This window comes from Stegodyphus dumicola, chromosome 12 (assembly GCF_044657685.1).
Source record: "Stegodyphus dumicola isolate Sdum_Otavi_A_Nest chromosome 12, ASM4465768v1".
Lineage (NCBI taxonomy): Eukaryota > Metazoa > Arthropoda > Arachnida > Araneae > Eresidae > Stegodyphus > Stegodyphus dumicola.
Genome location: NC_140779.1, coordinates 32,529,406 through 32,673,584, shown reverse-complemented (window position 1 = coordinate 32,673,584; position 144,179 = coordinate 32,529,406). Strand labels below are relative to the sequence as shown.

Genomic DNA, 144,179 nt, shown 5'->3' with positions numbered 1-144,179 from the left:
TCTTTTATTTCAACAAAATCATGCAATATTGCAATTTTATTTTCCTTTTATTCTGTTTTGTTTCAATTAAATCATGCAATATACACTTTTATTTTTCTGTTTATTCTGTTTTATTTCAACAAAATTATGCAATATGCAACTTTATTTTTCCGTTCATTCTATTTTATTTCAACAAAATCATGCAATATGCAGTTTTATTTTTTCCGTTTATTCTGTTTTATTTCAACAAAATCATGCAATATGCAATTTTATTTTCTGTTCATTCTGTTTTATTTCAAAAAATTATGCAATATGCAACTTTAAGTTTTCATTCATTCTGTTTTATTTCAACAAAATCATACAATATGCAATTTTATTTTTCTGTTCATTCTCTTTTATTTCAAAAAATTATGCAATATGCAACTTTATGTTTTCATTCATTCTGTTTTATTTCAACAAAATCATGCAATATGCAATTTTATTTTTCTGTCCATTTTGTTTTATTTCAAAAAAATTATGCAATATGCAACTTTATGTTTCCATTCATTCTGTTTTATTTCAACAAAATCATGCAATATGCAGTTTTATTTTTTCGGTTTATTCTGTTTTATTTCAACAAAACCATGCAATATGCAATTTTCTTTTTCTTTTTATTCTGTTTTATTTCAACAAAATTATGCAATATGCAATTTTATTTATTCTGTTTTATTTCAACAAAATCATGCAATTTAAAAAAACTTAAATACTGTTACTTCTGCTAAAAAACTGTAAAACATACTTATTCTATGAACTTGAGGTAAAATTAATTTTAAACCACCTAACTGCACAACCAGTTTTTATTTCAAGCAAAATAAAGTAATGAAATTAATTCGTTTTATACGTAGCTTCTAAAATTACATAAAGCTCGAACAGAGATACGAACACTGAGTTAACATCACCCAATGTTTAATATGTTTTTAAGAAGTGACATATTTAATACGGTTAAATAATGGTGGAATTTTGTGGTACTTCGGTATTTATTTGCAAAATAATTTGTGGCGATTTATTATTGATGTGTGGTGATATGTTAGCAAATTAAACGTAAAGAATGCATATAACAGACTTATTAGTTTGTAATATTATTTTTTGTTATAAGCGTAAATCTGTCATATGCATTTCGTCACATTCAACTAAATTAGCTAAATACTTAGGTGCTACTTTGGTAGACGGTTGCACGGATTAATTTTAAGCGATACGACTTATGGTAAACCCATTGCTGGACAAGTTATTTATGGTAACCGATACTTTGTTGTCATTTTATTTAAAAACTAATGCCTTTTATTATGCATAAATTCCGTGTTTTAAATATTATTTATGACTTCTAAATAATAAAATGAATTTAATTTTGCATTTTTATTTGAAATAAAAATTTAATTTTTTATGATATTTTATGGAATTTTATGTTGTGCATGATGTAATGAATGACGCCACATCATTTTAAAACAAATTGGTTTTAATATCTATAAATTTAATGTAATGTTTTAAACATTATTTATGGCTGTTAAATATTAAAATACAATTTAATTTTGTATTTTTTAAATATGATTTTATTATGAAGGATTATTTAAATAATTTTAATTCTATGCGTGATGTAATCAGCTCCCTGATTGGTTACTGAATATTTGCGCACTAACGCGACATTTTAAAATTTTATTATTCATCTCTTCGAATTCCTCAGATTTCAAAGCGAATGGATGTGTCCGTTTCGAAGATGAATGATGTTATTGGTAATTACCAAGAATTATTGGTATCGGAATAAAAAAATTGCCGTTTGAGACCTTATTTTGGCCAACCTGGCTTTCCTAATCAAAGATTTATTTATTGTTACAAGAGTCAGAGGAAATTTATTTTAAATTTTTGGAGGAAACCTCACTAATTGCTTCTTCAATGAAGTGCGAGAGATGTGGATCACAGATGAAGATCTTTTTTTGTTTTCTGGTACTTATCGATATACGACAGGTAAAATACTTAAAAAAATGTAAGTACATATTTTTCTTTTACTTTATAATAGTATACTTCAATTTTTATTAAAAAATTAATACACTGTTTTAAAAAATTCCTGAGATATTTATTGCCACATATGTTTTAATGTTAAATAATTATATCCTATAAAACTTATTTTAAAGGATTTGAATTTAAGAAATTGAAAAAATTTAATTCTTTTAAACGTTGGCATGATGTTTTTAATTCAATATTTAATTTAAATAATATTTTATTCCAATTAAATGTTGGCGCAATGTTTTTGTAGCGGTGTTTTATTCTATTATATGAAAGTAATAATTTAACCTTACTTTAACATTTTATACTCTTAGTAAATGTATTTATTTACATTTGCCAGCCATCTTAAAAAACAACGTTTTCAACAAAAAATTAATCCATTATTTTTAACGATATTTATTTTTTTAAAGTTTCGAATACTTTACTATGCGTGAAATACGTAAAAACAGCATTTTTTAAGATGGCTGACGACTGCAGAAACCGCGGCAACAATTGCGCCAACGTAAATCGCCAAAAATCCGTGCAACCGTCTACCAAAGCACCCTTACTGAAAATATATGTAACGCTAGCGGGCAAGCCCGCCAGATGAGCGGGCTGCTAACTGATAAACAAAATTTATCAGTTTCTATGTACACATGAGAAGAAAATACATAAAAACTTTTCAACATGAATAAAATCAGTTCATTCTTCCCAAACAACAAACAATTCGTAAATAACGTTCTGTTGCCAAACCAGGAATCAAAAGATTTTGGCACTTCAAGGTAATACGTATGATGTCATGACTTAAATTTAATGTAATATAACAACTTTTTCTTAATATCAATAAAAGAATTAACATAGCAATAACATATCGTACCAATTATACTAACCTGAAATAAAAGAGTTGTCAACAGCAGCTATTTATTTAAAATGCTGACATTAACGAAACTTTTTCGACATGCAATGACGTCACATGCAATCGTGTGCTTTCTTCAACGTCAGAAAATATGACCGTATATACTAATAATAATATGTTTAATGTTTGGAAATGCTATTTTGATTTCATATTTTGTCAAACTTACAAATTTTTGATTAATAAACTTTACGATTTGAAAGCGAGGAGCAGTGGCAACATTGTTCGAAATAAAGCATTTTTATTTCCAACGCGCACGACTGTTGCCACTCGGAAAAATGAGTGCAAAAATTAGCATTTTCAGAGTTCATAATTAATATTTCGGCTGATTAAAGTCATATAAAGATGAGAATGGTCGAAATGGCTCACCATGAATTTCTTGAAACTCAACTCCCGTCGTTCCGAAGGTGATGATGTTACAAACAAACAAACATACAAACACACGCGCATATATTTTAACAATATAAATATTATTTTCGCTTTTTACTTCTTCAAACTCAATGAAAAAAAATGTCAATTATGATTTTTACGCGGTATAAGGAAGAAAAAAAAGAGACTTTAAATAATAAAGTTAAAAAAGATAAAAAAGTTGTGTTAGCAACAGTCCAAAAGCTGATTCATAAAGTACTATTTCAGCGAAAATACGAAAAACCTTAACAATTCCTCTGCCGCGACGTTAAAATCTGAATACTTTCAGAAATTTTTATCATTTTATCACTAAGGCTCATTAGTTTAGTTTAGTGACGGAGGACGTGGGCACCACCCCTTTACGATTATGGTTAATTGGTTTAGCGCCACGTCCACCCTTATTTAAAACTGACTCATGTTAGGGCTACACGGGATCCACTCATAGGGCACATTGATTAGTGTTACAAAACATAGATATTAAAAATGGTTACATCTGTGTGAACCCAGTACTTATGAGTTATGAACAAAACTTTAGCAAGTGACACATAAGATTACAATTCAGTACCCTAGCAAGTAATTTTAGCAAGTTACATATAAAGTTTACAATTCAATACATAAAGAAAATATATCATACATAATGATTATATTATACTGTTGTGATTGATAAGTGACGACATTGTCAACATGAATTTACTAATGCAAAATTCAACATTTAAACTCAGTATACAAAAACCAAAGAACATACAAATGCTTATATTTCATACATTGCCAACTTAAATTTACAGTGGAGAAGTATAAAAATGCTTAGATCTCACACTCTAATTATTCTGAATGTCATTGTTAACTTACTACTAAAGACACAGTTATTGTATTAAAATTGGATATTAATACAGTTAAATGAATAATTGCACTTAGACTATAAATACACTATAAAAATATTAATTCTATACAATTTCTAAAATGCAAAAAAAATTGACTAATATTTAAAATAATTTGTTTCCTAAAATTTATATCGAAATATATATAAAATAGTTTATTGTTAATGTAAGGCGGCAGGATATTTTGAAACATTATGTTCTCTGAAATAAAGCGAAACAGAAAAAATTAATCCTATGCCAAATTGCCAAATTTAAATAACTTTAATAAACATCGATTTTCTTATACAAATATTTTCAGATAATGATATTTCAACAGCTTAATTTCTTGTCGTTTATAAGGCTTAAGATGCCCATTTTGTATTTCAGACATTGAGAATGAGATGATGGTATGTAGTGATTTTCAAAATTAGATATATTATCATTTAAAATTGATGGAAAAAGATTAATTTTTAGTGCAAAATATTTCCAGAGCTATTGTAAATCATAATGTTTTTTCGCAATTGTGGGAACTAGCGAGTATAGGCGTTGTCCACTGCTAAGGCCGGAAGCGGTGGTCACTTTATTATGGAGGCACCTAATATATCAGCTACCATTGCCTCCTATAAAGGAATAGATAATTTAAACCGGTACTTTTCCGTTTTGCCGGCGCAAGCGATAAAGTCGCCAATAATGGTACAGCCGATGCCAAACGAAATATTCTCGCTGGTAACCTTTTACGCCTCATTTTCAAAACAAGTCGCAGCTTTTTCCTATCAGATTGATTGTTTCTTTCAATACTGGCACATAATTTTATAGAATTTTTATCAGATAGTTCAGTTTTATGTCTAAGGCCATTTTCGGTAATTAAATCAATTAGGATGCAATCATAGAGCTTACCCGAAGCCGAAAATATAGAAAAGGTAAAGTCAAGGGTTAAATTCATCAATTCTAATGAGAATGCATTAGCAAAGTAAAGCACTGCAGTTTTACATAATTTCTGAGTAAGCTATTCGTACGAATTGAAATATTTCTTGCATTTAAACTTGTGCTCCAAATTAAGATTTAACTTGAAATTAATGTAGATAATTACTGAGAGCATTAGATTTTTGTAGAGTAGTTTACGTGAGATGAGATTGCTTGGGGTCACGTGATATGAACCGGCGAATCAGGATGTTGAACCATGAAAGCATAGTAAATTCTTAAATTAATGTCTTTTTACAAATTTATTGTCTTTATTTATTGGCTTTTTATAAAATTTTAAGCGATATTTAAATGTTTATGCCTTCGTTTTTTAAAAGAATTCTTAGAACTAACATTTTTTAAATATTTTTTATGTGTATACTGTATGTTGTCGCCAATAAAGTCTTCCTGGCGAGATTTGCGCCGGCGAAACGGAAAAGTACCTTTAAACCCATACCTTCTCTCGAATTCAAACCCAGGAGCTTCAGTACGGGAGTCAGAGTCACTAACCACTTTCCAATATCACGTTTCCCCGTATCGTTAGTTTAGTTCGGCTTGGCTTATTTGATTACGGCAAAGCACTCGAGGTCTATCTTCCGAAGTGGAGAGATGACTTCGTGGAGGATTTTCTAAGGGAAACAGGCCTGTATACACATTGCACATTTAGAAAACCCCGAAAACGCAGATGCAGCCAGGCGTTCTCTTGGATTCGAGCCCAAGTCGGAACTACCAGTATTCAGCGATTACCAGTTCAGAACTACCAGCGTTCAGCGACTTTACCGTTCGGCTGCTGGTTAGTTGGGCGGCTTGTAAATAATATTTAGTTTATAATATATCGCGAGTAATATTTTTATCAGTTAAGTGCAAGCGCATAAGTTAAATGTAAGACGAATATATAATGTGAGGAGCCAATGTTAACTAAATTTTGGGAACTCATCATCACAACACATAGAGTTTGTTTACTAACCGTTGTAATTACGATTTGCGTGATTTCATAAAATCCTCTTGGAGGTAAGAGAAGATCTCGTTTAGTCTTTCAGAAATGTTTGAAGAAATAGAATACTTACTGAAGCATAGCATAAAGTAATAAAAATATAAAGTAATAAAAACATAACATAAAGTAATAACATAATGTCGCAAAAAAGTTAAAAATTTCAACGCAGTTTGTTAAAAGATAATGATCGCTTGTGCTAATTTGATCTTTGTCGTTTGTTACAAAAGGTAGTCTAATTCACGTTAGTGAAAAAAGGACAGACTCATTGTTGATATTACATGTCAAACAATGGCAGCATTGTTGATGTTTCTTACTTATCACAACATGAAGTGCTAATGAGCATTTCTGGCATTTGTTTTCACAGAAAGTAATAAATCTTAAGTTACTTAAATATATTAACAATTTCCCTATTAGGCAACATTTCTTCATTAAACAGTTGAATTCTTGTGGGATCAGCTTAAATGGACAGTCTAGAGCAGCAGTTTTCAATCTTTTGACTAACGAGGACCATCTAAACAAAAATTGAAAGTTCTAGTAAAACTGCTACATTTTCCAATGATTATTTTTCAATTTCTTAATAGAAATACTAAAAAATATATTTTGCCATTTGCACAATCTGTTAGTTATTTATATTAAATCGCACACATAAAAGTATTATATTAAAATGGATTAACGTTTTAATTATCAAAATTTAAGTTATAATACTTTAATTCTAAAATTTAGTGTGAAATTCGGGACTATTTAAAAGTGATAAATTTCTTTATGGCTGGTCATATTTCACTTAGCATTAACCCTAAATTAAAATCCACTTTTAATTTGGTTCTGTACTTTTTTTTCCCCCAAATACAGCATGGAAGAAAAATTCTTGTTCACACAGATAGGTTGTGCATAAAGGGAATAAAAAAATCTGATGTGTACACCACATGACTTCCTTGTACGGAATATGAAATTATACAAATTTTTTCTTCCATTTCATTTAAACTTACTGGATTGGTGTGGTGGTATATTTAATTACGGCAAAGCACACTAGGGCTATCTGCCTAAGGGGAGGGATGCCTTCGTGGAGGACTTTCTAAGGGAAACTGGCTCGTATACACTTTAAACATGGGGAAAACCACGAAACCACCCATGCAGCCAGCCCGTTCGCGTGATTCGAACCTCGGACCGAACTACTAGTGTTTAGCGACTTTACCGCTCGGCCGCTGGTGGGCCTTATTGAATTGAATTAAATCTACTTCGTCGACAGCGCATAAACCACAATAGAATAAATGCACTCTTTAAATTTCACTATATATTTTGTTTAGCACAGCGACACTCTGGCGCTAGGTTCACTTAATATTTCGTTCATATTATAACTCAGAATGCACAAAATTTATATCATTTGAAGAATTATATCTTATTGTTGTCACATGATCTGTTCAAATACTATAATAAATCTGAAACGATGTATAAAAGAAACTGAACAAATAAAAAATAAACAGTTTTTCACATACGATTTAGTATTTCTCATTTAATTAATTGAGTTATCACTTCGCGACAAGGCAAAAATACATAAAAACTCAAAATATCTGTATTAAAAATTACGAAGTAAATCTTAAACACTTATTTCATTGAAAAAATTCCAGAAAGGATTAAGCATGATTTAATACGCAATACTAAAATAAATGAATGCGTTATCTTTGTTGTTGCGAAGCTTAGTCTCTCTAGATTGGCAACAAATCTACTATTCTGCTGTTTCAAATGTAAACAAATATGTCCACCATGTTATTTAAAACTTAACCGCACTTAAATTGCATTTAAATTGCTGATAATCGTACAAATATTGCTTCCAGAATTACGAAAGACATAGAAACGTTAACCGGAAGATAAGAACAACATAATTCAATCATTTTTAAAGCAAAAAATTTACAATTTACAAACATATAAGAGTAAAGACACTGAGATCACTGAGCCGAGTAACTGAAGTGGATATATATATAAATATATTTATATACGTTTGGTGCGGCCGATTGCAACCAAAATACGAGGTGGACATCTACGTGTTATAGCAGTCTTATATACAAAATTTCAACGTTCTGAGGCTACTCGTTTTTGAGTTATGCGAGATACGTACGTACGTACGTACATACGTTCGTACAGACGGCACGAAAAATTCTCTTCAGAATTCATTTTAAAGCAGTTTTATAATTTTTTTGGAGGAAAAGAGTCTTTTATTCTGTCCCTTACGTACAGATGTTACGCAAAAGCATCGTTAAATTTCATCGATAGCAGTGAAAATGGATATTTTCGTTGAAATATGCTGCCTGAAACTTTTCGCGATTACAGTACTTCCTTTTTACTTCGTACAAGGAAGTAAAAATTAATAGCTTTATTTGAAATGCCTTTAAATTCTTTTTTTCGGTTCAGCTAAAAAGTTAACAAATGTACTGTTTTTGAAATCTTCAATTAGAGTTCAATCACAGAAAATTTCTATCAATTGTCCTTTTTCTTCACGAGATATTTGATTGAATAGTTACTTTGTTTCTTTGCGTACTGCTTATTTTTTTCTTGCGGACCACCAGTGGTACGCGTACCACAGGTTGAATATAGCTGTCTAGAGAAATATGAAGTGTGGGCTCCCAACTATTCTGTGAAGACATTCATATAGTTAGGAAAAGATTAGTATAGTTATCTTTCTTATTTAAAAATGAAATTAAAAATCATGATTCCACTTTATCATTCCTGAAACGTTCTTATTTATTTTAACAACAGTGTGGTCTCATAGTTTATCTTAGTTCACTACCCTTTTTAACAAACAACATATAATTGTGCCACTCGATCACCCCAGTCTAGTTTTAAACATGCTGGGCTTGGCTAGTCAAAGCAATATCAGACAGACACCTACAACTCATTTCAATGGGCTTTTGTTCCGCTTGAGAAGATGCGCCGACTTGAAGTTCATTTACAAAGTCTTGATGCTTTTGTATCTCATCGTAAAATCTTACATTCCTCTGGTTAGTTGCTTTTCTTTACTGTCCTTTGCCATTCATAAAAGAGTACTTTACAACAGCGGTGATTAGCCTGATAATACGGTTTTATCATTAACTGTGTAGAATGCTCTAATAATAATTCACAAGGAATTAGGCTTTGTTCACATGTCTTTGGTCACTTTGTTTAAAAGCTAAATATATATTGTATCACATAAATGCAGATTCTTTCACCTGCATTAGTCATTAAGTTATGAGACTTAAGAAGGAATCTTCTTAGGTCGTTACATACGGATAACTTTTTTACGGTTTTAAAAATAGAGAATTTGTTTTATGAGTTATTTTATTGCGGTAAACGTAAATATTGTTTCAAGTAATGACGGCCGTTTTATCCACCGAAAATCAACCACGCTAAGTGACTCAAAATAATTTAGCTGACTATTTAGGTTACAAAAACAAATGAAAAATAAATCTGAAAGATTTTACATTACGCTCAAAGGGGCTTTTCTTTTAATAAATATCATTCTCCATCCTCTTCGCACTTAAGCCACAAAATTAAGTTCAACAGCAATATCATAAAATATTTAAAAAGAGCATATGTTTAGAATTTCCGATATGCAGCCTCACGTGCTGGAGATAAATGTTCCCCCCCGTATATTGTTGCCATTGCTCGCTTTGAAATAGTTGAGTTTGTTTGTAAAATATTCTTTAAATGTTTTACAAAATATGAAATGTATAATAAAACAAATTCCAAAGTTGGGCTTCCAGATGACCATATTCGAATGGAGGACTACGTTATTCAAAATTTGATATCTCTGGGTACCGTTGTTTTTTCACAATGAGAGAAACATGCATACATCGATGCAGATTCTTCATTATTTAATTTCGTTAACTCTTTCGCATCGAGAGACGACCAAATCTGTTTTCATCAAACATCGAAAACGCCCGTGTTTACGAATTTGTCTTGGAATAGTTTTCCTTTCCCCCTGCCTGGTAGATAGCTACAGCATTAACAATAACCTACTTAAGTGAAATGACTGCTCTCTTGGGGGTTTTCTGCGGATTCATCCATTGTATGCAGTTTCACCTTAGGGCCGGATTGCACCTGCGAACATCAATAGCTTTCCGTATTTCTCCTTTATTTGCTTCAAAAGAATGATTGACATGTATCTTAACAACTCGCGAAACCAATGACCCATACACTAACGTGGGGGGGGAAAGCACTAGGTAGAAAATAAACGAGGCGTTGGGGCGGTTTGCCGTTGCCTGAATGAACGGACGTTACGGGCGACTTCGATGCGAAAGAGTTAAATATAATGCAGGGCTGTAATATTCGGTGGCAACAATATGAAAAGTGAAACGGAGTTTTATATTGGACGACGCAAAATGCGAAAACGAAATTAGTAGCCCTCATGGGAAAATTACCACTTTGGACTTATAATTTTTTTTTTTTTTTTTTTTTTTGAAATGTGTGTTGGTTTTCCGTTTTAACAGAGGCATTTCTAAAACTTTGGATTTCACTTTTCATGCATCAAAAGAATAAATTATTATAAGAATGCATTAGATATTTATGTGATATAGCGTTAATATAAGTCAAAGCTGCCGCAGAATCATCTAAACAGTTTGTAATATTTAGAGGTAAAGAAGCATTTTTAATGAAAAGGAAGTAGTATAAAAAGTGTTATTACATACATATAAAAATAAGCGGATTTATTTTTTTTTAAATACAGTTTAGAACAGGGAAAAATCAGCACATTAAAATTTTGTCGTTTAAAAGAAACTTGTGTCTCAGAATAGACCACTGGTTTATCACGATGAACTGTCAGTTTTCTTAACTGCTGTTGAAACAAAAGAACGTTTTCAATTTTGAACTTACTACAGCATATTATGTATGGACTTAATTATGACATCTTTTGTACTGTATCCTCTCTTCTCTCTTTCTTTCTACACATTTAATATAAAATGAAGAAGTCTTAGTTTTTATTCCTTGTCTTTTTAATCCTAAATTTAAGGATTTTACTATATTACTTTTTCTTTCTGTTTGTTCTTTTTCAAGTTTACAGCTGCTGCTTATTACTATAACTGTTTTCTGGGACATTCCATAAGTTCAAAAAGACAATAGATTTAGTTACAAACTTCGTATTCGTGGAAGTAATATGTCGTGAAGAAATTCTAATATTTAAAATTTTCTTAATGTTTCTTGAGTTACAAAAAAAAAAAAAAAAAAAAAAAAAAAAAACAATATTATTACTGTCACGTGCAGTTGATAACATACTTGTTGGTATCATATGCCTGTTTAAAATAGTTGTTGTAATTGCTGTAATTTCTATAGGGCTGTCAGAAGGTTGCAAAATATTGGCTACTGCAAACTGATAGACCAGAAAGATACATGTGTTTACACTCCATATACTAGAGGCAAGAAATTCTGTACCGAAATTACATCGTCATCTGAATTGGCCTACCTAATTCAAGCGATTACTTATGGTCCAGTTTAAGCTGCTTATGGTTTTATAACTACTTAAAAGAGAGTTACACTTTTATAAGTACTTAACTACTTAGAGAGTTTTATAACTACTTAAAAGCATTTTCCTTAACTTTACATTTGAGCTAAATGAATAATTCTCTCATATTAAGTTACAGCCAGATATGTTTATCTTCGACAGTTGTAATAGCATACGGCATACTCTGTTACTGGCTTTAAAAGAATGCAAAGACTATTAGTTTTTTTGTTAAAATATTTATTTAAGGAGTTCTAAATATCAGCACCACTCGACTAACTATAGCGACGAGGTGTGGTCTCACAAAAATAATTGCATCAATCGAGTTCATGTACATGCAAGCTAAATTGCTCGTGAGGCTCATGACGACATAAATGCTTCATACAGGTTAAGTTACTATAGTGGTACAATTTAGGCGATGGTCCAATTTCGGCAATATTCTCCTACATTTTGGGAAAAATTGCTCTCTCTGTCTCTGAAATGAAAAAGAATACTTTTTCCCCGACTATTAGCTATATTGTATACGCAGCTATGAATATGTGAAATAAAAAATACACAGTGTTTTCTAAGTTGTTGAAAATGTTTTAAATTTTTAATTCAGATTCAAGTCTTTTTGAAAATGATGCTTCTTAATTGCATTTACAGAATTTTTTTTTTTTTTTTTTTTAAATCCGACTACGACAATGTACATATGTTACGGTGAAACACCGAAATCTGGAAAATGTCGACTTTCACCGGTGAATGTCAACATTCACATAGTCTCTTGGTGTATGTTCGAAATATTTTCCAAATACTCTTATTTCTGACTTACACCGGTCAATGTCGACATTCACCATGTACTAATGGTGAATTATATTTTCTTTTCCGTAATTCAGTCTCGAATAAACGCACTTGAAACTTGAAATAAGAACTTAAGAACATGAGAATCTAAAACACACAATACATTCAAAATGAGAAAGGAAAATAACAGAAGTTAAAAACTTACTTAACTATGCAGTACGTTCTAATTGAGAAAATAAAATAACAGTAATGAAAAACTTACCAAATTATGTGATTCAAATCTTATTTATTGCAACAACTTAAACTATTATGGCACTTTATGACCTCTCTTTTCGACTTTCACCAGAGCATATCTGTGATTGTCGACATACACCGGTGAGGGTCCGAATATACAAGAATGTAGTGAAATATTCGGTCTTTCACCGACGTATTTGGTGAATGCTGAGATTCTCCGGTGAAAGTCGACATTCTCCAATTTCGGTCTTTCACGATAACATATATACATAACAATAAAACTATCGGCGAGAAATTTAAATCTGCTGTAAGATTTATGTCTTCAACATCCGCAAAAATGTTTTTACGGGTTTTGTTTCCTTAGATAGTTATGCTGTATGAATTAAATGCTTCCAAAGTTTCTAAAGTAAAAAATTTCACAAAAGCAGTTTCACAGCTGAGGACTGAGGATTCTTTGAATTACAAAAAAACCTTTTTTATCTCGTAATTATTTATGGTACACTGTAATTTCGTGTATGCTCTTTTTGTAGAGGTATTAGAATTTTTGTAGTGAGAAGTGTCAACTTGTGCAATTTGCAGGATCCGAACCACAAATCTTTCAATGCTTAGCATTTATATATGTTAATCATGTTCCAATACATTGCAGATTTTCTGAATTAAATTATTTTTAATGTTTACAGTATAAGGTATTTTTCCCGCTTTCTTAGCATGCCTTCGTGGTGTAGTGGTCAGCACACTCGGCGCGTATTTTCGATCGAGGTCCGTGGTTCGAGTCCCGGTGATGGCATTGCTTATTTTCATGACTCCTGCTTCGAAATAACCTAATGTCTGTACAACCACCTTTAGATAACCATCTATTTTTTAAATTATAGTTCTGATACCTGGAAACAACATTTCACTGCCGTCATTTGGCCTTTTTTACTTCCTTGTATGAAGTAAAAAGGAAGTATTGTAATCACAAAAAATTTCGGGTATTATATCTCAACGAAAATATCCATTTTGACCGCTATCGAATTGTGTTTAACAATGTTTCTGCTTGACATCTGTATGTAAAGACAGAATAAAGGACTCTTTTTCAGTAAATGAATTATAAAACTGATTTAAAATGGATTAAGAAGAGATTTTTTCGTATCGTCTGTACGTACGTATACATGTATGTATCTTGCACAACACAAAAACGAACAGCCTCAGAACGTTGAAATTTTGTATGTAGTACTGATATAACATGTAGAAGTCCACCTCCCTTTGGTTGCAATCGGCCGCACCAAAAGTATATAAATATATATACATATGTATATCCACTCTGTTACTCGGCTGAGTGAGCTCAGTTTCCTTATTCTTATATGTTTGTAAATTGTGCATTTTTTGCTTTAAAGAGGATAGAATTAAAAGAACTTTAAAGAGGAACAGTGCGGCCATAAAAGAGTTAGATTAGAGCAGCAGCAACAACGTGGCTGAAAGGTAGAACAAGCTCTCCTATCAAAGCGATCCAGATGTTAGCTTAAATACTCGTTTCTACCCCATTTGCATAAATCGTAATACTAAAAACTCGTTCTGGATGGGAAACGTAGGTGGAAAAGAGAATGTATAGAAAAGGCTTGTCCCCCCCCGAAAAAAATATGTGAAAACAAGAAATTCGGTGAGCGGACAAGAAAGCAGATATTTCAGTGCGTAAAACTGAAAGTTTAATTTTAGTCCCACTCGACAGAAAGACACTGAAAGTGCAGACACGACTTAATTCACTTTTCTACTAAGAGTTTTTAAATGTAAACAAATGGCTGCACCGTTAGGCTTAGTGGCACTTAATCTAATTTTAAGTTTTAGATAATTCTACAACTATTGCATGCAGATTAACTAAAGGCATAAAAACCTTAACCGGGATATAAGAAAAACATAATCAATTTGAAAACAAAAAATGCACATTATACCAACATATAAGAATAAAAATCTGAGCTCACCGAGGCTGGAAACAGAGTGGGTATATACATATGCAATAAAAACAAAATCAGATTGGAGGCGAAGGCAGATTAAATCTTCAGTTTTATTTCCAGCAACATTTTGCTGCTACACGCACGTCGGCAAATTAAATGTGCCTGTTCCAAAGGGCTTATATTTTTGATAGATTTGCAGCAAAAAAGAAGAATCAGACAGACTGCAGTCCAACTAAGGCAAAGCGTAGAAAGCAACTGCGTAATGTTCAGGATGAAATCTTAAGTCAAACTGAGTTAGTTTTGTTTCTCAAGGCATTTTGATTGGACAGTTAATATTGCTATAAAATTACTATTGGCTGTTTGAGTTTCAGTTTCATTTACGTCATCAGAATTACATAAGAATCATATGACATAGAATTTTCTCGAAATGACGCAGTGCAAATAGATGTTGCTATTTCCAGACTAGAGATGGGAAATTCATTTACGCTGCTAATTTAATCTTTTATATATTCTTTATTTTTCTTACGTATGTACAGTTTTGGTGCTGCCGATTGCAACCAAAAAGGGAGGTGCATAACTGCATGTTATAGCAGTTTCATGAAGAAAATTTCAGCGTGCTGAGGCTACTCATTTTTGAATTATGCGCGATACATACATACGTACGTACAGACGTCACGAAAAAATATCATCTGAATCCGTGTTAGATATATTTTTAAATCCGTTTTGGAAAAAAAGAGTCCTTGATTCTGTTCGTACGTATAGATATCAAGCAAAAATACCGTTTAAATGGATTCGAGAGCGATCAAAATGGATGTTTTCGTTGAAATATGATACCCGAAATGTTTCGAGATTGCATTACTTCCTTTACTTCGTACAAGGAAGTATTAGAAGAATAAGGAAAACCCTGCAAAGCTTTATCTGAAACTAAAAAAATCTGGTTCTGAAACGTTAAAATTGCGGAGGACAGCTTGTTCGAATATTATTTTGTCTTCAGGGAGAAAAAAACTTTTTGACGGACGGGAAAATATTGAGGATGAACATCGTAGAGGAGCAGGACATTCTTCAGTTTCAAAAACTGAGAATAATGCTGTTCATACAGGTTTAGGTATCTGCAATGTAATTAAAATTTGAGAAAAGAAGTAGTGTACTTCTACCGTGAAACTGAAAAAAATATCACAACTATTAGGCCTGATTGGTTTCCGTGAGATTTATTACATTTCCCAAGTTCAAATGCCATCTCAAACGATGCATTTTGGGATAGTTAATAATATTCAGGCAGCTGCAACGAGAGATAGAACATTTCAAATCAAAACTCCTTCCACTGCCGTAAAGATGCGTGACAGAAATGCCAAAACTGCTACAGTCAATCATATGTTCTTTTTTGTTTTTATGTAATTATGGCAAAGCCTCGAGTCGATGGCTGTTTGCCTAAGGGTAGGAATGCCTTCGAGGAGGACGTTCTAAGAGAAATGGCTCATATACACGTTACAAATGGATGACTCATGCAGCCAGGAAAATTCCCCATGCAACCGGTGAAAATCCAGCATTTCCATGCAATCACGAAAATGTCCATGCAACCAGACCGTTCGCGGGATTCGAACCTCAGACTGAACTACCAGTGTTCCACGACTGGTGGGCTTCCGACCACATGTTCTATCAAAGGCATTTTTTTAAGATGATGAGCTGTAATCTCATGTATTTCATTAAAAAATTCTTCTTTTTTTGGCTTTTAAATCCTCTTTTTCTTCTTTAATTAATTTTGAGACTGCCGGAATGAAAATGAAATGAATAAATATGTAAACTTCTGCGAAATGGTTTCAGTGCTATTATCATATGGAACAAAAGCATTTCATTTTATTATTCTCATAATACTGATTCAAAAACTTCCTTTTGTTTGCCACATTTAAAATATTTGCGGACTTTGCCCACTTTAATGACGAAAAAATATTCCATTCATATTATTTTCGGAAAAGTCATTCAAAATAAACATAAATGTTCCAAGAAGTATTTTATTTATAATTTAATTTCGAAAGATTTTTAATAATTATGCATTTTTCCGAGCAAAAATTTTTTTCCAAACACTTGATACAGACACTTGACGTCACAAGCGTTTACAGTAATAATATTTTATTTTAAATAATTATTTACGGATTAAGGTTTTTGCTTTACACAGTTTATTTCTCATAACCTCAAAGTGTTATAATATATAATTCAACTAATTCCGCAAAATGATGCATTTGGCAAAGATTTTCCAAGTACTTAGAACTGATAAGTTACACTGTATTTTATCTTATATTGCGAAGAAAACAACACTTTGCATCATTAACAGAAGAAGGAGGTGTCGAACAAATGACCCTACTGCCCAATGCGAAATGTAGAACAGCTATTTATAGAATATTTTGAAACTCAAAGCTGATAGAGAAGGAACTCGAGCTAAAAATTACTGTCTAGTTTTGTCCTCTCTCTTCTCATCCCCAGTCTTCCACGCGTAATTTCGTAATGTTTTAGTCAAGAGACAATGACCTGCTAATCCAGAGAAAATGGAGAAAGCTTATTATTTTCTGGTAACGACCTTCACACCACTTCTTTTTACGCATTTCACACGCACGACAACCGTCCTTTAGATATATCTTCCTTTCCTCCTTTTCGTTCGCCTTATTTTCCTACCTCAGATGATATAATCTTCGTTGTATGACTGAATTTCTTTAAGAAGTCATTATATGAAGGGATATCACAGCAACAAGGAAAGCAAGACAAGGTTGAAAATAAGAATTGTGGAATCAGTTTCTTTTGTTTAATTATTGATTTACACACATGATACTTAGCTGCTTTATCTTTTTTGCTATCTTATTCATGTACTGAGAAAACAGCATTGTAAATTATAAGTTTTCTATAATAAGCTAACAGGTTCACAAAACAGTATGCTAAATATTTTTAGTTATCCTGACAAAATAAACCCTTCAAATTTTCTTCTCCTTTTTACTTCGTACAAAGAAGTAAAAAGGAAGTATTATAATCGCGAAACGTTTCAGACATCATATTTCAACGCAAATATCCATTTTCACCGCTTTCGAATGCAATTTAACGATGGTTTTGCGTGACATCTATGCCTAAGGACAGGATAAAGGACTCTTTTCCCCCACAAAAATTGTAAAACTAATTTAAAATGAATTCTGAAGAAAATTTTTCGTGGCGTCTGTGCGTACGTACGTATGTACTTCGCATAACTCAAAAACGAGTCGTCTCAGAACGTTGAAATTTTGTATATAGGACTGCTATAACATGTAAATGTGCACCTCGTATTTTGGTTGCGTTAGGCCGCACTAAACGCATATAAATATATTTATATATATATGTACTCTGTTACTCGGCTCAGTGATCTCCGTTTCTTTATTCTTATATGTTTGTAAATTGTGCATTTTTTTGTTTAAAAATGATTGAATTATGTTGTTCTTATCTTCCGGTTAAGGTTTTCATGCCTTTAGTAAATCTGTATGCAATAGTGTTAGAATTATTAACAATTTAAAAGTTGTTTAAGTGCCGCTAAGCCTAATAATTTTTTTCCATGGCGGTCATTGCTTGTTTATATTTGAAACAGCATAGTAGTAGATTTGTTGCCAATCTAGAGAAAGTAAGCTTCTCAATAACACCTTCTTTTATTATTGCGAATTAAATCATGCTTAATCCGTTCTGGAATTTATTCGAGGAAATAAGTGTTTAAGATTTACTTCATAATTTTCAATACAGATATCTTGAGTTTTAATGTATTTTAAAACCTTAAAACATTAAAAATTTAATTTTTGTTTTATCGCGAAGTGAGAATTGAATTAATTGAATGAGAAATAGTGAATGTCTGTAAAAAACTCTTTCTTTGTTGTTCTTGTTGTTCTTTGCTTAATTTCTTTTATACATCGTTTTAGATTTATTATAATATTTGAACAGAACGTTTGGCAACGATTAGATAATTCTTAAGATGATATAAATTTTGTGCATTCTGAGTTAAAAATGAACGAAACATAACAACGCTGTCAAGTGAACCTAGGGCCAGAGTGTCGCTATGGTAAATAAATATAGGGAATTTTAAAGAGTGCATTTATTCTGTTGTAGGTTATGCGCTGTCGACGAAGTAGAGTTAATCCAATCCAATAAATGTAAATGAAATGCAAGAAAAAATGGGTCTAATTTAATATTCCGTACAAAGAAATCATGTGGTGCACACATTAGATTTTTTCTGATAAATGATATGTTAATACAGTTAAATATCAATTAACACTGGAAAGTTACATTGTGGGCCACATTTTGCAAATTACTTAATCAAAATAAAGTTAAAAAATATATTTTCTGCCCTCAGCTATGGTTTCTCATTTGCAATTTTTGCAACTTATATCTAAATCAAAATGGAACTCATATATTTGTGGAGATATTCTAATTTAATGACTTAAAAATATTTTGAGGTATTCATGGGGCGAAACTGACTCGAAGTATTGCGTTTGAATATAATTATTTTTCCTAGAAATAATATAAATAATTTTTTTTAAGTTCATTACAAATGACAATATTGTACGAAAAAATACCAAAATTGCATCGTTTTTGTCTTCATTTTGCAGTTTATCTAAGTGAGCCCTAATTTAATACCTTTATTTAATTGAAAAGTACTTGAGATTCAGGTACTTATTATGCATGTCATTAAATTTTAAAGAAACTTACATACGATATTATCATTATAATTATTAGGGCTCAGCCCCGATCTTCCTAGCCGGCACAAGCCAGCCGTATAATCAAAAAACGGGGCTGGCCAGAAAAAACAAATATATGAAAAAAAAATTCCAAAATCTGAGTCTCTGTACCGAATTCCAATTCTATCTTTGTTCGTATTTATAATCTTCATTATTGTCTCTGCAAAATCTTTCAAATTTGAATAGTTCCTTTTAAAATCTTCCTTAAAATTTTTTCTATATTTCTCTCTTGCACTCTGGGTAAGCGTACATTCATCGATAAAGTGCCTGGCGTCCCCAAACTTGTCACATATTTACATACGATATATTTGATTTGGGAAATACAGTTTTTAAATGAGATGTAGAAATTTCTGACAATTTCAAGTAAAAAGGTGTTACGTTGTTGATTATTAGTGGGCATTGAAACATTGTTTTGCATTAGAATTTACAACTTAAATTACAATTTACGTGTTAGAATGCTATAGATTTTGTGTAAAATCTGCTATTCCACGGATATTTTTCTGCCTGTCAATAAAAGTTAATTAAAACTGGAACCGCAGCTGAAGCATTCAAAGCTCTTTCGAAACCGTAACAAATTAACTGTAAGATAAATAAATTAGCAGTAACCTTGAGAGGAATTCAAAGTCATCATTAGAGAGATACTGACTTTGTATTGAAATTTTTACGAGAAAATGAAATCTCTAATAATTTTCTCACATTGGGTAGAAAATATAATTTTCTTTGCTACGAGATTCTGTCACACTTTTAGGACTCTTTAGAGAGAAGATTAATTTGGCAATCGAAAGATTTCAAATACGAAAAAAGTGTTTATAAGGAGTCTAATCATAATTCTAAACTTCAAAATAAAGAAATTTGAAAATTAAAATTAATCTCATAAATCTATTTGTTAACAAATGTTTAAAACTGTACGATGCAAATTTCGTTTCAGATAATGAAACAGGTTCAGAAATATGTCTTCTAATATTTTTGCTGAAATATCTTATGCGGACGCCACATGACTTATACAGCCTGTTGATTTATACACATTTTTTTGCTGCATTTCATTTAAACTTATTTCCTCGAATTTCATTAGAGATAGATTTCTTTCAATTAATTCAGTTCTCAATCCGTGGCAAAGCAAAATTACATGAAAACACAACACATATTCATTAAAAAATTGTAAAATACAGAAAAACATAAAACGCCACATACAGTTAAAAAAACAATTGTTACAATTAAAATTAAATTTTCTATGCAAAAACAAACAATTTGGCTCCCGGGCAAGAAGGCAAATTTTTCGGTGCACAGTACTGAATGTCTACTTTAGGTCCCACTCGGCAAAATGACACTGAAGTGCATACACTGACTTAATTCACTATTCTACTAAAGAGTTTCAAAAGTAAATAAATGGCGGCTACGTTAGGTTTAGTAGCATTTAAACAACGTTTAAATTATTGATAATTCTACAACTTTTGCATGCAGATTAACTAAAGGCATATAATCCTTAACCGGAACATAAGAACGTAATTCAATCACTTTTAAAGCAAAAAATGTGCAATTTACCAACATATAAGGAAAAAAAAAACTTCGTTCTCCGAGCCGGGCAACAGAAGGAGTATATATATATACTGCATTTATATACATTTGGTGAGACTGATTGTAACTGATAAGGGAAGTGCACAACTACATGCTATAGCAGTCACATATGCAAAATTTCGACACTCTGAGGCTACTCGTTTTTCAGTTATACGAGATATATGTATACATAGGAAGCACGTACAGACTTCGCGAAAAATCCTTTCCGAATCCATTTAAATCGATTTTACAAACCGTTTTGGGAAAAAGAGTCCTTTATTATGTGCGTACGTGCAGATATCACGCAAAAACATCGCTCAAATGAATTCGAGAGCGGTCAAAATGGATACTTTCTTTGGAATATGATACCCGAAATCTTTCGAGGTTACAATACTTCCTTTATTTCGTACAAGGAAGTAAAAAGGATTTTATTTCATATCATATTACAAGGATTACGACGCTTATTAAAATAGCTATTAAAATAAACCATGCTTCGCATTAAATCGGAAACAATATTTGAAAACATACGTAAAAAATTATTTCTCACTTGATTTAAAATTCCGTATTTTTAAAATTTACTGTTATATTCATTTTTAAACCTGACCTTGAATGACCTTCATTCTAATGCGAATTTGTCAAGTTCATTTTTTTTTCTGAGGAAAGAAAGGAACAAGAAAAAGAGTCTCGTTACCAGTGTCAGGAAACCTTTCCGCAAGACCGGCCGCCCAATCAAGCATAATGTTGCGGTCTTCCTACGTCGTCCTTCAAAAAATTAAATTTCTTTGTAGTCTTTTATCAGCCTTAATGTTATAGGGAGAATTCATTTAATCAGAGAAAATAAACATCCGCACTAATACATAATACATGGAGTACAAAAACATCGCAGATAATTTTAAATCCCATGATTTATCCCTGTTTCTGTTACTCACTTGAAGCGAGTAGTTTACTTCCTCGAATTGTGTCTCACGCGTGGTAAACAGAAGTATTTGGAGTTTGATAAGATGAAATTATTGGTCATTAGCTTTTCATGTCCTGTTTTTAGATTTTGATAAAGTCTTAAGAAAAATATTTATTTCCTAAACCTTCTGTTATTTACAACGCTGATATTATGACGGATTTAGGATTGTTAAAATTTCATAAATATTTATATTAAATCATTATCAACATATGCCTGAAAAATAAATAAATACTGTGACAAAATGTACAGGAGTCGAACGATGGCTTCCCCGCAAAGCAGTTTTAGGGTTGCCATAAAATGGCAAGATAAGGCAGGATTGCCACATTTGGCGAGAAATCGCCCATTTGGAGACAAAATTGGCGATATGCCATGGACAGATGGAGAAACTTCTGGAACGAATTCTTACCGGTTTAGCCCAGAATGTTCTCAAACACAAGTCGAAAGCTATACAAACCCTGCTGGTCCGCAGTCAGTTAGTGTGTGTGCCTCGTCAGTCCGCAGTCAGTTAGCGAGCTGATAGTCAGTCTTTGAGCGACTGTCTCGAAGTCTAACGTTGAGTTGGTCGTCGAATGCATCGAGAGAGTCTTTTAGTACATCGCGAATTAGTGCATCGTCGAGTTTTGTCTTAGACTGTGCTGAGTCAAGAGCTATACTCTTGTGTATCGTCGAGTGCATCGCGTGGAGAGTCTCGAGAGTACGTGGAGTTCCGAGAACGACCAAGCAGAGTTGGGAACTATATTCGGGTGCTTTGCAGTGAAGCTATCTCCACCGTGATTGCCTGACAGTGTGAAGGCTGTGTCGCTGAATGGTTATTACAATTCGACGACTGTAAAAGTAATTTTGAAGCTATTTGATTAATATTCGTAAATAAAGTGTGTTTCGATACTTCATCAAGTCTCGTCGTTATTCACTCCAAATATACGAACCCCGTCCAAACGTGAAGGAAGAAAATAACCTAACAATACAATTATGAAACTTAAAGTCAATTTCTACAGATTCCTCTTAACGGGGAATGGTAAAAAGGGTATAACAATTGTGGTTGTTGTCTTGCCCATGTATTTTTTAGAAGAATGTTTACCAGAGCCTCAAGAAGGTTGGAGTCCGACTTCCACCTCAATTTTGAGGGAAAGCTCGGGTGGGTCGATCCAAGGGTCTCGCACTCCTCTCCCCTACCATCAAACCCCATGAGAGGAGTTTCGGCTCTCCATATATTTAAAGTGCCGCAAAGACACTATACATTTACAAACATCCATGCTTTCTCCCGGATTCGAACGCGGGCCCTTCGTTATAGCAGTAGGCTCCCCTATTCACTATACCATCTGGTCGGCAAGGAATGCAGTAATTATGGAATTTGTTTTGAAGTTTCTGCTAGAGATAGAAATGTGCACTTCTCCCGTTCGCAATTGCGCTGAGCAGATAAAGCCGAACTATGGTTCCTGCCGAGGAACGGATGTTTCCTGACGAGGAGGAGACGAGGAGAGGCGAATAGAGAAAGGGTAGTCTATCTGACTTCCATGCTACACTTATCTGATGATTTTGCCGACATGGCCAGCTGCTGTGATTCTCTTAAGCGTGGTGCAGAAACGTGATGCAAGGAGCCCTGCTAAGGAACAGTTCATTGGAAACAAGAATCTACTCAAGCATTCCGGATTATCTATCTACATCGTCATATACCTGCCTATATGAAAAGGACTGTTAAGCAGGATCAGATCACATTGTACCAATTTAGTACATTTTGTACGTTATCCCTCGTACAAGTTCATTAATGTGTCAAAGCCTGACACGTATGTTGTTTTATGTTGTTAAATCTTAAGGATAGAAGACACTGATTAAATTTTATGTTTAATTATTCAACTTGGTGCAGTTTATACTTCTGTAGAAGAGAACTTTGGATTTACACCCACCACTACGCGTAACTCTCAAGATTCTTCAAAAAACACCAAATCTTCAAATACAACAGGTTATGGGCCCAGATGCCCAGTAACCAGAAGCTCGAGAGTCTAGGTCTCTGTCTACCAAGTCCAGCAGATCGGTGGTTTCTTGGAGGAAAACTAGGTAAGCCAAAATTACTCTTCTTTCCTTGGTTTTTTTCCGAAAGTATATGTATCTGAACATAATGAACCCCCCCCCCCCAAAAAAAAAATAGAAAAATTGGATAACAGTAATTTTGAAATACGGCGTTTTCAAGTGAAAATGATTTTAATCCAGTCAGAACTTTGGGATGTCGTAAATGGGCAGTTAGTCAAGCTAGAAACACCCGAAAGTAACACTTAGCCGAAGTCGAACAAGTGGGTTTTGAAAGATCGGAAATCTTTAGCAATTATTGCTCTGAGCGTGAAATCATCTGAGGTAATACACATTAAAAAATGTGAAACCTCGTGCGAAGCATGGATGAAATTACACGAAATTCATCAGCCTAAAGGCCCTATTACTAAAGTTAGTCTCACGAAGCAGCTTCAAAACGGATGAACGCGAACGAAAACACGCAGGAGTATTCAACTCCTTTCTTCGAAATTGTAGATAAATTAGCAGAAATACGATCTGAAATTCCCGAAGAATTTCTTACCGTTTTGATATTATGTAGCTTAACCGAAGAATTTGAAAGTTTCAGAATCGTGATAGAATTTCATGATAAATTGCCAGACTTAAACAAGCTAGAAGTTAAGTTACTAGAAGAAGCTAAAAGTCGCCAATATGAAGCGCATGAAAACAGCCAGGCTCAGGATGCGTTACTAAATAGTTACTAGTTACTAAATATCACGGCAACGCGAAAAGGTCTAAGAAAGCGAAAACCTTCAAGTGTTATAATTGTAACAGAAAAGGCCACAAAGCATCGGAATGTAGGCAAACCCAAAACAAAAATCCTAATCAAGAATCCCCTAAAGCAAATGTTCTCACGATTGTTAATACAACGCAAGAATTAGGGACACATAAATGGTATCTTGATTCGGGAGCAACTGCACACATGTGCAATGACAAACGTATATTTACGTCAATAACTGAACAAAAAAGTGAAGTTCAGTTAGCAAATAATGAGTTTTTAGAAGTTAAAGGAAAAGATAAAGTCGAAATTTATGCAAGTGTTTATTCAAGTTCACAACGGCTAATACTTAATGATATATTATATGTTCCCAATCTAAAAATGAACTTAATTTCAGTTAATGCAGCAACACAACGTAAATGTTTTATTTATTTTAGAAATAACCATGCGTGGATTAAAGACAAAAATAAACGCGTAATTTTATATGCAACGAAGCAAAATGGTCTATATGTTGTAAGTCAACAAGATGTAATTGAGGTTTCAAATGTGGCGAAGTGTAACATAAATAATTCAAACAGTAAACTGAAATTATGGCACGAGAGATGTGGACCCTTAAATATAGCCGATTTAAAAAGAATGCTTTCCCAGAGGAACAATGGTCCATTTTCCACATGGTCTAAATATTCATAAATGTAATAATCAAACTCTACATTGTGAAACTTGTACGAAATGCAAACCAACAAGATTACCATTCCCAAAGGAAAAGTGCTCAGTAAACCGTGAAGTACTTGAACTTGTACATACCGACATATGTGGTCCTATGAATGTCTCATCTTTAGGTGGTGCAAAATACTTCATAATATTCATCGACAACAATTCGCAAAAAATTACTGTGTACACCTTACACAAAAGGTCCGAAGCTCTTGAAGCCTTTAAAAAGTACAAATTTCAGGCTGAGAAGCAAACTGGGAAGTAATTGAAAATACTACGCAGCGATAATGCAAAATAGTTTAAAAGTCAATTTAATCAATTCTTAGAAAAGGAGGGAATTAAACTCCAATTGTCACTGGAGTATAGACCACTACAGAACGAACTTGCAGAACGCGCCTATCATACCCTAGTGGCCAGATGTCTACTGTTTAGACCTCAAGGATTACCTCAAGGATTGCATCTGGGCTAATGTCTTTTCGGGCTAAAAATATTTAGAAAAAGCATATCTTTAGAATTTACGATAGACAGTCCCTCGCACTGGAGATAAAAATGTTTCTTTTCTGTACAGTGTTGCCATTGCTCGCTTTGTAATCGTTGAGTTTGTTAATCAAAAATTTATTAATGTTTTTCAAAATATGAAATAGACGATAAAACAAATTTCAAATTGGAGCTTCCGGGTACTTATATTCGAAGGGAGGACTACGTTATTCAAAATTTAGTTTCTGTTGTTTTTTCACAGTGCGAGGAACATGCGTACATTAATGTTAGCATTAACCTTAGCAGTTTTACTCGGTTGCTGGTTGCCTTCCAGGCCAGAGGTTTAATCCTCTTGATAATTTTAAACGTATTGTAGTGTTAACAGTTCTCTGTACTACATACGGCTTCCTGTTAATATACGGCCAATCCACGTAGGCCCTTGTTTATTATTCCAAAGTTAAGTTAGAGTTTAGTTAATATTTTTATATTCTTACGTTCAGACCACAAGTGGTTGGTCTCTGTATTCCGAAGTCCGGAAATTATTGTAAAGAGTGAAAAATAAAGGGTTTCGTATACCCTTCCTGTGTATCTTGTCTACTTCCCACATTTATTGAACATAGCTTTAGTAAGCTCCCTGTTCCGAGTCAGGTCTTTGCATGTTCCCAAAGCAAGTAAGGCGGAACATTGAACCTGATACTACTAAACCTGAATATTTGTATAATATAATATTCACCTTTATTTAAATAAAATTTTCCAACTTGACAATTATGTCGAAAATTAAAATTGCATGAAAATGTTTATTTAAAATTAATGCGTAATGCAGATTCTTCGCTATTTAATTCCTTTAAATATAATACAGGGCAATAATATTTGGTGGCAAGAATTTGAAAAGTGATATAACGCTTTTAGTGATTTAGCGCAAAATACCATTCATCCCAAAAGCCCTTCTTGGTAAGCTATTTTGGTATTATGTTTTTCAATTACTCGCGAGTAAAACTAAAGTTGATGTATAATAGGAATGTGTAAATACTTGAATATTGTAAAAGTTATTGTATAAATTTTATTTAAAACATTCTGGCAAGAAAAAAGTTTTAGTCTGAAAGACTTTTGAAATGTAGTATTTCAATGTAGAAGAATTGGCACTTGCTTGGAAAAGAATAGAAGTTAACAATGTACTACTAATGTATGTTTTAAAATGCGTAAAATTAACGGCATATTAATATGTTCTTATATACAATGTGAACTGTTATTTTAAATGTTAAGAAATACTGTGATATGGTAAAAGTGAAAGTAATGCCAAAAATTTTAAACTTATTCGTGTGACTGGAAAAAAAAAAAAAAAAAAAAAAAAAAAAAAAAAGACAGAAAAGTATTGTGAATATGTGTTAAAAGTTGAATGAATGTAGTTAGGCTCTCTGACGCTACACTTCAGAGTTAGCCACTTTCAGAATAGTACCTCAGGGTTTAGAGATGAAGATAGGGTGTGTTACGAGGTCTTGTTATGTTGAATTTTAACACGTTAGTGTTTTGATTGTAGGAGGCAATGTTGAACACGTATACATAAACACATTCGTGTTTGGTGTTTTCTTTTACAACACATGTCAGAGAGCACGGGGAGAGATAATTAAAATAAAGTCATGAATGAAATAAGAATGTTAAGAGAGATATAAATATTCATGTTACTTGCCATTTCATTGTGTAACATTTCATTAAACTAGTTTTCGTTCCAGATCTCTGGAAGGAACCAGATTTCAACTAAAAGCTCCTGTTTAGATGCAGTACAGATGAAAAGTGATTGTCCATGGAGCTGATAATGTAAAAACAAATTTTTTTTTAATTTCTAGTTTCTAGTGAGAAATGTTTGTAAAAAATTGGCCTCGCGTTAGATTCTAGAGCTAAAAGTTTTCAACAAGGTCGTTTTAGACCTCAGTTTCAAACTAATTAACTCTGGCGGGAAGTATGTAAGGATCTTAAGTTTTACTAACGTTTATTTTATTTTAAATCTTTACTATCACTTCTTATTTTCTACTTCCGGCCAGAATTAAAAGCTTTAAACTTATTAATGCAGATTTGTCTGGCGAACGCCAAGTACTTACGTTGTGGCTTTTTGCCAAGCAAGAGAGAGAAAGGAGTTAGTCGAAGCAGGCCGCTTGCCTTAGCAGTTTTACTCGGTTGCTGGTTGCCTTCCAGGCCAGAGGTTTAATCCTCTTGATAATTTTAAACGTATTGTAGTGTTAACAGTTCTCTGTACTACATACGGCTTCCTGTTAATATACGGCCAATCCACGTAGGCCCTTGTTTATTATTCCAAAGTTAAGTTAGAGTTTAGTTAATATTTTTATATTCTTACGTTCAGACCACAAGTGGTTGGTCTCTGTATTCCGAAGTCCGGAAATTATTGTAAAGAGTGAAAAATAAAGGGTTTCGTATACCCTTCCTGTGTATCTTGTCTACTTCCCACATTTATAGAACATAGCTTTAGTAAGCTCCCTGTTCCGAGTCAGGTCTTTGCATGTTCCCAAAGCAAGTAAGGCGGAACATTGAACCTGATACTACTAAACCTGAATATTTGTATAATATAATATTCACCTTTATTTAAATAAAATTTTCCAACTTGACAATTATGTCGAAAATTAAAATTGCATGAAAATGTTTATTTAAAAGTTAATATTATGAACTAAATATCTTAAATTATTTGACTCATATTTTATTGAAACGTCATATTTTGATATTTGTAGCTATTTTTTAAAAATGAAAACTGTGAATTTATAGAAATACCTTTAAAATATTAAGAATTGTTGATATGTTTTTTGATAATATTTACCTTATAAATTAAGAAAAATAATAAATTACAGTCGCGGAGGATATAGAGACAGTAAAAGGGTATTAAACAACCAGATCATGAAAATGATAAATTTTGAATTTCCTGTTTTACAGTTATTTAAATCACAATAGTATTTTCGTTTGAATATACACTGTTTGTTTATTAATGCCGTAGAAGTAAATTCTAATAATCTAGGAAAATGATTGTGTATTTTGATTTATTTTCTATTCCCTAAGAAAGTTTATAAATAACACAACTAAAATGTTTTTCTTTGAATTATTTCCCTCTGCATTTAACACCTTCATTTCCACCGCAAAATCAGGTAAATTACTTCGTCTGGCCATTCTTTAATTCTAGTGTTTTCTTGTCCCACTAATCCAAAAAGTCAGTTCGATACCTAGTTTTATATTTCCATATAAATATAATTTACTCAAAAGCTCCTGCAGTAAAACATGAATTAAAATCACGTAACAACGTATGGAAAAAGCTTCTAAAAGCCGAGAACCAAGAATAAAGATCAACTTTTCAACCTCAAAAAGAATTTTATTTGTATAAATCTGTGTATTTGTGAAGCACCGGTGACTCACGTGGTTTCAAATAATATAAAACTTGTGAATCAGATTCAGCTTCGAAAAGTACGGCCGGTTTGAATTATCGATAATGCACATCAAGTTATTAAAGAGAAAATAATAACAATAAAAAAGTAAATGAAAAAATAAAATCTGAAAGTTTTCAGATTTTATAGTACGCCCAAACGGGCGTTTATTTCATTTACAGATGCATACACGTTTCAGGAGCATTTGGCCTAACGCCACATTGGGCTAAAAATATTTAAAAGCAGCATATCTTTACTTCCGATACGCAGTCTCGCTCGTTGGTGATAAAGATGCTTTATTAAATACAGTGTTGCCACTGGTCGCTTTGAAATTGTTGAGATTTTTAATCAAAAATTCGTTAAAGTTTTACAAAATAAGAACTAGACAATAAAACAAATTCCATATTCGGATTTCCAGGTACGCGTGTTCGTGTGGAATACTATGTTATTTAAAATTTGATGACTCTATGTACTGTTGTTCTTTCACAGTTCGAGAAACATACATACAATCATGTAGATTCTCCATTATTTAATTTCTTGAAATATAACACAGGACGATAATATTTGGTGGTAACAATTTGAAAAGAGATTCGGACATTTAAAGTGATTCGAGACAAAATGCCCCTTCTGGACTAACGCCCATTTGGGCTAAAAAAAGCGTTATTTGTATTATTTTGCCATAATCTTTTAGATTCATCAATTTTCTTTAGTATCCTATTCCAAAAAAGTCTTAAAAATATTTCATTTTTACTATAGTTCAGTCAGTATCAGCTTCGGGATTGGTAAAATCATATTGTTCAAAAGAATATTACTTCTGCACTAGAAAGCAGTTTATGGACCTAAAATGTACATGAATCGACCTTTTTTTTTTCAACATCATAACAGTTCCTAAGCTATAATTTGAAATGGTTCACGTCTTTTTTTAAATATTTTAAGCCATTAATTTCTTGTATAAAAAAGAGGAAACAATAGAAAGGGTGTTAAAAAGTATTGAATTATTGGAAAGAGGACATTAGAAATGGAGACTACTCTGAAACGACTGTTGGCTATTGAACGAGCCACTCCTTTTGATGCCAGTACTTAGCGGCAGTAGATTGGCAGCAGTGTGTTCTTATTTCTTTTCTCATAAGATAACGGTATGTGACACTGTAACGAACCTGCAGTTTTTTTGCAAAACATGGTTTTATTTTTCTTGTCACAAAAATGACTCGGTAGAGTTTTAAGCTTAATCCTAGTACACGGTACACACGGAATTTGGCGATAAACGAGTCATTTTGGTGCTGGAAACAATTTTCAAAATGGCGCCAAGGGCGTACGGTATACTAGGATTTAATTGGGTTTTATTTAATAAAAGTTATTGTAGTTTGCCAACAACAATGACTTCAATCTTTGAGAAACATAATAAAACTGAATTTTCAGGTATTGAAGATAATATTCGTCTGTATATAACGGGTGGCCATAGTTAAACTGACAGTGTTCACAGTGTTCTGTAGCGAGATCTATTTGCGAGAATGACGCCACATTTTGTAGGAAGATTAAACAAGACGGGGGACGAAGGATTCTGCGAAAAAAAATTAGTTTCAAAAGTCACCGCTAGGGGAATATGTGGCGCTGTGTAATAGAAAATGGAGTGTTAACAAATGCAAATTAATACGGAAATCACCTTTTATTTTGCATTCAAATGAGGTTCAATGTGGCTGCCGTTGTTGTGGACCACATATTGCATTCTGTGCACAGTATGCACAACAGCAGAAAGTAACATGTCTGCAGGAAACTCCCGTCCTTGATAGACCTTGGACTTAAGGTAACCCCATAGCTAGAAGTCGCATGGGGTAAGATCAGGCGACCGAGGTGGCCATGCAGTTGGAAAGTAGCGGCTAATGACTCTTTCTGTTATGAATTTCTGTCGTAGTATCTGTTGCACCCATACAGGAACGTGTGGAGGGGCTCCATCTTGCATGAAAATGATTTCCCCCAGGCTTTGTCTTTGCTTAAGTGCCGGAATGACAAAGCTGTTCAACATGTGGCGATAATTCTCTCCGGTAACAGAACAGGTTTCCGGTCCTATCGGGGTAAGGTTCTCATAGAAGAATGGACCTACGATAAATTTTATTCCGTATTAATTTGCATTTGTTAACACTCTATTTTCTATTACACAAAGCCAAATATTTCCCTAGGGGTGACGTTTTGAACTATTTTTTTTTTCGCTGAATCCTTCGTCCCCCGTTTTGTTTAATCTCCCTACAAAATGTGGCGTCATTCTCGCAAATAGATCGCGCTACAGAACTCTGTGAGCACTGTCAGTTTAATTATGGCCACCCGGTATGTAAGAGTCCAAAAATACAGCCTTTTATGCACGTTAAAATATTTGCATTACATTTACAAATAACATTCTGTTTTCGATTTTATATATTGTTATCAGTGTAATAAGATTTATTTAATGCTAAGAAAGCCTTTATTTATAATAGAATTTATAAGAATCAACAAGCGTTAGTGTATATTCTACGTTAAACTGAATCTCATTTGCAATTAAATGACAGCCTGTTGAAGATGAGAAACGAAATATGTATTTTGTGACCCACGTTCTGTTCCTCATGAACAGTCTAGCTCAGCGATTCCCAACTGATGGTACCCAAGGAAATAAGTATTTTTAGCTAATAATTTAAGTTCAAAAATCTCGTGAAGAAAAAGAAAAATTGATAGAAATTTCCTATGATTAAACTCACTTTTTACTTTCTTGTTTTAAATTGTCACATTTAATACATTGTGAAAAGGTGGGGATGATGTGTTTTATTTACTTTGAAAATGTAAGTGCATTTGAAACATGTATTGTTTTATCCGTACTCAGCTAAAAACGTGGATATATCAAAATGATACACGTATAAACCGATACGAATTAAAATGATACAGATTTTAATCATAATGCGCATATATTTACAAAAGAAATACGTTACAAAAGATATGAATATATATACTATTAAATATATGTATGCTTCACATAAAACAAAGTGTAGTTGAAGTGTTAAAAGTGTAGTTGAAGATTTACGTAAATTTTGCTATAAATATAGTTCATGCGTAATTAGGGAAATTTATGTATATATGATAAATATTCTTAAATTTTTAACAAAAATACTATATGTTAATTCTTGAAACGTACGAAAATTCTATGTAAAATCTACCAATAAAGCGCGACCAGTTGTATAAATATATATAAAGTTTATAAACAAAAGTATATTGTAATGTAAAAAATCTATGTAAAATATCTATTGCTTTTTTTTTCGCGGTCACATTTTATGACATTTTTACCTTTCTTATATGAAGGATCATTCGTAAATTTTTCGTAATTTTTGCGTTCAATTTAGGAATACATGCTGTTCATGAAATATATTAGATTTTCATAAAAGTGAACACTTCCTCTTCGACCTAATACCATCATTTGAAAATTCAGTGAGTGGTTAATTGATTGAATTTGGGATTGTTTTATTAAATATTTGGAAATATTTAAAGATGAGAAGTATACATGAATAGTATAAGTATGCTAATTCCTTCATTGATGCTAATTGCTTGATTTGGAATAATAATAGAATATTTATAGATAATGAATCATTAATCAATTAGAATAATCATTGGCAAATTCTAAGTTTATTTGACCCTTTTGTCATCGAATTTATGTGATGCAGGAAGAACAAAAACAATACGGAGAACATTTAATTTGCCTTTTAAAAGCGCATTTAAAATTTTAATGGAACTATGGTCTGCAGATCAAGAAGCAAATTAAATGTAAGTTTTGATTTCTATTAATCTCATTCTTAATTGCTCTTTCTTGTATCTGAAATTTAATTAACCCATTGCCTCAGAAATTAAATTAACCCATATCTGAAATTATATATTTATATGTTAATTTGATTTACATGTTTAATTAATTCAAATATATACTTAAATTAATTAACCTATATCTGAAATTTAATTAGCCCATTGGAATTAGTAGTAAGCCGCCATTTTGAAAATTGTTTGTGAAAAACTTCCGCCTGTGTCAGCGAGACGTTTAATTAAATCCTCTAATGCAAATAGTCCTCTGCGAATCAGTTGTTATTGTGGATTTTGTGCCTTTGTTATTATAATATTTTATGAAAATTAATCGTTATCAGGCATATACTTTTGTTCATAGTTTAGCTGAAGGCAAAGAGCTTAATTGCTTGTATGTTTTGATGTCTTCCATCTCAACCATTCCTCATCTTACTTCGGGCTTTAATCTTGACAACCTCTTGAACTAATTCTGGTCATCCAGTTTTAAAAATAGCGAAGTAGAAGAAATCGTAAATTCCATCCCATTTCTGCAATACATAAACCTCTAATTACGCAATATGAATCGAAATGCTTCCTCATGGTGGATATAATTTACCACCACCGCGTTATTAAACAGAAAAAAAAAAAAAAAAAAAAAGATAAACAATGAAAACAACTCTTGGTCTCGACAGCAGCTGCTACTATAAGCATTGACACACATATTCGCGGTCTGCTTAGTATTCACAACCAGTGTCACAGCTCTCTCTTTCTTTCTCTGGAACATCACTTGCACTGATATTTATAAACTTTGATCGATGAGCCAGTTATCATGTTTTCGTTGCAGTTGGTGTCATTGCCTTTCTTTAACGATCTCTAATTGAATTTCGCTCTCAGCAAAAACTCTCAGGCGAAATAATATTTGCAAATTTTTACGACTCTTTTGTGTTTTCTCTCAAAAAAAGGTGCAAGAGGTTGTATAATTTGATTTCTTTCCCCACATGAAATCTTGGAGAATTTAATAAAGAGGCAAAGAGCTTCGAAAAAGTTTAACAATGCTACACTTAAATTTTATATAATGTTCCTACTCTATTTATAGAACATATGAGCATAAAAGACACATTAGCGCTTTCTCACTGCATAATTTTTAAGAGAAATTTGTGTAGGTGTTAGGAAATATACCTCTTTTTGAACATATTATACATCTGTTTCAAGTTCTTTTCTGAAACGTTAGTCAAGAATTGCTTCAGAAGTAACACGTGTGACCGAACAAAATTATGTTCCCTGACAATGGACATAGATGACTGACTGTATATCGTATGCGTAAACAATATGACAAAAGGTTATATTTCTCCCTTCTTCCGGCATGCCGTCGTGGTGTAATGGTAAGCACACTCGGCGCGTATTCGAGAGGTTCGAATATCGGCGAGGGCAATGCACATTTTCCACATCTCTTGCTTCTAAGATACCTGATGACTCCACAGTGGTGCTCGAACTAAAATTTTAAAAATCATATAGATGACAAATTTAATTTTATTGTTTAAAATAGTACTCTATGCATCACCATTATCAAAACTATATCTCAGAAAACTTTCAACACAGATAAAAATTGTTACCAAAAGAAAAACATCTTTTTTTTTTTGGCATTTTGCGTCGAAAACTGTAAAAGTCTGAATCACTTTTCAAATTGTTGACACCAAATATTATCGCTCTGTATTATATTTAAAGAAATTAAATAATGAAGAATCTGTATGAATATATATATATATATATATATATATATATATGTAATAATAAAATTCCATAGTCAAGAATACACTTAAAATTCTAACTGTATGTTCTTTTCATTTTTAATGGCGACGTTCTCTTATTTGAAAGTACATGGAATTAAATCCACAGCCCCTTAGTCAAGTTGTTTTTCCCGCCTTTTCTACGCGTACAGTTATAGAATGTTTTGGAAATATTTAAAGCGAACTGGATTGGCTGACGAGGCTGACGTCATTTCTTGGAAGCTCCGCCTTTCCAGAGGCTATAAAAGGACCCGCAAAAAGAATATCGGGGCTTTTTCTTAAATGTCACGATGCAGTAAACCTTCATACAAAATATTATTAGTAGTTCTTTTTTATTTACTCCGGATATCTGATTTTGTAACTGCTATTTCTCCTGACCAATGATAAATGGATCCTGTTTTTTAAACTTATCGTCTGATAATTTAAGCTACGACTACACTTATGATTCTTCAACAATCTATTTATTCCTGACAAAAGCTGGTACATCACACACACACACACACACACATATATATATATATGTTTCTCGCATTGAGATAAAACAACGGTACCTAGAGCATTCAAATTTTGAATAACGTACATCTCCACCCGAATATGGTCATCTGGAAGCCCGAATTCGAAATTTGGAATTTGCTTTATTATTGATTTCAGATTTTGTAAATCATTTATGAGTTTTTCATTTAGAAACTCAACGATTTCAAAGAATCGCAACACTGTACGGGAGGGAGAAAAAGCATTTTTATCTCCAGCGCAGGAGACTGCGTTTCGGATATTCTAAAGATATACTCTGTTGAATATTTTGTGATATTGTTATCGAATTGAATTTTATGGTTTAAGTGAGAAAAACATGATATTTAATAAATAAAGGTAATACAAAAAACGTTAAAAAAGAACCCTTTGGGGGTAATATAAAATCTGAAATCTTTCGGTACTTTCTTCTGTTATTTAACTAATATTAATCCTGTTAATTCATCATCGATAAAAGGTTTACCTCATTTTGCGAACATATCTGGTATTTAAAAGTTAACATTTAAGAGGCTTAAAAACCAGTTGAACATTTAAGAACTAGTTTTTTACCATATCTACTTTTTCCTCCTTAAAAAACCTTATCATAATAATATTTAATATTCAATTTTGCAACACTTTATGAAAACGAACTGTTGGAAGATTAAGCCACTTTTCATGGCCTAGTTTGAAAAATTTAGAGAGTTACTTTTGATGACGCAATTTGAAAAATTTACAGAGTTAATTTTCATAGCCTAGTATGCCTATAAACCTAGAAAAGTGATAATTATTCCACGTTCGAGTGATTTGTTTCATAATGACATCGAATAATATATTTCTTTCTCACAGCAGGAGTTAATTAGAAATCAAGACCATTACTTTATTAAAAAAATTGCATTCCATTTACTGCTGTTATACTGGGCCTAGCCTGCGTGAATTTGCAGGCTTTTTGCCAGTTGTCTTCTAATATGGCATTCTGGAAGTAAAAACATCAGTAAAGGTGTCACAGAAAGAAGATGTAAAAAACAAAGGTTGCACTTTAAATAATAAAAATAAAGGTTGCACTGCAGAATTTTACATAGTGGGGGGCTGTAATAAATAATTCAAATATAAGATGAGTTCACAAACATTAATAAAATTCAAAGATAATTTCAAGTAGCAAAAAACATAGTTCCTCAGATGAGAGTTCCGATAATGGAGTCTTGATTAAATATGAAAAAAGTATTTACAATATTTACATAGAGAATAAAAGTCCAGTAGTTGACCAATTAAAAAAATTTGAAAGTTTTCAGATGTTATATTACGCCCAAAGGGGCGTTTTACAACGTTTTGTGTGTTACCTTTATTTACCAAATATCATATTCTTCACACTTAAAGCATAAAACTCAATCCAAGAGCAGCATCACAAAATATTTAAAAGAACATAGCTTTAAAATTTCCGACACACAGCCTCGCGCGCTGGAGATAATTTCTTTCCGCATATAGTGTTGCCATTGCTCGCTTAGAAATAATTGATTTTGTTAATCGAAAACTTAAAAATGCTTTACAAAATATGAAATAAATAATAAAACAAATTCCAGATTTGGGCTTCTAGATGCTCACATTCGGGTTGAGACGTACGTTATTCAAAATTTGATGGCTCTAGGTACCGTTGTTTTATTAAAGTGTCGGAAACATACATACATTGATGCAGATTCTTCATTATTTAATATTCTTTAAATATAATACAGGGCTCTAATATATGGCGGCAACAATTTAAAAAGTGATTTGCCGTTTGTAGTGAAACGCCAGAAAATGCGAGAACGAAATTAATAGCGTTTCTGGGCTAACGCCCTTTGGGTTAAACATTTCGAAAGGAAATTAATCGCACTTCTGGGCTAACACCTTTAGGGCTAATAAGATTAGATGAAAAAATATTCAACTCCCTAATAAACGCGAATATGCCATATTCACTATTACTCTCGAAATTATATATGCAGTTAATAGTTATATGTAAATAATAGTTATATGCAGTTATAATAGTTATATGCAATATATATTATATATATATATAATATATATAATTTATTTTATATATTACATATAAAAATAGTTATATGCAGGATTCATGGCATTATCTTTCAGTAAACTTTGCAATTGCTTGCAGTAAGCATTGCGAAAATCTAAGCAGTGAAGATTGTCGTTTGGAACATCGATTCTTTTATTATCGTTAGAAAGCGATGCCATAATCATTTATGTTCTTTTAAACAACGATGCTCGTAAAACTTTTAAAACTCCTATCTGGAATATAAATCTCATTCACATCTGCCGCTGACGGAAGAAACAACATAGTCAGATAATTTTCGTAAATCTTAAAGAGGTGAAAAGATACGTATCCCGACATATATTAAATTTTGAAGTTTTTGGGGATACCTGCTATAAAGGAAAATTTAAACATTGTACTCTAAGAAATTCTAAATCACTTGGAAATGAACTTGCGACACACACCATTCTGATTATTTTGTCGTAGATTGAAGTAAATGAGTAGACAGATCTTAACTGGCGCAATATCTGGGACGACGTCCGCGATTAATTAAAATTATGATTAATCTGATGGCAACTAAACAGTCAAGGGGAATAGGAATAATATGCTTTCTAATTAACAAAGAATATTTATTTTCATTATCAAGTTGTTTGATTTGATAAATTGATTCATTTTTTATGTAAATTGAATTATTTTAAATGAAAAATAATACACTGTAAATAAAGGAAGAATAAGAAGCATAAGAAATGATAAAACAAGATTATAAAGTGCACAAAGAACGATATTTGTAACAAGAGAATTTGAAAATGTCATTGAGCTCAAGTTTGCGTAAAAAGTCAATTAGAACTTCCTTTGTTTGTATAGGATGGGCCATCTAACCTTTGGAATTTGAATCGGCTATATATATATATAGTTTCAAAATTATTAGTTTATTAGAAAGATGGTTGGACATTTTCATTTGAGAATGAAACACAACGTCATTCAAATGTGTTTGTGTGTGTGTGATTATGGCAAAGCCTCGAGGGCTATCTGCCTAAGGAGAGGAATACCTTAGTGGAGGACGTTCTGAGGGAAACTGGCTCGTATACACGTTACACACGGGGAAAACCACGAAAACGTCCTTGCAGCCAGCCCGATCGCGGGATTCGAACCTCGGACCGAACTACCAGTGTTCAGCGACTTTTACCGCTCGGCCGCGTCATTCAAATGACTGTCACGGCTGGCTTGATAGTACCCCATCCGAGCAACCCAATTTTTCAGTACATTTTCGATTTTCTGGGCTCCAATCGTCTGAATGGCAACTTTGATTTCGTGTTTCAAGGCATAAATCGTCTGTGTGGTGTTAGCGTAACACTTATCCTTGAAACTTATCCTCATGAAAAAACATCCAACGGAGTCCAGAAAATCCGGAGATTTTGGGACAAAAAATGAAAGGATTCAGATTTTAAATTAGTACAAAGGGACTTTTTTTTAACATTTTGTGTGTTACATTTATTTTTTAAATATCATGTTCTCCGCACTTAAACCATAAAATTCAATTAAAGAGTAAAATCGCAAAATAATTTTATTATGAGCATACCTTTAGAACTTCCGATACACAGTCTCACGCGCTGGAGATAAAAATGATTTTTCTGTACAACGTTGCCATAGTTCGCTTTCAAATCCTTAAGTTTGTTAATAAAAAATTCGTTAGTTTACAAAATATAAAATCGATAATAAAACTGATAATAAAATTGATAAGTTTCACAAACTATGAAATCGATAATAAGTTTTACAAAATATGAAATCGATAATAAAACAAATTCCAAATTTGGGCTTCCAGATGCCCATATTCGCAGTAGGATTACATCATTCAAAATTCGATAGCTCTAGGTACCCTTGTTTTCCCACAGTTCAAGAAACAGACGTACATTTATGCAGATTCTTCATTATTTAATTTCTTGAAATATAATACAGAGTGATAATATTTGGTGGCAACAATCTGAAAAGTGAAATAACGCTTGTAAGGAATCAACGCAAAATGCCAAAATGAAATTAATAGTTCTTCTGGGTAGCCCCTTTGGACTAAAGAAAGCAGGTATTCTGAATGCTCCTGTCCGGAATTTAATTCAGAACTCTTGCCATTTACAAGAGCTGTATTAATTATTTAAATTTATATATTTAAAAAATACTAAACTAATTTCTGAAAAATCTGTTAAAAATCTATGATTCTCAGAATATTGACTCTTATGCAGCGTGCATGCTAGAAAAGATTAGAGCCAATGTTTCATTCAGAAACTGATAATGATTTTGTTTCTACAGTGTTAAGCAGTTACAGTTAAGCTACAGTGTTAAGCATGAATTTCCAATTATAAATTTAGATTAAATATACCACTATTTGATTAAAAGAACCAATTTCGATCTAGAGTTACGATACCAACTCTTAATACCAGCTTCAGTGGTCCTCAACCTTGTAGTTGCTGATGATGCGGAAAAATCGGATAATGGCAGAAAATGAAAATGCGTTAACAGAGTAAGACAAATAAGTCAAAAACCATGAAATTCTTTGAAAGTACTGAAGAATGGTGAAGCAGAACTTTCCTTATTGATCACGAAAACTATGAATCAAGTTAAAAATTAATGTTTTTCTCTTCTTTCGAAGTATTTGATCATGACAGCATCATCTCATATTTCTTTAATATTTAGTATCTTTTCTTGTCATAATTCTCTTATGTGATACAAAATTTAGTGCTTATTTAGTACATGTTCCGCAACTCATGCATTGCGTTTTATGTAATGAGTTTTTTATATAACAGGGAAAATTTTTCATTATTTTCCTTAAAAAATATTAGGCATATTTCATCCTAAAATAAAGTTTTCGAGCTTTTCTATACATAAGTAACTGCATATCTGAAAAGTATTTAAAAATTATAATATTATTTGCGAGCCCGTAGGAGCTAATCATTCCAACTATGGTTGAATTTTCATCATAGTGGTAAAAGATTTAATAGTAGGTAAATTTTTAAAGATATATTGAGCAACAGCAACTGAGAATTGGATAAATTGAAAACGACGGAAGTTTAATGAGTGCTTTACCTAATTAAATAAATTTAAGAAGCTAAAGTCATTAAAATATGTATCATTGCATTGCGAGTTATTAAGTTTCTGTAACAGTGTTCGGAAGCAAACTTTTTCATGCTAAATTTATTCGGAATTTTATGCAAATTCGAATTTTATTTTAAACTTTTTATCTTTCTATGTACGTAATTATGATGTATACACCACACGACTTCCTTATACGGATTATTAAATTATACGTATATTTTGCTGCATTGCATTTAAACTTGGTTCCTGGAATTTCATTAGAGATATATTTCTCATTCAATTAATTCAGTTCTCACTTCGCAGCAAGGTAAAAATACATAAAACCTCAAAATATCTTTATTAAAAATTGAAAGATATAGAAAAACATAAAACGCTAAATATAGTTAAAACAATTAGAAAAACAATTTTTACAATTAAAATTTCAGTTTCTACGCAGAAACAAGCAATTCGGCCAATAGGCAAGAAGGCAGATTTCTCGGTGCACAAAGCTAAAAGTTTCCTTTTGGTCCCACTTTGCAAAAAGACACTGAATGTGCAGAAAGACTTAATTCACTGCTCTGCTAAGTTTCAAATGTAAACAAATATGGCTGCTATGGGAAAAAATTAGGCTTAACCGCAGTTTAAAAAATTTTAAAATGTTCATAATTCTACAACTATTACATGCAGATTAACTAAAGCATAAAGACATTAAATATAATTCAATCATTTTTAAAGCGAAAAATGCACAATTTACCAACATATAAGAATGAAAAAACTGAGTTCACGGAGCCGAGTAACATAGTGTGTATATATATATATATATATATATATTACATAATAAAAGCACAAGGAAAGGAAAAGCCGCAGCAGTATTGATGCGTAGTTATCCTATACTGAAGAGGAAGTATTCTGATTGCGTCGTAAGCTAATATGTTGACTTCGTAAATAAAACTTGACAGTCGAGGCGATTTTTATTCCATTTTTATTTCCAATTGATCACTTGGCACCCTAATCGTGACTGTTCAAGAACATTTATATTATTGATATTATTGCTATAGGAAGCAGCGTAGCGAAATTGCGTCCAAGCACATCACAGACATAAGCTGAAATGTGTAGTTATGAAAGATGTAAGCACGCGAAGTGAAAAGTTTTTGTTTACGATAGTAGTTTCAGTTCCCAATTATTACGTCATCAGGGCAGGCCATAGAATGATCTAGTAATGAAGCAATCCAGAGAAGTTATTGCGATTTTTAGAACAGAGAGGGAGAATTAATGTTTTACCATGAGTTTAAATTATTGTTTTGATTCACATATTTTTTTATCTTACATATATAATAATTTATTTACTAAAGAAAAATTGATTATATTATCTCCTAATATAAATTTAGTAGAATGTATCAAAAAAGAGGGAACCCATATATAGGAAGTTAATTCCGAAAATTGTGTTTTAAAGGAACTTGAATGTAAATCATGAAAAAAAAAAACTTTTTAAGGGAACTTGAATTTAAATCATGAAGAACAAAATTTCAAAATTTCAAAAAGAAATTAAAAATTAAAAATTAAAAACAAGTAATTATCGCTATTGATCGAAAATTAGTTGACTTTTCAAAGGGAACAAACCAACTCCCGTTTAATGAACAATAATTCGGGAGTTGGTTTGTTCCCCTTGAAAAGTCATCTAATTTCCGATCAATAGCGATAATTACTTGTTTTTTCAATTTTTTAATTTATTTTTTTAATTTATTTTTTATTTATTGTTTGAAATTTTGTTATTCGGGATTTAAATTAAGTCCCCTTAAAATTTTTTTTTCATGATTTACATTCAAGTTACTTTAAAACACAATTTTCGGAATTAAACTTCCTACATATGGGTTCACAGTTCTTTGATACATTCTACTAAATTTATATTAGGAGATAATATAATCAATATTCCTTTAGTAAATAAATTATTATTATCTTACTTTGCAGCTATTGCGCAAGTATTAGAGAAACTTAATTTCGAACTCGGTGAATTTTAGATCATTCACATGTAAGAAAAATAAAGAATATATAAAAGATTAAATTAGCAACGTAAATTTCTTTTCTCAATTTTAAAAATAGTTACCTCATCTCTGCACTGCGTCATTTCGAGACTATTCTATGTCATACGATTCTTACGTAATAATGATGATGTAAATGGAACTAAAACTTAACCAGCCAATAGTAATTTTACAAAAATATTAACTGTCCAATCAAAATGCTTTGAAAAGCAAAACTAACTCAGTCTGACTTGGGATTTCATCCTGAACATTACGCACTTGCTTTCAACGCTTTGGCCTAGCGACACTGCTGTCTGTCTGCTGCTGCTTTCTTGCTACAGAGTTATCAAAAATGTAAGCCTTTTGGAACAGACACATTTATTGTGCCGACATGTGTCTAGCCGTAACAGTTTGCTGAAAATAAAACTGAAGATTTAATCTGCCTTTGCCTCCAATTTGCTAGTCATTATGGGTCAACATTTCTTTGCCATCAAAATTCCTGAATATATTACATATATATATTTGTATACTTTTGGTGCAACCGAAAAGGTAAGTCCACAACTGCACATTATAGCAGTTCTATATACAAAGTTTCGAAGTTTTGAGATTACTCGTTTTTGAGTTATGCGAGATACACATGAACGTACTTATATGGTGACCGGAAAAATGCCCACAGGAAAAAAGCCCACAGGGAAAATGCTCACAATAATGCTCACAGGTATAAAAGCTCACAGGAAAAAAAGCCCACAAGGAAATATGCCTACATAGAAAAAAGCTCACATTGAAAAATGCTCACTTAGAAATATGCTCACACGGAAAAAAGTTCACATGAAATATGTTTACATGGACAAATGTTCACATTAACCTTTTCAGGGGCGATAAATAAAAGCATAAAAACTATAATAAAATTTTGCATGTACTGTTATATTTTATACCACTGCTTCTGTGCGACATTTTTTTCCTGCTAATAACTGCTAATAATTAATTTTTGTTTCTTTACTCTATTTTTGCATACTTTTGATGTAAATCTATAGAAATTGATGTTTGAAGGTAGTTATTCAAGTTTTGAGCCAAAAAAGTTGTAAAATTTCTGCAGAAATTCAAAATTTTAGAAATAAAATTAACATTTTTAGGCACTTTGATGATGCTTCTCAGTTGAACATTATGAAGCAACCTTCGAAAAATCTCCTTAAAACCACAAATTGTTGCGAAGGCTTACATAACGCACTAAATTCATTATATAATTGTAGCCATCCCAGTATGTGGTTTTTATTTAACGGACTGAAAAAAGATTTAGCCTCTCAACGTTTGTTATTAGCTAATATAAATACAGGATGTACTGAAGTAAAAAAAAGAAAACATGAAAAACTTACATTTGGTAATCGCGAATCATTTAAAAACTATGATGAAATCGATGATAAAATTAAATACTTTAAGTAATTTAAATAAAATAATCATTCTAAATTCTCATTCAGTATTCATTATTCTTCTAAATATTTATATTAAAAAATGTGTGACTTATTAGTCCAAAGGGATTTGAATCCCGAAGGACTATTAGTTTCGTTTTGGCATTTTGCGTCGGACGGATAAATGTCGGTTCACTTTTCAAACTGTTGCCACAAAATGTTAGAGTCCTGCATTATATTTGAAGAAATTAAATAATGAAAAATCTGCATAAATGTATGTATATTTCTCGTATTGTGATAAAACAACGGTACATAGAGTCATCGAATTTTGAATAACGTAATCCTCCAACGAATATGAGCATGCGGAAGACCAAATTTGAAATTTGAAATTTGTTTTATGATCGATTTCCTATTTTTTAAAACTTTGACGAATTTTTGATTAACAAACTCAAGGATTTCAAAGCGAGCAATGGCAACGTTGTGCAGAAAAAACATTTTTATCTTCAGCGCGTGAGTCTCTGTATCGGAAATTCTAAAGATATGCTCGTTTTAAAACTATTTTGCGATATTGCTGTTGCACTGGATCTTATGGTTTAAGTGCGAGGAACATGATATTTAATAAAGAAAGGTAACACACAAAATGTTAAAAAACGCCCCTTTGGACGTAATTTAAAATCTGAAACATTTCAGATTTTTTTTTATTTATTATTTTGTTAATTTTTTAACAATTAAAATTATGATAATTTTTTACTGTATAATTAATTCTGTTTCATGTTTACTTCCTTTCTCCTCTCCTTTTAATTCAAAACGGCTCATTTGTTAATCTTATGTAGCAACTGAATCTACACATAAGTTATAAAGTTTTGAAATATATTCCATAAATGTTTTAGTAATTTAAATAATTTTTCTTTAGAAAATTCAAGTAGATGTACGATGTTCAAATCGATTAATTATTGATTAATTAATGTAGGGATATTTCTATGTGAATTATTTATCAGTGGGCTTATTTCCATGTGAACATACTTCTGTATGAGCATTTTTCCGTTTGAGTATATTTATAAGTGAGCATTTTTCCATGTGAGCTTTTTTCTATGTGGGCTTTTTTCCTGTGAGCATTTATACCTGTGAGAATTTTTCTGTGAGCATTATTCCTGTGGGCGTTTTTCCTAGAACTACATATATACATCGCCAACAAATCTCTTTCTGAATCCATTTTAAATCAGTTTTATAATTCGTTTGGGGATAAAGGATTATTCTGTCTGTACGTACAGATGTCACGCAAAAATTCGTTGATTAGCGTTTTTTTGTGTTACCTTTATTTATTAAATTTCGTGTTCTTGAAACCATACCGGACTTGGAACATAAAATCAAGGTGCTACTTTGGTAGACGGTTGCACGGATTTTTGGCGATTTACGTTGGCGGAATTGTTGGCGCGATTTTTACAAAAGTCAGCCGTCTTGATAAACGCTGTTTTTACGCATAGTAAAGTATTCGAAACTTTAAAAAATAAATAAATAAATAAATATCATTAAAAGTAATGGATTCATTTTTTGTTGAAAATGTCGTTTTTCAAGATGGCAGGCAAATGTAAATAAGTACATTTACTATGAGTATAAAATACTAAAGTAAGGTTATTATTACTTTCATATAGCAAAGAAGAGAATAAAAGCACCGCTATAAAAACATTGGGCCGACGTTTAATTAGATTAAAATATTACTGAAATTGACTATCGAATTAAAAACCATCATACCAACATTTAAAAGAATTAGAATATTATTAAATTCAAATACTTTAAAATACGTTATATAGAATATAATTAACATTAAAACATATGGAAAATAATTATCTCAGCAATTTATGAAAATAGTGTATTAATTTTTTTAACAAAAATTGAAGTATACAATTATAAAATAAAAGAAAAATATGTACTTACATTTTTTTGAGTATTTAACCTGTTGTTTATTGATAAGTACCACAAAAAAAATCAGAATCATAATTTAGATAACATCTTTGAAGAAATTCGAAGATATGAATTAAATTTTAAAACTACGCGGAAATGCACAAATTGTCAGTGACCAATCAGGGAGCTGATTACAGCTCGTTAATGCACAAATATTCTATAACCAATCAAAGAGCTTATTACATCACGGCTAGAACTAAAATTATTTAAAAATTCATACATAATAAAATCATTTTTTTAAAAAATGCAAAATTAAATTGTATTTTAATATTTAACAGCCATAAATAATGTTTAAAACAATAGATTAAATTTATACATATTAAAACGAATTACTTTTAAAGTGAGGTGACGTCATTGATTTCATCATCCACAACATAAAATTTCATAAAATATGATAAACAATAACATTTTTATTTCAAATAAAAATGCAAAATTAAATTGATTTTTAATATTTAAAAGCCATAAATAATATTTTAAACACGGAACTTATACACAATAAAATGCATTATTTTTTAAATAAACTGACAACAAAGTATCGGTTACCATAAATAACTTATCCAGCAATGGGTTTACTATAAGTTGTATCACTCGCCAAAGGAAAATCGCCAAAAAATTGCCAAAATCCGTGCAACCGTCTACCAAAGTAGCACCTAAAATTCAATTCAACAGCAATATGGCAAAATAATTTTTAAATGAGCACATCTTTAGACTTTCCAATACACAGTCTCACGTGTTGGAGACAAATTTTTCCCCTAAGTGTTGCCATTGCTAGGTTTGAAATCTTTCAGTTTGTTAATCAAAAACTCGTTAGAGGTTTACAAAATATGAAATCGATGATAAAAAAATTCTAAATTCCAAGTTCGGGCTTCCAGATGCCCATATTCTAAAGGAGGTGAAAATTTGACGTCTCTAGGTACCGTTGATTTTTCGCAGCGCGAGAAACACACATACATTCATGCAGATTCTTCATTTCAATTTCTTTAAATATAATGCAGGGCTATAATATTTGGCGGTAACAATTTGAAAAATGAGCCGACATTTATGGTGAAATAACGCAAGATGCCAAAACAAAATTAATAGCCCTTCTTGGCTAACGCACTTTGGGCTAAAAATGTATTTCAACACTTAACTCCACATCCTGAATGCTAAATGTATGCTAATACGATATTTTAAAAAAAATTTTTGATTTTGCTTTTGAAATGTATTTGGCACAGAGAAAACGATACTTAATAATAAAGCTAAAAAAATATAGAAAAAGTGAGTGTAATATCAGACTGGTAGACTGCAATCTCAGCGAGAAGGTAACAAACCTTAACAAATAATTTTGAGCGACCATTAAAATCTGATACCTTTCCGAATTTTTTTCAGTAATTAGTTTACAATGCGTGAGAACAGCAAAATAGTTATTTTCATCTCCTGTCAGTCAAATTCTGTGATATTGAGAATGCGGAACATTTAACAAACAGTGGGAAGGAGAAGAAAAAGCGAAATATGCTAGTATTACTGAATGCGACACATGGATTGTTGAAAGAAGAGAAAAATATTATGTTTTCTGTATTATTGGTTTATTAATATGAATATCATTTGAATAAACAAAAGGATTAAATTTGTTCGTGAGTGTATATCTCTAAATCTATTCGTGAGTACTAAAACACTAAAAGTGTATAAAACGTATTTTTACGTTTTTCTTACGTACCGGTTCGTGGAATTGGAGTGATTGACGACAACACTTGGGGAAATATGAAAACATATTTTATTAGCCAGTATTACTCAGGACAGATAAAAAAGCTCGTTTACAGTCGTCGAAACGGCAAACACGCTGAAACAATCAGCAACACAGTTATCAGGCTATCAGGCTATAACGGTAAAGATAGCTTCACGGCAAAGCACCAGAGTACAGCTCCCGACTCGGTTCAGTCGTTTTCTGAACTCTACGTACTCTCGAGACTCTCCACGCTACAACTTGCGAAGCACTAGAGGATACACTCGATAGCCTGAACGATGCACACTCTCGATACAGCCGACGACCAACTCGAGACTAGACTGACGATCAACTCGATGGACTAGGCACTTACTGACTTCTCTTGGCAGCATTGTTCATATAGCTTTTGGCTTGCGTTCGAGAATGTTCTGGGCCAAACCGGGAGTTGATCTCTGGTGCTTTGCCATGAAGCTATCTTTACCGCTATAGCCTGATACCCTGAAAGCTGTGCTGCTGATTGTTTCAGAGTGTTTGCCGTTTCTACGACTGCAAACTACTATTCCGCTATTCCAAATGTAAACAAATATGTCCGCCATGTTATTTAAAACTTAACTGTCCTGAACTGTCCTGACTTTGGGACTGTCCTGACTAATACTGGCTAATAAAGTGTGTTTTCATATTTCATTAAGTGTTATCGTCAGTCACTCTAAATCCACGAACCCTAACGTAAGAAAAACGTAACAGCTGGTGTCAGAAGTAGAATTCGAACCCACTCCATCCGTCTCAGAAGATTCTCCATCCGTCTATGGCATATGGGCAATTTTGTCGCCAACTGAGCGATTTTACACCAAATATGGCAACCCTACCTTTCCTTGCCATTTTATGGCAACCCTAAAACTCGCTTTGCGGGGAAACTGTCTTACCACCGGTTGGACATTTCGTAACAGTACTACTTTTAGTACGAACGTAGAAGAGGAGATCCCATTAATATTCTAAACGGTATTTTAATTAGATAAGTGAATATTATCTTAAAGAAAGGAGCGACAATATAACTAAACCCTTGAAATGGCTAAACTCATACTTCGAGATCTTTTCAAAACCTTGACAAGAGACAGACTGGACTAAAATTCCCTTAGAAAGAGAAAATTTTCCAGTTTTTGTTTCACTAGACGAAAGCGAAAGGAAGCAGATCGAACCTTCAAATCTTTTAAAAGCCGGATTTAAACAAGAAATTCGTTATTACGTTTTCGGTAAATACCAGCAGAGACTACACATAGAGCTTTCTGATAAGACGCTTACGTAACTTCTTTACAAATAAGGAACTAATGAAGGGAACTTTCTCTGCTTTTATTTTTATTAAAAATAAGTACCACGGGCAGCTGAAAGCAGTTCCTAGATTTAAAACGGTACCTGGAGGTGGATTTATGGATTTGCTCAGATCGTAATCGCGAGTAAACCCTAAATCATTAAAAAGCAAGCATATTTTGTATTTTAAGATTAAAGGTCCTAATATTTCAGGAGAAAGAAAAGAAATTTGCAAGAATAGTCTTGCAAATTAGAATAGAATAGTCTTGCAAATTAGAATAGAATAGTCTTGCAAATGTCTTTGCTCCTGATGAAGCGGAGCCTGCACTTGTTTGCCCTTGGATTTCCTTGCTACTGATGAAGAGGGACCTGTACTTGTTTACCTTCAAAATCAATTGAGATCTTGACTTAAATCTACGCCAAACTCATGATTGTTATGTTACTAATTGTATGTATGTAAATTTGTCAATTTTAGTTTCCTACTGCACTTTTTAATACAGTATTAAGAGTTAGAATGTCAGAATATTTATTTACAGGGGCAAAAATATTAATTACAGTTACGATATTTGGAAAAAAGACACCTACTGCTCCACCAGAAATAGTTCAGTTTGCACAGAAGAAAAGATTGAGAATTGCTGATCCAACGGATGACTCTTAACTGCCTATAGAAATACTTATTGGTGGTGATCATTATTGGCAAATCGTTTCTGCAGAAGCTCCAATCAAGCTTTCAGAATCTTTTGTTATGGTACCGTCAGTGTTTGGATGGGTTTTTAGTGAAACAAGAACAAGTACTATAATCGCTGAGAAGACTTCTGTCCATCAAGTTTGTGTGCAGGTTAAAACTGATTGTTTAAATCATCAGGTACGTCACTTACGGGAATAAGACTCTATAGGAATAGAAGATGCGCAGAAATGAAGAATGACTACTCGCGATGAAGAAATTTTATCAGAATTTCACAAAATTTACAACACTGAAGACAATCGAAGAATTGTGTCTCTGCCTAGAAAACCATTGGTCACATCTTTGCCTACAAATAAAATTATAGCGGAAAACAGATTTTATTCTCTTCAAAAAAGACTTGTATCTAGTGATGTGTTAAAGACAAAATATGACAAATGCATGCTGAATTACATTGAACAAAAGCATGTTGAAGTTTGTTCCATAGATGAATCCAATGAGAAGCCAGCATATTACCTTCCTCATCATGCTGTAAGAAAGAAAACGCAATCTGAAACCAAGCGGAGAACTGTGTTTGACGCTTCCTCGCATGCTCCAGGAATGACTTCACTGAACGATACCTTGGAAGCTGGCCCGAATCTTCTTCCTGAAACTATTGATTGCCTACAGTTGTCACTACATAAAGAAGATAGGGACGTCACAAAATTTCTGTGGTACAAATTAAAATCTGATTCATCTCAACCTACTACTTTTACAGATGAAATAACTGTTTACAGATTTACTCGTTTACCATTTGGCCTTACTTCCAGTCCGTTTTTACTCTGTGCTGCCACACGAGAATTGGCTGCAAAACATATCGCAGAATTTCCTATTGCTGCACCAGTGATAGATAAACATCTCTATATGAATGACTTCCTTTCTAGTATGGAAACTGAATCACGCATTATAATGCTATATCACGAGATCAAGAATTTAATGGCTCTATTGAAATTGCCTATGGAAAAATGGGCTACAAACTCTTTGAAATTCAAGGATGTACTACAAACACATGAAGAATCTCACAAAACGGAAACAACTGTCTTAGGTATTGGCTGGAATACAAATTCTGATACTTTGAAGTATGCATTCAAGACTTCCCTCTGTGTTTCTACAGACAAACCACTTACAAAGAGATGCTTACTCCGCTGCATTGCTAGGTTTTATAATCCCTTAGGCGTGTTTCATCGTTTACTATCCTTGGGAAAATTTTATACCAAGATGCATGGATTCTTGGAATCAAGTGAGATGAATTACTACCTGCTAATTTATCAACTTTATGGTATGCATCTGTAAAGGAACTTGATGACATTTGCTCCCTTCAAATTCCTCGATGCATAGGCATGTCATCACATGTTCCTTTTGCTATTCATGTGTTTTGTGACGCATCTGAACGTGCCTATGTTCAGTTCTGTACATTAGTACCTTTAAAGGTGACCAATCGAATGTGAATTTAGTGTGTAGTCGCAACAAACTAGCTCCTATAAAGAAAGTCACCTTACCTCGTTTGGAGCTCTTGGCGGCCCTGATGGGAGCACGATTGTTGCAATATTTCTGTGCTGAAACAAACATTTATTCCTCAAATGCAACATTGTGGAGTGATTCTCAAGTTATCTTAGGGTGGATACGCAGTGGCCCCAACAAATGGAAAACATTTGTTAGCAACAGAGTAACAGAAATTATTTCCTATACTAATCCTTCACAATGGAGACATTACCCTGGCAAAGACAATCGAGCTGACAAACGTTTTCGAGGTGTTTCACCATCAACACTAAAAAGCCTGGAAATTTGGTGGAACGGCCGTCCATGGTTAGTCAAATCTCCAGAATACTGGTCTGATACTGATACTATTTCTAAAGGTTACAATCATAACTTATAAGCAAAGAAAGAAAACGTTCAGACCCTTCACATCATATCTACTCAACCAATCATAAAGGCTGGAAACTACAGTTCTTACTCTCGATTGTTAGGTGTAACATCTTGGATTCTTCGCTTTATTCACTATTATAGGAAACAAGAAAAGTTAGTGGGTGAGTTACATGCCACAAATCAAGCTCGTATTTATTGGATACAGACCGTTCAGAAAGAATCGTTTCCTTCAGAATATGAAGCTCTGTTGACAGGAAAATCACTCCTTAAAAAATCAAGGATAAAAAAATTTAACCCTTTATTCAAGAACAACGTTATACTTCTTGGTGGTCGACCACAAGTTTCTGATTTATCTCATGCTGAAAAACTTCCCATATTATTGGAAGGTTCTCATCATTTTACAAGCCTACTGATACGCCAAACACATTTACGAATGCATCATCTCGGTGTTCGGATTGTACTTTCTCAGCTTCGTTCAGAATATTGGATATTAGAGCAAGGCAAGCCATTAAAAAGGTGATAAAGACTTGCCTTCCATGTAAAGTACTGAAACAAAAGAGAAGTGAACAGATAGAAGCTCCATTACCAACTGAGCGAATTCAAAAGTAATCTGTTTCGAAACTACCGGAATTGATTTTGCAGGACCACTCTACGTAAAAAATAATAACTTCGTTACAAAAGCTTACATTGTCATCTTTACATGTGCTACAATTCGAGCTTATCCACTTAGAATTAGTTTCCGATCTGCGTACTGACGTCTTCCTACTTGCATTACAACGTTTTGTCTCTAGACGTTCACTTCCTCATACAGTGTACACTGATAATGCCACAACTTTCTGCGCTGCCGACAAAGAGCTGAAATTATTCTGGGATACTATATCCTTTGCCAAGGCACAACAGTTTTATGCCCACCACAACATCAAATGGAAATTCATCGCTCCACGAGCAGCTTGGTGGGGAGCACGGTAGGAAAGAATGATAGGCTCAATTAAGCGACGCCTTCGAAAAACATTAGGTAAGGCTCTTTTGGATGACGCTAGTTTGATCACTGTAATATGTGATATTGAAGCCGCTCTTAACAGTAGACAGATTGTCTAGGAATACAGAATATAAGATGACTCTGAGGAAGCTTTAACACCCTCGCACTTCCTCATAGGAAAGAAATTAACTACTAATCCTTCCAACCCCACAAATCCTGAAACAAATTTAAATCGTATGTGGAAGAATCGTCAACATTTGATGGACTCCTTTTGGAAAAGATGGTAAAAAGGAATATCTGATGGACTAGCGTACATTTCATCAAGTACGGAATCCATCTGAAACAAATAAAATCCGGAAGGGGGATATTGTCCTACTACAAGAAGATGTTAGACCTCGCCACACCTGGAGATAGGCCCGTGTTGAGGAGCTAATCCTTGGCCGCGACAAGAAAGTCCGTATTTGTGTACTGCGCACCAGTGGACATACCATTACCCGACCTGTGCAGCTGGTCATCCCCCTGGAGGTTGACCAGGTGGGGAGGATGTTGCGACAAAGCCAGCGAACTATTAAAAATAACATTACCCTTTTGTGAATGGCATCACTTACACTTTTGTATTCATGAATGTTTTTCATTGTTCTATACTTTATTTTTATGTTAGGAAATAAATAAGTATAAAATGCTATCTCCTAATACCCATGTTAAAAACTAATTCCACAGAATATTATTTTAGTAGTCCAATCTTAAGAAGCTTACATATGAAACGAATAACCTGATTCAGACATTTTATAAACGTGTCTCAAGATATATAGAATTTTAAATTATATACTATATAATCGATAATATATTTATTTAAAGGCCAGTTATTTTCATAGCTGTATACGATATTTCTGAAAGTAGAAAATGTAGCTCATGTATTTATTTGTTTAATTGGTCTGTTGTTAGTCTAAAGCTAACCACTTTAGATTCAGTTTAAGGGGACTCATACACCTTAAACCCCTCATGATCTTCGAATATGTGACTGTTGCAAGAATTGGGATATTTTATTTATTTTAAAAGCAATTACATCCAACTTTTTATAGCTTACTACATAATATAGCTGCTTTGGAAACTAGTAACCAGAAAATTTGTGTTGCCACAAATATTTTTGTAATTTAATCCTCTTTGTGACAATATATTTCGCCGTGTTTCCACCTTGCGCGCATTATATTTTAAAAATGGCTAATGGTACATACTTGAAGTTCGATGAAATTCTTTATATGCGCATTATTTTCTAACTGAACCAACAATCTGACGAATATTTTAATACTGAAAAATTTTATGGACGAAAACATTACAAATTTTGTTAATAAAATACATTTTATAAACTCAACTCCAAATAAAATAAAAATTTAACATGAAATTTTTAGAATTTTAGGTTCACAGTAGTTTCCAAATGTTATAAAAGCTATATATTAAATATGGAATTAAATTATGAAACGGAATGTTTTAAACTGTGCTCGCAAGTTGGAAACATTACGAAAAATGTTGTCACAAAGCGGATTAAATTATAAAAATATTTGTGGCAACACAAACTTTCTGATTACTATTTCAGAAAGCAGCTATATTATGTAGTCAGCTGTAGAAAGTTGGTAGTAATTGCTTTTAAAATAAATAAGTTATCCCAATTCTTGCAACAGTCGTCTATTCGAACATCTTATGGGTTTTAAGGTGTACGAGTCCCCTTAAAACAAGTATTAATTGGATTAAAATGTAAAAGAAAAAAACCAAATTAAAAAAAATATTTAAAATATTTCAGTTAAAAAAAATCTGAAAATTTTCAGATTTTAAATTATGTCCAAAGGATCTTCGCACTTTTAAATCATACAATTCAGTTCAACAGCAATATCGCAAACTAATTTTAAAATGAGCCTATCTTTAGACTTCCTGATACACAGTCTCGCGCGCTGGAGATAAAAGTGTCTTTCGTACAGTGTTTTGTCATTGCTTGCTTTTAAATCGTTGAGTTTGTTAATCAAAAGTTCGTTAAAGGCTTACAAAATATGAAATAGATAGTAAAATAAATTCCAAATTGCAAATTTGGGCTTCCAGATACCCATGTTCGGGTGGAGGACTACGTTATTTCAAATTGGATGTCTCTAGGTACCGCTGTTTTATCACAATGCGAGAAGCATACATACATTTATGCAGATTTTTCATTATTTAATTTCTTCAAATATAATACAGGGCGATAATATTTGGTGGTAACAATCTGAAAAGTAAATCGGACTTTTATAGTGAACCGACACAAAACGCCAAAACGAAAATAATAGCCCTTCAGGGCGAATTGTCCCTGTGGGGCAAACTAAAAAACCAGTGTACTAAACTTAATTCTAGACAGTAAGCCTTGCAAAATGAAATTTTCTTACTGGCATAAACATTATGTAACTCAGTACTACTTGACTGTAATATTGTTTAGAATAATAACACATTAAATACTCATATTCGTCTAGAAAAGTATGAACTGTTTAATAGTATTTTATAAATTAAATTTAAAATTCTGAAAAATTTTAACTTTATTTTGTATTTATAACTTTTATATTAATTTACAACAATCAGAAAATTGATGAGTTTTTAATATTTTTAGCATCTGCTTTTATTTTAAACAGAAGAATGTTTCAACGTCAAACTCAATAATTTAATTAATTTTTAAATTAGGTTTTGAAAGAAACATATTTTTCTCTACAGAGGATATTTTTTTGTATAATGACATGCAATGATACAATGATTTTGTTTACATTATGCTATTAATGGCTGAAGAACATACTTTTTTTTAACACATATTTTTTAACCACTATCTCATTTTAAAAGCGAATCATTAAATAAACGCCTTTAGAGAAAATATTCTGGGATAAAGGCTATTCTTTCAAGGCCGTGTTACTACCGTAGGTATCAATAGGGACAAAAAGTTCAACGATTTCTTTATCGAGAGTGAGGTTTAAAAACAACGCTGCGAGCAATTCCAGATATTCATCAAAGGACGGGTGAAAAACACTCTCGAAAAATGGAAAACACCTTAGCCAAACTAAAAACGAAACCGAAAACAAAAAGATAACAAAACAAATTGACGGAGAAAGAAGTTTGGCGGGAGAAGAAGAAACCTCTGGCCTCGTGCTACGGTTGTGGAATGGGTACTATTGGCCTACATTGAGTGACGTATCTGGATGTAGGTCACAACTTGCCATTGGTGGTTAAGGCTCGTATATATTGGTGTTCGAGAGGGGTGTGTGTATTGTTGTGTAGTAGAAGAAACTCTCAAGATTGTCTCATCGAGTTCTCGTAACTACTCCAAGGTAAGAAGAAGTTGTACTCCGTTTTCTTACATGTGCAATCGGGCTTAATTTTGTAACGTAGAGTGACCACTGGACTTAGTGCAATGCAAATATATACTTGGATTAATCAAATCCAGTTAAATAGCAAGAATACCTCGAATGGGATAATATTTGAAACAAACTCCAGATGGATGTGTAATTTATTTCGCGATATTGATTACTCGAGAAGAAATTGAAACGTTATGAAAATTGAAATTAAGGTGTGCTTTGCAAGTTTGTTTGCTGCAGCAAAGCGTATCTCTGGGGATATTTTTCATTTTAAATTGCTAAACCTAATTTTGTTAACCGCATAAAAAACAGGATATCCTTTTTAAAGCTTAGGAACTCTCTGTGAAAGTTCTTTTAGCTCACACATTTGTGTTATGTTGAATGACATTCAGAAATCAGACAAGATTCTTTAGTTACCTTTCATTATAAATATTAATATCTTTAGCAATAGTTTTACCATAACACCTTCCATTATAAAATTTTCTATAATATGTAGAAAGCCAAAGGTTTTTTTAAACAAGCAAATACAATAAACCTATCCGCAAAGAATAAAATATACATAGATAAAGTAAAATAAATTTAAGAAATTTCCAGAGGGAAGCAGAAATCTAACACAAAATGCTCTATTGTTCTTCCAAATGTATAATATCTGTGTAAGTGTAATTAACTGCAATTTATTTTTTGAGGACTTCGTAAGCAAAATCACAACACAGATTTATTGATTTTTGCTCGTAATATATTAACATCTGATATAAAAATATTATTGAAATAAGAAATGCTATCGATTTTAAACTTGCGAATTAAATATCATCTTTTTAAAAGGATTTTCTTACAAACAGCTGCATGTTAAATTAATCAATATATTATAAAGGCCTCATAAATATATTTTAAAATAAATAAGCAATTTAAAGTTTATATCTCTTAGCATGAATTCAGTCCGACGAATACTTTTAACGTCGAAATAACTTTATTGTTTTCTAAAAATGCGTAAATTTTTTTTATCTGAAAAAATCCTTTAATTAGAAAATGATTTTAAAATGCAATATGATATGAAGATTAAAGAGATCACACAAAACATTTGTGACATTAAAACGGAAATGTAAATTTTATACTTGAACAGAGCAAAACCAATCTTTCCTGATTTTTAAAAAATGTGTAGTATTTTTTCCTGAATATATAAGAAAACCGTGTATTAAAAAAAAGCGCCAGTACAAATTGAAATGCGCCAAAAACAAAACTGAAATATACTTACGTTAAAATAGCTTAACGCTAGAATTAAGGTGACAAAAATATGTTCATTAAATTTATTGTAATAGTTATTATAATTGTTGACGGATTATGATAATTTTATTTTTTTATTAAAACATTAAACTGAAATTTGAAATTATATACAATGGTATGTTTTTAAGCATAAAGTTTGAAAACAATTTACATTAAAGTTTTTGTTACTTGTTATTTCAATTATACAGGTAAAAATTTATTTTAAATACCGCATTCTTCCCAGGTGAAACGAAACTGTATGTGGAAACTATTAGTTTAATGGCTGTGAAGAAACGACAATGATGACACGGCATATTCAAAATATTTGCTAAATTGCAAGAAATTCAAACAATTATTATCAAAATTTTCGGCATTAAATTTGTAAGGAATTCTTTTTTTTTGACAGTTAGTGCAAAAGCATGAATTTATAATATGAATATGCACAGGTACTCACACTACTTGTAATTCTTGAAAAAATATAATTTGTCTTTATTAGATTAAAATTAATTATGTAATTACCAAAACATTTGCGTACCTATGTTCAGAAATGATAATTATGTGGACAGAGATTGATTTTTCTTACTGGAAACTTCGATTATGATAGATAAATGATGCGTAAATAACAAAATACAGTTTAACTTATATTAAATAATAAATTAATTATTGGCTTTATCATTGCTCATATTTATGTTTTCTGAAATACTTCAATGTATTATTACTAAAAATTATTTTTTTTTATTATGGAAACGATTTAAAATTTTTATAATATGTAGAAAGCCAAAAGTTGTTAACCTATCCACAAAGAATAAATATACATAGCTAAAGTAAAATAAATTTAAGAATTTTCCAGAGGGAAGTAAAAGTGAGAAGAAAGATTCCCGTAAAAAAGAACTGTCATAACATTTGAAATGGAAAAGGCCATGATGGATTTCTTTGCTGAAAAGTCCCCGCTTCATCTTGAATTTCGTTTTAAATTCTACCGAATTTGATTATAATAATTGAACTGATGTTACTGTGATTGAAATGTTATAATGATTGAAGTTATAATGCTTGATTGTAAACTGATGATTGTAATGATCGAATGATAATAATGATTTGCAAATATAACGAATCTAAAAGAACAAACTGGGTTGACGCTGTACTAGGATTTTTGAAATCTGGAATATGAAATTTCCAACTTACTAAAATATGCATTAAGAAAATTAGATAAAATTTTTTGTAATATCCTTTTAAAGACATGTTGCAAAGAAATAGATCTAATTAAAATTTGTCGTTAAGGTTTTCATTTACTTAAAATTTAGTTTAATGTTTTCTGACGAGATACAAAATGGAACGAATCTTATTTATATGTGTAAATTATGCATAAGGGTTTTTTTTCTTTACAAAGAGAAGCTATTTTATTTCTAGACAAAAGAATTCTTTGAGTAATTTAACCAGGTAAATTTATGTAATTATTTTACCTTCTTGACGTTATTCGTTTCATTTACCGTTTCATTTTCGTTTCATTAAAAACAAATACTAATGACAGGGAAAAATAGCCTAGTTAAAATTTTGTGCACTATATCGTTTGTGCTCTAAGTTATATCGAAAAACTTTCTAGAGCTAGTATGTTAACATTCTTCAATATCCTTAACTTTCTTCATCAAGTAAGCAAAACTTCCTTCTTCACCCCAAAATTAATCTAGTTATTTACATTTTTTAACAACTTATTCTTTCATGATTACAAAAACGTTTATTTTTATTTCTAATAAACATCATCTTAGAGCATATTTTCATTCCATGAAAATTTAATGTTAGGAAAGAAGGTAAAAGGCTTACGTGAAGTAGGGTCTTAGGACTTCAGCTTGCAGAAATCTTTAAATTTTATTTTGAAAAATAATAATGTTGTTAATTTCAGTGGATAATTTTTTAGAGTACCAAATCTGAAAGCAAAATGCATTCTTCTTTATCTGTAGGGGTTTCTAACCACCGTAGATAAGCCTATATAAATAACGGGAGAAATATCTATATAAATAAAAGCCTATATAAATAACGGGAGAAATATCTATATGAATAAAAGCCTATATAAGTAACGGGAGAAATATCTATATAAATAAAAGCCTATATAAATAACGGGAGAAATATCTATATAAATAAAAGCCTATATAAATAACGGGAGAAATATCTATATAAATAAAAGCCTATATAAATAACGGGAGAAATATCTATATAAATAAAAGCCTATATAAATAACGGGAGAAATATTATTAATTATTTAAAATGGCTGCATCTATTAAAAGCTTTTCGTTAGCAATGTGATTTAATTATAACCAAAGAAGTAAGGTATAGTTTTTACGTAAATTCAATTTCCATGTTTAAAGTTTAATTTATTACAACACCAAGTTTCATAATATAAATTCTGTGGGATCTGGAAGATCTGCAATATTTACAATTAATTTCGATCTCTGCAATAAATTTAGAAATAGATGAGCTTACTAGCTGAAGAGGTAACAGTTATGGCAGTAAACGTAATTTTACGGTTTTATTATTGGTACAAAATGGCTAATTCCGAAATGTGCGCTTATAATAGTAGTTACTTACACGCTTAAGTGATATGAAAATAATAAAAAAAACCTAGTTTCTTTACACATAACACATTAAGGAACAGAGAAAATCAACTGAACTCGGTAAACTTTTTATAATAGAAAAAAAAAAAAAAAAAAAAAAAAAAACCACTCCGAAGTCTTTCAGATTTTATATTACCCCCAAAGAGACGTTTTCTTAACTATTTGTGTGCACCTGTATTTATTAAACATTATGTTCTTCGCATTTAAACCATAAAATTCAATTCAACATCAATATCATAAGATATTTATAAAGAGCATATCTTTAGAATTTCCGATACGCAGTCTCGCGCGCTGGAAATAAAAATATTTTTTTTCTCCGTACAGTGTTGCCATTGCTTGCTTTGAAATCATTGAGTTTTTTAATTAAAATTTCGTTAAAGCTTTACAAAATAGGAAATAGATAATAAAATAAATTCCAAATTTGGGCTTCCGGATGCCCATATTCGAGTGGAGGACTACGTTACTCAAAATTTGATGTCTCTAGGTACCGTTGTTTTTTAACAATTTCATAAAAATACACACATTCATGCATTTGTTGTTTGTTGTTTGGGAGTGGCTAGGTTACTGGCTGCCCTCGTTTGTGGAGATACGGGGCCCCTTCTTTTGAGCTATGGGGACACTTGTGTCAAGGTGGGCTGAAGGGAGCCTCCAGTTCTTACAATTCTTATACATTCATGCAGATTGTTCCTCATTTAGTTTTTTAAAATATAATACAAGGCTCTAATATTTAGCGGAAAGAATTTCACAAGTGAAGTGCCATTTTATAGTTGACGACACAAAATTGCAAAACGAAATAAATAGCCATTCTGGGAAAACTTCCCATTGGGCTAAAAATACTGGTTGTAGAAATCTAAATGATTGTGCAAAGAAATATCATAATTTCGTTTGTCTTAAGAAAAAAAAAATATTCTTCAAATACTATTTTCTCAAAAAAATTCCAGAAAATTTTATTCTTTACATAGCAGTCCGAATAGTTGAAAATAAATTGTATTTTTATTCCTGAATTTTAGGCATCCCAACGATATTTGGCTGCTTTCTAATTTAAAATTCATTTTCTCTTCAGAAAATGAAAATAATTCTTATTAATTTAAATTATATATATAAAGAAGGAAAACCTGAAACAAAAACTGGCTCGTTTCGAATACCAATGCCGTATAACAGATTTCATCACTAAACACATCAATAATTTCATGACCACGAAGACACTGGCAATGGCATTGGACAGCGTTCAAGCGAATCGACGTGTCTACTCATGCATTTTCATATTCAGGTGGCTGACACCGAGATGGGACGAAGTCGGACTGCAAGCCATGAAAATCACTCTCTCAGCTAACTCTTGCGATGTCTGATAAAAACGACTTTTCAGGCCAGGTTTTTCCTTTTATGTCCGGCAACGGGATTTATTTTTAAGGCAGCAACATTTTCAGCTCCTACTCATAACTCGGCAAGATGGCGTGATAGTTCCATATATGAGCAATGCGGTCGGAAAGATGGGTATGCAGATGGATATGCAGAAATACACGCTCAAACATCGTATTTGTTTTCAGTACCTGGCATGATAATTTTTGACCGAGTTAATTATGTAACAACTGTCATAAGATTAGATTATATAATCTTGTTGATGTAGGACTTTACGAAAGTAGTAAGAATTAAAAAGTAGTGGCATCTCGATAAAATAATGTAAATAATGTTGTAAAATCCTGGTAGTATTTTATAGAATCATACTATTATCGTAATAATAAATGAAGAACATTTCGCAAGCAAAAGAACCAATCATCTTTTCATCATCTTTACTAGATCAATCACGTTTTCATCACCTTTACTTTAAAAATCACCTCTACTAGACTAATCACCTCTTCATTACCTTTATTAATTAGTCACCTTTACTTGAAAAGTCACCTTTACTAGACTAATCACCTTTACTTGAAAAATCACCTTTACTAGACGAATCACCTTTACATCACCTTTATTAGGCTAATCATTTTCTTACCACCTTTACTAATTAATTACTTTTTCATCACCTTTATTTGAAAAATCACCTTTACTTGAAAAATCCCTTTTGCTAGACTAATCACATTTACATGAAAAATCATTTCAAATTGTAATTTAAAACGTCGGGTTAAATTTCTTACTAATTATTTTCCAGAAATATTTGGAACAATTTGGAATAAATTTGCAAAGGTTCATTACTTTAGTTTCATCAAAGGCTACATTTTTATTACTTTCTATTGTTCGGTTCTCTATTTTTTATGAACAGTGCGAGATATTGAAATACATATAGAAACCCGTCCGTTTGCTTAAATTAGAATAGAAAATTTAAAAAAAAAAAAAAAAAAATAGTTACTTAATTCTACGAGTAGAAGCATTTTCCAAATAAACCTGTCAACATATACGGCAGGGAATTAAATTTAAGAAAGAATATAAAACCTCTACGATTGTAGAGATATTAGGTTAATTCGAGGCCGGAGAGATGAAAAATTAGCAACGCCTTCGCCGGGAATCGAACCTCTGCGTGCAGAACCATTACATCCAGCGTGCAGAACCATTACACCACGAAGGCACTAGGAAGGCGGGAGAAATACCTTACATACTCCCCCTTTTAAAGGGCGACTGGTTTTTTTTAGGGGACTCCATCGCCAAAACCTGGATGTGGAGGGTCATCATCCACAACCCCTTTTAGTTCGGGCGCCACTGTGGAGACATTACGTTAATTCGAAGCCGGAGGGATGAAAAGTTTGCAACGCCTCCGCCGGGAATCAAACCACCGACCTCTGGAATACCGGCAAAGCGTGCAGAACCACTACAACACCAAGGCACTAGGAAAGCGGGAGAAATACCTTACACGATGAATAATTTAAATTTAAAATAGAATTAAAATTTAAAAGCGTGTGAGTTAAAGTTTCTTGGAATAAGACAAATCAGCTAACTTATAGAGTCACTGTGTGAAATTGAAATATACTTTGGAAAGTCTAGGTACAACAAGACTTGCATTTCTACTCATTAAATGTATTAGAGAAGTGTGAAAGTAGGTACCAATATAATATCCAGTACTTTAAATCAGTTTTAATATAATAGTTATATAAGTAATTCAGCCAAATGTTATTCGAAAAAAAAATAAATTAAAAATATTGCAAATCATTCGCTAGGGGAAAATTGTTTCAAGCAGCCAGAATTATTTGTTTTAAAGTAAAATCAAAATTAATAGCAGAGCTTCCTAAATTTCTGGATTTTATCAGGCTGTAACAGAGGAAGTGTGTCTTATCAGTCTTAAAATTATTCGTACAACATCTCAAACATCGCCGTCTTTTCTGGATTACAACGCAGTCTTTCTGATCATCACCTAGATAATTCAATCGTTTGTAAATTGCGTCCAAAAATCTGGCAACTGAATTCCGTTCCATAAGATTAAGGAATATATTTTCAATGGCCAAAATTTTTAGCGCTTTATATGGAAAATGTAACGCAACTTATGTAATGTATGTTATTAATATCAGCTTATTAATATCAGTATATTATTAATATTAGGTGTTTCGTAGCATAAAGTTATTTTCCAACTCTCTTGTTTAAATTCTCGTTTTTATTTAAATGTATATTCCCCGGTAACTCATTTCTTCGCCTTTTCAGAAAATATTGTAGCATTGATATCTCTGACTTTAAAATATTTCATATACTTTGAAAAGGTTTGCTAGATATAGTATGTGAGTTGAACAAACAATTGTTTTTTTATGCAGAAAAAAATCACTGAAATCAGTTTTTGCTCCTTATAATAAATAGCTGCCATTTCAGCAAACGTATCCTCAAACGTTTTTCCTAATACTTACAGGAAAAATGAGTCATATCTTTGTCTGTAAAAATTAATCCAGGGGAAAGGTCTTTAACAGGGTTCAACAGCGTGCAATGGCCGAATTATGTAGTTTCCTTCCTTAAATTACAGCACGAGCTGTCCCCCGTTTTCTTCGGTTTTGATTGGAGCAGAAACGTGGATTCAGAGGGAATCAGTTCATCAACGCAACCCTCGGATTTGTAGGAGGAAAGACCCAATTTCGAAGCAGGTGTATTTAATTCGAAAGTTTTCTCTTTCCTTCTTAAACTTTTAGAATTTATGGCTTTGTAACCTGAACTATTGTGTTGTGACAGCTAATTCTAATCACACGCACATTTTTAGTGGAATTTTAGAATTTTTTTTGCTAAGCATCCTGTACTATTCCTAAGCATCTTGTTATTATGCTTTGTTTTGAATAATGTTAGCATAGATGCAATGTGTGTTCATTAAAAATGACAGGAGAAATCGCTAATCAAATATCTGCATTTAACATATCAAAAGCATATTACAGTAATATACTGCTTTAAGCTAATACGCTGCTTTTAAACTATGTATTGTTTAAAGTTGGAAATTTACTAACTTCTAAACTTCAGTTAGTCGGAGTTCCTACTTCAGTGACTTATCGCTTGCACAGTCCTTTATGTAGCTTTACTAGCTTTTTGCTAACAAGCTAAAACGCATGCACAGTCCTTAATGTAGTTTATAAGGTGTTTCTCCCGTCTTCTTAGCATGCCTTTGTAGTGTAGTGGTCTGCACGCTAGGCGGGTATTCTAGAGGTCCGTAGTTCGATTCCCGGCGAGGATGTTGCTCATTTTTCCAGTCCCCTCCTTCCAAAAAATACCTTATGTCTCTACAGACGCGCCCGAACTAAAAGGGTGGTGGATAACGATTCTCCACACCCAGGATTTGGCGACTGGGTCCCCAAAAAACTCCAGTCTCCCTTTAAAAGGGGGAGTATATAAAATACTTCTCCGGCCTTCTTAGCATGCATTCGTAGTGTGGTGGTGTACACGCTGGGCGCTTATTCCAGCGGTTCGTGTTTCGATTGGCAGCGAGGGCGATGCTCATTTTTAAAGTATCCTGCTTCCAAAAAAATACCTAATATCTGTACAAGCTTTGCTAGCTTTTTGCTAACAAGCAAAAACGCTTGTACCGTCCTTTATGTAGCTTTACTAGCTTTTTGATAAGAAGCAAAAACAAAGGTGACACATCAACAGATCTCTGCATTTATCTTATCGTCAAGTGGATCAAGTATAATGGGACATGATCCGCAAGGTACTTTAAATGTTCTGATTCTCTTTCTTCTTTTCACCTTTTGAACTGTATTATAAGCAGCAACAAACTAGTAATCGAAACTCTATTAGATGTTAGTTCGTTTAAAAACAAGGGAATTGATGTCCGCTTTGCTTATGTGCGTAGCCATCATTAATTCTGTGGAATGAAAGAGCTAATTTCTTAGCTAAAGATGCTTTACCTTTACATATTAATATCAATATTTGCATTCCAAAGAGTTAATATATGCCCTTTTATTGTAAGAAAGAGCTTTTATCTAAGTGGAATGAGGAATATAGTTCATATTGTAATGCTGAGGACACCAAAATGTTCTTTCCCTCTATTTACCATAGACGAATCTTTCACCTTCATTAATTTTAAAGTATCTCAATTTTTATCTGGTCATGAGAAATTTGCATCTGTATCTTTTTAATCTAAGATCGAATAATTTATGTGAGTGTTAGAAAAAGAGGAAGATTATATGTGTTCAAAATAATAATTAAAAAAACATACAGACAGATAAAATGAGTAACCATTTATTTATTTATTTTATTTTTTAAGTGCTATTTAAGTTAAACCGTAATAATACATTTCATAGATAATGCAAAGTTAAGAAATAAAATTCTGCTAGTGTAATAGACTAAGCATAATTATACCTTCTGATTTGCTGAAATTTCACATACAAGGACCATGAGTTCAGCTGAACATTACTTCGAAAGTTAGAGAAGGCATTATTGTGCTATATAGCACTGATTGATGCTCATCCTAAACTACAGTAACTTGCAAAGTAAAACCTTTTTTCTCTTATCTGTGCTATTTTCCATTATTATTTGTTTAGTATTTTTGAAATTAGAAAAAACAGAACGAAGTTGAAAGAAAATATAGTTAAAAACTTAAATAAATGTTTTTTTGTTTTTACTCAAGGTAACATCTTAAAGTATATAATTATTTTTATGTAATAATTTATTTTCATTTTTACTTCTCTTCCAAACTGAAATCTTGACCGTGCTTATTGTTGTCTCTGCTAATCCTTCGGCATCAAATCATCCATAAATAATTATAGAAAGAGAATGTGCAAATGACTCAGCGAAATCATAAACTAAATGTCAATTCGTGTTTGCGTCGCTATGATTGTCAGCTCTTGCATTAGGCTGGTATAAAGTTTAACAATTAGAGGAAAGGGGAAGGTTTTGCAAAATCTTCTCATACAGATTTCGAGAATTGAACTTTAAAAGTCTGAATCCCTTTTCAGACTGTTACCACCAAATATTACAGCCCTGTATTATATTTAAAGAAAAATAAATAATGAAGAATGTGCATATATATTTCTCACATTGTGATAAAACGACGATACCTAGAGACATCAAATTTTGAATAATGTACGTTTCCACACCAATATGAACATCTGGAAGCCCAAATTAATTGAATATGTTTTATTATCTATTTCATATTTTGTGAAATTTTAAGGAATTTTTGATTAACAAACTTAACGATTTCAAAGCGAGCAATAGCAACACTGTACGGAAAAAAAAAACATTTTTACCACCAGCTCGTCAGATCGTATATCGTAAATTTTAAAGATATGATCATTTTAAAATTATTTTGCGATATTGCTGTTGAACTGAATTTTTTGGTTTTTAAATGCGAAGAACATGATATTTAATAAATATAAGTAACCCACAAAACGTTAAAAAAACCATCCTTTGGACGTAATGTAAAATCTGAGAACTTCTAGATTTTTATTAATTTTAATATTTAAATTATGATCCGAATTTGAATACTTTTTATGGGAGATTTAAAAAGGTGAAAAGATATGAAATTTAAGAGCACTCATCTGTTTATTAATTCATAATTAATCAATAGAGTTTAAATTAAATGCACTAAAATTAGAAAGCATAGCAATATTAAGCAGAAAGCTTTATAAAATTATAATATTGTATAGCTTAATCAAACCGGAATTAATAATAACAATTTATTTCTTGAAAGGTTTTCATTTCATGTAAAACGTCTCATTGCTATGCTATATAAATTAAAAGTGGTTACGAAGCCTGCAATACAAAATATCATTTCCTAGTTTTGATATTAATCTATTTGCTTAAGATAAAGCGAATTAACCTACAATAAGATGAAAAACAGAACAACTCCTATATTGATTTAAATACCGAATAAAAATGTTTATAAGCAAAAGAGATGAATCGAATTTGATGTGGTAATACCTCAAAGATTCTGTTTTACTTTTATTTGGGATAATACTAACTTTGTTTTAAGTAAATGAGTGACATATTGAAAGAAAATTTCAAATTTTAAGAGTTAGTATGTCTTAAATGTGAAATTTAGGTTTTGAATACGCTGAAGTTTATTTTGTAGTACACTGTAGTTTGATTTCAAAAGATATTAAAGAAAATTATTTCTATATTATACTATACATGTAAATTTAGCTTATAAGGGATCGCCAAACATCAGTTTTAATAAATTTATTTCATTTCAAACGTATAAAATAAATACGTTTGAGATCACAAACAGTTTTAATATGAAATTGGGTTAATATGAGTAATTATTTTAATTGTTCCTAAATTCATTTGAAGTAAATAAATATATTGAAGGGGGAAAAAAGGAAAAATATATAAAAAAGCTTTCAGATTTTATATTAGGCCCAAAGGGGTGTTTATTTTCCTGGGGATTCAAAAATGAATTTGAAAAGTTATACAGACATTCAAAGTCAGACATTCAAAGACGCAAGATAGCGTTAGACACTGTAACGTGTTTGTGTTGCTACGCTAACAACATAATACCCGTAAGAAATGCAAAGAAACGTCGCGCATAAAATATCCGTGCTTGAAGATGCACGCTATGTTAATTAATGTAAATGGAACGCTTTAAAATCGTTAAGTTTGTTAATCCAAAACGCGTTCAAGTTTTACAAAATATGAAATAGATAATAAAACAAATTTCAAATTCCAAATTTGGGCTTTCCAGATGTCCATATTCGAGTGGAGGACTAAGTTATTCAAAATTTGATGTTTCTAGGTACCGTTCTTTTCTTTTTTTTTACAATGCGAGAAACACACATACATTCTTACAGGTTCTTCATTATTTAATTTCTTTAAACATGTGCGGCTCTAATATTTGATGCCCACCAGCGGACGAGCGGTAAAGACGCTAAACACTGGTAGTTCGGTCCGAGGTTCGAATCCCGCAAACGGGCTGGCTGCATGGGCGTTTTCGTGGTTTTCCCCATGTGTAACGTGTATACGAGCCAGTTTTCCTTAGAAACTCCTCCACGAAGGCATCCCTCCCTTTAGGCAGATAGCCCTCGTGTGCTTTGCCATAAATGAATAATCCTAAAATTTGGTGGCAGCAGTGTGAGTAGTGAAATGCCGTTTTATAGTGAACTAACGTAAAATGAGAAAGAAAAATTAATAGCCCTTCTGGACTCACGCGCATTTAGGTAAAAAAATATCTCTGTAAAAGTTTATATTTGAAAAAATTTTAGCATTTAGATAAATTAATCGGATAGGCTTCCAAAAATGATTTTTCGCCAGAAACCGTGATTTATGTAACAGAACAAGAAGAGAAAATTGGGATTTTATAACGCAGAATTCCATAAAGAAAACCGTAAATTAAGCTATTTTACCATTTTATTAGTTTAGATTCTTTACTAATTTTAACGCTTCACCTTGTAAAGAATTCATCCCTGGTTCTACGTGCCTATTCTTTCCTTACGAGTGGGATGCGAAAACGGATAAAAACATCCACGTGTTTTTGTTCAATTTTTACTTCTGAACGAATGTTTTGGTTAATTCTTTAAAAATACCTCAAACAGCAAGAGTTTTCACAAGTATTTTAAATTTTAATTGATAGAAAGATTACGTTTATAATTTCTGACGACGAAGCAAGTTTTTTCATTCCATTTTAATCAATAAGTAAACACATTTAAAGTAACACGAAAACTTCGAAATTAATAGTAAATTGTTAAATATATTTTTATGCAATTTACTTTGAAAATAAAACATATCGTATTAGTATTTCTCTAGTTAACTAACAGCATTAAAAATTCAGTCTCTTAGCCCTTTCTTAGTTCTGAATAATTTTCTTTCCTTTTTCTGCAAAATGTTCTATTTTGTACAAAAACAATTTTGAGAAATAAAACTGTTTTATTATTATTTCAGAATAAAATAATCAATTTGATCGAATAAGCTGCTATACTACTGAGGCTAAATAGGTTTACATAATTTTTATTTTAAGTATTTGTTGAATTCTATTTGTGTTATTTATTACACTTAATTTGCAGCAGGAAATTTATTTTAACTGAGAGTATTAAAAATAGCTCTAAGATTAGTGATATCAATTTTTTAATGATTTTAATCATATTAAATGTTTTATGTGGAGGTTAAAATAATATTTTACGTTTTAATGTGGGAATTAAAATAATAATTACATTTTTTTATTTTAAATTTATAGATTTTATTTTGTTTAATTTTAAAAATTCACTGTAAATACCACTTGAATACCACGGCTTCTTTCCTGTTGACTGATCGCCGATTAAAAACAAATCTGAAGGATAATTTTATGTACAAGAAAAAAAAATGAAAGCTTTCAGATTTTATATTAGGCCCAAAGGAGCGATTTTTCATTTGCACATATATATACGTTTCGAGAGAATTTGGGCTAACGCCGCTTTGGTCTAAAAATATTTAAAAACAGCATATCTTTAGAATTTCCGATAGACAGTCTTCCACGCTGGAGATAAAAATATTTTATCCCGTACAGTGTGTTGCCACTGCTCGCTTTGAAATCGTTGAATTTCTTAATAAAAAATTCGCCAATAAGTTTAAAAAGTATGAAATACATAATAAAACAAATCCAAAATTTGTTTTTCAAGGTGCTCATATTCGGGTACAGCCATTTATTCGGCCAAAATGCCATTTTGAGACTCATACCACTTCTGGGTTAACGCGCCTTTTGGCTAATAAGTTTTAAATTTTTAGTAAAATAGAATTTCGGAAGTTAATTTGAGTTCGCAAAATAAAATCAAAGAAATATTTGACTTGGCCGATAATGTGTGTCCAAGCTGATACATCAACGGCTAACTTGAAAAGGTAATTAACGAAAATAAATTACAATGTCCTATATTTTTGAAAGGTTTACATTTCAGAAACGTCTTATTCAAAACATTAGTTTCACCAAACAGCACATGAGACTTATTCTCGGCTAAATTTAGAACATACAATTGTGAGGGAAAGATTCTTTTCACAATGAGATTAAGACCTTAATTGTAATTATTTGCGCGCCCTGATTCTTCTTTAACTCCCCAAAAACTGAACACCAAGTCTTATTATATGAAGCCGAAAACAATGTGTGATGACGATTACGATATGGTTGATGGAATATCGACAGAAATCGAAAAGTCTCGCGTGTTTAAGCATTCCGAAAAGGCCATTCTTACTGCTGACCAGCCGGGCAATGGCCCAAATAAATTTCAACTTTTTTTTTCTCTGTTTTACGTTGAACAGCTACCTGTAGTTGTGGGAGAGGTTCATGAACCTGACTTTGAAGACAGATGGAAAATGGGCAAGGCTGGACTTGTTTTGTTGTTTGGCTCGGGCTCCTCCTTATAGAAGAGTAACTATTGTTACATGAATGAATTTTAAAATAGGGAATTTCTTTTCACAATTGATTTGGAAACTAGTTCACGGAACATTATACTGGGTATTCTTTTTATTTTATTTCTTATTTTGAGACATGATAGTTTTTTCTGGAAATTTTTAGATAAAAAGATTGTCTTGTTAACAGGTTTCTTGAGAATGAGCACATGTGGAGAATCAAAACTTCAGCGTTGTTTGAAATTACATTTTGACAAAAGAAAAACACTCTTTAAAAGTATATATTTGCTGGTGTATTATATTTGTATATAGTCAATCATATAGTAATAAACAGAACTGATCTGTCTTAATGTTAGAAAATGTTTTGTAAAAGCGTAAAAAGTATTTGCAGAACATGATTGATCCCGTCTATCACTCCAGATGTTTCGAAAATATTTAAACAAAGCTGTAAAACCTTAACTGTATACAATATATGTATTTATGTACACAAGCGTTAACAGCTGTGACGAGATTTATCTCCTGTAGTTAAGCTTTAAACTATCCGTAGTTACTCTAATTGGAATTTGTCATGATATTAAATTCGAATTTCTAAATTCTATGACCTTCTATCCATTTGAAAAGTAAGGACTATATGAAGTAGACTATGGTTTTAATAGTTACAATTATTCGTTTTGAATAGCATTTCGAAGACCTAAGTATATTATAAAATTAACAATTTATTTAAAAGCTTTTGCTATGCAGTGATTTAAGTAATTTATAAGGTAGCTTATTCTTGTTATGATGTAGCGTCTTGTTAAAACATATGATAGTTATAATCTAGATGTGATTTGATTTGTCCTTATATAGTAATGTTTTGTTATGTTTCTCATGAGATTTGAATAGATCAGAATAGACAAAATGGATTCCAATGATTATAATTACTCCAACACCATTTCTAAGTGTAACAAAATTACCTTTAACCGAAATCCCTCTGAATCAAAACGATTATTTTGCATTTGATTTAAAAGCATTGCACGCTTTTTATTCTGCATTAAATTTAGCCATTTTTAGGAAGAAATTCATTTTTGATAATGTTGACAATATTCTAGGAGAAATTTCTGAACCTAGTATGTTGGAATTATTTATGGATTATAATGAGTATTTTTAATTTCATAATTTTAATAAGTTGCAATTTTTGTAAATACAATCTGTTACAGTAAATTTATCACCTGTTTTTTCTAGTTACCTCATGTGGCATTAGTTCTCTGATCTAAAAGCAATAAAAATATCTGGTGTGTACACCACATGACTTCCTTGTATGGAATATTAAATTATACGCATTTTTTTTTCTTGAATTTCATTTAAATTGATAGGATTGAATTAAATCTACTTCCTCGACAGCGCATAAACGACAATAGAATAAATGCACTTTTTAAAATTCACTATATTTGTTTACTATAAAGACACTCTGAATACACAAAATTTATATCATTTAAATAATTATCGTTGCCACATATTCTATTCAAATACTATAATAAAGCTAAAACGATGTATGAAAGAAATTAAGCAAACAAAACAGAAAAGAAACAGTTTTTCTCAGACGATTTAGTATTTCTCATTCAATTAATTCAGTTCTCACTTCGCGACAAGGCAAAAATACATAAAAACTAAAAATATCTGCATTAAAAATTACGAAGTAAATCTTAAACACTTATTTCCTCGAAAAAATTTCAGAAAGGATTAAGCATGATTTAATCGCAATAATAAATGAAGGCTTTATTTTTGTGTTGCGAAGCTTAGTCTCTCTAGATTGGCAACAAATCTACGATTCTGCTGTTTCAAATGTAAACAAATATGTCCGCCATGTTATTTAAAACTTAACCGCACTTAAACAGCTTTTAAATTGTTGATAATTGTACAAATATTGTTTCCAGAATTACGAAAGGCATAAAAACTTTAACTGGAAGATAAAAACAACATAATTCAATCATTTTTAAAGCAAAATATGTACAATTTACAAACATATAAGAGTAAAGAAACTGAGATCACTGAGCCGGGTAACAGAGTGGATATATATATAAATATATTTATATACGTTTGGTGCTTTCGATTGCAACCAAAATACGAGGTGCACATCTACATGTTATAGCAGTCCTGTATACAAAATTTCAACGTTCTGAGGCTACTCGTTTTTGAGTTATGCGAGATACGTACGTACGTACGCACGTACGTACATACGTTCGTACAGACGCCACAAAAAATTCTCTTAAGAATTCATTCTAAATCAGTTTTATAATTTTTTTGGGGGAAAAGAGACTTTTATTCTGTCCTTACGTACAGATATCACGCAAAAACATCGTTAAATTGCATTCGATAGCGGTCAAAATGGATATTTTCGTTGAAATATGTTGCCTGAAACGTTTCGCGATTACAATACTTCCTTTTTACTAGGAAGTAATAATGACTTTTTTTGTAATTCCGACGAAAATGTATTCCATAAGGGATGCAAGAGAAAATAACCTTTCACGCAAAAATTTATTAAAACTAATATTATTGCCAAAACGTGTAGACAAAAAAGAAACATTTAAGTTTTTTTAGGAAACGTATTCTAAATTATTAGATAGGATAAATGTTATGTTTCTACCAATCGCTTACATAGAATGAAAACCCAAAAGAAAGACACGTGTAACTTTACGTATAAATATATAAATGTATCATATTAAAAATATGTTAAATGTATTGCATATATTGCTTTATATAACAATGTCTCAATTAAATGTTTAATTAAAACATTGTTTTCTATAACAGTTTTTAACTTCAGTGAACTAAGTTAATACCTTAATAATAATTATCATTACGTACAAATCGTGATACTGCATAAGTTATCATATTTGCTTACCTATTTAAATACAGGGAAGCTTGGGAAGATTATCTGTTTAACAAGAAGACCGTGTTTATGGTTCATATCTGGATAAACAAGGAGAAAACCACGCGAGCCGCGTGTTACTACTCCATTAAAGCACTAAACCAGTTACGATCTTATAAGGTATTTTCTCTCTCCTTTCCACATGTCTTCGTGGTGTAATTGAAAGCATACTGTACGCATATTCGAGAGGTCCTGAGTTAAGAGTCCCGTTGAGGACATCGCTCATTTTCTCTGTCTCCTGTTTCAAAAAACGTTCTGTCTGTACAGTAGCGCTGGAACTAAAAGGTGGCGGACCATAATTCATCAGCAGTATTTGACGACTGGGTCCCCTCATCCTCAGTCGCGTTATAAAAAAGGAGAAGTATATAAGGTATTTTCTCCTTTCTTTCTGCATGCCTTAGTGGAGTAGTGGAGTTAGAGGCATATTCGACGGGTAATTCGAGAGGTTCAGGATTAGTGTCCTGGCGAGGCCACTGCATATTTTTTTACCTATCGTGCTTCAAAATAACCTAATGACTCTACAATCTAAATGAATCTTGCGGCTTTAGGTACTAGATCACTGATTGATAGTGTCGTTCATGACGAATTGATGTTTCAGCAATTCTCCTAATTCAATCCCCCCCCCCGAAAAAAAAATTGAAATTCTTTGCAACCAGAAAATTATTGTATGAAATAAGAAATTTTTAAGTTCAGTGGATGACAGGCTGTTCATTGTGAAGAGGCATAAATGTACTACAGTAAGACCCCGCTTAACGCGGGGGATACGTTCCATCAAAGTAGAGCGTAATGCGAAACAGCGCTAAACGAGGCTATCTTTACATGTAAATATTGGGGTTAGGGGAAGATGGCTAGAAAATTGGTTAGGTATTAAATTTAAAAAGTATGTTTTTTTAATAAAAATAAAACCAAACATTTATTTCTTAAAGCCCAAATTAATACCACATTATTATTTCTTGCAAAAATAAAAACAAAATATAAATAACAAAACGAATATTCTTAAAAAAAAAAAAAAAAAAAAAATTCTCAGTCATATTTAGTTAGCCTTCCGCGTTTTCAGTGTTCTGCCATTTTGTGACAAAAGCATCTAATGTTGTTTGCCTTTTTCTTTTGCGTTGTTCTCTTAAAAGTTCTTCATAAACGGATAGAGCATCTCTAACACCGCGCCTTACTTTTGAGCTCCTGTCAAAATTCGGATCATTTTCAATGAATTGATCCATTATTTCAGTTATGGTAGACAAACTCCTTTTTACAAACGCCATCGAAAGTTCTTTTTGCTCTTCTTCTGAATCACTGCTGTCAACATTTTTGTTTTCTTCTCGTTCAGTTAATTCCTTGAGCTCATCATTAGAAAGACTAGCCGCTGCTTCTTGAATTATTTCTTCGACATCTTCCACATTTACCCCTTCAAAATATGTCTGTACAATACCGCACCAAACAAGAAATACAAGTACACTCTTTCGGATATGTATTTGAAACCTATCGCTGCATAATATTTCGGGGAATCCCCGTATGCTGCGAGCGATTTCGTGGAATCCCCGGGTTGAAATAAAAGAGCGCTAAAAAGAAACAGCGCTAAACGAAACAGCGTTAAACGGGGTCTTACTGTATCTACTTCAGGAGTACTGGACTTACGGAGACTTTCTGAGACATCTTCTTTTGGGAAATCCTTCTAGAACTTTACACAGGTAACCCATTAAACCATCGGAAATTGATCCTTAGACTATTGAATTGTCTCATTTATTCGGCCACTAATCATCAAATTCGGAGGACACGAGACCTGAAAGATTCAAAATTTATTGACACGTTTATATTTCATTCCTTCATAAAGATTCCTGATTACTGCCTGAGAATGCAAGATCCGGTCCAAAAATCATCCTGAAGTTCTACATAATCTTATTTTAGTGTCATAAAAACAAAGAAAATAAGCATTGGAAGCAGCCGAAAGAAGCCTTTTCCTAGGACCTCAGAAACCGCTTTAACGAGGCCTAGCAAACTCTACTCGTTTTTTTCGTTAGTTAATTTCGTGCTTATGAAAATTTAATAGTATTTTCTTAACTAATTTCACCAAGCGTGTTAATGGATTTAGCGATTAAATTAGTCACAGCAAGAGAAATTAGACAAATTAACAAATCTTAAAAACAAGTTTCAAAAAATCTTACTGAATATTTATGAATAAGTGTTATTTAGTGATTTAGTGATAAAATAAGTCACGCCAAGAGAAATTAAATTTTCCTTTTAACCGAATTAACAAATTTTAAAAGCAAAATTGAAGAAAGTCTCTTTGCATATTTATGAATAACCGTTAATTTGTTTAATCTATTCTGGATACGCACGCAAAGGCTATTTGCCTGAATATGGCTAGTATACAAGAACTATCTGCCTAAGAGGAAGAAGGCTTTCATGGAGGATTTCTAAGGAAATCTTTCTCACATTCACGTTCCACATGGAAACCAACCATGGAGTTTCCCAAAAAGTTCAACGAACCAAGCTAACGAAGTCAACGAAAGCCAACTATGGAGGTAGTCCGTATGTTTGGGTTCGAAATTGAACTACCAGGTATTCAGCAGTCTTTAACCTCAGGTAGGACTATTTGCCGGAAGGCAAGGATTGGAAATTCTGTAATTGGTATTAAAGCCGCAATAAAGGAAAAATCATGCAAACGGCTCATGCAGCTAACTATTTCATCAATACATGGATATAAATCGATTACAGATACTCAGCTATCTCAACCATACTGGCGGGCATGATAAAAAATCTGATGTGTACACCACATGACTTCCTTGTACGGAATATTAAATTATACGGATTTTTTCTTGAATTTCATTTAAAATTATTACATTGAATTAAACCTACTTCACCGACACCGCATAAACCACCATAGAATAAATGCATTCTTTAAAATTCACTTTGTTTACCATAGCGGCACTCTGGCGCTAGGTTCACTTAACAGTATTATATTACGTTCATATTATAACTCAGAATGCACAAAATTTATATCATTTAAAGAATTATCTAATCGTTGCCACATGTTCTATTCAAATACTATAATAAAGCTATAACGATGTATAAAAGAAATTAAGCAAACAAAAAAAAAAAAAAAACAGTTTTTCACAGACGATTGAGTATTTCTCATTCAATTAATTCAGTTTTCACTTCGCGACAAGGCAAAAATACATAAAAACTCTAAATATCTCTATTAAAAATTATGAAGTAAATCTTAAACACTTATTTCATGAAAAAATTTAAGAAAGGATTAAGCATGATTTAATACGCAATAATAAAATAAATGAATGCGTTATCTTTGTTGTTGCGAAGCTTTGTCTCTCTAGATTGGCAACAAATCTACTATTCTACTGTTTGAAATGTAAACAAATATGTCTGCCATATTATTTAAAACTTAACCGCACTTAAACTGCTTTTAAACTGCTGATATTTGTATAAATTTTGCTTCCAGATTTACGAAAGGTATAAAAACCTTAACCGGAAGATAAGAACAACATAATTCAATCATTTTTAAAGCACAAAATGTACAATTTACAAACATGTAAAAGTAAAGAAACTGAGATCTCTGAGCCGGGTAACAGAGGGGATATATATATAAATATATTTATATATGTTTGGTGCTGCCGATTGCAACCAAATTACGAGGTGCACATCTGCATGTTATAGCAGTCCCATATACAAAATTTCAACGTTCTGAGGCTACTCGTTTTTGAGTTATGCGAGATACGTACGTACGCACGTACATACGTTTGTACAGATGCAACGAAAAATTCTCTTCAGAATTCATTTTAAAGCAGTTTTATAATTTTTTTGGACGAAAAGAGTGTTTTATTCTGTCTTTACGTACATATATCACGGAAATACATCGTTAAATTGCATTTGAAAGAGGTCAAAATTGGATATTTTCGATGTATTTTTATAAATATCAATATTTTATGAAGGCAAAAGAAATAGTTTTTAGATATTCTGAGTTTGCAGTTACTAAAGAAAAATAATTAACGATATGTGAGAGTGAACAAAACTCTAAATGTGTTGCTACCTTTTCAAAGAAACGCAAGCTATACCACTTTCGATTTTTGATCTTTCTTTCCAGAATATAATGTCATCAAACACTAGAATTCGATTCTTCTTTTATAGGTTTCGATTTACCATTGATGAATAAATAAAACATAATTAACCTGATACGGTTAGGAATATCGCAATGAAATCATATCTCATTAAAATTATATTTATATACCAAGAACCCTAATTACCTCAATTCCCTACACGCGTACTCAGAACTGTATAAGATTCCAATGAAAGAAAAAAGTGCTTGAAGCCTTTGAAAAGAAGAGAAAAAATAAAAAGAATGCCGATACGATATGCCAGCTCACTCATGCAAAAGAGTTTTTTAGAAAAAAGCCCTCGATCAGGAAAGAAAAATTAAGAACGCAAGCTTTATAAACTTACCTTTAGATTTTCTCTGCCAAGGCTAGTTGGCATGTAGGTCGATTATTTTGGAAGTCTTCTCTTTAATTTCCTTAAGATTACTCGCCTGGAGGTGTTATTTTATGCGCGTTATCTCTGTATAAACAAACATTGAGACATATTCTTAAATATTTGATTTTTTCTCACGAGTTCTACTAAGAAGACTTATTCCAGAAAGGAACAACGGGGGAATTCCCAAGGGATTTACTTTCAAAGCTTGAATTTGTTTTGGAATTTCGTATTGAATCTGGAACATCATGAAGTGGATGTTTGAGAGCATTGTGGATGTTACATACTGTTTTGTTATTGTCAGAAAAAATAATTTTTAGAGTAAAATAGCAAATTTTGAGACACTTTCTTAAATATTTGATTTTTTCTCACGAGTTTTACTAAAAAGATTTATTCCAGAAAGGAACAACAGGAGAATTCCCAGGGGATTTACTTTTAAAGCTACTAGATTTGAATTTGTTTTGGAATTTCGTATCGAATCTGGAACACCATGAAGTGAATGTTTGAGGAGCATTTTGGATGCTACATACTGTTTTGTTACTGTCAGAAAAATCATTTTTAGAGTAAAATAGCAAATTTTGATTTTAAATGCTTGAATATTCCACTAGTAAGGCATTAAATTGATATATGAAAAATTACTTGCATTAGTGACATATCTGACACGTCATCATTCTCCATTTAGAATTATTCTATAATTAATGACAAACAAAATAGTTATAAAAATAGTCTGAAAGCTTTCAAATGTTATGCTACGCCCAAAGTGGTTTTTTGTTTTCATGTGCACACACATACACGTTTCAAAAGCCGTTTCGAGATCATTTCGACAAGCGCCTTTTCGGGCTAAAAATATATAAAAACAGCATACCTTTAGAATTTGCGATAGGCAGTCTCGCGCACTGAAGATAAAAATATTTTCTTTTTCGTACAGTGTTGCCACTGCTCGGTTTGAAACTGTTGAGATTGTTAATCGATAATTCTTTAAAGTTTTACAAAGTATGAAATAGACAATAAAACAAATTCCAAATTCGGATTTCTAGATGCCCATGTTCAAGTGGAACACTACGTTATTCAAAATTTGATGGCTCTAGGTACCGTTGTTTTATCACAATGCGAGAATTATGCATACATTAATGCAGATTCTTCATTATTTAATTTCCTTAAATATAATACAGGGAGATAATATTTGGTTACAACAATCTGAAAAGTAATTCAATGCTTTTAGTGATTCGACGCAAAATGCTGTTTCGAGACTAACAGGCCTTCTAGGCTAACGCTCATTTGGACCAATGATAATTATGATGAAAAACTTACGAGGACTAAGACTAGTTTTTTATAATGTTGGAGTTATAAAAATGCAGTTTATTTATTATTTTGTTTTTATTATACGACTCTTTATGAAAGTAAACATATCAATGTAGTCGCTTATTTTTCACTAGCTAACTAGATATTTAATTATTATACCTTTGATCTTTATCTTGATTAGGTTTTTAACCCAAAAGGCCTATTAGTCTCTATGAACAATTTTGCTTTCATTTACTGTAAATGTTGTCCACTATAAATGCGTTGTTTTACTTTTTCATCGTGTCTATTGCCATTCGTCAAAATGTAAAATATTTATCTTTCAAATTTAATTTGTTTGTTATTGATTCACAAACTAAGCTATTTAAAAGCAATGGATGAAGTTCTTAAGAACATTATTTTTTAATTTTTAATCTGATTGATTTAAATAAAAATGCATTTAATTCATACTATATTTAACTAAAAGATAATATATTTTTATAGGATAACATAGTTTTTCGCTTTTCATATATACATCCGCTTGCATGGGCGGTTTCGTGGTTTTCCCCCATGTGTAACGTGTATACGAGCCAGTTTCCCTTAGAAAGTCTTCCACGAAAACATCCCTAGGCAGATAGCCCTTGTGTGCTTTGCCATAATTAAATAAACCACACTAAACCAAACCCAAATGGTCTTTAGCCCAGAAGGGCTATTATTCACGATAAACGGCATTTTGCGTTCGAATCACTGTAAACGGCTGCCTCACATTTTAAATTATTACCACCAAATATTATCGCCCTGCATTATATTTAAAGAATAATGAAGAATCTACATAAATATATGTATGTTTCATCGACTTGTAAAAAAACAACGGTACCCAGAGTCATCAAATTTTGAATAACATAGTTCTGCACACGAAACACAGGCACCTGCAAGCCGGAAGTTGGAATTTGTTTTATTGTTTATTTCCTACTTTGTAAAACATTAACGAATTTTTGATTAAAAAACTCAACAATTTCAAAGCTAATAGTGGCAACATTATTAGGGAATAAAACATTTTTGTCTCATTATTTTTTATTCATTATTTTCTATCGGAAATTCTAAAGATATGTTGTTTTCTAAATATTTTCAGCCCAATATGGCGTTAGCCCAAATGCTCTCGAAACGTATATGTTTCTGTAAATAATAAAAAAGAACGCCCCGTGCGAAGTAATATAGTATCTGAAAATTTTCAGATTTTATTTGTAATTTTATTTTTGTTTTTCAAATAAGCAGAAAAGTTTTAGTTTTACAGAAAGACAGTACTTTCCTTTTCTTTGAAACATTACTTTTATAAACATTTGATTCGCCTTTTTAAATGAAAAGAACAACAAAAATACGAAGCTTTGAAAAAACAAACCTTTTCTGGGGTTTCAAAATAAAAGAAAATCAAAACGCCCTTATAATAGAAAGTAACTTATAAGAATTTATTTATATATTCACTTATAAGAATTTATTTGATTCAATTTTCATTCCTATTTTTAACTACATGGTACTTCCTAAAATAAGCTAAATTGTAAAATTTTTTTTCTCTTCCGGGCAGAAAATGGATTTCTTCCTTAGAAAATTTTCATGGTAACCCTTTAACCTAAAGCAATTGGTCAATAATTTTATTTGTCTAACTTTAATTTTCTTTTTAACTACTCAACAGTCAGAAGAAACAACTGTCTGACATAAATAAATTGCAGCTCTATAAATTCCTTCAGTTTTAGAGCTTGTTTTTTTAATGTAACAATCTTTTTAAACGTTTCACATAATGTAGTGAAATAATTTTGGCTTTCAGTGTGGAATTCCTTTAACATTTATATGCGTAAGTAAAAAAACCTAAGAAATAGTTAAAAAAATATCTTCCTTCTTGGTTTTTGAATAACATTGCGCGTTTAGATGAAGGATACAACTCTTTATAGCATCTAACTGACTGCACCAGTTAAACACATAAAAAATGATTTTTCCACTTGCTTGACTTTGTCCTCCTATAACCTCTGTTTTTCTTCTGAAAAAGTACATTACTGGAATAGTTTCTCATTTCCATTTTGAAAGTAATATCTTTTTAGTTTCTGGTGCTACTTTCGAGTTTCACCATCACGTTTTTTGCTATTTAACAATATATAATTTTTGTTTTGTTATTTTTAAGACTTATTTGCTTAAATTTGTTTTCATTTTGTAATTCCGAATACTTTAATTTTCTGTTTTTTATTTGTTTTATAAATTTCCATTCTTGAAGTTTATAATAAAGAGAAGTAATATCTCAACCAGTATAGGTTTATTTTAAATCATATGTTCACGCTCGCACTCATGTATAGTATATAAAATTAAAATTCTACTAAGTATGTTCACCTTATCCATCTTCTACAGCAAGGGTCCCCAAATGTTTTGTCCCTAAGAGCATATTCTAGAATATCTGTTGGACGGCGGGCACTATTTACTATTTCGAGGTGAATTTATGGTTGGATAGAGTTAACAATACATGCATATAAAAAAAGAGGTCGGTCGCATTTCGCTGATATCTGTGTTGGGTTAGGTTAGGTTAGGTTATTTAATTACGTCAAAGCCTCGAGGGCTATCTGCCTAAGGGGAGGGATGCCCTCATGGAGGACTTTCTAAGGCAAACTGGCACATGAGGTAAACCACGAAATTACCCATGCAGCCAGCCCGTTCGCGGGATTTGAACCTCGGACCGAATTACCAGTGTTCAGCGACTTTACCGCTCGGCTGCTGGTGGGCCTATCTGTGTTGGATGCAATTTCTATTTCATTAAAAATGAGAAAACTGTCACATAGAATCTTATTGAAAACTAAAACATTCTTATTGTGATCGCACGGGGGGTGGCCGCGGGCATAGGATTGGGAACTCCTGTTCTACAGTGTGACCAGCATCCTCTTTCTCCTCCTTTTGTCGGACGAATACGAGGGACACTTTCCTTTGTCTCGTAAATATAATAACAAAGTTACACATAGATATATATTTTTAATTATATTAATTTTATTTTGATTATATTTATACATATAGGGTTTTAATTAAGCCCGAAACACAAAATAAAATGTGTTGCATAACTTTAATTTATTGTTCGATTATTTGTTATTAATTTAATTTAATTTATTTCTTTTTTATTTTATCTTTTTTCATGATTTTGCTTCGTATAATTGAAAAAAAAAATATTGGGAAAAATTAATAATTACAAGGTAGCATATACATCGATGTGGGTTTTATCAGTGTGGGCTTTTATCACTGTGCGCTTTCATCGGTGTACCTATTTGTAGCGTGTTCAGTTATTACAGTGGGGTTTTTTAGCGTGTGCTTTCGTCCAGTACGCTTTTGTCTGGTCACCTCATATGTATGTGTAATCAAGACACAATAAAAATAATTAAATCAATAAAAGTAGCAAACTTACTAGCAAGAAGGATATAAATCAAAAGTGAAACAAAACCAAAATGACAGTAAAACAGCAAACAGTTTAAATTTCGGTGGCTTCTTTAAAAGAGCAAAAGTTTTCATCAAAACAAAGTTTCTGAATTATATTTTGACGATTATCAAATTAAATTTATGAAATCTTTAAAACGTGAATTATTAAACATAATCTGATTTAAAGTAATTAAAATATTGTAAAATCATTTACAAATTAAAAAATAATATTGACATTTGATTGGAAAAATCTAATAAAAATACCAACAAAAATTAATAATATTTTTTTTTTAAATTGATCAAGATATAATTTTCTTAGAAGTAATCCTAAATGAATTATTCAATAAAAAGGAACAGAATTTCTGGCTTTAGAAAAGCAATTTTATAAATTTATAGAGACATTAGGTATTTTGAGAAGCAGGCAAGATGAAAAATTAAGAAAGCCTTCGCCGGGAATCGAGCCGCGGATCTCTGGAATACCGGCCCAGCGTGCAGACCGCTACACCACGAAGGCAAGCCAAGAAGGTGGGAGAAATACCTTATATACTCCCCCTTTTAAATGGCTACTGGTTTTTTTTAGGGGACCCAATCGCCAAATTCTGGGTGAGGAGAATCATCATCCAATACCCTTTTAGTTTGGGCGCCACGGTAGAGACATTAGGATTATTTTGAAGCCAGAGAGATGAAAAATGAGCAACGTCTTCGCCAGGAATCGAACCGCGGACCTCTGGAAGACCAGCCCAGCGTGCAGACCACTACACCACGAAGGCACGCCAAAAAAGTGGGAGAAATGACTTATAAATTAATAAACCTCTAAGAAAATTAGAATAAAAAAAATGGTAAGCCGTTCAAAAGCTCAAACGATTTTCATTAAAAATGAAAAATAAAAACTATTTGAAAACTTTTTTTTAAAACTTAAATTGGAAGTCCTGTGGCACAAATCGGAGGAGGACACCGCTGAATTTTCTCATCTGGAATAACTTGAAAGCTCTTCGCTGGCTCGCGACTCAGTGTTGCAGACGATACTTCAACACCACCTCAATTTGGCAATTGGAGCTCCTCCCCCTCCAGTCACCCTTTAAGCGAAGAAAGAATATATGCAATTTTTGCCTTCCTGACTAAATGCTCTTATGGTGCGACTATTAGCGCATCCAGCTAGCAGTTATGACATCTTTGATTTAAATCTCGACGAAGGAGTAGCTGATTTTTGACTTTTACTTGCTCCAAAATTCTAATTGCTATGCCCGTCATAATAATGCCCGCCCACCTACTGCTACTTAAGTTAAACAGTTTCATAGGAGACTGCCGTATTAAATTCTTATTGCATCCTTCTCACCATCCATTATTTCTTTCCATGAAATGTTTGGAAATTTTTTTCTAAGAAAGAAAAGTTAATAAAGGGAAATTCAATTAAGTTGATGACATTGCTTCAGCTTGGAAAAATTCCTCAAAATGCCCACACAACATGTTTACAAAAGTTGACTAAATCAGGAAACAATTTCACATCATATAAAGAGAGATATTTTGAAATTGTAATAATATATTTTTGGTCGTTCCTGCTTTTCTTGCTTTTTACTTGCTTGTACGAAGTAAAAGGGAAATGTTGTAATCGCGAAAAGCTTCAGGCAGCATATTTCAACGAAAATATCCACTTTGACCGCTTTCGAATGCAATTTAACGATGCTTTTGCGTAACATCTGTACGTAAGGGACAGAATAAAAGACTCTTTTCCTCCAAAAAAAATTATAAAACTGCTTTAAAATGAATTCTGAAGAGAAGTTTTCGTGGCGTCTGTACGAACGTATGTACGTACGTGCGTACGTACGTATCTCACATAACTCAAAAACGAGTAGCCTCAGAACGTTGAAATTTTGTATATAAGACTACTATAACATGCAGATGTGCACCTCGTATTTTGGTTCGTATTTTGGTTCACTCTGCTATCACGACTACACATCAAAATTATTATATGTATAGAGAGAAAGAAACAAAGTGAGGTAATTTTATTTTCTTTTATTTGCAAGTAACACGAAAGAAGTATCGTCTGGGGTTACTGCTGTTATTGAATAAATATGGTTAATTTTCAAATAAGATTTGATTCTGAATTCAGAAAATTCGAGCATGATTCATTTCATTTTCTTATTAATTCCAATTTAAATTCGATTTCAGATAGTCAGTGTCTTTGCTTAAAAACAATCAGAATTTGCGTGGGATACCCAGGAAAAGCAAAATCAACAGCGAATGTTTACGGCCATAGTTTTATTGCAGCAAAAGAGGAAAATCTTTCCTTAAAGCAAAACTTCATAAATCATTTAACTACGAGTATATTCGAATTCCTGACGTTTCAATCGATGATTTTATGATTTTGAGATACGCGAGAACCATTTTCCTGGTAAATCGCGAGCAGTGCTTTAAAATAGCAAATGAATAAAAGAACATAGCAAGCGGCTTTGCGTATGCCGCGTCTTTTAAGATATAAATAAAGTTATAGCATCAATTATATCTTATTACTTAAAATTAGTTACAATTCAGAATTGTGAAGTTGAATTTCCCAAGTTTGAGTTCAATGAAATTTACTACGAAATCAAATAAAACTTTTTAAAAAATAAATAAGGAAAATTTACTTTTTGCATTCAATTTCGCTGCAAAAAGCGTAAAACCTGAACTGCTTAAAGTATACAATTTCGTTAGATTATAAATCACATCTATCATTCATTCATTCTAGCGTACCTATTATTAATCGGATGTTAGAAATGAAACTGACATAAATAAGTGTTTCATAATTAATTATCTTTGTAGCAACAGAGTTTAAATACGGCACTTATTAAGGGAAAGTTTCTAAATGCATTTCTTAAGAGCCGCGCAAACGGCATAATGGTTAATGAATCTGACTACTGTACCGAATCTGACTACTGTACTACTACTGTACCGAAGGGTTAGGATTCAGGAGAAGGCATGGATGTTTGTAAATGTATAGTATCTTTGCGACATGGGACGTTCTAAATAAATGGAGAGTCGGAAGTCCTCTCATGTGGATTGGTGTAAGGGAAAAGGGTTGGGAGGCCCTGAGAACCACCTTCTGGGGTGCTGTCCTTCAAAATTGGGTAGGAACGGGTAGTATTGTACTGCCACCTATATGGTGCTCAAAACCCTTGAAAAACCCTTGAAGCGTCAGACTTAATCTTTAATTGCATTGTACTGTTCACAGCAATGAATTTCTTGGAATTGTTCTGATGTCTGACAAATGGGATTACTCCCAATAACAACAATTGCTCATGGTTTAACAAAATGCCCATCCAAGCAATGATTCACATAAAATAATGTGTCTTCTGATTATTGATCTTTTTATAACAGATGCAATTACAATAAAGGTCAAAATAGAACAGAAACACGACGAAGCAAAACATAAAATTAGCAAAATATCAACCTTATGCTTGACGTAAATTAAGTCAAGAAACTATAGATTTCGAGGACAAAGAGACACCGGAACAAAGAAATCTGTGAATATAAATCGAATAAAATTTGCGAAAAAAAAAAAAAAAAAAAAAAAGTGGTTTACTAAATTTATAAAAAAAATAAAAATCCGAAATGTTTCAGATTTTAAATTACGTTTAAAGGGGCGTTTTTTCAACGTTTTGTGTGTTACCTTTATTTATTAAATATCATGTTCTTTGCACTTAAACCATAAAATTGAGTTCAATAGCAATGTCGCAAAATAATTGTAAAATGAGCCTATCTTTAGAATTTCCGATACACAGTTCGACACGCTGGAGATGTTTTTCCCCCCGTAGAGTGTTGCCATTGCTCGCTTCTAGATCGTTGAGTTTCTTACTCAAAAATTCTTTAAAGTTTTACAAAATGTGAAATCGATCATAAAACAAATTCCAAATTTCAAATTTGGAATTTCAGATGCCCATATTCGCAGTAGGATTACGTCATTCAAAATTGGAGGGCTCTAGATACCGTTGTTTTATCACAATGCGAGAAATAGACGTACATTTATGCAGATTTTTCATTATTTAATTTCTTCAAATATAATGCAGGTCTCTAACATTTTGTGGCAACAGTCTGAAAAGTGAACCGACATTTATAAGAGTCCAACGCAAAATGCCAAAACGAAAGTAATAGTTCTTCGGGACTCAAATCCCTTTAGACTAAAAATAAGATATTTCGTACAAAATTAAGTTTTTATCCCTTACAAAAGCTATTTAACATTCTTATTGTACAATAGATCATATAACATATACAAGAACATACATACCTGCATAACTTCAGATATAGTGAAACGGGCGTGAGAAATGGTAAAACTGAATGAACTACCATCAAATTATCGTGCTTTTTTCGGTAGTCTTATATTAGTAGTTTAATATAAATAGAACGAAAAAATATATTTTAGTATTATTGCTACCATAAATTAAAATTATTTGATTATTTCGGTATTATTAAATATTTAGAGACATAATAAATGACTAATCATTTTTTTGCTGCTAAATTTTAGAAACGTATTATTAAAATTTAGAAATGTATTATTTACCAGAATACATTTCTAAATTTCAGTAACAAAAATGATCATTCATTTACCCATTTGCGTAAATATTTAATAATATTCATTCGTTTCTTAAGAAATTACAAATACGTCTCGCTGGTCTTTGTTGCTTACAAATGCGGTCTAACTTGTAGATCTGATGATAAAGCAGAACTTCGGTGTATAAACACGTGTTTTGTTAACATGTCCCGCAGCACTTGAGATAAATTTAGATTATTAATAGTTATGCAGAATAGACGTGATATCCTGAAGGAGTATTATTTGATATGGAAAACACGTCTTCTGTTTGTAGGAAAACTGAAAGTTATTCTTGCAGTTCATATAGTCTTCCTGTTTATTCTCTTTTTTTTTTTTTTTTTTGATTTTTTTTTATATTCAGATTTTTTTTACTCTATTTTTATAGAAAATGAGAATATATTTATTGTGCATACACAATCTCTACTGCTGTTTCTTCTCCATTTATATAACCTCTCTGTACAATTTATATACCTCTAATATATTTATATAACTTTGCAGAGTCATTAAGTTATTTTGAAGTACGAGGCGTGAAAAACTTGCAATGCCTTCGCCAGGACTTGAACCTGAACTTCTCGAATACGCGCTGGGTATGCTACCGTTACACAATGAAGACATACTAGAAGGAGGGAGAAAATACCTTATATACTCCCCCTTTTAAAGGGTAACTGGTCAATAGGAAACTCAGTCGCCAAATCCTGGTTGTTACAAATTATTGTCCTTTTAGTTCGAGTGCCATTTGTGGAGTCGTTAGGTTATTTTGAAGCAGCAGAACTGAAAAATATGCATTGCTTTCGCCGGGACTTCAACCTAAACTTTTCGAATACGGGCCGAGTGTACTACCGCTACACCACGAAGGCATGCTGAAAGGAGAGAGAAAATACCTCTATCTCTGTATTAGAAACATTAGGTAATTTCGAAGCAGGAGAGATGAAAAATGAGTAACACCTTTCCCGGGACACTAACTACGGGCCTCTCGAATACGCGCCGAGCGTGCTGAAGACTACACTACGAAGGCATGCTAAGAAGGCGGGAAAAATTCATTTATATCTGTTTTAAATCTCTCTAAAGAAAGAATTTAAAAAAAAAATTGTTTCGCTTTGAGAATTAAGATTCGTAATCATGAAGCACAATCTCAAGATCGAACATAATTAAAATCCTAAGAAACTTGTGACCATTTAAAATAAAATTTTTGTTAAATTAATTTGTTTTATAACAGTAAAACTTTATTTACACATCAGACACGTTATTTGGTTCCAAATATGCAAAACATAGCTTAATTTAGAAGAAAGAAAGAAATGATCATGGGGGGGGGGAGGAGGGAAAATCAGCCGAAAAGAGGATATAGTTATTAATAAGAATGTGGATGGAATTCTTTATAGGCCTTACCTCTTTCATGGAGACCTCTGGTAGTGTTCTTAAGACACCTGAACACTGAGATTTCACACCATATTCTAATCATGAAGAATGGGCTGGTTTTATTCAAGTTTTGTGGTTGTCCTTAAGTGTGACGTGAACATATGTTAGTTCTCTTTAGAAAGTCCTCCACGAAGTAATTTATCCTTTAGATTAGATAGCCCTTCAGTGTGCTTTGCTCTAGAAAGCAAGTAATCTAATTCGGTATAACTGGGATTAAACTGTTCTTGTTAAATAGTACTTTCGTTAAAATGCTTAATAATGAAATGAATTAAAATTATGAAATGTTTTCAATTTCAAATAATACCCGTGATTCAGAAAAAAAAGAAGAAAAAATACTTGCACAGGATGCAAATGTTTCCTTTTTCTAACTAAATGGCTTTTCGCTGATTTGAAGGAATTTTCCTTGTATGTAATTAAGAAAATCAATCTAACGGATAAAAATGTTATTTTAAAATTAAGTGAAATTTAATTTATATATATATATATATATATATATATATTATATATATATGCAGTTTATAAACTGTAATTAATTATACAAAGATTACATAAAAATTTTGAAGTCAGCGCAGAACATACTTTTAAAAACAATACTGTCTTGAAGGCGTTTGTCTATATACGCTAATTTAGTATTTCTAGAAAATAAAAAACATAAAATAGAATCCCGATTAACCCGGGTGATATCGGGGACGATAAACGTTCACCTAAAATTTTAACATAAAGTCACATTTTAAACTAAAATCTCAGTTAATACGACAACAGAAATGTAAGAAGAAAACATCGGAAAGAAGCATAACTCACAATATAATTAATAAAAATATACTATTAAAATTTATCATTGGCATTTTGAAACAATTTGATCTGGAGAAGAGGCTTATTTCATCAGCATTCAAAACAAGATAAATTAAAACCAGTATTTAAAACAACATAAATTAAAATAAGTATTTAAAACAAGATAAATTAAAATCAGTATTCAAATCAAGATAAATTAAAAACCAATATTCAAAACAAGATAAATTAAACCAAGTATTCAAAACAAGATAAATTAAACCAGTATTCAAAACAAGATAAATTAAAATCAGTATTAAAAAAAGACGAGCTTATTTCAGAACAGAAAGAATAATGTTTCGTTTTTAATGCTCTGGAAATTCAATAGGAATCAATGAAAAAGAGAATTTATTGGTTTACACTTAGTTAATTTTTACCACTTAAAGTTTAATTTTTAATGGATGAATTAACGATAGTTATATATATCAGATTATTTTCAATTAAATTACGGATTGTTGTGGATATAATCAGTTCTTAATTTTATGACATGATGTCTATCAGAGCTGCTATTCTGAGCATTTTCCTTCTCTTTTTGTATTTGCCGCACATATTTTGCATCGTTCTGGTGGCTGGCGACAGCAGCTTTTCCACAGTTCTGCAACAAAAGCACTTAAAATTTTTTTAGACAAGGTCCTATTGGTTCACCCTCAGTTAACGCAGAGTTGGCTGCAGCACAAATTTTCATGCACTTTATGTTTTTAATATGTAATTTCAATTGATTTCACATGTAACGTAATTTGCTTTCACTTTTTACGGTGTGTTTGTTCTCAATCGCAAACGAAAGCGAATGGAAATTTTTCATAAAGTATAACATTACTACCATTTTACCAATCATTCCAAAATAAATAACTGTCATTCACAAGAACATCGACATCCAACTTTCTAAAAAGAGGAAAGATCTAAAATTTCCTTCTCTAAAACAGTGATAGAGTGAAGATGACGAATGAAAAAGAGGTCAACTATTGTTTGCTCGATGGCGCGTAAAAACGAGTAAGTCGTTATCTATATACCGGCAAGGTATTTCAACTTTTCGGCTTAGAACCAGATGCTTGACTGCATGTGACTTGAGATAAAAGCTACCGCGAGCGAGGTTTATATTTCTTCTAAACATTTCAAGCTCTTTTTTTGACTTTGTCGGCTGCATAACAGAAATCGTAAAAGAAAGGATTATAGTGCAGTTCGTAAGTGTGTTGCGGCTGAATGTTATCTTGCAGGAAACTGTTATAACAAGAAAACGTTTTGTGTTACAGCAGAAAATGAGCTCTATGTAGCTCATTAATGTTTGAGGTTACGTCGCAGAATAGATAGTTTAGAAGCAGCATGAGGAAATATTTCGTGATGAGTAAGACACAAAGTCGAAAAAGAGAAAAGAATCTTCTCTTATTCTCCTGAGTCGTATGTATCCTAACGATATTTTCAAATAAGCATTAAAAGACGAAGCAAATCTTGCAATTTCGGAAATAAATATTTCACGAACAGTGTTTAGCAACAAAATTAAGACTTTAAGCACGTGTCTTTGTGAGAGTTAAAGGTTTCCTCAGAACATACACTTTCCTTTTAATCCGTTGATTAAATAGGCAGTAGTAATATAACATAAATTTTAATATATTTGTATTAATTGTTGTTGCATGACACGAATAATTTACACTACATTTATATAGACTTTCTAGTTAGCTTGCGAAATTAAAGTTCACACATATTAGTTTATAAACATTAATACTGTATTATTTTAAAGATAAAATATGAATCTAAATTTATCTAACGTAGAAATCTTTAATTCATTAAACTTCTTGAAATAAAAGCAGCTTTCTAAAATTTTGATTTGGAATAGTAATAGAAAAATTTCGACTAAACACGCTAATATTTATTGTTTATATCTGCTTGAAACCCCTAAATCAGTTGTTTGGAAACTAGTTTTCATATTAATGTTATTTAACATGGAGAGTTTTAAAAGAAAACTATAATGTACATCCGGCAAGCGAAAGTTTCGTTTGGTTTATTTGAAAATGACAAAACATGGCACGAGGGCTATCTGAATAAGGGGAAGGATGCCTTCGTGGAGGACGTTCTAAGAGAAACTGGCTCGTATACAGGTTACGCATGAGGAAAACCACGAAACCGCCCAAGCAGCCAGCCAGATTTTCCAGGATTTGAACCCCGGACCGAACTACCAGTGTTCAGCGAGTTTACCGCTCCCGCAAGAGAATTACAGGATTTTAGGATTGAATTTTTGATAATTTCTACGATCTGCCGTGTAATAATTTTTAATAATTCTTGATTGACAATTAATCATTGATGATTATTACTAGTACGATTTTAGTTAATCAAGTTACGCAATTTTATTTGATAATTTTTATCGCTATTATAGTATGAGAAATGTTTTATTACATTCTAAGGTATTTTCGCCCTCTTTCAAGGGTGCCTTAGTGGTGTAACGGTAGCACACTCGGCGCGTATTCGAAAGATCCAACTTCGAATACCGGTGAGGGTACTGCATACATTTTACCTCCCCTGCTTCAAAAAAACCTAATGACTCTAAAGTGGCACTTGAACTAAAAAGTGGTGGACAATATTTTGTCACCACCAGGATTTCGCGTTTTGGTCCTCTAATCCCTAGTCGCCTTTTAAAAGGAGGAGTATGTAAGTCGGTTTGAACGCCTAGCAAGCAGCAGAGAGATCCAGGATCGAGTCCCGGCTAGGGCATCGCATATTTTTCATGTTTTTGCTTTAAAAATAACCTAAATACCCTACAATATTAGCACCGAAGAACACGAATTTGCATTTATTCTAGATATTCATTATTAGATATTATATTCTCTGAAATATTATTTGAAATTTTCAGTTTAGTTTCAGAAGCTGTGGATTTTAGAAAATGCAGGTATTTAGTTTTATAATTCAGAAAATTTCAAACTCAGGTTAATGCTCATAAACAGGTCTTACACGTCTTCTTTTTAATGATTTTCTTTGTCTTCAGATGTCCCTTGCCACCAAAATGCACGACAGTTTTTAAATTCATGCCAGTCTAAATTTTACCTAATTTTAAAGTCTCAGTGGAACTGGCTGAATATACTTTTATATTTATATCCATCACATGGCATCTTATTTACCAGCTGGAAAACTGCAATTATTTATGATATTTTAATCTAATAGAAGCATTTTAAAAGTTTCAAAATAAAATTGATATTAGTCCTTAACATTGAAATTTCTTCAAACATCTGCGCAAAATTGAGAAATTTAATGCCTTCTGAATTTATTAGTTATATTAATGAAACTTGATAGAAATATATGTCTTTTGATATAATAAATGCGAAATAAACTTTAAGACTAGAACGACTTCATGCCTGAGCTTGTTTAAAAATATGTCTTATATTTATGCTATGTAATATGAAAGCCAGAAAAAATATCATTGGAGACAGTTTTTTCCATTGATTTCAATAACTGGGCTTCTGGTAGGGTCTTCTATAACGGATACTGGTATTAAACAGAACAATTTTAATCGCATATTGACTAGGTTTTAAATGCTTTGTTTCATATAGTTTTTTATAGCAACTGAGAAATATATCTATATTTTCATAACACGAATTATACTGAAATGTATCATCTTATCTTTTCAGGACACAAACAAAATGCGTCCTCTATTATTGTGTTCGCTTGTCTTTCTTGGATCCCTACTGTCTCTCGCAAGAGCCGACGGACATGGCTGGGATTACAGGCCAATCAAAGTGATTATTAAAGAACATCCGAAGCTTATCACCATTCCACATTATGTACCGTGGCCTAAACACGTTCCAGTGCCAAAGCACGTGCCGGTACTTAAGCCGCTGCCCATCGCGAAACCGGTCCCTGTTCCAAAGATCGTGCCAGTGGTGAAGCACATCCATAAGGTGGTCCATGTACCGAAAGTAATCCACATTCACAAATCTGTGCCAGTACCCAAACCCTATCCTATCCCAAAGGTGGTCAAGGTTCCCAAGCCTTACGTAGTACATATTCCAAAGCACGTGCCAGTACCCAAGCCTTATCACGTACCCATCCACGTGAAGATCCCCAAGCCTTACATCGTCCCTGTTCACAAATCTGTGCCCATTCCAGTGCCCAAACACGTACCGGTCAAAGTTGAAGTGATCAGGGTGAAACCTTTAGTCATCAAGAAGCCAGTGCCTATTCTGTGAGTATACACGGAAATATTCAATATTACATTTTATATTATTTTTTTCCTTAAATTTACATTTTGAGATTTCATACTGCATGTAAAATGTGTTTTGAAATATGATCGCAAAGATATTCCTGCAAGAGGATTGTATATGTTACAGGCAAAGTATGAGACGTCATAGGCATTCTGTAGAATGACAAATGCTGTTTTGGCAAAGTACGAAAGAGAATTCTTGATAAGGCTATTTTTTAAAAGACGTTCATTCCTCAAAAGTACAAATGTTATTCTTAAAAAATAATGAAAGAGTGCTATTAAAAGTTTTTTTTATTCAAAATGCATAAATATAAATGAAAATTTTACGAAACAAAACTCACGCCTTTCTTATTATAGAATATGGCCTTTGAGATTACCCCGGGTAATCCGTAGCGGTCTGTAATAGTCATTCAGTTATTGGTCTATACAATAATTTTAGAGTTAAGAACTGATCATGATATCCTGAAAATGTCTTACTAAAATTCTTATGCTCTGAAACCGGATATGTGAATCATCAATTCCATCTATCTACAACAATAGTAAACCACCGCCCAACCGGTATAGTGGTTAGCGTCACTGAATGCCGTGGCCAAGGACCCGGGTTCGAATCCTGGAGAAGGCACGGATGTTTGTAAATGGTAAAAGAGAAGACGGTGGAGGGGAGATTCTTGGACCTGTTCGCTCCCCAGGTGACTCCATCAAAATTGGGGAGGAAAGGAGCTAAATGACATTATAGCCTGTATGGTGCTCAAGTCTGTTGCCAACGGCAGGCGCAATCTTGCAATCCTTGCCATGAGGAATTTCGTGGGTTTGGTCTGAAGTTACTGCCGGACAAGTGAACATAAGTAACAACTACAACACAATAATAAACCATATTTCAGTGTATATATATATAAGTGATAAAATGTATGGGAATCTTAAAGACAGCGCTAATTTATCTGTGCAGTAATTCTATTCACGAGATAGAAATTATAGATTTCAGATTTAACTTGTTGTTATCAAGAAAAAGTACAATAGTTTCTGGAAAGAATTTTCTAAAACTCCGTAAAGAGTTATTATAAATTCAGAAAGATGAGCATTTTTACGTTTGAAGCTGCAAAGTCATTATCATGATTGGTTCTAATTAATAAGAAGCGAAAATTGAAACTCGAATGTTATGTTTAGTTTAAAAAACAACTATTTGCTAATTATAATACGTAAAAATTCCTTACAAAAATGTATTTTCTAGAACTGGTCCAGGACCATTGCTTTTCCATCCAAATCAAAAACAGTGATCTTCCAGATCCGTAACTGACACAAGTTATTGTTATAATACCTTCAGTGCCATAAACTCAATTTCCAAAGCACATTGTTCGTATCGCTTTGTTTGTTATTCTTGCGAAACTAGAAGTCCTTTTCCAATGTCATTGCCTGAGTTTGAGATCTTTGGATACTTTCGATATGTCCGTAAAAGAATCCTTGTTTCACGTCAGATTTCTTTCGTATGCAGAACACCGTGTATCCGCGTGTTTCTACGTTTTTATCTTTTTCGCTATGGGGAGAAAGTGCCTCAAAAAATCTTTGAATTCATGCTTGACATGTAGTACTTTTGTTACCTTTTGATATGCATAGTATAGGAATGAAGGATGAGGAAAAAGGACGAAGCAATTCTTCACGACCCTGTGTATTCTCGCTATGCTTATGTAATGCAAAATAGGCGTTAGTGAAAGTTTGATATTTCTTTGCATGACAAGAGAGAAGCATTCTATATTCATATACTCATATTATATATCAGTCACAATAATGAAGATTGTAAGAATTTTATTTTCATCAAATTCCATCGTATTTACATAATACTTATGCATGAATGTGCTTTCAGCAAATATAAACCTGTTAGTAGATCAACCATTTTATGTGGCGAGTTACACACCTCAAGTATTCTTAGAACAAACAGGTTTGAAGTAATAAAAAAGAAGGTTTTAAATTACATAGCTTATAAACTGTTGGACTCCTTAAAGGATGTTGGAGCAAAAAAAAAAAAAAAAAAAAAAAAAAAAAAAAAAAAAAGGAAGGTATTTTTCCACAGATAAATTTAGATTCAAATTTAAAAATTTACAAAAATCTGAAACTTTCAGATTTGATATTAGGCCTAAAGGGCGTTTTTTAAACTTTTTGTGTGTTACCATTGCTTATTAAATAGCATATTCTTAACACTTAAAACATAAAATTCAATTCAACAGAAATATCGCAAAATAATTTAAAAAAAGCATATCCTTAGAATTTTCGATACACAGTCTCGCGCACTGGAGATAAAAATATCTTTTTCTTCAACACAGTGTTGCAGTTGCTAGCTTTGAAATCGTTGAGTTTGTTAATCAAAAATTCATTAAATGTTTACAAAGTATGAAATAGATAATAAAACAAATTTCAGATTTGGGCTTCCAGATGCCCATATTTGAGTGGAGGATTACGTTATTCAGAATTTGAGGTCTCTAGGTACCGTCGTTTTTTCATAGTGCGAGAAATATACATTAATGCAAATTCTTGATTATTTAAATTTTTTTAAATATAATGCAGGGCTCTAAATATTTGGTGGCAACAATCTCAAAAGTGAAACTCCGTTTATAGTGAGCCAACGCAAAATGCCAAAAGGGAATCAATAGCCCTTCTGGGCAAATTAACCCTTTGGGCTAATAAACTATTAAAATTAATAAAATAGCTATTATAATAGATATAATAGTGGTATGTGCTTAAGTTAATTAACAAATAAACTATGAAATAATCAATTGACATACGTCATAATACAATGAGAAAGTTGCTTTTGTTTAGAATCAATAAGCAATTTGAATTGTCTTCGATAAAACATCATAAAACATTTAATTATGGATGGATGCATTCGTATGACAACAAAGAATTCTTATGCGGACTGAGTTTAGATCTGAGGTAACATGTATCTGAGATAATATTTTAAATCAGTGATTATACTTTGCGATAATTTTCGCTAAACAAAAACTGCTTTAAATTAGACATACATTTTATGTGGACTTTGTTTTAAATTATTCAAAATTTAATTTCTCATTTAGCTTGTGAGCAATAAATGATATAATGAAACTAAAATGTTTTTAGCACAAAGATTAAAATTTTTATTCAAAATGTATTTAATTTTCAAAAAACGGCAATTTTTATCTAAGTAGTAAATACGAAAAGAGTGTTTGAAAATTTAATTCCTAGATATATCTCTTTACTACTAATAAAATTATGCTTCATTGCACTATCATTTATACTTATAATTAAGTTAATAATGAAATAATAAAGGTATCCTTTAATAGCACCATCATTCATACTAATAGAGTAAAAGATTACAGATAAGTTATATCACAGTAATAGGAAATTGCATTAAAATAATAAAGTTCATTGTTTGATTAAAACGTAATTTGTCACAGATTAAAATTTTCTCCTTCTGAGATGCACTTTTTCTCCTCTTATCAACTTTTTTCAAGTAGTTTAGTTTTATTTTAGTTAGATATCTGTTTTGATAATAATATCTATACTTATCTATAAAATCTTTTTTTTTTTTTTGAAAATTCGCTAGGAATAATTCTGTTACTTTAGGATGTTATATAGATTTGTATGAGTTCTGAAGCAAGAAATCAATCATGGATTTAACTTAAAATAACCGTTAGATGCAAACACATTTAATTCCTTTTCTATATTCTTAAAACGTCTGTAGAACAAGTAATAGGTCTATAGAATGCAGCAGCTGCGTTTTAAAATATAACTTTAAAATTTTATTCATTTTTAAAATTATTTTTCTGCATTTATACCGACAGTCTTAGATTATGAAGCATAATTCTTTTGATATATTGCATTACAGATTGTTGTTTGCATTCAGAATTGTTTCAGTCTTTTATCTATTTACGCTTGTACGCTTCAGAAATATTCAGAACGTTTTTACAACGTCTTAGGACAAAATTATCATTTTACACACTTTGTAATTAAATTTTGTCATCTAAAAACATTAGCAAGGAAAGTTTGTGAAAATGTATTTTATTTTAATTTATCTAATTTAAAATTTCATATCATTCTAGGAAAAAGCGGAATTTAATTCTATGAAATATCATTAAAGTAAATTTATTTACTTTATTGATATTTCATTAAAGTAAATTTTTATTAAAATTCAAGTATTATTTTATTAAAATTAAAGTATTATTTCATATTTAAGTAAATTTATTTACTTTAATGATAAAATAATAAATAATATATTCATTAATTTTAATATAATAATTAATTTTAATAAATAATAAAGTAAATTTATTTACTTTAATGAAGCACTTTAAGGTAAATCAATTTTAATTTCCTAAAAGTATTATTTATTTTCCTAAAAGTAAAAAGAAACATTTAAAAATGTATTACTAAATATATTGCGTAATTGAATGTCTTCTGAGTGATTAATTTTGGGTTAAAGTGATACGAAATTTTCGTTACAGACCAGGAATATTCAATAAGAATAATAAATTAATAATTAAAAGAGGAATATTAAAGCAAATATTAAAAATCTGCTGTGTAAACCACATGACTTCCTTGTACGGAATACTAAATTATACGCATTTTTTCTTACATTTCATTTAAACTTATTGGATTGAATTAAATCTACTTCGCCGACAGCACCATAAACCACAATAGAATAAATGCATTCTTTAAAATTCATTCTATTTGTTTACAATAGCGACACTCTGGCGCTAGGTTCACTTAACAGTATTATATTTCGTTCATATTATAACTCAGAATGCCCAAAATTTATATCATTTAAAGAATTACTAATCGTTGCCACATGTTCTATTCAAATACTATAATAAAGCTAGTACGATGTATAAAAGAAATAAGCAAACAAAACAAAAAAAGAAACAGTTTTTCACAGACGATTGAGTACTTCTCATTCAATTAATTCAGTTCTCACTTCGCGGCAAGGCAAAAATACATAAAAAGTCAAACTATCTGTATTAAAAATTAAGAAGTAAATCTTAAACACTTATTTCCTCGAAAAAATTCCAGAAAGGATTAAGCATGATTTAATTCGCAATAATAAATGAAGGCGTTATCTTTGTTGTTGCGAAGCTAAGTTTCTCTAGATTGGCAACAAATCCACTATCCTGCTCTTTCAAATGTAAACAAGCAATGGGCGCGATCAAAAACATTATTAGGCTTAGCGGCATTTAAACAACTTTAAAATTGTTGATAATTCTAAAAATATTGCATACAGATTTACTAAAGGCATAAAAACCTTAGCCGGAAGATAAGAACAACATAATTCAGTCATTTGTAAAGCAAAAAATGTACAATTTACAAACATATAAGAGTAAAAAAACTGAGATCTCTGAGCCGGGTAAAAGAGTATATACGTTTGGTGCGGCCGATTGCAACCAAAATACGAGGTGCACATCTACATGTATTAGCAGTCCTATATACAAAATTTCAACGTGCTGAGGCTATTCGTTTTTGAGTTATCCGAGATACGTACGCACGTACATACGTCCGTACAGACGCCACGAAAAATTCTCCTCAGAATTCATTTTAAAACAGCTTTATAATTTTTTTGGAGGAAAAAGATTATTTTATTTTGTCCTTACGTACAGATATCACGCAAAAACATCATTAAATTGTATTCGATAGCGGTCAAAATGGATATTTTCGTTGAAATATGCTGCCTGGAACTTTTCGCGATTACAATACTTCCTTTTTACTTCGTACAAGGAAGTAAAAATAAACACACTCGAGGAGGACATTTAAAAATATGACTGAGACAAAAATATTTAAGAACAATAATAAATATCTATATGGGTATTATTTAACTTGTATATAAACCGAAAATTATACCTTTCGCATTATATGTGACAATATATTTCTTACAAAATCCAACTTGTAACAGCAAACACAAGCAGTGAAAGGAAGCAGTATTTAACAACAATGGAATGATAGCTGAACTTCTTTTTCATCAGATATCATTACTTGTTTTCAAGTATATAAAATGAAATTAAATTGCAAGGTTTTTGTAATATGCATGCATTAAAATTCGACTAAGAGGAGCAGGAAAATTACTGTAAAATAATAATAATTTTTTATGGCATTATATATTTTTTATGGATTTTTATAATTTTATGGAATGATTTGTGTGATAAAAAACACGGAGGATCTCACTGGAGTGTAACCGAAGAACATAATAAATGAGAGGACACAAAGGAAAAAGCGACAAAATACCGTTTAATAGGGCATGTATGCTTTATCATAGCACCAGGGCTCTGTTTTAATAAATAAATAAACTAAGGCAGATCTTCAGAAAATAATAATTTTGATCGAGATATAAATTTTAGTAAACGTATGAGAAACCTGTAAACAGACAAACAAAACCCTTCATCTTCAGGTAATAAAAATGATTAAAAATATCATTAATAAAACATTTTGGGGATCATAAATAAATATTACTATAGAAACTATATTCAATTCTATGAATGTGTTTTTCTGAAATCTACTATTTAATGAGACAAACATTAATTTAGAGGCTCTCGTCTTCTAGCTATTAACTTAACTGCATATACTTAATTCTAAATATTTAAATTCGAAATTTGTGTTTTATAAAGAGTAGAGCTGACAGGGTTTCATGAGATGAAAATAGTTCAAGTCTGGTCAATACTGAAAACTTATTTCACGGTTGAATACGTATATACATTTTTTATTGTAGTAAAATTACGCTTAATCTATATATTTTCCCTAAAGTATGATTTTATTTTATAGAAAAACAAGTTGAATAAAAAATCTCTTCAGTAAAAAAGAAAGAAACTATTGAAATTTCGCAAAACTGGTTAACTGTTTTTATTTAGTTTGTTAATATAATATTCGAATAGATATTAGCAGTAATATTCCTAAATAATAAACACATATATTAATATAGACGTATCTTACTTGCAATTTAAACTTTTAAAGGGCACTTTTTGATCACATCATTTCTGCGCTAAGAAACACACCTTTTTTTGTAGCACTTTTATTAATTTTTTAATTTCAATTTTTTATGTATTAAAGACTTTCCTTGCTTTGATTTAGCTATGTACCCTTTTATGTTTATTTCCTATACGTAATTTGACCGCAATTGTATTAATAATTTCTGTATTCATTTTTCCTGAAAATCTTTGATTTCATGCAGATTCGTAAAAATTCCAAACATTTATAATTAAATCTTTAGATTTCTTCAAATATGACAGCTGATTTCATCTTGATGTGGCTTTCTTGAATTATCGTTTAGCCATTTTAGGGATAATATCGGTATGATCGTTAGTTTTTCTTCAAGAACTTAACTATTTCACTAATTTTCTTTTTGCTATGAGGAACTACAACACTTGACATTAAGGTAATCAATACAGACATATTTTTCTTTTTTTTCTTTCTATACTGCTAAGGGTAGTTAGAATATCTTCTCGATCATACACACTCGTAAAGAATATGCTTCATACATGTAAAGTAAAGAATATGCTTCAAGCGTTTCGAAGCATGTAGAATTTTCTTTGATTCACGCCTAAAAAAATTTAATGCAAAGTTTCTAACTAAAATAATTAAAATAATTATATGATTCGCATTTCCTACAGGAGTTGTTAATTATATCAATCACCTTATTTCGTAATGTTGATAACATGAAACAAAATATCAACTGTCATATCAGTGTATAATTTTGTATAGTTTCATAAATCTTAGGTATATATGTTGCACAAAACTTCTCTATTCATATTTATTTGTTTTCCTCTGTATTAACAGAAGATATCAAATTGCAAATAATATTTCTAAAGGAGCATCAGTTCCACATTTTGGTACAAATTATCTTGTAGAAATGTCATAAATATTAAATGGTGTTTGTATTTTATTACGAAGCAACTTCATGACTCATTGAGCTCGGCAAGTACGTTACTATATCAGTTGGAAGTCCTTTATACCGAGAAGATAAGAGTTATATAAATACCCTTAGAAAGGTTGAAAGAAATTCAGTAGCTTATTTGATCATTTATTCATCAAAGCGATAAGCAGAAGCAATATCGTTTGTTTGCATGGTATCGAAAGCATACAAAAGAATGCTGTAGATAATATTAACTGTAGAAATTATCCAAATTAAAACGCAAGACATAAATTTCGGCTGTGTTCTCTTCTTGTAAGTAGAGTTAAAATTATTAAAACAGGTAAATTAAATAAAATGTGGAAAGATAGGAAGAACACAAACTAAAAAATGTGCTTCTGTGGCCAGATGATACCAAATAACGCTCTGATATTTTAAATTATATCATTCTCAGAAATAGAAAATGATGATTTTCCAATGATAATGGCCATTGCAACTTCATTGTGACTCTTATGAAATTTGTAAAATACAATGCAGATATTTTATTGCTCTCATACCGTAGTTTGGTATTTCGTTTTTCGTCGATGTGTTCTGAAATTTATCCTCTTGAAGAGTCACTTGTCTGCTGTGGGGTTTCAACTGTTCGCTCTGATTAAACTTGTCTAGGCTTCCTTATAGATTTCTCATAGCGTAGTGTTATAAGGTTCTAAGCTTATTTCTTTTACTAAGCATGCATTCTAGTTTTCCATCTATCTTTCCGTTTATGATAAAGAACAGTTTGATCTGCACTAAATGTGAAACCCTACTTCTCCTATTATTAGTAGGTATATTTAAGTATTCACGTGCCCTGATCACTTTTATACACGGAGTCACGTGGCCAGAAGTGTGATGAATAGTTACATACGGAAAATTATTCAATATATGTCGCTTGAGTGATAATCTGGAATTTAAAAAGGGCTAGGAAGAGTCGAACGCATTTATTTCTTCACATTTTGATCCTGAGTCTTTGATGAGATGTTATAAAACACATTATTTATGTTTTATATACTTGATATAGGTTTTACCTCATTTAGTTACATGCATTAAAGAACAATTAAAATTCAATTTTAATGAAGCGTCACAAGATGCAGGAATTTGATGAGTAACTTGGAGTTAGTTTCAATCGCAGTTCATATTTCTGCTAATTAAAATAGCATATATTTTGTATGTATATCATAAAACGTTTATATATTAGATTATAATAATTTGCATTAGAATATTCAACCTGTTAATTTTGAGCTTGTATTCTTGTATTATATAAAAATAATGAACATAACTAAATTAATTAAGAAATTCAAATTATCAGTTAAAAGCACCACTTAATCATTAAAATAATTGAAAATATTAAGATAAATTTTATTTATAACCATCAGACTAAAAAATAAAACAAAAAAATCTTTTCTGAGAATTATCAGTTTATTGCTAATGAAAATAGAAAGAGGTTAGTAACCCTGAAAAGAATCAGTTCAGACATCTTTCCGACTGTTGCTTTTCATGGAAGAATTATTCAAAATTTTCCCAAGTTATAATTTGGAGTTACTATTACTGCAGGCTGTCAGTTTTATTAGGTAGCTCCAAATAGTTACAGAGTCAATAAAGCACATGGAAAGTATTACGAATAATAACGCATAATTCTGTATATCTACAACACTGCTTTCCTTTTGTACAGATAGTACGCCTTTTCTTTATTAGCTGTTAAGCCTAACAGAATTATGGTGTTCCGGTTATAATATTTTTTGCTCAAAAACAGAATCAAAAATCCAAATGCTTCAGAATGTTCAGCATGCTTCAGAGGTTCAGTATGTGTAATTTTACAACAATGAAAACACTGTTTTGAATACACGGCATTAATAAAAAGAAAACAAGCAGAGTGAAGTTTTTAATTTATAATACTTATTAAGCATTGTAATTAAATTAAATAAGTGCATTATTTAAAATTAAATAATAAATGAATTTTTTAATTTATAATAAATTTTATGTTCATTATTTAACGCATAATACTTTTGTTAAATTATCAGGTTTAACATTTTTAGTATTGTAAAATATGACTTGACCTTTTAATCGACTTATTGCTTTATCTAAGACAGTAGAAACAGGATCTTTAAGGATGTGAACGACCCATTTATTTTATACTAATAAGATGAACAGGAGGTAGGTGCTTAGAAGTCCATTAGCAATTATGGCGAGAAACCCAAATTAGAAATTAAAATGTAAAAGCTAATAATCGAAAGTTACACATACAATTTAATCGCAAGATTGGCTCTAAATTCACCTGTGTGAATTTGAGCTATTGGCAAGTAGGAATGCCGCACACAAGAACTAAGTTCAGAATACCATTTTCACAAAAGCGCATTTGCAGTATTATTGTGGAACATTTAAATATTAAAGTACAAAAGTTCCATGGGTATTAAGATTGAATAATTAGAAAAAAAAATCTGACGTGTACACCACATGACTTCCTTGTACCCTTGTACGGAATATTAAATTATACGTATTTTTTCTCGCATTTCATTTAAACTTATTGGATTGAATTAAATCTACATCGTCGATAGAGCATAAAGCACAATAGAATAAATGCACTCTTTAAAATTCACTGTATTTGTTTACCATAGCGACACTCTGGACCTAGGTTCACTTAACAGCGCAACATTTCAGTCATATTTTAACACCGAATGTACAAAATTTATATTATCTTAAGAATTATCTAATCGTTGCCACATGTTCTATTCAAATGCTATAACAAATCTAAACCGATGTATAAAAGAAATTAAGGAAAGAACAACAACAAAAGAAAGTTTTTCACAGACGATTCCGTATTTCTCATTCAATTAATTCAGTTCTCACTTCGCAACAAGGCAAAAATATATAAAAACTCAAAATATCTGTATTGAAAATGATGAAGTAAATCTTAAATACTTATTTCCTTGAATAAATTCCAGAATGGATTAAGCATAATTTAATTTGCAATAATAAAAGAAGGCGTTATCTTTGTTATTGCAAAGCTTAATTTCTCTAGATTGGCAACAAATCTACTATACTGTTGTTTCAAATGTAAACAAGCAATGGCTGACGTGGCAAAAACTATTAGGCTTAGCGGTACTTAAACAACTTTTAAATTGTTGATAATTCTAAAAATATTGCATACAGCTTTACTAAAGGCATAAAAACCTTCACCAGAAGATAAGCATAGCATAATTCAATCATTTTTAAAGAAAAAAATGCACAATTTACAAACATATAAAAATAAAGAAACTGAAATCACTGAGCCGAGTAACAGAGTATATACATACATTTATACACGTTTGGTGCGGCCGATTGCAACCAAAATACGAGGTACACATCTAGGTCACATGTTATAGCAATCCTATATACAAAATTTCAACGTTCTCAGGCTACTTGTTTTTCAGTTATGCGAGATACATACGTATGCACAGACGCCACGAAAAATTCTCTTCAGAATTCATTTAAAATTAGTTTTACGACTTTTTTGGGTAGAAAAGAGTCCTTTATTCTGTCCTTACGTACAGATGCCAAGCAAAAACATCATTAAATTGCATTCGATAGCGGTGAAAATGGATATTTGCGTTAAAATATGAAGCCTGAAACTTTTCGCGATTACAATACTTCCTTTTTACTTCGTACAAGGAAGTAAAAATCCCGAATTCGTGGACACAAAGTTCATGAAATTTTGTGGACTGTGATAGGAAAATCGGTAAATGCATACAGAATGGCTGTTATGAAGTGAAATCTGGAAGTTAAAATCAAAACTATAATAATTGAAAACGCTTTATTATCATATTACATTTATTTACAGAAAAGTCGTGTTCATGATTTAATCATAAGCTTTCAAGCACTAATTAAGAATTGTCTTTTTTATTCTTTACTTGCAAACATTTTGAACTTGCTTATAAAATTCTAAGATATCTAATTCTTTGCTCATAATCGTGAATTGCAGCTACAATTTTGCTTGGTGTTTGAAATCTAGATACAGTTGAGCAATGTTTACAACTCAAAATGTTTTTCTCCAAATGAATTGTAAAGGGTCAATATTTAATCTTTTACGGGCATTCGTACGTCTAAGATGCGTATTTAAACTTGAATTCCAACTTGGCACCAGTTGAATAGGTGGTTATTAATTAACCTTTCCGTTGGCTCCGCTGCAGAGCCGTCCGTCATTTGTTCCGTAACTCCGTAGGTTCCGCTGCGGAGCCCAATGTTTTTAGCATGATTAGGCTTAAGATGTTACGGAATCGTCTGCGTTGGCAATTGTTATCTGTAGTTAAAACGTGCTCAGTCTCGCTACTGTTAAGATTGAAACATTATTTGACCCATTTCATGGTTAGCAACATGGAGAAAAATGCTTTTTTGTGATGAGAATATAGAGTTGAGTGATAGTGAAGATGTGTTTGATTTTTCATTGTTAGAAGATATTGTGGAAGACAATGTTGATTATAATTCTGACACTTCAAGTAGTGGTTCCGAAATTATACTACCATAGAGACGACGAATGGTAGTTATTGAAAGTGAAAGCGGAGAGTCGCCGGAAGACTTCGATGAATGGCGCGATGTCACGGAAGAATTAGATATTCCGGATAAAATACATTTTAGTGTATCGCCAAAGGTCATTGGACCACAAAACAATTCCTAAAAATATTGTACAACCGACACAATGTTTCAAATTATTTTTCACAAACGAACTGGTAAATGAAATTATTAAAGAAGCCAACAATTACGCAGAAAATGTTCTAAAGAATATAGAAATATCTAGTAATTCTATTTAAAAATGTGGCGTGCGGTGGAAAAGGATGAGTTTTGGGCTTTTTTGGAGTTATTATCAATATGGATACGATACTCATTGGCGAATATGCAGGATTATTAGTCAGTTAAGGAGAATAGTCACATCCCTTTCTTTGGTAAAATATTTACAAGAAAGTGATTTATGCAGATATTCTGGATGCTGCATTTAAAACTCCTTCTTCACACTTGTTCCGCTGCGAAAATGTGCCGGAGTTGCTGGTAGGTAGTGGTACAAAAACGTGCGGAGCGCTAAGGGTTAACACTTTGACTGCCATGCAAGTTTATTTGAAAATCTCCTTTAAGCCACGAGTTCTGATATACCATGCGTGAATTGTTTCCGATCGTAGAAGTTTAGAACGTCTAGCACGAAACATTTTGTGACATGCATTCAGTTTAAAACATTTCCTGAAGAACAAAGTACCTAAAAAAGAATGTGAGATTCGAAAACTATTTCTTATTTTCCAATATTTTTTCCATAGTGACAAATGGCTGAATGTTTTTCATTTTAAAAATAGTGCACCAAATTTTTGAAATGTCTAGAAGAAAAATGAAAGAGTAATTTTCGAGTGAATCATATAGCAGTGAAGAAGAAACCTGTTGCATGGCTTACAAAAATTCTCGAAGTCGAGGTTTCTTAGAAAGATAATTATGAACAAAATTACGCTTTCAGATTCTTATTCGAATACTGATAAATGCAGTGATAATAAATACAGTGTAGATACTACTGTGTCATACTTTCTCAACTAGATACTACTGTATCATACTTCCTAAAAAAGGAAGAAAGGGAAGTTGTTTAGGAAGAATTCTTTCTTTCAACAGTCAACAATCATTTTTTGAAAAACCTACTTTACCTCGTAAGTACTCAAAGAACTGTCACTCGAATACGGATGACGCGGTCTGATCGGAATTTTTGCCGTCACCCTAATACGGCTGATTCGATAGTCAAAGTACTATCAAAGCGTTATATAACCCATTACTGAAAGAATTAAGTCTGACAAAAAATTGAATCTGAACAGTTTATAAGGTATTTTCTCCCTCCGTTCTACATGCCTACGCGATGTAACTGTTAGCACGCTAGGTGTGTATTAGAGAGGTCCAGGATCGAGTACCGGCGAGGGCATTGCTCATTTTTCATGCTTCCTGCTTCCAAAATAACCTAATGACCCTACATTGGCGCCCGAATTAAAAGGTGGTTAATGATGATTCTTCACCGTCAGGATTTGGCGGTTGGGTTCTCTAATCCCCAGTCATCCTTTAAATTTATAAGTATTTAAGTGTATAAGGTATTTTTCCACCCTTTAAGTATATAAGGTATTTTACCAGCCTTCTAGTATGCCTTCGTAATGGGTAGCATACTCAGCGCATATTCGAGAGGTTCAGTCCCGGCGAGGATAATGCATATTTTTCATGTACTTCTGCTTCAAAATAACCTAATGGTTCTATACGTTATAGCTGCCGTTTCTTCATCGAAGTTGTGGGCTTTGATGAAAAGGAAGAATGAAAATTTTCCGTACGATTCTGGTCCGCTGGATTTACGTGAGAGGGGGTGGTGTGGAATGCTACCCTATAGCTGAAGTATTCACAATTAAGGAATCAATGGTCGCAGGGGGAAGGCACTTGCTACGTCATAGGTTTGATTTCCACCACAAGTTCTTTTCGAAGATGAATTTCATTTCTGTCGTATGTAGCACTAGGATTTATTTCTAAATTTGCTCCCTATAACGAAAATTATGACTAATTTCTAGACAATAACCTGTAAACTTGCCTAATGGTGTTGTTAGGCCTAAAATATAAGTATAATAAAGGAAGAAGAACTCTGAATTTGGGCAAAAAGACGTTTAAATTAAATTAAATTCCTTGATGTACAGTCTTTTGCTATGAGTATCAAATAAATAGCCTTCAGAAATAATGCTAATGATCTCTGCTTTCGTAAAATACAATGGAAAAGGTAAGAAGCTTCATTCAGTAATTTTGATATAATAGTGGATTTGGGAAAACTGACGGTTTGGAATTTTGTTAAGTTCTATTCTTGCGAAAGTGCAACACAAATTCGATTTTCTTTGCTTTTTCTGAAACACATGTCTTATGTGGTATTTACTTTCTTTATAAAATGCATGTTTGAAAGAAGAATTGCGTTTCAGGAGGCTGCCCAAGCAATTGAAGCTTTATTTATCATTTTCTTTGATGTTCTTCGCAAATCGTAGGCTATTCTATGGTGTCATATGCAGCGAGAAGAAAAATTCTAAAGCAGATTCAAAAACTGTGCCCTGTAGGATGACATTCAGTTTTCTCAACAAAAAATTATTTTTTTAAACATAGTGAAAAGAAATTTATTTAAGTGAAAATAAAGCAGTAACTATTAGTGCATCTGCAGATACATTCAATGGATGACCTCATTTTATTTTAAAAGATTGCAGATGTAATTTTAAAGCGTTTGCCTAATGTTTTTGAGTAGTTAGTCAAACTGATTTTATTTTGTAATTAAACTAATATTATAAACAAATAAAATCTTGATTCATAATAATGCCTAAATTGAAGGTAGAATAAATTTTAATAAATTATTAATTTATACGTTTAATGTGCTTAGCATATTGCAAAATCTTGTTCTACCTGTAATACGCATAGCTGAATGTTTTAGTTTTATGGGATAAAACGCACTTCAGATTCTTAAGATTACTTTTAGAAGAGGGGATTGTTAGAAAAAGCAAAAGTGAGAAAGAGTTAACTTAGAGGCAAAGCAAGGCACAGTCTGTCAAGTGTGTTGGATATTTTTAATTAGAACTTTCGTTTGCTCCGAAATACCAATGTTGAAATGAAGAAAATTCAGGTTCATAGAAATGTTGTTTGTTTTACAAAACTGGATAGATTTGTATGCAATTCTGGAATAATAATGAAAAATTGTCTGAAACCTTTTTATATCTGCATATCCAGTTGGTATTCAAATATCCGTAGCCGTGTTTTTATTTATACCATAATCATGTTGAATGATTTGTGAGGAGACTTAATTCGGGAAAAAGCATTTTAGCAAGCCAGCATTGTTCTTATGAAAAGGATATTACGGTTAGATAATTCATCTTTCTCAAATTATCTAATACATTTTTGATTTTCCAATTATGTATACATACTTTTGATAATGATAACTTATACTTCAGAAAAATTATCTCCGAACTTCAAACAACTGCATGCAATTTTGTTAACTTAAAAAATTATCTACCTCGATATCTTGCACAGCCAAGTCTTTTCGTTATTGACAAGAATTGCAAGTATTCAAATTTCAATTTCCGTGAATTAGAGACGGAATTAATTTAAACATTTATAACACTAAACATTTATATTTCTTCACCTCACAACTCATTTACATTATAAAATATTTTACTAGTGTTATAACTCCAATAACTATATTTCGAATTAAAAAAAATTCTTTCTATCACCAGTCATTAAAGGTCAGTAAATTGTAACAGCAAGTAAAGACGCAGAAAGGGGGCGTTGCCATCATTATAGTTAGAAGAACATGTAGAGCAAGGTGGGCGAGGAGTGTTGCAAAGAGGATACACTAAGTAACGACTCGTGGAGCAAGCCATGCGGAGATCGGAAAACGCCTGAGTTCTGATAAACGTATCTCATCATTTTGCTTGCTGAGACAAAGATATCGTTTAAAAAAACAATTTAGATTCCTTACTCATTCTCCACAATATATTTCCTTAGAGTTTAGATGATTGATTTTTACAAATTATGTAACAATTATCAAGTCGACTTTTGTCTCATTTTTAACATGATTTTCAATCATTATTTATTTTTTTATTCAGCTTAATAAATTTAAGCAACAAATAGTTTTGATTGTCCAAAGAACCAACTTACTACCGAGCTTAACAACCACATTTTCTTTGAATGATCTTGATAAGAAAAAAAGACTTCTTTTAGTTTAATCATTTATATATTAGAATTGTCCTTCTTTCGCCATTTTTTATTACGTAAGGAAGAAATTATACATGTACAAATCTCTTTAATACAATGATTTTTCATGCGAGGTGGCGAAACATCAGCGCACTGAGAACGTTCTTAAAGTATGATTTATAAATTTGACTAAAACAAATAACAAGAAAAAAAAAAAGAAAAAAAAAAAGATTAAGAAAAGGAAAAGTTTACAAAATACGTTCTAGTATCTATATATACTTTTCATTATGTTGACGAGAATAATAATAATAAAATTCTATAAAACGTCTAAAGCCATTGTTTTTATTCTTAACAATAAGAAATCAAAATTAGGTATGTCAGAAATAGACACGTGATATGGACTTCTCTTATCTAAATAAGTACTTTTATTTTTTAAGATTGGTCACGCCAGGGGGAGGTGAACTTACCTTCCTTTTACAAATAAAAATTACACTACAATAAAATTTTTCGTCACACGGCAGATTATCTTTTTCGAAATTTCATTTTCTTTTTACTTTTCCAAGAAACAGACACAACGAATGATACAGACAATAAAAAAGAATGACATATTTTTTAAAATCTTACAATGTATGTCAGAGAATATATTTTTAAATAATATCTTTCTATAACATTGTTGAATTAAAAAACCTATTTCAGATTCATAGCTAATATTATTTTTAAAAATAGCAAACGACTAGCATTTTCCTTTCTTTTTGAGACAATCTTAAAAATTTGTTTTTCTTAAATAATAAAATCTTTTTTTAATAACTGTTAAAATAATGTGAAAAAATTCATCTTTATTCGGATTTATCATGCAAAAACTACTTCGTTTGCAAAAATTAGAGTAAATTTGCTTTTCGGTTATTTTTATTTCTTATAAACACTGCTCGATAATAATTCGAAACATGTTTTGTGGAAATGTAAGTAATTATAAGTGATGATAATTTTAATTAAACATTACATTTCTACTCAAGTTATTTCAGAGAGTTTTTATGAATTAAAATGTCATTACAAACGCTTGCATTCTGTCAAGTAAGTTACCCATGTTCTAGCAAACATCAATAACGCATTAGATTTTAACATTTTTATGAGCAAGTAACGAACTCGTAAATATGTATCTTATACGTAAATGTATTTTTACTTGAACCTGTAAAATTCAAAATATATGTATTGGAAACTCTTTAAGTTTCTAGTATATAAAATTTTGTATATGATTTTTCATATTTAATTATCGTTTTTGATGAGTAGACAAATGTTCTGATTTATTCTTCCACTTAATTCTGACATTTTGTTCTTGAAACAAGAAACTGGTTTTGTTGTAATAAAATGCAATAGCATTAGCTTTCTTAACTCTAGTTACTCTCATTCAGAATGAATCCTTAAGTTTTAGTACAATAAGTATAAGAATTTAAATGTAAATTTCAAGAATTATTAATTAGAATTATATTATTGATAGATATTTGTTTAAAACTTAAAGAAATTTAACGTTGAAGAATTTTATTACAAATCAAGTGATGCATTTTGATCTTGGGAGGAAGCATTCATGATATGTAATATGGTTTTACAAATGAGATATTTGATCCTGTAAAGTGAGCTGTTAAAGTATTATTACGTTATTTTCTGCCTTCACGTTCGTACGGGGTTCGTAGATTTGGAATGAATAACGACGACACTTGATGAAGTATCGAAACACACTTTATTTAGCCAATATTAATCAGGAAAGCTCCAAAGTCACGTTTTACAGTCGTCGAAGATCTACAGTAAACAAGCTGGAACAATCAGCGGCACAGCCTTCACACTATCAGGCTATAAAGGTGGAAACAGCTTCACTGCAAAGCCACCAGAGAACAGCCCCCGATTCTGCTCGATCGTTCTCGGAGCTCCACGTTCTCTCGAGACTCTCCATGCTGCAACTCGCGGTGCACTCGACGACACGCAGAGAACAGCTCCCGACTCTTCGGTTCAGTCGTTCTCGGAGCTCAACACTCTCTCTCGACGATGCACTAACCGCGATACACTAAGAGACTCTTTCGATGCACTCGACGATCCACTCGGCACTCGCTGATCGACTGTCAACTCGATCTACACCGCACGGACTAACAGACTAGACGAGACACTTAAATATCTCGCACTCACTCTTCGCGTACCAGCAGGGTTTATATAGTTTTTGGCTTGAGTTCGAGAACATTCTGAGTTAAACCGGTAAGAATTCGTTCCAGAAGGTTCTCTAGCCGTCAATGGCATGTCGCCAAATTTTTCACCAAATATCGCCAAATGCGGCAACCGTGTCTTCACTTGCCATTTTATGGCAACCCTAAACCTGCTTTTTGGGGAAGCCATCTTACCGCGCCTGAACATTTCGTAACAGTATTATGGAGTGGAATATGTGAACAGCATTATTGGTTTAAAAAATATTATAATTATTATAAGTTACTCATAAATACTTTTCTGCGAGCTATTTTTCTAACGCAGAAAGGTTATTAAGCGTGTCAGGATTTGTGTTTCTCTTGATTTGCGTTGGAAACATTAATGATCCTGAATAGGAACAGGGAGCTTACTCAAGCTATGTTCAAGAAAGTGTGAAGTAGACAACACAAGCAGGAAGGGTATACGAAACCCTTTATTTTGAATCTTTTACATGCATTTCCGAACTTCGGAATACAGAGACCAACCACTTGTGATCTGAACGTAAGAATATAAAAACTACTAACTAAAACTAACGAAGGCGAAAATATAGAAAAGGCAAAATCAAGGGTTAAATTCATCAATTCTAATGAGAATGCACTAGCGAAGTAAATCACTCCAGTTTTACATAATTTCTGAGTAAGCTATTCGTACGAATTGAAATAATTCTTGCATTTAAACTTGCATTCCAAATTAAGATTTAACTTGAGATTAATGTAGATAATTACTGAGAGAATTAGTTTTTTGTAGCGTAGTTTACGTGAGATAAGATCTCTTGGAATCACGTGATATAAACCGGCGAAACAGGATGTTGAGCCATGAAATCATAGTAAATTTTAAATTAATGTCTTTTTAAAAATTTATTGTCTTTATTTACTGGCTTTTTACACAATTTTAAACCATATTAAAATGTTTATGCCTTCAAATAAAAAATTCTTAGAACTAACATTTGTTAACATTTTTTTATGTGTATACTGTATGCTATCGCCAACAAAGGCTGCTTGGCGAGATTTGCGCCACGGAAACGGAAAAGTACCGTTATTTTAAATTTTGAAACCCTTTCCTTTAAGCTCTTATTTTCCGCCTACAGTGAAGTAGAATTCCAGAATGAGTTTTCAGTATCGGTTTTATGTGAATGAAGTAGAACTAGTACTTAATGGGAAGTCCAGTCACTTAGTATATGAGCTCAGAAGTTCTCAGTAGAGCGTGTTCTGCTTTTGGACCACGTCATTACTTTAACTATATTACTACTATTTACTATCTTACTACTCTCGGCAGTAGCCTTACGTACCTGTTAGTAATTGCAAATGAGGTTTAATTACGGGACAACTTGGTTACATATTTCTATACAGCTTCGGCTTAGTTAGTTAGAATTAGTTTAGTTTCCTTTTTTCTATTTTAAGCCCAAGTGGAGGCTTTCCCGAGAATGGATGACTGTTATTATTTGAGTGAATAAAAGGGTATTTAAACCCTTCTGTGGACTTCTTACAGTTGAAAGAAGACCAGAGAATAGTGAGCAGAGTCTTGTGCAAAGTTCTAGTAGCCAAAGACACGTAAATTAACTAGAAATTTATATGTTTTTTAATGAAATTTTGAAGTAATACTTTATACTAATGATGCTTTAATTAATACTCTGAAGTTTTGCAAATTATATTTAAGATAAAAACCTGAATTATTAACTTCACTCTTATCTTAAACAATAGAAAGAAGAAAAGTCTATTTCAGTTCAAAAATGCAAAAGAGTGCTAATTTTTCAAGATATATTGTTAAATCAATGCACTATTTAAATCAATGCACTATTTAAATCAATGCACTATTTAAATCAATGCACTATTTTTAATTTTCTAAATTTCAATGGTACGTGAATAAAAACATAAAACGTTAAATTAGTATTTATACTACTCATAATATGATAGCACCAATATAGCTAGCACGAGACTTGACAAAGAAGCTACTAACAGAAACCATAAGAAAAGTGTTTCCCATCTTTGGCCAAAGAACTATTAGAAATTATGCTCTGATTAGCTAATAAGAAGCACCTTTTATCCTGAAAGAAACATTAGGATTAAGAACTGATAATTTCGATGTTTATTCTATTTTAAATAGGATGCCGTATTAAAAAATCACACTAAACAGCAGTTTTTGCATCATGTTGCCAGAAAACGTTTCTGCTTTCTAGAAGTAAAATTTTAGAGAGTTATTTTTCTACTTTCAGCTAGGCCATTTTTGAAGCTTAAATTCTGCGAATTACATTAGAAATACTAATTATGGTACTCCAAGAGCAGAAGATTAAATTTAGTTCTCTCTTCAGTTAGGATTTTAAAACGAAAAATGATTTAGGCTAATGGTGAAATATAATTATAAGATATTTTCTTCCTCCTTCCTGCATGCCTTCGTGGTGTAACGGTAGCACACTCGGCGCGTATTCGAGAAATCCAGGTTCGAGTCCCAACGAGAGCATTGCTCATATTTTACATCTTCTGCATCAAAAAATCCTATTGACTCTTCATAGTTAGCCGACAAAGTGAAAACGAAGCTGAATTTTCACCATTAATATATATGTTTATATTAATTTACATTTATTTCTTACACTTAAATGGATTTTCGATAATTTCTAAGGATTTTGCCATTTTCGACTGAGGTAAATGGTTTAGCGTCTTTAACAAGCATTTCTCACTGCAAGCATTTAAGACAATTAATTAATCAGGAAAGTTGATTACAATTTTAGACTGTAATAATTAATTCTGCACTTAGGATGATAAAAATGTAGATTGAGTATCTAGAAATCGTAGAACAAGTTTTTTACAAAAAGGATAAAAATAAGATTAGATTCTGTAATCTTTCTATAACGTTCAATAGAGTTGATTGCGATGTCTACGAATTTTTCTGAAAATACCAGCATTTATAAGTTATTTCGAATTCTCAGAAATTAAGGTATATATCTGAATTTATATCAGATGCACAGCAAGAATTTCTTAACATCTAAATTAAATTTCGAAGTTTCCTAAAATTTTAATCTCTTTCTGAGTAATATTAAATTCACTGCATTTTAGTTCTTTGCCCTTTTACATTTATATTTGAGAAAATGTCTCATTCATCTCTTTTTCATTCGGTTCAAATTTACAGAAACAAAATTTGCATTCTTAAAAACATTAAAATTTTGTAAATCGAAGCATTAGAACAGGAAATAAACGCATCTCTTATCCTTCTTTTAAGGGCAAGAATTGAGCATTTTAAATAGCGAAAGTTTCTAAAGTAAAGTTTTCATGCCATAGAGCAAACGTTTTGTATTTTAGATCAATAAAAAATGTTGATCAATACTGGACTTTAGTGAAACCTTTTTTTTTTTAAATATATGATGGGCATTAACCATTTTTAGGCTTTTGTCGCTACAAAGGCCACAAGTGGTGGTCATTTTATTATGGAAGCATCTGATAGGCGGCAGCCATCTTATGAGGGTGGAGTATACTAGGAAGAAGTAGGTGCCAGATCTGGCTAACAATAGAAGTTACACGGTTAAAATGCCCCTTTTAACTTACTTTAATTTAACTTACTTTACTTTTAACCTAACCTTTTAAACTTTAATTTAACTTACACGGTTAAAATGCCCCAACCTCTAGATTCGATCCAAGGAAGCATACCTCTCTCCCCGATAAACCCAGACGGACAGAAATGCACAACGTCTGGGTAAAAATAACGCTCAGTCAGTGACACAATCGTCAACAAAGAGAGTACAAGTCAAGAGAATCTGTCCTCCAGTGTTGACCAGGGCAGGTTTGGCTATATCTTGACCATGTAGCGTCATCACTACCAAGGGGCAAACAAGACAGTACCATAAGGTCCCTGCCGAGCCTGACCCTTACCACCACCGTATAAATTACAGTAATTTACCAACTTACCACCACAGTAGTTTACCACCGTGTAAATGATGATTCAAGTCACTGTGAAGACTGATTATTTACCCCAGTAATCGAATCTGTCTAGGTACTGGTCGCCAGGGGTTGCCCCCGGGGTAAAGTCCCCATATGAGGGGACAGACAGTTTACATCCATGCCTCCTCCACGATTCGAATCCGGGCTTTTCGGTATCGCAGTCTGCTCTTCTAACCACTATCCGTCTGAGCGGCCATTTACTAAAACGTAAATATTTAAACTTGTTGATCACGTGGTATAATGATAATGTTGAGGTTTCTAACATACTTTGAAAGAAACAAAGTTACAGCAATAAATTTATCAATTTTAAAAATATTTTTATTACTGTGTAAAATTCAGATTGAAAACGTATGTTTATTTAAAATTTTCTGAGTATAATTTTTAAAAGTAAAACACTCAGAATTCTTCACGAATACTGCTTTGAACGAGGAGTTATTGAATTTTAATACGTTATATGTTTCGTATTGCATTGCATTAGCTCATATCACGTACACATTCTGTGTTATAATTCTACCCTTCTATTGAAGCAGAATTTCACAATGATGTATAATTTTCACGAAATAATTACACAGAAGATCTCAAGTCGCGCGCAAAATATTGCTTGTGCTTACAATTTTATTATCCTAGCTATCGGGAGCATGTTTTTATAAAATGTAAAATTTGATGTAATTGATTATTATCTTATCTCTTTGAATGAGATCATAATAAGGTGTGGGAAACTATAGCCTAGAAAGAAAACGTTCGGTCAGCAGAGTAGCCTCCACGATCCATCTCAGTGCGCACGAGACCTCATTTTCAGCTCTGATTGCTGCGTTGGAGACGATGACCAGAGAGTTCCCGTCGTTCCATCGTCGATTGCACCCACCTTCTCTGGTATGACAGCTTACGCACGAAATACTAGATGATACTCAAAGTACTCCAAATCAGTTTAATTACCGAATTATTTCCCACGCAGTTTACTAGCTGATACGTTACTTATCTCCAAAAATATAATATCTGGATCTCAATTTATGAAATTCCAGGTATATTTTATCAGTATTTTCAACCTGCAGGCAAATCTTCGTTTTTTAATGTTTCTAAGGACTCTTTCATATTTGACTTACCTATTTCACAGTCAACTCTCAATTGTGGGAGGTAATAAATACTCGGGTATGTAAAGAAAAGCAAAAAAAGATGGTCCTCCATTATTGTAATTAATATGCGGGTACTATGAAACTGAATTCTTCAAAGATTTTTTAATGAGCGAAATACAAATACAAAATAAAGCTAAAGTAAATAACAACAACAACAACAACAACAAAAAAAAAAAAAAAAAAAAAAAAAAAAAAAAAAAACCACACAAAAAAAGGGGGGGAGGGGGAAAGAAAGAAGGAAAAGAAAATCTGAAAGGCTTTCGATTTTAAATTACGGCCAAAGGCGCATTTCTTCAATGTATGTGTGACCTTTATTTATCAAATATTACGTTCTTCGCACTTAAATCATAAAATTCAGTTCAAGAGCAAAATCGCAAAATAATTTTAAAATGAGCATATCTTTAGAATTTCCGATACACACTCTCAGGCGCTGGAGATAAATTTTTTTTTTTTTTTTTTTTTTTGTAGAACATTACCATTGCTCTCTTCGAAATCCTTGAGTTTGTTAATCAGAAATTCGTTAAATTTTGACAAAATCGATAATAAAACAAATTCCAAATTTCAAATGCTCATATTCGCAGTAGGATTACGTCATTCGAAATTCGATGGCTCTCTGTACCGTTGTTTTATCGCAAGACGAGAAACATACATACATTTATGCAAATTCTTCATTATTTAATTTCTTCAAATATAATACACGACGATAATATTTGGTGGCAGCAGTTTGAAAAGTGAAACGGACATTCCGAGTGATTCGACGCAAAATCGCAAAAGGAAAACAACAGTCCCTCAGAGACAGACCCCCTATGGACTAATAAACATTTTACATAGATTTACAGTTTTTCTATTGAGAAAAATCTGTTTCGTACAATTTTGGTTTTGGTACCTCTTCCCACAATGAATGAAAGCTGAATTAATACTGCATAGCGCAAGGCTACAGCACAATGGATGAAGCACAGGGCAGGGCTATACTATTATACAATCCCTAACCCATTTTAAATATTCATATTACTTTATTTAATTGTCTCCATTGTCCTATCTTTGCTATTTCACCTGATTCCTCGCTTTCCACTTCGAGCTATTTTTCTGGTCTCTCTCAACATGAAACGGTTGGTCTGATAAACGTTTTCGCAGCGGTGAATCTCTGCAATCAGAACATCTTAATCTGGTAGTCTTTAATCTTATGATCTTGATTATATAGTCTTCGTCACCATCCACCTATACGAGTGTGTTTCTTTACTTATAATTTAAAGCCTAATGATGTTGTCTCTTCATCAGAAATTTCTTTATATATTGATATCGAGAATATTATTTTACGCTGATAAATTAGTGCTAAATTTTTAATAGCATTCCAGACATTTAGAAAACCTCCATTGATAGGCTGGATAAGACCGCTACTACTGGTAGCACGATTCGGGTTCGAATCCCGGTAAACAGCTTATCTTCATGGCCATTTTCGTGAATTTCGTCATGCGCAACGTGAATGCATGGCAGCTTTCCTTAGGAATTCTTCAAGAAGGCATTCCACCCTTCAGTTAAACAGTCGGAAGTTTCTTTGCGGTAACTAATTAAAGGAAAACCAAGTCCGAGAGATTAAATAGTATTCGATTCTACTGAGATACGTTGCAAGAAACCTTATGTGGTTTAAAAAAAATATCAAAATTATTCCCGTATTAACCACTTGAAAGCTTTTAGTGGGATGACTCTCGAATAATACGCTAGCAGATATTAATGATTTCAGTGTAATTGTTAAGATTTGGCTGTTTGAGAATAAATTCACTTATTCTAGTTGATGATCATAAGATATGAAGAGCGTATACGAGCCAGTTTCCCTTAAAACGTCTTCAATGAAGGCCACCCTCCCCATAAACAGGTAGCCCTCGTATGCTTTACCGTAATCAAATAAGCCAAACATGGCGACACTAAGATAATGCGAACCAAGGGACTTCTTTGGACTTGTACTCGAATTTGTCGTACTATAGTTCGACCGTATGAAGCGCAACCCTGGTTGGCATTCTCCCAAAACACATAGACTCGTCCAAAAGGGGCGGTATTACTTGCTGCGACGTTAAAGGTCTTCTCTTCTCTGGAAATAGCTATGCTAGAGGGAAAGAAATTCCCCATCCTTCCACCCTATTTTGAGAATAATTCGGTCCGAATGGCGCATGCGTGTTTGCGCTCATGGTCGCGGATGAGGCGTTCGAGTTATACTACTTGGCTTAAATTAGAAAAACGTGATATAGTAAAAAATAACTGATCATTAAAGCGAATGTGGCTTATCTTTGTCATTACAACAATGATCTTAGTCATTACAATTATCTTATCTTAGTCATTACAACGTCACTTTCTTGACAATTTTGTTTCTTTCGTTTTGCGTATACATATCTTTCGCAACGGTGATTTAAAATGAAAAAAAAAAAAAAAAAAAAAAAAAAAAAAAACATTTTTAATGGCCTCTTGAAAATGATTAATCGTTTTTTACATAACATAAGTTGTATAATCGAAATTTTAGTTGAAGATGAAATATGTATATTTTATTATGAATATTACTATACCACAGAAATTTTACATTATTATTCTGTTTTCTATTAAACTACATTACATAAGTTTCATTTTAGCGTCCTTTAGATTTTATGTGAAATACTTTTCGTGAAATAACACTACTCACTGTACTTCTAGAAAAGAATCTAAATATCCTTCGTATACGTATATTGTTAAATTCCGATTTCCCTAGATTAAGGACCATGATTTTTAAGCATATTTGTCCCATTCCTGTCTTAATAAATCATTAATGATCAATCTAGTTTAAAATATGAACTGGAAATGTATGAATATAAAAGTTCTAATTTAATTTACTTGGTTGATTTCATTCTGCTTTTGTGTATGTTTTATTCTAAGTCACCGAAACTCTGATTTAGAAGACCACTCTATCGTTTTTCTCATATATGTTTTTTTCTTGAACAAAATTACCAGGCTTTCAAAAAGATCGCAATATTTAATTACTTATTTTTAATGTGATAGACATAATTTTTTGCAGTTGTGGGGAGTCATTACGTTATTTTGATGCAGGGGAAGTAAAAAATGAGCAATGCCCTTGTCAGGACTCTAACAGGACCTCTCGTATACACGCCGAGTGTGCTACCGTTACACCACGAAGGCATGTTGGAATGAGGAAGAAAATACCTTATATGCTCCCCCTTTTTTAAAACGCATTAAGGGCCTCAACCTCCAAATGTTTTTGGTCACGAATTATTGGCCACCACCTTTTAGTTAGGGCGCCACTACAGAGGCATTAGGTTTGTTTTGGGGAAAGTAGGAGACTTGAAAAATGAGGAATGCCGTTGCCGGGACTCGAACTTGGACCTCTCAAACATGAGTGTGCTACCGCTACATCGCTAAGGCATGTTGGAAGGAGGGAGAAAATACCTTATTTTTAGAAGTATTATAGTGGAAATGATACTGAAATTAGTAAGAAGAAAAATTAAGCATTTTCTCCTTTGTCGGAGAATATTTTGTTTATCATTGATAACGGGACTCGATTTCCCACGAAACGGGAATTGATATTTATGATTTAGTTTCTTTCATTATAACGTAACTACGAATCAAATTCTCTCAGAAAATCTGATGATACCATTTTTAGAATAAATATCCTATTCTACTTTATTATAACAATTATAGAGTTAAACCTGACTTTTGAATGAAGGCAAATATTTGAAAATTTGCATAGAAAATGTATAAAAATACAGTTAAATTTTATTCATTTGCAGATACCTTAAAGAGATTTTAATAAAGTCTTTGCATTTGAAACACACTTTGATTCTTGAGTTAAAATCGCATGCACTCTAGATCTTGAGTCATTAGTCTTCAAACTTAGGAATGTATATGCATTTAAATTTAATTCATTTTTAAGGTCTTCAGTAATGTTTTTCAAAACATATTTCTCTGGTGCTATGCTGCTGATTTCTCTTGCATACTGAAATACTTCTAATGATTTTCACATCAAAGATTAATTTAGATTAATATTATAGCAAATTAATTAATATATACCTTTATTTTTAATTGTAAAAAAATAAAATTTTAAAATTAATTGGTACTTTGTAAATGCTTTAGATAAATACAAGGAGTTTCAATCTAAACGGATTTATGTTTTTTTGTGAACCAGTAATTCATAGTTTAATATACAGATGGGTGGCTATAATAGCATTACATATTAAAATACTGCTGTCCAGATTAAAGACAGAAATGTCGGCTCGTTTTTCGGTGTTTTTAATATATTTGATATAGTCTATATATTTATAAAATGTCATACATTTGGCTAGTTTGACGAATTTTCTTTTAAATATATTATGCTGTTCCAGTGGTATTATTGCAGTACAAAGGAATTTAGGTATTTCTGTTTATTTAGTAGAGAATACAACTGTTTTCTACTTAACTGTCAGATAAATTTACAAAGGTTTAAATTTATATCGCAGTTGTGTAAGCAATTAAATATAAATGTAGATCGAGTATGGAACAGAAATAATTTGCAGGTAGAGTCTTCTTTAAGGAAATTTTAGGTTTAAGTGAAAATAAATAATTTCTGAAAAAAAAAAATTGATTCACTTAATTAAGATATTTATGACTTTCGGAACTTAATTTATTGGATTAATTATCATATGCTTTGCAAATGTTTGTTTTAGTTAATTGCTTGAGCGTTTTAATTAAAACTTTGCATTTTTCTACTTCCAGGTACCACGAAAAGAAGCACGAATGGTGATTTGAATCAACGAGACATCAACTAATGTATAATACCTTCACTAATATCCCTCGTGTTTGAAAATTGCAGGACTTTCAAACGAACGAGAGTTGAGCTGCCAAAAGCAACCTTTATCCTTTCTTTGTTAGAAGGGATTTCTTGAGAACTTTTGTGTACAGTGTACGCTTGTAATTTGGAAGCTGTTTCTGCGGCCTAATTCAAGAAGACCGTTCACCAGTTCCCAGTAATGCTTGTTTTGGGTCGCAGATAATGGAAAAGCCAAATGTGTTTAATGTATTATGTATCTATAACCACTTGCGTTTAAAATTTTCGAAATTTATTTCGATATAATAATGCTAAGTTGTGGCTTTAGTAGCAAACATAATGAAGAATGATTCTTGAATCCACTAATAATTTAATATTAAAAGTCCTACATAAGAGAACACTTAAGATTTTATATTAAAATTTTATCAAAATAAAATACAGCGTATAAAACAACGATACACAGGACAGAGTATAAAACAACAGCCTATAAAACAACGATACACAGGACAGAGTATAGAACAACAGCCTATAAAACAACGATACACAGGACAGAGTATAAAACAACAGCCTGTAAAACAACGATACACAGAACAGCAGGTATAAAACAATGGCACACAGTAACAGCGTATAAAACAACAGGGTATAAAACAACAATATAGAATGCAGTTTTTAATCCACTATATTGTTTTTAAAAGAGTCATTGAAATAATACATATTGGGTTGGAATTGTAACAACTGAGAATCAAGTACAGAGAGTTAATTTTACCTCACAATCATAATCAGAATAATTGAAACACACAACTTGGAATAATATAAAAATATTCTTATTTCATGGTTTTTAGGATTTCGAAGTCGCTAATACGGTCACCTAGGTGTACTTGGAGGAAAGAGAATTGCTTTTATATTAAAGTTTTCACTTCGAAAGTGGCAGCATTTAGCCGAAGTGCAAACAGGGACAAATTCTACAAACTCAGTCAAGGTTCGCTGCTTATTTATATCTTCAAGGAATAATAAGTAGAGTGAATTATTGAGGGAAATAAATCGACCTAATTTTTAAATATGTTTTCAGGAAAACCAAATTCGTTTGGCTCTTGGATATTACAGATCTCAGAACTGAAATTAGACGTAAAGTAACTTTGCTTTCTTTTTACCTAACATTAAACGAAGCATTGCGAAACTGTACTAAGGAAAAAATGTTTTTATGGATTTGAACCGTATAAATCCTAAATGAAATTTATTCTAAATAACTGTTTTATTATAAATAATTTACTATTAATTAATAAGGAGCTAATTATTCTTTTAATATACAGCCAAAAATGGTATTGACAATAATGATTTTGCAGATACAATTGTAAAATTCCTTTTTCTAATCATAATGCAGTATATGTCATTTGTAAATAAGTGTCAATTTATTGAAATGAATTTGAAGTCTGGGAACAGAAGGAAAAAGTGTAAATTTTCAGTGTAATTTCTAACCTTTTGAAGTTGTATAGTTAGTTAAATTTATATTATGACTACACTTAAAAAGGTATGACTATACGTAAAAGAAGAAAATATTGGTTATGATACGCTACCTCACAGGAAACCTTCAAAAACCTTCGGAAAGTTTAAAATTAATTTTTAAAACAGAGTTAAGAACGAACTTAACTATTTGTTCTTTGAACTGCTCTTTGATTTTTTAGGCTTTCAATTATTATTATTTACAAAATAATGTGTTGGATTAGAGTGGAATATTTAGTTAAGGGTAAATGTGCGATAATAACTGTCAAGATGTGTATTAGTTTTCACTTAACTCAGAATCACCGGAAATGTAATGCAGAGGTCTTACAGTCTTCTTCTCTACTGTCAGAATCTTGAAAGGATATGCGAATCGAACAAAATACCCCACTTCACAAAGACACTTTAATCACACATAATCACGATTGTAATCCGAACCTAAGCCTAACGACTTGTCGTTGCTCTCACCACCATACCGTCTGGAAGAGTCAAAAGTTGAGAAAACACCTCTCCTACATTTCAGTCCAAATATTTACATATTTTGGAGAAATTTTCCAAAAACTCTTAAAGTAAGATTTATTGTATTAATTTCCAAGTTATATTTTGTTCGTCGATATCGGTTTGAGGACTTTGTTGATTGCTAGTATCTGTGTGATTATAATTCTTCGGTTCAAATATTATATAAGAGTACAGAAAAGAACATATTTATTATAGTTTAGAGAAGGAATGCACATGATCAATTAGGAAAGAATTAAAAAAATTAAAAATGAGTAGTTTTAATTTTTATCGATCATAGGAAATGTTTTTCAGCCATTCCTGATAGTCTTAAATAATATGATATTTAAATAAATATTAATTCCTATCAAATAATTTGTTAAAATTAAATTTTATTATATTTATTAACTATTATTGTAACCATGAATTATTGCCTCATATAGTACCTTTAGCAGAAAAACCTCAAAACAATTAAAATATTAAAATTTTTTTAAGTTTCTAAAATTTTCTTTATTACTATTAGAAAAAGACAGTTAATTATTTTAATTATTCGGCTTGTGATTTGTCTTTTGACTGTAACTATTTTAAATAACAAAAAGTAATAATAAAAGCAGGCAAAACGGAATACCAAATATATAAGCAACATATGTCTCATATGTTGGTCATATGTCCCATATGTTGGTACGGTTACATATAATTTAAGTGGTTTAAACATTTGTATAACTAAATTTTATCATGAGTTACATTTAATAGTTAGTAATAGTATTTTTAATATTTAAATATTAAAACAGGCCCGTTGTACAAAGTGTATCAAAATATTATTTGTATATTTTCTTTTGTTATTTATCTTCTGATTTGTACAGCGCTTTGTAAAATGGTTTCCTTTCATTTATGGTATTCGAAAGATTGGGAAATTCTGAAAGTTTGGCCGTAGAAATTTGTTATGCTGCTTCAAATATTCATTGGTAAGCTAAATATGCTTTGTAAAACTAACTAAAGCTGTTTTATATCCAGAAAAAATTACAAGTGTCTTTAGTACTGTAAATTTCAGAAAAAAAAACTGCTCTTATGCATTTAGTAATTATTATCAAAAGCGAAAGAAATTTCATTAAGAAAAAAATAACTCAGACAATTAGAAAATAGAAAAATTTATATTACTGAACTGAGTGTTAACAAATTTCTGCGGCATTCCTAGTTTATTTTAAGGGCGACATATTCTGTTAAGTTTTGGTGGGAAACTGTAAACCCTTTTGCACTTTCATTTAAAAGAAATTAGAATTGGGATGAATCGTTGAAATACTTTTGAGAACACGCATTTTACTTCCTCTTGTGACTGCAAGTGGTGAATGATATCTTTTGTAAATATATTTCCTATATTACTATGTAATTAATATATGTTTTTGATAATAAATATTTGCTATTAAATGGGTGTAGTTTTTTATAGCTGTCCACAACTGCATCCACCGTTTTTCCTTTTAAAATTCACTCATGTCCATTAATTAAGGATAATTCGGAGTCACGCGAATATCGAACTCTAAAATAAATATATCACCTGTAAAATCACTACACACATCTTCAAGAATCATATGCAAATTTCAGGAAGTAACCAGATGACACCGATGGTACGTCACAATGACGAGAGTGTAAGAGAGTGATATATAAGGAATACAGGGAAAGTAAAATTGTTCGCAGGCACTTTATAAGCATTTCAGTGCAATAACCGAATAGTTATGACACAAAGGACGCATTTGGATGATTTTTTACGTGGTAGAATTATCGACCGTCTGGAATGTGGGCGTACCCAACTGGAAGTATCAGACGAATTTGGAATTACCCAGAGTGTCATCTCCAGGCTTTGGCAACGATTCCAATATAATGGTAATGTGAGTAGACGTTACAGCACAGGTCGCCTCAGAGTTACAACGCCGAATGAGAACCGGTATTTGGCAGTTACTGCCAAAAGGAACAGGCGGAGCACAGCCTCAGACCTGTCTCGTCAGCTCTCTTCAGCCACTGGTACGACAATTTCAAGGCAATACTTTATAGAGCACTTGCATCAATAAATTTCTGTTTTAAAGCTAAAGAATAACATAAAGAGCTAAAAATTGCCAAACAAAAAACTGAAATATATTTTTTCATATTAACAGAGGAAAATGCTGCGATAGTCTCTGAAATTAATGACATCTTTTTCATAAATTCTGAGAAAGAGAGAGGTATTTTTCTCATTTCTGAAAAATGCTCATTAGCATTCACTTGACACTAGTGACTATAACTGAATTATCTTGGTAGCATCGAAAAGATTCTGAAGTATTTTCTCTTTGCTGTTTCATTTAAGAATGCATACAAGGATATTAAGGCAATGTTAATAACATCGAGTATCACAAAAAACACATACAAATGTGGCAATTTTATATAGTCTGTTCGTAAATTATGACACTTAAGAATTTCCACGCAGACCGATTTTGTATTTTAATTTTATTACCATGATCCCACAAAAACAAACATCTGAAGAGCTAAAAAGTAGAACATGCTTCTTCATTCTGGAGATAGGCTATTTCATATTTATTTGAATTAAAAATAATGCCATATATTAACATTTTAACCTTTAATGTTGAATAAATAAAAATTTAACGCGAGAAAATTTTGTTTAGAAAAATTCAAGCTTTTGACTCTGGTAACAATTTCAGCCTTCCTTTTTTTTTTTTCTGCATTTCGTTTCTGAGCTTAAAATAATATTGGACAAGTCAATAGTTCAGTTAAATTCATATTTAAAAATAAAAATACTTTACAGAAGAACACCACACTGGACTGTATCACTATCGCTTAATTTTGTTTTTTTTTCAGAGAGCCATATAATTAACATCTCTCGATGACGCCTCAAAAACACACTTGAAAAAACTCAGCAGAAGTGGCCGCGAGGTGGCGCTACAAAACAAGCGTCGGCGTCATCTTACGGCGCGTTTTGAACGCAAAATATTATACATTTTTTTTTCATAGATCGCGCTCAATAACTATAAACAAGAAAATATGAAAAATTATAATGTACATCTGTAAAAGATTACTGTTTGAATAAAATAAAATTTAAAAAAATACAAAGCGAAGTTTGCAATCTGTATGCTTCTGAACAATTTCATCAATATGATTATAAAATTTTATTTTAAATGCAGACGATAATATATATAAATAGTAGAATTATACATTTTGTAATAGGTATAACATATGGAGTTAGAAATTCATTTCGTTTATTATACTAACTAGAAAGCCCGGCGGTCATACGAAATGACCGCTGTTCTAGATATTATAAATTTATTATAAACAGATGATTGCTAATGCAAACAAATGTTCACGTTCACACTGATACGCTCAATTTGCGTTCAGCTGAAAATTCAATTTAAAATACAATGTCGTAATAAAATAGGGGCAAAATGTTAAACTCTTTACGCGAAAGGATATTTAGCATAGGAGTTTGGGTAAATCTACCTGATGAGATGTACTACGCGCAACTCGTTAGTTGGTTTCGTCTCCTTCAATTTCTCAATGTTTGCAAGTTTCTAGGTAATTCATATGTAAATATAGTTAAATGCATAATAAGCAACACTTGTATGAATTAAAAATATTTAAATGTTCTTAATTACCATGATAATTTAATTAAAACAATAATAACTGCATGTATGGTATCAGTGTACATGGACTATTTGAATGCCGTAGCAACTTCACCCCCTTCGCTAGTACAGTTAGGCAAGCAACCAATAAACTATCGGCGACAAACAGACACTTAAGCCGCATATAATAAAGATGTTAAAAAACATCATTTGTTGAAAAAAGGGTTATTCAGAAGAACACACGAAATCGTTCCCTTTGTTATGCTGATGAACTGTGTATTTTTAAAACATAGAAAATAAATGAAAGAACTTATGGCCTCTCAATGAGCAGTAACTTCCGTTCTTTATTTGTAAGCCTAATTTGTAGAAACCGCTAAATAAAAACAATAACACTGATTCGGGCTTGACTATTTTCCTTATCCAGAGCAATAATGCCATAATATCAATATATCGAGCCTTTTTGGGATATATTGAAGGACACATACCCTGCTCATACAGCCAGCCCGTTCGTGCGATTATAATCTCGAACAGAACTACCAGTATTCAGGGATTTTACTACTCGGCCGCAGATGGGATTGAACTTAGAGAGCTTCAAAGAATATTATTTATCAATTGAAGAAGTAGGTTGTAGGGTAGCTTTTTCAGATGGAAAATTTTAAACTATTAGCAAGGCTGACGACGATTATTAATTGGCAGTTTCGAAATTTCTTCTTTCTTCACTAAGACTCATTATTTGAAATTTTAACAAACATCATTCAGCTTTCAAATTTCGGCAAACATCATTCTTGCCAGCGCAATAATTCATGGTAAAAAAAAAAAAAAAAAAAAGAAAAGAAAAGAAAAAGAAAAAAGAAAGAAGAAGAAGAAAAAGAAAACAATAAATTTCTCGAAAATAGTAAAGAACAAAATCACAAATTTCGTTAGTAGGAAAAACCAAAGGAAATAAGTTGAGATCATAAAAATATGCACTAAAGGTGTGGTGTATTTAATTATGGTAAAGCACACTAGGGCTATCTGCCTAAGAGGAGGGATGCCTTTCGTGGAGGACTTTCTAAGGGAAACTGGCTCGTATACACATTACACATGGGGAAAACCACGAATATGCACTAAAGAGAAAGGACTCTGTGGATGTTAACAAGACAAATGTGATGGCGTTTTGCATAGAATCTGCTGTTTAAATTGCTAAGAAAAGAAATTTTTTAAAAAACTTATAAATAACAAAAGGACAGAAATAATATCAAAGCAGCAACTTTCAAATAACTAAGTTCTTGATTGAAAAAATATTAACTGTAAGAAAAAAAAAATCTGAAAGGTTTCAGATTTTAAATTACATCCAAAGGGGCGTTTTTTAAAATTTTGTGTGTTACCTTTATTAATTAAATATCATGAAAATTCAGTTCAATAGCAATATCGCAAAATAATTTTAAATTGAGCATATCTTTAGAATTTCCAATACGCAGTCTCACGTGCTGGAGATAAAAATGTTTTTTCTGTACAACGTTGCCATTGCTCGCTTTGAAATCCTTGAGTTTGTTACTCAAAAATTCGTTAAAGTTTTCTAGAATATGAAATCGATAATAAAACAAATTCTAAATTTTAAATTTGAGCTTTCAGATGCCCATATTTGCAGTATGATTACGTCATTCAAATTTTGGTGGCTCTAGGTACCGTTGTTTTATCACAATGCGAGAAATACTTATATTTATTTAATTTCTTCAAATGTAATGCAGAGCGATAATATTTGGTGTCAACAGTTTCAAAAGTGATACAGCCGTTTATAGTGTTTCAACGCAAAATCGCAAAACGAAAACAAAACAATATTCCCTCAGGGACAAAGTCCCTTTGGACACACACACACACACACACACACACACAAAAAAAAAAAAAAAAAAAAAAAAAAAACTGATAGGTTTCAGATTTTTAATTACGTCCAAAGGGGCGTTTTTTTAACATTTTGTGTGTTAGCTTTATTTATTAAATATCATGTTCTTCGCACTTAAACCATAAAATTCAGTTCAAGAGCAATATCGCAAAATAATTTCAAAATCAGCATATCTTTAGAATTTCGGATACACGGTCTCGCTCGGTGGAAATCAAATTTTTTTTTTTTTTTTTTTTTTTTTTTTTTTTTGTGTGTGTTCAACGTGGCCATTGCTTGCTTTGAAATTATTGAATTTGTTAATAAAAATTCTTTTTGAGAATAGATTATAAAACAAATTCCAAGTTTGGGCTTCCAGATGCCCACATTTGGGTGGAGACGTATGTTATTCGAAATTGGATGGCCCTGAGTACCTTTGTTTTATCAGAGTGCGAGAAGCGTACATACATTAATGCAGATTCTCAATTGTTTAATTTTTTTCAGTATAATACAGGGGTCTAATATTTGGTGGCAACAATTTAAAAAATTATTCGCCGCTTATAGTGAATCAACGCAAATTGCCAAAAGGAAACTTTCTGGGCAAATTCCCCCTTTGGGCTAAAAATGTTGTATCTAAAATGTGAAGGTGTGGTGTATTTAATTATGGCAAAGCACACTAGGGCTATCTGCCTAAGGGAAGGGATGGCTTCGTGGAGGACTTTCTAAGGGAAACTGGCTCGTATACACGTTACACATGGGGAAAACCACGAAAACACCCATGCAGCCAGCCTGTTCGCGGGATTCGAACCTCGGACCGAACTACCAGTGTTCAGCGACTTTACCGCTCAGCCGCTCTAAAATGTGAAGGAAACGAAGTGAATTGCCAAAAGCAAGAAGATGCTATTTTAACAGTGAGCTGAATAGTCGGTGAAATACTCGCATTCTTGCGAAATTCGTAGTTACTGAATTATTTGCTAAATAGTTTGTCTGCTTTAAAAGAGTGGAAGAACCTCACCGATAAAGAAAAAAGAAATTGATGGTAGGCTGTCTCTTTTAAGATGGCATGTTCTTAAAAAGCAGCTGGTGTTTAATGCGTAGAATTACTAACTGAAGATTGAAGATGTTATAAAGCAAATTAAACAAACAAAAGATTTTATACAGACATAGATTTTAATTTTATTTATTATTGTTACGAATTTGGTATTTAAAAAGCTAATGTTAGTTCAATTATAAATTAAATGGTTTTATCTCTCGCGCAGTGCAGCGCGTGACGAATATTAAAAGAAAGCTAAGCCGGAAAATTGAAAATACAAGAGCGCGTGCATTAAATAAATAAATATCTCTTTTTGATTTCGAGAAAGTACTGGAAAATTCTAGCGCGTGATTTTAAAATCTTATAAAAGGAGGAAAACATCTCAGTTTGTAAAAGTTGCTTAGTTTGTTGTTGTTTAGAAAACTACTGTTGTTGATTGTAGCGAATTCGCGGATTAGCGTTCTTTAGCTGTTTTGAATTACGTTCTATTGGACATTTGAGTAGTTAAAAGAAACCTACTGTGAGATATTGTAATACTGCATGATAATTTGAGAAAATTTAAGCATTTTTGTTGTGATAATAATAACTTTTTGTTCATTTTTTTTATCGGACTTGTGCATTCATTTCATAACGAACCCGTACGCATGCAACAATTTTTGGTGTCAGAAGTGGGGTTTGAATGCCAGTAACAAGAGCGATGGAAGAACAATTGAGACAGCTCATTAGTGCTTTTGCTGCATTCCAAGAAAAGATGGAAGCTGGCCAAGCATCATTTAAAGAAGAGATGAAAGACTCTGTTAAAGCAGAGATTAGATCCGTTAAAGCAGAAATGAAATTGGGCCAGGAATCCGTTAAGGACGAAATGAAAGCCGTTCAAGCTGGTCAAGAAGAAATGAAAAGAGAAATTACTTGCATAATAGAAAATAAATTTGAAGCTATTGAAGGCAGAATTGACGCAGTTGAAAATAAAGTTGGACATATTGAAGAAAGAGTTTCTTCGGTGAAAGAAGAAATAGAAGAAAGAGTTTCTTCTGTAAAAGAACATATAGAAGGGAGAGTTTCTGCTGTGGAGGAACGAATTGAAGGAAGAGTTTGTGCCGTCCAACACCAAATCGAACAACAAATTGATGAGAGAGTTTCTGCAGTTGCCAAAGAAATGGATACTTTAAAGAAATTCGTAGCGTCGGCAGGAAGCAGGAGTGATGATTTTAAATTCTTACCAATGCCTGCTCGTCCACCTCTGAAGCTATCCACATATGATGGGAAGACCTCCTGGCAGGTGTATAAGACACAATTTTCTATCGTGGCGGATGCGAATGGATGGGATTCCCAAGCTAAGGCCTGTCATCTCGCCGCTTCTCTAAGAGCCGACGCATCGGATATCCTTCAGACTCTTCCCGAAAACAAAAGGTTAGATTTCGAAGCTCTGTCCGGCGCCTTGGAGTTGCGCTTTGGGGAGAAGTGTTTAAAAGACTACAGAAGGCTCCAATTAAAATCTCGTCAACAGAAGCCTACCGAAACACTTCAGGAGCTCGCCGCGGATGTTGAAAGGCTGTCCCATCTCGCCTTTTCGGAATGCCCGACAGAAACAAGGGAAATCCTGTCCTTGCAATACTTTATCGACGGCATCCGAGATACTGAAATACAGAAAGCTCTACGAATGGCGGATGTAAAAGATTTAAAAAGTGCTCTAGTGTACGCCATGAAATTTGAGGCAGCCCAGCAAGCCACTCGTCGAGACCGCCACCCAGTCAGAGCTGCTCAAGTCCAGGAGCCAGGGGATCAAGTCACCGCTCGACTTGACGATTTAACTAGACAACTGAACGCCTTGAGACGGAATATTGGTGAGAAGAAACCGACCGTTAAGTGCTGGAACTGCGGTGCTGAAGGACACATACGACGAAACTGCAAAACACCCCAGGGTACTGATGTTAAGACCGCTTCTAACAAGCAGCAGGGAAACTAATTAGTGGCCATCTCGCGGGGCGGAGGTTGCCAGATAATGAAAAGCCCCCGTTTAAAGCGCTTCAGATTTCTGCAGTGAGAGGCGGCAGTAATGGACTTTTCATAATAGGACATATTAATGGAGTTCCGTGCAATATGACTATAGATACAGGAGCCAACGTCACCATCATCCGAAAAGATTTGGCTCAACAACTAGGAAACAAACTTATCTGGACGCCGCCCTGCGTTACCCTCCAGACTGTGTCCGGTGAGAAGATCGACATCGACGGAAAAGTAAATGTTAACATCACGTTTGGAAGTGCCGCTTACCATCACACGGCATATGTAGCAGAGATCACTGATTCTTGCATACTCGGATTGGACTTTCTAAGGAAATACAATTTTTCCTTGGATTTTAAAAATAACGAATTGCATTCTACATCTGAGGACATAGCGTTATTTCTCGTTAATTATGAAGAAGTTAAATCTGTCCATAAAATCATAGCACAAGACTATATTACAATACCGGCAAGAACAGAAATTTTACTTCCTGGATCCATAGCCGAAAATAGAAATTTCCGCTACGGCATCATAGAATATCCCAATAACTGTAATATCCCAAAAGGAGTATTAGTAGCCTCAACACTCGTCGACCTATCCAGAACGGTTATCCCGGTGAGAGTCGCCAATGTAACTGAAAAGTCGAGAGTTATTAAGAAAGGTGAAGTGGTTGCAACATGTACTCCAGTAACCAGCGGTGAAAAAAAGAGTAACATCCCAGAATCCGTGTCCTCAGAGAACATTACATCGGAGATATTGCAGAATGCACAATTAAACGATAAAGAGAAAAATGCTGCCGATCGCGTCATTAAAGATCTTCAAGTTGTTTTCTCCCGCTCGTCTTCTGACGTGGGTCGAACTAGTTTGACACAACATAGAATAGATACTGGCGATCATCCCCCGATCAAGCAACATCCAAGACGTCTACCGTTTGCTAAACAGGAAGAGGTGCGAACACTGTTAAAAGATATGGAAGATGGCGATGTCATCGAGCCTTCAGCGAGTCCATGGGCATCTCCCATCGTTCTCGTCAGAAAGAAAGACGGCTCAACAAGATTTTGCGTTGACTATCGCCGGTTAAATGAGATTACGAAGAAAGACAGTTACCCTCTTCCTAGAATTGATGACATTCTAGACACTCTTTCTGGAAGCAAGTGGTTCTCAACACTTGATTTAAAGAGTGGGTATTGGCAGGTAGAAATCCATCCTGATGACCGAGAAAAGACGGCATTTACTACGGGACAAGGACTTTGGCAGTTCAAAGTGATGCCGTTTGGACTGTGTAATGCGCCGGCAACATTCGAACGTCTTATGGAGACTGTTTTGAAAGGCCTTTCTTACGAAGCCTGTCTGATATACCTGGACGATATCATCATCGTCGGAAAGAGTTTTGAAGAGCATCTAGAAAATCTTAGAAAGGTGCTTCAGAAACTGAAAGAGGCCAATCTGAAGCTGACTCCCGCTAAATGCAAATTGTTTCGAAAGGAAGTGACTTACCTGGGACATGTCATCTCTGCAGAAGGTGTGCGCACGGATCCTGAAAAGGTATCAGCGGTTAAATCCTGGACGCGTGCCGAAAATGTCCATCAGCTGAGAAGCTTCCTAGGGCTTTGCACCTACTATAGGAGATTCGTCAAGAACGTTTCTTCCATCGCAAGACCACTTCACAAGCTGACAGAGAGCAAACAAAGATTCTTGTGGACAAAGGAATGCGAGGATGCATTTAACAACCTAAACGATGCTTTAACATCTGCTCCAATCCTGACGGATCCTCAGCTCGACAGACCATTTATTCTCGACACCGACGCGAGCAATGAAAGTGTCGGTGCTGTTCTGTCCCAAGACATAGACGGCCAAGAACGTGTAGTAGCTTACTGGAGCAAGTGCCTGTCTAAACCGGAGAGGAATTACTGTGTCACAAGGAAAGAGTTGCTCGCCATAGTCAAAGCTGTAGAACATTTCCATCATTATCTACACGGCAGAAAATTCCTCCTCCGCACGGACCATGCCTCATTGGCCTGGCTTTTAAATTTAAAAATCCTGAGGGTCAAATAGCCAGGTGGATACAGAGACTCCAAGAATATGACATCACTATCCGTCATCGTAAGGGATCATCACACGGAAACGCCGACGCCCTGTCTAGAAGACCTTGCCAAGAAAGCTGCCGATATTGTTCCAGGGTGGAAGTGAAATACGAGCTGCTGACTCCGGTCTCAAGACAAATTACAACATCAACATCGGCTGATCAAGATCCGTGGAGTGATGATGAAGTCAGGAAAGACCAGCTGGAAGACCGCGACATTAAACCCATACTTGATTTAATAGAGTCATCAAACAGAAAACCTACATGGCAGGACATTTCTATCTGTAGTCCTACAACAAAACAATACTGAGCCCTCTGGGATTCACTTCACATTCGAAACGGCGTCTTATACCGGAAATTCGAGTCGGATGATGGGAAGACGTTCCGATGGCAACTGATACTTCCAAGATCCCGGATTCCTGATGTCCTCAAAGAACTACATAACAGCCCTACAGGAGGTCACTTTGGAATTATGAAGACCTTACAGAGAGTTCGTGAGCGCTTTTACTGGAATAATGCAAAGAATGACGTGCAAAAGTGGTGCCGATCTTGCGATGCCTGTGCAGGTCGGAAAGGACCGAGGAAACGCAGCCGAGGCAGACTGCAACGTTACAACGTAGGTGCGCCTTTTGAACGTATCGCCTTTGACATCCTGGGACCTCTGCCACGAACTGCTGATGGCAACAAATACATACTCGTTGTCATTGATTACTTCACCAAGTGGCCTGAAGCTTATCCTATTCCTGATCAAGAGGAAGTCACAGTAGCTGACGTAATGATACAGCACTGGATTTCCAGGTTCGGAGTGCCTCTTCAGTTACATTCCGATCAGGGAAGGAATTTTGCCTCGGCAGTAATCAAAGAACTATGCAAACTACTTGGCATTGACAAAACTCAAACGACGCCATTGCATCCCCAGTCGGACGGCATGGTAGAGAGGTTCAATCGAACCATCCTTAATAACCTCTCATTAGTGGTTTCCAGAAACCAACAGGACTGGGACAAGAAATTACCACTCTTTTTACTGGCTTACCGCAGTGCTGTCCACGAGACTACCGGCTATTCTCCATCACAGATGCTCTTCGGTCGTGACCTTCGTCTGCCTTGTGATCTATTGTTTGGCCGCCCTCCGGATGCTCCTTCATCGTCTGAGGAATATATTCAAGATCTCCAGGCCCGGTTTGAAGTGATGCACAATTTTGCACGAGAGCGAGTCAACTTGGCGACGGAGAAGATGAAGACCCGATACGACACAAGAGCTACTGAACATCAATTCCACGAAGGAGATAAGGTGTGGTTGTGAAATCCGACTCGACGGAAAGGACTTTGTCCGAAATTACAGTCACCTTGGGATGGGCCGTACACAGTCCTAAACAGGCTGAATGACGTCGTGGTTCGGATTCGTAAGTCTTCGAACTCTAAACCTAAAGTCGTTCATTACGACAGGTTAGCTCATTACTATGGCCATAGTACATAATGTAAATAATTGTAAATAGTATAAGACCATGGTCCATTTTGTTTTTAAATGTGTATTTGATTTGTATTTGATAGCATTTGATTTGTTTTATGTATTGCATTTATTGTTCATGTTGTTTATTATTGTAATGTAATGCTTATTAATGCATTTATGCCACAGTTGTAAGTTTAGCTTCCTGTCCAGGGATTGTACTGCCTGGGACGTGCAGTCCTTGGGAAGGGGGCAGTGTTACGAATTTGGTATTTAAAAAGCTAATGTTAGTTCAATTATAAATTAAATGGTTTTATCTCTCGCGCAGTGCAGCGCGTGACGAATATTAAAAGAAAGCTAAGCCGGAAAATTGAAAATACAAGAGCGCGTGCATTAAATAAATAAATATCTCTTTTTGATTTCGAGAAAGTACTGGAAAATTCTAGCGCGTGATTTTAAAATCTTATAAAAGGAGGAAAACATCTCAGTTTGTAAAAGTTGCTTAGTTTGTTGTTGTTTAGAAAACTACTGTTGTTGATTGTAGCGAATTCGCGGATTAGCGTTCTTTAGCTGTTTTGAATTACGTTCTATTGGACATTTGAGTAGTTAAAAGAAACCTACTGTGAGATATTGTAATACTGCATGATAATTTGAGAAAATTTAAGCATTTTTGTTGTGATAATAATAGATTTTTGTTCATTTTTTTATCGGACTTGTGCATTCATTTCATAACGAACCCGTACGCACGCAACATTATATTTATTCTTTCAAAATGTCTCTATATAAAATTCCTCGGTGATGTGAGAAATAAGATATATAATTTAAGATGTAGATTTTAGATGACATTCCCAGTAAATGTTAAATTTATAAATGAATTGCCAATAGTTGCTTGGTAAGTCTCTGGGAGGGAGGTAGAAAACAAAGAATGGTTTGGCATCAAAATTATTTGTCGGCATTCACAAACAATGGAGGCTTCATAATGTAATTTAGTAATGGACACATAGAGTAACGATATTTTGACCTATTTCAGAAGTCCAACAAAACTTGAAACCTTCAATTTTTTTTGTCTAAATTTTGCAATAGAATACAGTGCATTTTTGCGGAAATTCTAAGAGAAAATGAATAGAAATATTTTGATGCAAAAAGAATCCCAAAGTGGTAACAGAGGTTGAAAAAATGCGAAAAAATATGAAATTTACACACTTGTTCGATGCTTGTAAGGAAGTCAAATAAAAAATCTCAGGAATATAACTTCATAATTAAAGAATAAGTCGTGATAAATCCCCAAAATAAACTTGGAATTTTAAGCCGCGATTAATTTACTGCTCTCATGATAAATAGTAATTATAAGGAAGAAATATTGCCGTCTCTCTTTGAATGTAATAAATAAAAAGCATATTTTTAGAGTAATCTCTTAAATTAGTTCTGAATATTAAGACATTTTTTATAAAGTTTGTTAAAAATCTGCTCCAAAGTTTAGTGAACAGTGTCTCGATACTTGCTAAAAGCAAGCATTTTTAATTAAAATTAAATTCTTGATTAAAATCAAGAATGGCAAATACGCGACTTCCTGCAGATAGGTAGATCCAAATAGAAATCTTCCTTTCACCTCAAGGAATAATGTTAATAGTTCAATGAATAGTGTCTCGATACTTGCTAAAAAACAAGCATTTTTAATTAAGATTAAATTCTTGATTAAAAGCAAGAATGGCAAGTACGCGACTTCCTGCAGATAGGTAGATCCAAATAGAAATCTTCCTTTGACCTCAGGGAGTAGTGTTAACGATAATATTCTTTCATGAGCTTCGAGGACGAAACCTTACTTAGTTCATGGAGATGCAGGGTTTACTTCCGAGTATTTAATTTAAAGTACTTGTCGGCAACTTTGTGGTACCTGTTGTTTAAACTCACTACTTAAAATCAATTCTTCAGTGTTTGAGAATAGTTTCAGATGCTATTCAGCAAGCAGCAAGCGCTTATGGAAATTGACAGTTGATTATCGACATAAATAGATCAATTCAGAAGTTTTCTATCTGCTTTTGTATCACTTTCTTCAAATTAGACGTGACAACTTTGCATCGGGTTTTTGGGAAGATGACATACCGATGCGTTGAGTCTGCAGTTGGACAACTACGACCTTCAGTATTTGCTATTTGCCAAGAGTGGCTGGAAGCAGTACGTTTTCTTTATACTAGCGGGTGAGGAAGATGTCAACGTGACTATATGATAGAGCTGTGATTGAATTTTACGCTAAACTTTTGAATTTTATGCTAAACTTGGGAAGACCATAATGAAAACTTACACAATACCTAGATGCCATGCAACCGGGATAGTGGTTTATGCCATCCACCGGGTATATGCCTCCCAATTGGGATGGACTCTGACTGCAGTACCGAAACATCCGGCTCTAAATCCGGGGATTGTAAATGTTTGTAAATATGCGGCGGTTCGAAAGTTATCTCGAGAGGCTGCTGGTAGGAGAAAAGGCGTGGAAGGTCCTGAAATTCTTCCTCCTGGGTGCTCTCTCTCAAAGTGGGAGGGAGGAGGGCAGAACGTTAACTAAAGTCGCACCTGTATGGTGCCTAAGGCAACAGACACATTAGACTCCTTGCCATGATGAATGTTGTGGTCTTCTGCTGACCATAGTCAGACAAGTGAGATTTGTAACACCAACAACTGCAACACAATACCTATATGATGAGGTAAATATATTTAGAGTTATTTGAATGATAGAAATGCTTCAAGACCTTAACGAGCGAGGGATCATCTAAACACGTTCTGGCAGGTTATCCATTACAGTTAAGGATGTTAACTTTGCGTACTCTTGGATAAACACATAACATTTCTTATTATACAGATGTTTTTCAAAAATTTGCTAGAAAAATACTGATTTTGTTTCAGGACAATGCTAGTCTACTTTTAGTTGCTGAAGAAATATCAATTTCTTTGACACAGACATACTTTTATTAGAATTAAAAGCAGGTTTTCTATTCAATATTGGTGGTAAATTCGTAGACACAAATATGTTTCCCATGATCTTCTGAGAAAAATAAGAAAAACAGTTTTTATACTTGACTGAAAAAAAATTTATAAATTCAAAATCATAATAATAAGAAAAGTAACTAAAAAAAGAAAAAAGAAAAGAGATTAAGCTTCTTCATAGGCACTCACTATGCTTTTGCTATTTGTTACTACTGTCCCTTGATAAAATCCCTGAATATATGAATGTGATAAAATCTGTTTATAATATTATGTTTGAAAACACTTTTTTAACATATTGAAGAAATCAGTTAATGGGATCGATAATCAAAGTTAAAAAATCTGATGTGTACACCACATGACTTCCTTGTACGGAATATTAAATTATATGCATTTTTCCTTGCATTTCATTTAAACTGATTGGATTGAATTAAATCTACTTCATCGATTGCGCATAAACCACAATAGAATAAATGCACTCTTTAACATCCACTATATTTGTTTACCATAGCGACCCTCTGGCGCTAGGTTCACTTAACAGCGATATATTTCGTTCATATTATAACTCAGAATGCACAAAATTTATATCATTTGAAGAATTATCTAATCGTTGCCACACGTTCTATTCAAATACTATAATAAATCTAGACGATGTATAAAAGAAATTAAACAAACAAAACAAAAAAGAAACAGTTTTTCACAGACGATTCAGTATTTCTCATTCAATTAATTCAATTCTCACTTCCCGACAAGGCAAAATTACATAAAAACTCAAAATATCTATATTCAAAATTACGAAGTAAATCTGAAACACTTATTTCCTCGAATGAATTTTAGAACGGGTTAAGTGATTTAATTCGCAATAATAAAAAGCGGCGTTATCTTTGTTATTGCGAAGCTTACTTTCTCTAGATTGGCAACAAATCTACTATTCGGCTGTTTGAAATGTAAACAAATATAACAATAATAAATATAAGGCTTAACAGCACTTAAACAGCTTTTAAATTGTTGATAATACTACAAACATTGCTTAGAGATTTCCTAAAGGCATAAAATCCTTAACCGGAAGATAAGAACAACGTCATTCAATCATTTTTAAAGCAAAAAGTGCACAATTTACAAACATATTAGAGTAAAGAACCTGAGATCACTGAGCCGGGTAACAGAGCGGATATATATATAAATATATTTATATACGTTTGGTGCGGCCGATTGCAACCAAAATACGAGGTGCACATCTACATGTCATAGCAGTCCTATGTACAAAATTTCAACGTTCTGATTCTACTCGCTTTTAAGTTATGCGAGATACATACGTACGTACGTATAGACACCACGAAAAATTCTCTTCAGAATTCATTTTAAAGCAGTTTTATAATTTTTTTTGGAGGAAAAGAGTCTTTTATTCTGTCCTTACGTGCAGATGTCACGCAAAAACATCGTTAAATTTCATTCGATAGCGATGAAAATGGATATTTTGGTTGAAATGTGAATTCTCTTCAGAATTCATTTTAAAGCAGTTTTATAATTTTTTTGGAGGAAAAGAGTCTTTTATTATGTCCTTACGTACAGATGTAACGCAAAAACATCGTTAAATTGCATTCGATAGCGATGAAAATGGATATTTTGATTGAAATGTGAATTCTCTTCAGAATTCATTTTAAAGCAGTTTTATAATTTTTTTGGAGGAAAAGAGTCTTTTATTATGTGCTTACGTACAGATGTAACGCAAAAACATCGTTAAATTGCTTTCGATAGCGATGAAAATGGATATTTTGGTTGAAATATGCTGCCTGAAACTTTTCGCGATTACAATACTTCCATTTTACTTCGTACAAGGAAGTAAAAACAAATTCTTTAATTTTGTATTTTATGTAGCTGAGTCTGGCAGTTGTAGGAAAAAATGCATTGAAGCAGTATTAGCTCTTTCATTAGCTTCGAGGATGAAAACTTACTTAGTTCATGGTGATGCATATCTGATGAATATCATACACGCGTTTCGAAACAAGGCAGAGAGATTTTTCAGAATGGATGTACGCCTCTATAAAACAAGAGTTTAGACTTTCATGTAGTTTCATCTAACATAAATTTCTCATAAAATGTTTAAATATTTGCAAACGTATTATTGCCCCAGAATATCAGACATTTCTTCGGTTTCAAATGTTGCTAATTTATCCCCTTATTACAACAATTTATTAGTTCATTTTATTTGCATTTTGTTCAGGTACAAACTTTCGTTTATAAGTTCTTCATATTTTGAGCAAGTTGAGCAAGAAAAAACTCTCCAAAATTAATATAAATTACAATATATACTGAACAAAAATAAAGATTTAAACAAAATCGCTGCTATAAATGTCTATGGACAAACCTAGAGTATTACGATTAAAGTAATTATGGATACACACGAAAGCTTCATTTTCATAAAAAAAATATGAGAAATTTTTTAATAGAATGTTATTGCATTTCACTCGTTGTAAATTTAGAAGCGGTTGTATAATGCTTAATAATACGCTTTATGAAAAATATGCGTGGCAGGATATGCATTTATTGATTGGTTATAAAATAATTAATGTGTATGCTACTTTGCTTTAAATTTCATAAAATTATTTAAAAAAGATTTGGTTGTCTTGATTGAAAATTCTCGGGGACTGTAGTTTGGAGACCTCTCGCATAAAAAAACTTGCCTTGTTTCAAGGAAATACATAGTATTTTATTGGGCCAATAGATGGCAGCACCATATAAAAAAAAATCCTATTATTTTCTCCATCCGCTGACAGATGACAGCACTATACAATGTAAATGATAAAGATTGCTTAAATCTGTAATCTCTCTGTCGTGTGTTAATAGATGGCAGCACTATGCTCAATTAAAGGAGGAGTTCGAATACTGCAAAAATTTAAACACGAAGCGGAGAAATTCGGTGAAAATAGAAATAAGAAACGCGCCTTTTTCTATGATAGAATTGAGAAGCATTTAAAATAAAATTAAATATATATGTCGGCAACATGTCGGCCACTAGTAGGAATAATGACTGTCAACGCGCAGGTCACTACTGATAAACAACCTTTCTAGGTACCATTGAGCTTTTGTACAATTTCAATCTAAATACATCTAAATTTACCTCATACCAGTGACCCAACAGTTAATATTATGTTACCCTCAACCTAGGCCGCCAGTGTTCTTGATAGGTACTGAAGGTCATTTGAGACCAATATGATTGAGAAGCATCGGCGAGCTTTATTTAACTTTAATTTTAATGTAGGTCTGATCTTTTAGTATTGCACCACAGCTCTGACTTAAATGTTGATCTCCAAGTGATCTCTACTTGAAGGTCACCAGCGAGGAACATCTCTGAAAGCCACAATGCTTTCCGATGCAATTTTAAATACATTATAAAAATAATATTTACCACCTCACATTGGCGACTTAGAGGTTGACAACTAGTAACACTTGACCTGTAGGCCCCTGGTGAGCATTATAGACATTGGTGAGCAAGAGTTTTGACGGATTTTGGTATGTTGGGATTTAATTTTAATGTATCTAACTTTGCAACTTCGATACGTACACCGGTCAATCACTACAATCGATAGGCACATCGGTGACCTATCGATTGATCTCAAAGCTTATAGGTTAGTAGCGACTAACGTCGTTGAAACGCCCCCATGTGCTGTAATTTAAGTTTAATTAAAATCATCCCTAAGTTTGCTCACCTGCTTTATATAAGTGATCCAGGAGTTGACTTCCAGTGGCTGTCCAGTTGCAGGTCGCCAGTAACCACTAAACATCGGTGAACAAACTGGAAGGGCAACGTTGTCCTTCGATTCAACTTTGTTTTAAAAATCGATTTAAATTTACTCCGTCCTCTCACACCGGGTATCCATATATTCACCTCTAGTGACCATTAAATTGTAAGACACTGGTGACCAAACACCTTAATGGTTTGCGATTTAATTTAAATTTATGTAGGTATTTAAATTTTATGATCTTTCCAAAATAGTGATGTATGAATTTATAAGGTATTTCTTCCGCCTTCTTAGCATGCCTTCGTGGTGTGGTGATCTGCACGCTGGGCGCGCATTCCAGAGGTCCGTGGTTCGATTCCCGGCGAAGGCGTTGCTCATTTTTCAATATCTCTTGCTTCCGAAATTCTAATGTCTCTACAGTGGCGCTCGAACTAAGAGGGTGGTGAATGATAAATCTCCACGCCCAAGATTTGGCTACTGGGTCCTCTAAAAACCCCAGGCGCCCTTTAAAAGGGGGAGTATATAAGGTACAAATAGGGCGCAGCCCCATCCATCTAATCGACAAGGTTTTATGACAAACAAGGGCTGCGCCAAGCAAAAACCATAAAATACATATAAAAATACATAATTATGCATGAAATTACATATTACATGAAATACATTAAAAAACATAATTATATAAAAGCATAAAATACACCACATAACGCACTGAATAAAATTATGTTAAAATTCCATATAAACACCAATATCTCAACCTAAAATTATTGTAACACAAAATTTAAAAACAAACTTTTATCAGATAAAAATACCAACATCAGAGCGATTATTATTTAGAAAACACATAAGTTCCCTTGCAAATTTAAATTCTTTTTCAGCACCTGTAAAAATCTTAATAAAATTATATTTTTTTCGTATGTCATAAGTAAGTGTACATTCTTCCACATAGTGCCTTACCGATCCGATAACTCCACAATTATGACAATATTCATTCTCTTGTATGCCAAATCTTTTAAGATACACCGGGAAGCACCCATGTCCAGTAACAATTTGATTAAAATCCAAATGACAAGAAATACTTTTATTAAACATAGGTTTTAAATAATAGGCATATTCTTTTCTTCTATTCGAATTATTCCAATTATCATACCCCAAATCAACATAATACTGTTTGATTCTAGTAATAACCATTTTTCTTGAAGGCTGGACAACGGAACACTCCCCGGAAACATCTGATGGGAACAATGGGACTTAACCCATCTAAATTTAATATCATGCAAACCTTCAATTTCTTTATATAAGCACTTAATATCCATAACTAAAGAGTTATTACAATCGTAGCTTTTCAAGGCCTGTAATCCAGATAAACAATCACTATAAACTACAATACTTTAACTCTTAGATAGGTTTTTCTTAATCCATTTCATAGCAAAATAAATAGCAGCAAGTTCAGCCTGAAATACAGAATTAAAATTTTCTAACTTTATCTTTGAATAA

The 144,179-nt window shown here is 32.4% G+C and overlaps 1 protein-coding gene across 1 annotated transcript; it reads left to right on the top strand.

Moving 5' to 3' along the window:
- The first annotated feature begins 55,450 nt into the window (after positions 1-55,450).
- On the top strand, positions 55,451-125,361 carry LOC118187287 (uncharacterized). Its single transcript, XM_035357479.2, has 3 exons — positions 55,451-55,606; positions 92,723-93,276; positions 121,893-125,361. The coding sequence occupies exons 2-3, from the start codon at positions 92,735-92,737 to the stop codon at positions 121,918-121,920; spliced, it is 570 nt and encodes a 189-aa protein (XP_035213370.1). The 5' UTR covers positions 55,451-55,606; positions 92,723-92,734; the 3' UTR covers positions 121,921-125,361.
- Positions 125,362-144,179: the final 18,818 nt, after the last annotated feature.

Coding starts and splice junctions, on each gene's coding strand:
- LOC118187287 (XM_035357479.2), top strand. CDS start 92,735: ATGCGTCCTCTATTATTGTGTTCGCTTGTCTTTCTTGGATCCCTACTG. Junction 93,277..121,892: donor AAGAAGCCAGTGCCTATTCT/GTGAGTATACAC, acceptor TTCTACTTCCAG/GTACCACGAAAAGAAGCACG.